The 124949-nt window shown below is 48.9% G+C and overlaps 7 protein-coding genes and 1 pseudogene across 22 annotated transcripts; 5 read left to right on the forward strand and 3 right to left on the reverse strand.

Annotated features, from left to right (window-relative positions):
• Positions 1–1784: 1784 nt before the first annotated feature.
• On the reverse strand, positions 1785–25890 carry CSAD (cysteine sulfinic acid decarboxylase). Of its 5 annotated transcripts, XM_037137533.2 has the most exons (16): positions 25131–25382; positions 24346–24789; positions 11614–11750; positions 11226–11352; positions 11056–11146; positions 10605–10711; positions 10072–10187; positions 9490–9569; positions 9160–9214; positions 4925–5041; positions 4785–4849; positions 4426–4507; positions 3805–4004; positions 3608–3659; positions 3381–3470; positions 1785–2462 (listed from the first exon to the last, which is right to left on the reverse strand). In XM_037137533.2, the coding sequence occupies exons 3-16, from the start codon at positions 11737–11739 to the stop codon at positions 2289–2291; spliced, it is 1482 nt and encodes a 493-aa protein (XP_036993428.1). In that variant the 5' UTR covers positions 11740–11750; positions 24346–24789; positions 25131–25382; the 3' UTR covers positions 1785–2288. The 5 variants fall into 5 exon arrangements, with proteins under 5 accessions (XP_036993428.1, XP_036993426.1, XP_036993427.1 ...); XM_037137531.2 differs by lacking the exons at positions 24346–24789; positions 25131–25382 and adding an exon at positions 25806–25890; XM_037137532.2 differs by lacking the exon at positions 24346–24789.
• ZNF740 (zinc finger protein 740) lies at positions 25402–32764 on the forward strand. 3 transcript variants are annotated; one of them, XM_037137537.2, is made up of 7 exons: positions 25402–25537; positions 26503–26809; positions 29090–29271; positions 29613–29702; positions 30176–30299; positions 30592–30710; positions 32306–32764. In XM_037137537.2, exons 3-7 carry the CDS (start codon positions 29188–29190, stop codon positions 32393–32395), a joined length of 507 nt encoding a protein of 168 aa, XP_036993432.1. In that variant the 5' UTR covers positions 25402–25537; positions 26503–26809; positions 29090–29187; the 3' UTR covers positions 32396–32764. The 3 variants fall into 3 exon arrangements, with proteins under 3 accessions (XP_036993432.1, XP_036993430.1, XP_036993431.1); XM_037137535.2 differs by having other exon boundaries at positions 29122–29271; XM_037137536.2 differs by lacking the exons at positions 25402–25537; positions 26503–26809 and adding an exon at positions 26816–27006 and having other exon boundaries at positions 29122–29271.
• A 3402-nt stretch (positions 32765–36166) lies between these two features.
• Positions 36167–49498, reverse strand: ITGB7 (integrin subunit beta 7). Of its 2 annotated transcripts, none has more exons than XM_037137530.2 (16): positions 49397–49498; positions 44438–44641; positions 42535–42736; positions 42271–42441; positions 41294–41535; positions 40786–40944; positions 40406–40501; positions 40166–40255; positions 39017–39163; positions 38506–38699; positions 37962–38185; positions 37507–37726; positions 37163–37371; positions 36699–36859; positions 36376–36462; positions 36167–36263 (listed from the first exon to the last, which is right to left on the reverse strand). In XM_037137530.2, the coding sequence occupies exons 2-15, from the start codon at positions 44636–44638 to the stop codon at positions 36382–36384; spliced, it is 2397 nt and encodes a 798-aa protein (XP_036993425.2). In that variant the 5' UTR covers positions 44639–44641; positions 49397–49498; the 3' UTR covers positions 36167–36263; positions 36376–36381. The 2 variants fall into 2 exon arrangements, with proteins under 2 accessions (XP_036993425.2, XP_036993424.2); XM_037137529.2 differs by lacking the exon at positions 49397–49498 and adding an exon at positions 49085–49220.
• Positions 49499–51527: 2029 nt separating this feature from the next.
• RARG (retinoic acid receptor gamma) lies at positions 51528–72467 on the reverse strand. Of its 3 annotated transcripts, XM_037137539.2 has the most exons (9): positions 72242–72467; positions 67597–67931; positions 56460–56608; positions 56079–56220; positions 55265–55425; positions 54888–55064; positions 54289–54493; positions 53582–53740; positions 51528–52829 (listed from the first exon to the last, which is right to left on the reverse strand). In XM_037137539.2, exons 2-9 carry the CDS (start codon positions 67778–67780, stop codon positions 52630–52632), a joined length of 1377 nt encoding a protein of 458 aa, XP_036993434.1. In that variant the 5' UTR covers positions 67781–67931; positions 72242–72467; the 3' UTR covers positions 51528–52629. The 3 variants fall into 3 exon arrangements, with proteins under 3 accessions (XP_036993434.1, XP_036993435.1, XP_036993436.1); XM_037137540.2 differs by lacking the exons at positions 67597–67931; positions 72242–72467 and adding an exon at positions 60814–61221 and having other exon boundaries at positions 51530–52829; XM_037137541.2 differs by lacking the exons at positions 67597–67931; positions 72242–72467 and adding an exon at positions 57849–59583 and having other exon boundaries at positions 51530–52829.
• Positions 72468–75393: 2926 nt separating this feature from the next.
• LOC128626866 (sperm mitochondrial-associated cysteine-rich protein) lies at positions 75394–84566 on the forward strand. 4 transcript variants are annotated; one of them, XR_008390959.1, is made up of 4 exons: positions 75394–76446; positions 77306–77437; positions 81410–81474; positions 83191–84566. XR_008390959.1 is itself a non-coding variant. In XM_053661929.1 (3 exons), the coding sequence occupies exon 1, from the start codon at positions 80662–80664 to the stop codon at positions 81175–81177; it is 516 nt and encodes a 171-aa protein (XP_053517904.1). In that variant the 5' UTR covers positions 80526–80661; the 3' UTR covers positions 81410–81474; positions 83191–84566. The 4 variants fall into 4 exon arrangements, 2 of the variants coding, with proteins under 2 accessions (XP_053517904.1, XP_053517903.1); XR_008390960.1 differs by having other exon boundaries at positions 77328–77437; XM_053661929.1 differs by lacking the exons at positions 75394–76446; positions 77306–77437 and adding an exon at positions 80526–81177.
• A 2085-nt stretch (positions 84567–86651) lies between these two features.
• MFSD5 (major facilitator superfamily domain containing 5) lies at positions 86652–89024 on the forward strand. Of its 2 annotated transcripts, none has more exons than XM_037137542.2 (2): positions 86652–86825; positions 87412–89024. In XM_037137542.2, exons 1-2 carry the CDS (start codon positions 86658–86660, stop codon positions 88780–88782), a joined length of 1539 nt encoding a protein of 512 aa, XP_036993437.2. In that variant the 5' UTR covers positions 86652–86657; the 3' UTR covers positions 88783–89024. The 2 variants fall into 2 exon arrangements, with proteins under 2 accessions (XP_036993437.2, XP_036993438.1); XM_037137543.2 differs by having other exon boundaries at positions 86751–86841.
• Positions 89025–94529: 5505 nt separating this feature from the next.
• ESPL1 (extra spindle pole bodies like 1, separase) lies at positions 94530–116362 on the forward strand. Of its 3 annotated transcripts, none has more exons than XM_037137545.2 (31): positions 94530–94576; positions 94976–95071; positions 95221–96279; positions 96549–96653; positions 96818–96938; positions 97987–98123; positions 99223–99416; positions 99721–99960; positions 100140–100284; positions 100394–100532; positions 100736–100875; positions 102237–102371; positions 106141–106260; positions 106738–106909; positions 107300–107428; positions 107558–107714; positions 108216–108325; positions 109849–110834; positions 111282–111618; positions 111804–111965; positions 112351–112564; positions 112665–112855; positions 113390–113517; positions 113637–113759; positions 114232–114387; positions 114503–114673; positions 114797–114901; positions 115077–115192; positions 115325–115408; positions 115571–115735; positions 116013–116362. In XM_037137545.2, the coding sequence occupies exons 2-31, from the start codon at positions 94991–94993 to the stop codon at positions 116212–116214; spliced, it is 6324 nt and encodes a 2107-aa protein (XP_036993440.2). In that variant the 5' UTR covers positions 94530–94576; positions 94976–94990; the 3' UTR covers positions 116215–116362. The 3 variants fall into 3 exon arrangements, with proteins under 3 accessions (XP_036993440.2, XP_053518216.1, XP_036993439.2); XM_053662241.1 differs by having other exon boundaries at positions 94550–94656; XM_037137544.2 differs by having other exon boundaries at positions 94550–94644.
• Positions 116363–119227: 2865 nt separating this feature from the next.
• Positions 119228–120014, forward strand: LOC119041851 (proliferating cell nuclear antigen-like; annotated as a pseudogene).
• The last annotated feature ends 4935 nt before the right edge of the window (positions 120015–124949 follow it).

Here is a 124949-nt window from a genome sequence, read left to right on the forward strand (position 1 = left end):
GGGTGAAAATGTCATTTTAAATATAATATTCAAAGCTCCAGTAAGGAAGTGATATCTGAACAAAAATCTAAAGGCAATGAAGGAGTAAACCACGAACACAAATGAACACTGAGACAAAAGGGGAGGGATGGCGCATGCTCGTCTGTGCAAGGGATCAGGCCCTTGTGCGGGGATGTGCCCGGGCTGAGGGATAACTGCTTATGTCTCAAACTCTTTAAAGGCAGAGGAAGGAATTACACAGAGCAGGAGAAGCTCAGTAAATGTCAATAGGAGACAGGAAGCAAAGAGGGACTGTAATATTGTATCCAGAGATTTTGAGGTTCAATTTTGGGAACAGAGAAAAAGAAGCATCAGTTTTATAAAGCTGGAGAACAGCCCTGGCTGATGTGGCTCAGTGGACTGAGCATGGACTGTGAAGCAAAGGGTCACTGGTCTGATTCCCAGTCAGGGCACATGCCTGGGTTGTGGGCCAGGTCCCCAGTAGGGGGTGTGCAGTATGTAACCACACATTAGTATTTCTCTCCCTCTCTCTCTCCCTTCTTTGCCCTCTCTCTAAAAATAAATAAATAAAATTTTAAAGCTGGAGAACAGATGATTAACTGATTTTATGTCCTGTCTTTTTGGTTTTCTCTTAAAAATGTTTCTCAAATGCAGATGATTCAAGGGATTTGAAGATTTTGTTTTTTGGCTTTGAGTTGAAAATAAGTTTTTTTTAGTTTCTTTTTTTTACTATATTTAAGATATTTTGTAGATATTTAGACCTCTTTAAAGATGAAAGCTTAGAGTTCAAATTATTCTCTCAATATGATCTTATTATTTGGAAGGAATTAAAATACCATTTATAATAAGAATAACAATTTATAGAATTATTAATAAATGTGAATAGAAATGCTTCCCCTCCACCCACCCAAATGGTCAAGAGAATTGGGTCTGGGATTAGGATGGTCTTTGCAGTGGTTTGGATAGTTTGCATTTGCCTCTGCAAATAACTTTGGATGACTTTTACATGACCATGTTATTGTTTTCCTAAATGGTATTTTTAGGAATTGGAAATAACAGAAAGTTCTGGTGGACTTGCCACTTGTCCTTAGTAACTTGTGTAACTAACTGCCTCTTTCCCAAAAAGTGACTGAGCAATACCAGTCGAGATTATAAGTGTAAAAGGGATGTTTTTATGTAAGACAGTTGCAATAACAGAAGACACAATACTGGTTTGGTTGCTGGGTTTTTTTTTTTAACTTGGTTTCTGTTTAAATTACAGAAGGAAAATTCTTTCTTTCTGGGTTTGTTGTTATTGTTGTTGTTGTTACTGTTGTTTTTGTGAGAATTTTTTGCGAATAAGTAGAGCCCTGAATGGTGTGGCTCAGTGGATTGAGTGCTGGCCTGCAAACTGTAAGGTCACCGGTTTGATTCTTGGTCAGGGCACACGCCTGGGTTGTGGGCCAGGTTCCTGGTTGGGGGCTGGCAAGAGGCAACCAATGGGTGTTTCTCTTCTTCTCTATCTCCCTCCCTTCCCCTCTCTCTAAAAATTAATAAATAAAATCTTTTAAAAAATAATAAGTAGAGAAGTCTCTGGTCTCAAGAGACAGTCAATGCCCATTTTGTTTCAACATCACTAAAATACAATGAATTTTAGAAGGACTCCACTTTTGGTCTTTTCCCTTCTACTAAAGATTTTTGAGGATAAAATGTTTCTATCTTTCACCTGACTTTTTAAAAAAATTAATTTGCACTTTCCACTTTTTGGTTGAAAGGTACCAAACTTGAAAACATAACACAAATAATATAGTTGAAAATTCTACTTTATTATTTTTCTATTATAAAAGTAATGTATATTCATTAAACAATAAAAGGAGAGAGCACAAAAGGTATAAAGAAGTTAACTTTCAAATTGCCTATGATCCCATTGCAGGAAAAAAACTACGATCATTTTGGCATATTTCATCACTCTCTTCCTATGTATTTTTAATATAGCTCAGATATTACTATAATAAAGTACTATATTCAAATTTTATAACATAATAAAATTATTTTTCTCATACCAATTAAAATTCTTTTTAAAAATAATTCTAAAGGCAGACTAAAATTCCATAATAAGGATACACTATAGTTTATTAGACATTCTCCTAATATCAACTACTTAATAGGAAAGTTAGTGGGCCAAGGGATATAAACATTGTTACAGCCATTCTGCTTTCTAAAAAGATTGGTCTTGAGAACACAGGGCGGGAATACGCAGAGCCAGTGAGGGCGAGGGGCTGTCCAGGCCGACGGTAGAAGGAGTAGACTCAGAGGTCCCGGCCTAGCCGCTCCAGCTCATCAAGGAGGAAGAGCATATCGGCCTGAGTCAGTGCAGGGTTGGCCACAATCATGCGGAAAAAGTTGCCGCGGGTCCCATGGGGCTGGTAGCCAATCATCATGGAGCCCTCCTTCACCATGCGCTCCTTGAGTACCGGGGCCACCTGTGGAAGGGGTGCAGAATGTCAAGCTGCAGCCTGGGGTCAGGTGAGGGTGGGGGGCTTCCTGGTCAATGAGTTACCCAAGATATATTTCCCTCCCATCCAGGGACCTCCCGGAGGTAGCATCCATTGCTCTGATCCTGACCATGGCCCCAGTTTACCTTTTCTACCATAGCCAACCTGCCTGGCCTTCTCTACCATCTGGCCTATTCCCCATCTCACCTACTTTCCAGGCCATTTTCTGTCAAATCCTGACTTCCCTGATTCATAGCGCTGCTTTAGTCTAACTTCAAGTCCCAGTCGTCCTTAACACTTTCTCTCCCTCTCTGAATTCCTGTAATATTTTTTATCTGTACCCTGTAATCTAACATGTGTATTTACAAGAGTTCCTCGAACACATCGGTTTCGAATTGGAAAGTCTTGTTTTCTAAGTATTACTTCTCCAGGGCAAGAACATTCTTGTCCTTTCAGATCATCTGCAGCACCTACCACCAACCTATACTTAGGGACCTGTGACATATTTCCTCACCTCTAGGAGGCATGTCTGGACTGGACTTACTGGGTTGCTTGTCCCCAGTATCAGGGATTAAGGCTCTTCCATGATCTGCCTGCCTCATGTCTCTGCCCCGGACCTGAGTTCCCTGCAGAAGTCCCAGCACATGGGTCTATGCACACTGGTGACTTACCCTTGTAACCCCCCTCTCTGGCTTCTTACTTCCCAGAAAAACACCTTATTCTCCATCCCCAGCCCCACAGCCATGAGGACAAGTTGGTGTTTTCCAGTTCATGTCCCCACCTCAGGAGCAATAGATCAGCAAGGGGACAGGCCACACCATTCAAAACCGGCAGGTGGCGTAAATACACAAGCTGCGTTAGTCCCCTCACTGGGTTAACCAGAGCCTGGGGGGAGTGAAAGCCTACCTTAGCCAGCCTTTCACTGTAATCCAGACTCTTCTGCTTGCCCCGCAGGCTGGGGGGCAGGAACCAGAAACACACATTGACAAACTCAGGCTGGGAGGAATGCGGAAGAGAAAGGTGTAAGCTGAGAAGAGGGACTGTCCCCCCTCACTGTTCCTCTTCCTCCATCAGGGCTTTGCATGTAAGGTAGGCTAGGGGTGTAGGAACAAAGAGCACAAGGTAGGTTGTACCTCCATGACCAACTCAAATCCTTCCCGCTTCTTCATTTCTTCCACCAGGTAACTTCGAATAGAGAGTGACAAATCACAAGTGGGGGAGGAAAGAAAATAAAACAGACCCAGAGAATGAGCTGGAGAGGCACTGAGAGCAGTAAGGGGTTTCAGGGAAGGGACCTGGGGAGGAGAACTGGAACTGCCCCCACTCCTACCGGGCAAGGGCAAAGGCCTGGTCCACACGCCGCTCCAGCCCTTGCCCGCCCTGTGCCTTCCACATGAGCCACAACTTCAAACAGTCCACACGGCGGCCACACTGCACCACCTTGTCTCCTGTATCCAGGGCCACATCATAGAATTTGTCCTGCTGGAAGAGGTAGCTGGCCTGGGACCCGTGGCAGCGCTTGAGCAGATTCTGTGGGTAGGTGGGAGGCTGTCAGACCCACCCTCCCCACCCAGCTTTCCTGCAGCACTTTACTAGCGGACCTCTTAGCTCGGTTCACCAGCTCCTTTCCCTGGAACCAGGTGGCACTGGTGGGATGGCTGCCATCCAGCTCTGTCTGGGTTTCCTCCCAACGCCCAAGTTCTTCCCAAACTCAACCCAGGTCCCTTCAATTCCAACTTTAAGCTGGAAACGTTTTCCTTTGGATGAAGACAGGCCATGGGGGAGCGAGAGAGCCCATTACAGGGAATTAGGGTGGTCGCAGATATGCAGCTTCAGGTGGGATGGTAAGGAGAACACAGTAAGGCCAGGACCCCCTCTAAGGAGAGAGAGAAAAGAAGACAGAGGTCTAAGTTGAGAGATGGGACAAGGCCAGGGGCATGGGCAGACCCACCGTGGTATCCCGGAGAAGAAGAGCTGAGCACTGCAGGCCTGCTGCGAGGAGCTTGTGGGGGTTCCAGGCCACGGAGTCAGCCCTGGGGTGGGTACAGCAGAGCTGGGTCACCTGGCTCCTCCTTAAGCTGTCTAGCTAAGCTCCTCTCCCTTCCTAGACCTCAGCAATGGGGCTTTAGTCTCACCCCAGCCCAGCGGTCAGAAGAACTGCCATGTCTGCCATCTGAACTCCCAGTCCCAATCAACCATCTCTCCAATCCCCCTCCCACCAATGTCTTTCCACCACTGCCCCTAGACTGTGACTATTCTATGGATCAAGGATTTGAATGGTGGGATTTCGGGAGCAGGAGCTGCAGGCACCTGTGGATCCCATCCAGGAGATGTCTATGTGTCTGTGACAGCAGGACACTTCCACCCCAGGCAGCCTGTGGAGCAGAAGGAGCAGCATGGGTGTGGCCTCAGCTCAGCCCAGCCCACCCTCAGGTCCACATCCCACTCACATCCACATGCAGCCATAGCCCATGACGCTGGCACACATCAGCAACTGCTTCCAGGGGGTCAAAGGCCCCCAGTACAGTAGTGCCAGAAGTGGCACTGACCAGGAACGGCACAGCACCCTAATGCAAAAATACAGAGGGAGAAAGAGGCTTAGCTGCAATGTCATCTAAAAAGCAACCCAGAGAACTGGTGCCACAGCCCATTGCTAAACTCTGCATGCCTGACCTGGGCCCTTTCAACTTTACAAAGTACCTCTATCTCCCTCCATTTGCAGGTGAAACACTAAGATTCAGAGGTGTGAAGAAACTTGTCCCCAAGCTGAAGCTCCAGAGAAGGAACCCAAATCTAAGTTAGTCTGTTAGTCCATCTCCAAGGCTCATACTCTTTCAAATATCAATGCCTAGTAAGGCATTTGATCTTTCCAGTAGGAAGATCAAATGTCATTTAAAAATTTCTAGTAGTACAAAAGTTTATAAAGAAATTGAATTAGTATTTTGTTTAAATCATAAAAAAAAGCCCAGGCCTAGATGGTTTCACTGATGAATTCTACTAAACATTTAAAAAAGAATTGATAGCTCTGGCCAGGTAGCTCAGTTGGTTAGAGTGTTGTCCCAATATGCCAAGGTTGTGGGTTTGATCCCCAGTCAGGGCACATACAAGAATCAACCAATGAATGCATAAATAAGTATAACATCAAATTAATGTTTTGCCCTGGCTGGTGTGGCTCAGTGGATTGAGTGCCAGCTTGCGAACCAAAGGGTCTCTGGTTCGATTTCCAGTCAGGGCTCGTGCCTGGGTTGCGGGTTCAGTCCCTGATTTGGGCTCATACCGGAGGCAACCAATCAATGTTTCTCTCTCTCTCTCTTTCCCCCTTCCTTCCCCTCTGTCTAAAAATGAGTAAATTTTTTAAATATTTATTTTAAAAAAGCCCAGTTGGCTTCTTTGTAGACAGAAACTGACAAGCTGAACCTAAATACCTGAAGAAAAGAACAAAGTCGGAGGACTTGCACTTCCTGACTTCAAAACTCACTACAAAGCTACGTTAATGAAGACACTGTGGTCTACAGTACAGAATGCAGATCAATGAAACGGAATTGAAAATCCAGAAACAAACTCACATTCACAGCCAACTGATTTTCAACAAGGATGCAGAGACAATTCAGTAGGGTAAAGAATAGTCTTTTCACACATGGTGCTGGGACAACTGGCTATCCACATTAAAAAAAAAAAAGTTGATGACAGCTGTCGGAGGGGAGATGGGTTTTCGGGGCTGGGTAAGAGGGATGAAGGGATTAAACAAAAAGCCCAAAACCCTCCTAGACACAGGCAACAGTGTGGTGATGACCAGAGAGGAAGGGGGTGAGGGGAGGTAGAAGAGGGTAAAGGGGGGATGAATGATGATGGGGGGAGACTTGGCTTGGGATGATGACCCACACAATAGAGTACACAGATGGTGTTATAGAACTGTACACCCGAAACCTATACAATTTTATTAACCTGTATCATCCCAATAAATTGTATTTTAACAAGCCATTCAAAAATGAAGTTGAACCCCTTTCTCGTGTCATACACAAAAATTAATTCATAGTGGATTATAGAACTAAATGTAAGAACTAAAACTACAGAACTCTTATATGAAAATACAGGAGCCTGAGTTGGGCAAAGACTGCCTAGATATGGCATCAAAAGCACAGGCACTCAAAGAAAAACTAAACTGGAACTCATCAAAATGCAAAACTTTTGTATTTCAAAGGACACCATCCAGAATGTGAAAAGTCAAACTAGAGAATAGAAGGAGATATTACAAATCATATGTCTGATAAAGGACTTATATCTTGAACAGAATAGAATAAGCATATGACAGGATGCTCAACATCATCAATCAACCCGGAAATGCAAATCGAAACCACAGCAAGGTACCACTTCACACCCACTGAGATGGCAACAATCAAAAGGAGAAATAACAGCTGTCAGTGAGGATGGGGAGAAACTGGAACCCTCACACACTGCTGCTGGAATTACGAACTGGTGCAGTCACTTTTTTAAAAAAATCCTCATCTGAGGACATTTTTTCCATTGATTTATACATAGAGAGGAATGGAGAGGGGAAGGGAGAGAAAGAAATCTTGGCATGACAAAGAAACATCAACTGGTTGCCTCCAGTTCACACTCGAACTGGAGATGGAACCCGCAACCCAGGCATGCGTGTTGACCACGGATCAAACATCGAACCCACAACCTTTTGGTTATAGTGTGACGCTCCAACCAAATCAGCCACACTGGCCAAGGCAGGTGCAGTCACTTTGAAAAACAGTCTGATGGTTCCTCAAAGGTTAAACATGGAGCTACCATATGACTAAGCAATTTCACCACCAGGTACATAACCAAGAGAAATGAAAGACATATGTTCACATAAAAACATGTACACAAATGTTCAGAATAGCATTATTCATCATAGCCCCAAACTGGAAACAACCCAAGTCCTTCAACTGAGAAATAAATAAATAAATTGTGGCATATCCACACAATGGAATATTATTCAGCATTAAGAAAGAATGAAGAACTCGTACGTGCTACAACAGGAACGACCCTTGACAACATTATGCCGAGTAAAAGCAGTTCATCGCCAGAGGCCATGTGCACTATGACTGCGTCCCCATGAAAAACCCAGAATAGCAAATCCATGGGGACACCAACAGGTTAGTGGTGGCCTAATGGGAAGTATGGGAGTGTGGGTGACTGACAGCTAGAAGGTATGGGGTTTCTTTAGGAGCTGATGAAAGTATTCTAGTATTTATTGTAGTGATGGCTGCACAATTCTGTAAATATGTTAAAAACACCTGGATTGTATACTATGAATGAGTGAATTGTATGGCATATAAATGAATTGTATTTCAATAAAGCTATTACCAAAAAAGTTTATACAATAAACAGTAATACTCTACAAATCTAATTGATACTCATACTGCTCCCCAGAGGTAACATCCCTATTCAATAAATTCCTATCGTTCTAAATAATAATAAGCTTGAACTGTCCCTCCTGTACTGCAATTTGCTATATATACTTTTTATATGTAGACTTAAATACATAATGGAGGTATTTTCTTTTTTATAAAAAATATTTTATTTATTTATTTTTAGAGAGAGGGGGAGGAAGGGAGAAAAGGGGAGGAGAGAAACACTGATGTGAGAGGGAAACATGAATGGCTGCGCCTCACACACACACACACCTGACCAGGTGGTTCCTGACCGGAACCACAACCCAGGCTTGTGCCCTAGGGATCGAACCAGCGACCCCTCGCTTTGTGAAACGACACCCGACCAACTGAGGCACACCAGTCAGGGCTATAGTGGAGGTATTTTCATGTTAGTATATATGTTCCCATCTTATTCTTTTAAATATCTATGTACTACTCTAATAATAACAATAACAAATAGTAGCTAATATTCATACAGTGCTTCATGGGCTCTAAGTGCTTTACATGTATTAATTCATTTAATCCTTATAGTAGTCCTACATGGTAACTTCTACATTATGTTCATTTTACAAAGGAACATACCAAGACACGCAGATATGGTATTATAATTTATCTACTGATTGACATTAAAATTTTTTTAATTTTACACTTTGCTTCAGTGCACAGAATTCAAACTACTATGATGATGATTTATAGAATAATCTTAGCAGTGGGACTCTGAATCAGATACTTTTAAAAGTATCTGATACTTTTAAAATACTTTAAAAATGTATATACAGCACCAAAATGCCCTCCACACTGGCTGCAGCAGTTCGCGTAGCCCCCCGTGTGGAGGGTGCCGGGCCTCCACACTTCCCACTGCTCACGGTCTGCGCTCCTCACCACTGGCGCGCACATCTTCCCAAAGTTCTCTCTGTACAGACCCTCCCAGAGCAGAGAAAGCCTCCACAAGACACTTCAGGCCCCCAACACCCTCTCTGTGGTGCCACCTTGGGATTCCACTCAATAACTCAGTCCTGCTCCTTTCTCTTGGGGTCAGATCCTGCCTGTGGGTCTCGGCAGAGTCCTTGAGAGGACCAGAGTCTCCTCACCCCTCGCGTTTCCCATGGGTCATTTCAGCCCACAGAAGAGGCAGGCACAGAGATCAAGAAGAGGGATGAGGAAAGCCTTGGGTGGGAAGAGCCCAAAGAACCCACCGAGAAGGGACACGACCCAGCTCCACACCCTGCTGCACACCCCAGTGCCCCTCACTCACTCACCTCAGCCTTGGCCAGACAGATCTGCCTCTCCAGATCCTCAGGGATCATCTTCCCTCTGGAAAAGAAAACTGAGTGGGTAAAGACATAATTGGTTCTCTAGGCTAGGAAGTGTTGAGATCAGCGTAATATGGGTTTAGCAATACAAAAGCCACAGAGTTGATTTTTCCCTAAGAAGGGTGAACATCTCAGGGGACATCTGGGAGACAGAATTGAAAATTCTGCAGGAACAGAGAGGGGACAGCAGAGGGGGGGACCTGCAGCCAGAGCTTCCCACAGCAAGAAAGCACGCAGCACCAAGCCCAGTCAGGGCCACGAGGGCAGGACTGTCACCTCGCATCTGCCTTGACCACTCGGACACTGTCGGTGCCAAATCCCAGGAAAGCGGCTCCCTTTTTGATGGAGTAGTGACACTGTGGAGGAAATCAGAGCGTTAAGCTAGGGGTGGGAGGGCAGGGAGGATGGAGAGGGAAGAGACTAATAAAAGTCAGGTGTAAGCTGTAATAGATAAGCCCCTGTAGACCTGGGTTTTTTAAGCATTCATGAGCCTACAAATTGCTGGCGTATCTGATTAAAATGCAGAGTCAGATACAATAAGTCTGGGGTAGGGGCTGAGATTCTGCATTTCCAATAAATGCTCCAGTGATATTGATGCTGCTTGTCCATGGACTATGCTCTAGGTAGAAAGTGCGTGGACTGTGTTCACCTCACTCATTGACCCTTCCTCTCCCCACTCCCCAGACTGAAGACAAGGTGAATGGGAGCCCCCTTGATTGGAAGGAAGCACAGATGCTTGAGGACAGGTTGGCCTTGGAGGATATGAGTCTGGGCAGGCAAAAAACCTGACAGATCTCAGACCCCGCTGGCTAGAGATTAAAATCAGGAGCTTAAGGAAGGCCTGTGCCTTCTCCCCACCTCCTCTGTTGTGAAGAGGGCCAGGGGTGGCAGCGCCCGGAGGCCCCTCTGCTTGCAATCAGGATAGCGCTGATAGCGGGCCAGGTTCATAGCATACATGTTGGCGATGGAGCCACCTGTCACAGAGGGGGATGAGGGCAAGACAGAGAGACAGTGGAGCTTGCTTCTCTTGACCTCTCCACCCAGAACTGATTAAAAAACACAACTGGTTGGCCCCCTGGTCACAAATTCGCAGGGCTCTACGAATGTACTGAGAGCCAAGAACAGCCCAGGAATCTAGATCTGACTGTCCCCCAACATATCCTGAGCTGCATCGAAAACAGCCCACGGGGAGCAGGCACAGGAGCACTGATCCCAGGGACTTCTTGGCAAATGCAGGGATAGAGTATTGGGCAGCCTCTTTCTGGTTTGGCCAGAGCCCAGCTGGATGGGAAACAGAGAGGAATGCCCCCTCCCTGCCCGCTTAGAGCAAGAGCATTGTGGGGAAGGAGGAACCCTTAAAAAGGCCAATAAACACTCCCCTTCTCACATACCAGGGCAGAAGACCCCATCCCCAGAGCTCCAGCCCACCAGCGCCCGAAGTTTCTTCAGCACTTCCTCTTCCATGAGCACAAACACAGGGGCGATTTCATAAGTGTACCTGCCAAGAGAAGGAAAAACGAGAAAAGGGAAGGGACAGGGAGGGATGCCAGGTGAGATTCTCAGAGGAGTCAAAGAGAGCAGGTAGTGAGAATGAGCAAGGGAAGGGCCCAAAGAAAGGAAGAATTGGTGTCGAAAAACCAAGGAAGCAAGAATAAGAACGAACTAGGATCAGGAGACAGGAGAAAGCTGAGAGGGAGGGAGCACAAAAGGGAAAGACTGCAGCGGAGATTCTCAGAAAACAGAGATGGGGCCAAAACCGTTTTCTTCCCCTCCCCCTAGGGCAGTCTTGTGCAAATCCATATCCCTCGTGGAGTGGTAGGTGGGGCCCTTGGCATGGCTCACTGGCTGGTATTGAGGCTCTCAGTGACAATGCGCCCGGCCAGAGCGTGAGGATCCAACCCTGAGAAGAGCTGGTTGAAGAAGCGAGGGTGACCTGGAGAAGGGGGCAGGGAGCTCAGAGCTGAGCTGGGTACAAACTCCAAACACTCCTCCCACCAGCACCCAGGACCCACAGGTCTTCACGCTGTAGCGGATCACAGCCCGGCACCGCTCCAGAATTTGCTCCTGTGACTCCGCCTGGTTCTGCAGCTCCAAATCCAGCAGCTGCTTCAGCTCCTCTGGCTCCTTCCACTCACAGACCTCGGAGGAGAAGCAGGAGATTCTGGGGGCCCTTAGACATTCTATCACCTGGCTGTCCAAACCACATCTCCATATACACAGACACCACTAATGTGCACTTAAAGCAACACGTGAGCAACGGTAAATAAGTATAGGAAGACCCAGTATCCAATCCCTGAGGCACACAGTGAGATGGTAATAAAGTTTGGGGAGAAGCCTTGTAGAAGGAGCAGAGTTCTGAACCAGGTTGATGGGCAGGAAGAGAAGTGAGAAAGGACCCACCTTCTCAGTAGCACTGGTCCCTTTCCAAATGATTTCATCCACAACAATCCTAAACACATCCTGGAGCAAGGCTTCTGCAGCCACGGGATCCCAGTCAAGGGAGAGGAGTGGTTGGGAGTCAGCCATCAGGATAAAATCTATGAGCAGAGCAGGAGTTATTCCCTACTCAGCCTGTGTACCCAACCTGGACCTCACCAGCAAGAATCCCAATGTCTTAATGTGCCTAAAGGCTCCAGTCCTGCAGCTCAGTTCCAGCCTTCACTGTGCAGACAAGGGCAACTGAGAGTGTCTAGGGAGAAAGCCAGTTGAAACAAATGAGAGGAAAAAAGGCAGTTAGCACCGAGCATGTGAAATCTAGTGGCCACTGCCCACCTAAGGCAGTAACAGCGCCTTACCTTTCAGTTCAGGTCTCTCTTCAGGCAAGCTGGAGGCGGGGCACACAATTTGATTTTCAGAATGTTAAGACCGGGGCAGCAGAGGGAGGGAGGTATAAGCAGCAGTCACATGACCATGACATCACTGTCATGACCTTGCCCTTAAGAAAATGTACACAGATTTGGGATAGGAACAATAGGTTAAGTCCCCTGAATAAACATTAGCTGACAGGGAGAAGGCAGAAAATGAGACAAAAGGCAAAAACACAAGCCACGTTAACGTTAACAAGAGAGTTAAGATATGCAGAAAGCCAGCAGGAAGAAGGGCTTCCCACCCTGAAGCAAAGGGTCCAGAGTGGGGTTCCTGGGAGATGTTTGGCAGGCAAAGAGGGGCAAAGGGAGGGGAGACTGAGGTTGGGGGGGTACTGAGAAAGACCAGTGGAGGTGAAATGGTTTAGGCAAGCTTCAGAGGCCTATCTCTGCATCCCAACCCCCAGTCTTTTCAGAACAGTCCTGAGCTCTAAAGCCCTCTCCCAAAGCAGGAAGGACAGGAGGTTACATTGAGGAAGGATCTTGCTAAGTAAGTATAACCCTGTGCCTTGCAGGCTGAGGTGCTCAATAAACAGGGAGTGGCAGTTTGAAGTGAACACCAGCTGTGCTCATGACAGGGTGCTGGGACTGAGAAAGCCTCCCCGTCCCACAGGGAGGACACAGATGCACATGCAGCAGGTATCACCCAGGGCTTGGCTGGATGCTGACCCCAAGGGGCTATTCAGGAAAACAGGAGATGGGTGAAGTCTGAAGACTGGTGAAGATAAGAGGGGACTGGAGCCGAATCCTCAAAGTAGGCAGGAGAAATGAAATTGCTGAAAAGGAGGAAGGGAGGCGCGCAGGGGTAGGGGAGGATTTCCATAGCTTACACTGGGAGTGAGTGAAGGTCCAGCTGGCTGGAGGAAGGGTCTGCAAGAGTGATATCAGGAGCACAGCTGCATGAAGTTATGGGGAGCCCAGAGTGCCAGCCAGGCCAAGGAATCTAAATTTTGTCTTGCAGAAAGTGGGAAGTCACTGAAAGATTGTATGTCAAGGAAAAATGTGATGAAGTTGATACTATCTGAAGACTGGTATATAGTAGCAGGATACAGAGGTAACAGGCTGTAGCCAGAAACCAGGCATGAGGTGATCCACACTTGACTAGATGGGGTCATTAGAAAAGGACAGACAGAGGAATATGCAGGCTTGGCACTCACTGGGTTGCACTGAATTTAACACTTATTGAATGTACGTTGGAGGAGAAGGAAGAGTCAAAGGTGACCCTGGGGATTCAAGCATGGGTGACTGGAAGAATAATTGTGCCCCTGAAAGAAACTGAGTACAGAAATGGGAAGCCAGATGGAAAGTAAAATGGTTATTTCTTGGAAACACTCATCCAAGTGGAGGTGTCCTGGGACTACAGCTACTCGTCTGGGAGGTGGGCGGGCCCAGGGCTCTGATAAGATGCTGGAACAGAAAGCAGATTTAAGAGTCAGGGTTCAGCTGAAGCCTTGCGACCAACTCCACCGCCCCCGGGAGAGAAGGGTCAGAGATGGCCCAGGAAAGAGGGGCGAACACCAAGGCCTGGGAAATCCCTCAGACGAGGGGGCAAGAGGATCAAAAAAATGTGGAAAGGGAGGAACCTTCCTCAAGGTGGGCTGCTCTAACGTCATCCTGTCAACAGCCACCGGACTCCACACTAGTAGATAACAAAGGTCCAAGGGACACTGGTGGTGTTGTGACACATGGTCTTAGCCTTAAACTTTCCTCAGTAGGTTGGGTTTGGAGCTCATAAGGAAACTAGCCTACGCCTTGGGAATGAGAGCGTGTCCTTCCTCAGCACTCAACTCTAGGTCTCTGTTGGGCGGCAGCAGTGAGATGTTTATGCTGGGAGGTTCAGGGGACAGAGGCTAATAAAAATAGGTACCACTGAAGTAGGTACTCACCATATGCCACACTACATACTTAATATGTAGTACTCTAATCTCCACAACTGTTTGGAGTACGATTTTTACCAACAATTGAAGATGAGGAAACTAAGATTTCAGAGACGCCATGTATTTAACTTGTCCAGGTCACACAGCCAGTGTGTGGCTGAGCTGGATTTGAACCTGGTGAGTCAGGTTGTGAAGCCCCTACCCCTGACCATCACGCTTGATTGTCTCATGTGCAGCTCTCTCAGGCCCTGAGTTTGCTGTGATGTCAAGGCCATTGGGCCAGGAGTGAGGATACCTCAGGACCTCAGTGTCTGTAAAATAAGGGTTTAAAGAGAGACTCTCCAAGGCATCTGCTGGTGTTCATAGGAGCTCAGGCCCTTGATGTGGCAAGCAGGCCAGGGAAGACATTCCTTTCTCTTTCTGGGTGGAAAACAGGTTGCAAGGAGTTTGCCAGGGAGAAATGACTAGTGAAGAGAGAGAAACCCCTGGCTGGAGAGTGGCCTTGCCCACAGCTCTAAAGGGAATGTCTGCAGGGAAGAACTTGGCTCCATCCACCTGGCACCTTCTTTGTTCATTCCATGTTAGTTGCCTTTCAGAAATGAAATCTGGAGGTGAGGGCTCTGGACACCCCAGTCTCCTCCAGGGGTAAACCAGAAGGTGAGGCATCACTGCCCTCGTTCCCCATACAGAATCCTGTCCTGGGTACCTGAAAGAGGGAAGAACCCTTCCCGAATAGAGTTTTTCTTTTTAAAAGCAAGAAGGAGATTAACCTGCAATACGGAATGATAAAGCAAAAAGACATGAACAGGGTTAGGAAGAGCACTTTAGCCCCTGGCTAAGATGTTGCTTTTTTCCCCACAAGTCACAGGTTTTGTTCTGACTTCATGGGATCTCTAGTGCATAAGCTCCTGTAACCATCAACTCCTTCATATCCGTCTTTCCTTCACTAATACAACCTAGATTGTATGGTCAATCATTTCAACCACTCTTTGTCCAAAATCCTCAACTCCCAGCCCTACTGTCCTTCCACCAAACACACCTGGCAAAACCCTAATCCAACTGACCACTCTCTTACCAAATGCACCAGAACTGCTGGATTCTGCTAGTGAAAACCACCTAACCATTCAAATTGGCATTGCTATAAATTCATGGCCACTGTGTTCATTCCAATTAAACACATATGTTTACCACTCCTCCTTCCTGAAACCCCACTGAAGTCACATCAGTGGAATTTTAATTCCAGAAGGATAAAGCAAATGAAAGGAGAGGCAAGAGATGTCAATAATGGTAGAAGATGGAAAACAAATAAAAAGTGGTAACTGGGTAAGCAAATGACAGAAAGTCAAAACCAGTATGTATGCAGAAGGCTATGCCAATGGGAAAGGATCTGGTTCTGGTGGGGGCGGGTGGCCCAAAGAGGCTCAGGAATTAAAAACACTAGCTATCTTGGAAGGCAGGAGGAAGGGGCACAGCTAAAAATATGAAAAATTTGTATAAGGAACATTTAAATCCTCATTCTTCTCCCTTTGCCCATTCAGCCAGGTGACTCCCCTCCCAATACTTCCAAAGAAGCATGAGGTTTGTTTTCCAGAGAAATTGAAACAGGAGGCCTGGATGTAGGGTCACCAGACACAGCAGGAGGTGAGGACAAGGCATTGTACTAAAATTGGAAGAATTAGGAGGAAGTTACAAATTGAATCAACTCCTTCCTTCCAATCAGCATTCACAAGCAGCAGCCAAAGGTAAACCCTCCGAGGCCAGATTGAAGGATTCCTCTCTAGAGAAACTGACCTCAGGAGCCCCAGAGAATAAACCTACTGAAGCTCTTATTTCAGTCCTTGGTCAGTGTTGACCTCAAGTCAATACTGCCTATCCATGCACATGGGCTCTTCAATATGCCTAGTGCCTTGTTCTTAAATATAAGCAAACAGACAGCCAAAGGTTATCACATATTTAAGGAGAATGCCTAACATGAACTACAGAGGTAAAAACAGACAAACTGAAAAAAGGCATTTGGTGGAAGAAGAGAGATGCAGGGAGCAGAAGAAAGCCTCAAAACTTCAAGAAGACATTGCATCCATGAAAAAAAATTGATTGCTCTCCAAAAGGAATACTCAGAGAACAAGAAGAAGCTCTCATATTTTAAAAACAACTGAAATGAAAAAAATTAGAAATAACACGGGACCCTGGGTGGATAGCTCAGTTGGTTAGACCATCATTCTAATATACCAAGGTTGCAGATTCAAACCCCAGTCGGGGCACATACGAGCATCAACCAATGAATGTATAAATAAGTGGAACAACAAATAAATGTTTCTCTTTATCTCTCTCTCTTTAAAAAAATTGATAAAAATTAAAAAAATAAAATGAAGCCAAGAAAATCATGTAGAGCTTCTGACCAAGATGGAGGTGTAGGCAGACACTGTGCCTCCTTGCACAACCAAAATAAGGACAACAAAAATTTAGAAACAAATAACAACCAGAACTGACAGAAAAATTGAACTATATGGAAGTCGGACAACCAAGTAGATAAAATAGACACATTCATCCAGACCAGTAAGTGGGGTGGAGTCAGGCAGCCAGATAGAGAGGGGTCGCGGCACAAAAAGTGGTGGCACCTGGGGCGCACAAGATGGCAGTGGACAGACCCTGGGTGTACAGGCAGTGGCTGGCAGACCCCGGGCGCAGGGTGGCAACAGACAGACCCAGCGAGGCAGCAATTGTGAAGCCAGGCACTGTGTACAAGGCAGTTGACTGGGTGGGCCTACATTTGCATGCAGATAAACCAGGCAAAATTGGGGAGCGAGACAGACTGTGCAACCCAGGGTCCCAGCATGTGGAAATACAGCCTCAAAACACCGATTGAAAATACCTGTGGGGGTTGAGGTGCAGGGAGAGACTCCCAGCCTCACAGGAGAGTTCGTTGGAGAGACCCACAGGGTCCTAGAATGCACACAAGCCCACCTGCACGGGAATCAGCACCAGAAAGGGCCCAGTTTGCTTGTGGGAAGTGGCAGAGGGGACTGAGATCCAACAGAGAGCAGAGCAAAGGCCATTGCTCCCTCTTGGACCCCACCCCCACATACAGCATCACAACCCAGCAACTGGGTTGCCTCACCAGGGTGAACACCTAAGGCTCCGCCCCTCATATGTAACAGGCACAACAAGATAAAAAAAATGGCCCAAACGGAAGAACAGATCAAAGCTCCACAGCAAATACAGCTAAGTGATGAACAGATAGCCAGTCTATCAGATGTATAGTTCAAAACACTGGTGATCAGGATGCTCACAGAATTGGTTGAATTTGGTCGCAAATTAGATTAAAAAAATGAAGGTTATGCTAAGTGAAATGAAGCATAACCAATAGCGATGGGAAGAAAACTGGGACTCAAATCAATGGAGTGGACCAGAAGGAAGAAAGAAACAACCAAATAGAAAAGAACAAGGAAAGAAGAATTTTTAAAAAAATGAGGAGAGGCTTAGGAACCAACAAGACATCTTTAAACATTCCAACATCTGAATTATAGGGGTACCAGAAGGAGAAGAGGAAGAGCAAAAAGTGGAAAACTTATTTGAACAAATAAAGGAGAACTTGCCCAATCTGGCAAAGGCACTAGACTTCCAGGAAGTCCAGGAAGCTCAGAGTCCCAAAGAAGTTGGACCCAAGGACGAACACGTCGAGGCACCTCATAATTATATTAGCCAAGATTAAAATGAAGGAGAGACTCCTAGAAGCAGCCAGAGATAAAGAGACAGTAACCTACAAAGGAGTTCCCGTCAGACTGTCAGCTGATTTCTCAAAAGAGACCTTGCAGGCAAGAGGGGGCTGGAAAGAAGTATTCCAAGTCATGAAAGGCAAGGTCCTACCTCCAAGATTGCTCTATCCAGCAAAGCTTTCATTTAGAATGGAAGGGCAGATAAGAACTTCTCAGATAAGGTCAAGTTAAAGGAGTTTAACTTATATCATGAAATGTTAAAGGGACTTATTACCTAAGAAAAAGAAGATAAAAGTAAAATGACAGCAAACACAATTACTAATAACCACACCTAAAACAAAAACAGAAACAAACTAAGCAAACAACTAGAATGGGAACAGAACCACAGAAAAGGAGATCACATGGAGGGTTAGCAACAGGGGAGTGGAAGGAGGGGTGGGGGGTACAGAGAATAAGTAGCATAGATGGCAGGTAGAAAATAGGAGGAAGGCAAGAATAGTATGGGAAATGCAGAAGCTAAAAAACTTGTGACACACGGACATGAACTAAAGGGGGGAATGTGGGTGGGAGGGGGTGTGCAGGGTGGAGGGAAATGAAGGGGGGAATGGGACAACTGAAATAGCATAATCAATAAAATGTATTTTTAAAATTTTTTAAATAGAAAAAAAACAGCAGTATTGGCATAAGGATAGACATACAGACTGATGGAATAAAATAGCCTAGAAATTTTTTAAAAATTAATAAAAATAATTACAAAATAAAATTATATAGAAAGATAAATATAGAAATGGATAATAATAATTTTAGAAGATCAATCCAAAAGGCTCAATAGTCAACTAATAAAAGTTTCAGAAAGAGAAAGGAAAAAATATCGAAGAAAGCCTTAGAGAGGGATAGATTAAAAGCATCTGCTGAACCTACTCTGACTCTTTGTCATTAAGTATTGCTTGAGTTATTGAAAAAATAAACAAATAAATAAAAGCATCTGCTGAATGACCAACACAAAGACAAAAGTAGGCTCATAGTTGTTCCTGTGGAAAATAATACAATAAGTAATAAATAATAACATGAATAAACTGTGTTTCAAGTACTTACAACTGTAAACCTACTTTTACCTCACCCTGTAATGTTTCAAAGCAACAGAGAATCCAAAGACTTCTGGAGATTAAACAAAACAAACAAACAAACTCAGACCAGATCATAGACAAAGAAGAGAGAATCAGACCACATCATACTTCTCTATCACAGGAGAGAGGCAGCCATCTGCAGGGGAAGATGCAGCAACAATTATGCTCAATTCAACACTGCCTGACAACATTACTATTTTTCTATTTTCAGCTCTATCTCCAATTCTCTGTAGTGATTATTTAAAAAATTTCCCACAGCTGCCAGTGGCTCGGTTGTTTAGAGTGTCATCCGATACCTGAAAAGGTTTTGGGTTCAATCAAAGGGGTCAGGGCACATACCTAGGGTTGCAGGTTTGATCCTGGGAAGGGGCGTGTCAGGGAGGCAACTGATCAGTCAATGTTTCTCTTTCTCTCTCTTCCTTCCTCTCTCTAAAATCAATTTTTAAAATTTCCTCAAGTGAGGATTGAAAAATAAAATAATAAAAATTTTATACACTCTCAAATTATTGACCTATCAACCTTGTCTGTTTCCTCCTCTCAGCTCAAATTTCTTAGAGAAAATAAAAGCCATCAAAACCCTCAAGTTTTTGTTTCCTGCATTCTGGACCCCTCCCTCCTTCCCCCTTCAGTATCTATTCAATATCTAGTATTTCCAAGCACTTTTTGGTGGCTACTGGAGGCACAAACGAGAGCAAAAGACCACAGCCCTGCCCTCATGAAGTTCACAGCCTAAAGTATAGGTCACAGATGGGAAGATGATGAGCCAACTCCCACCCTCAGACAAAGTTTTGCATGGCTCACAGTGTATTTTAAAATATTTTTAAAATAATTGTCACTTTTACAGATAGTTTCAACTTCTGGTAAAAAAAAAGTCAGAAGACCTAGCAATACTGGACCTAAATTAATAAATAGCAATGATTGCTTGTTTTTTTTAAGATTATACTATTTATTTATTTGTTTGTTTATTTACTTATTTGTTTATTTATTTATAGAGAGAAGGGAAGGGAGGTAGAGGGAAAGATCAATGTGGGAGAGAAATGTCCATCAGTTGCCTCTATATGCGCCCCGACCAGGGACTGAACCGCTGCAACCCAGGAACGTGCTCTGACTGGGAATTGAACCAGTGACCTTTTGGTTTGCAGGACGACACCTAAGCAATTGAGCCACACTGGTCAGGGCAGCAATGATCACTTGTAATTGGCATTGCCCCTTGATTGTTATTACAGTTTGGCATTCATTATATTTTCAATTTTTTAAAAGTTTTTAGTACATTTAATTGATTATGCTATTACAGTTGTCCCATTTTTTTCTCCTCTTTATCTCCCTCCATCATTTTCCCCCTTAGTTCATGTCCATGGGTTGTACACATAACTTCTTTGGCTTCTCCATTTCCTATACTATCCTTACCCTCCCCCTATTTTGTACCTACCAATTATGCTTCTTATTTCCTGTATCTTTTCCCCCATTCTTCCCCTCCCCCACCCATCCCTGCTGATAACCCCTCCAGGTGATTGCCATTTCTCTGATTCTGTTCCTGTTCTATTTTTTAAATTTTTATTTATATATTTTTAGAGAGAGAGGAAGAAAGAGAAACATCAATGTGTGGTTGCCTCTTGCATGCCCCCAACCTCGGACCTGGCGCATGTACCCTGAGAGTAATTGAACGAGCAACCTTTCAGTTCACAGGCCAGCACCCAATTCACTGAGTCATACCAGTCTGGGTTAACATTACTTACATAATTGAAGATTATTTTTTTAAATCCACACCCAAGGATATATTGTTGATTTTAGAGAGAGAAGATAGATAGGGGGAGAGACAGACAGACACAGAGGAACATCAACGTGAGAAACATCAATTAGCTGCCTCCTGTATGAACCTGGACCAGAGATCAACCAGCAACCGAGATATGTGCCCTGACTGGGACTTGAACCCAAAACCTTTTGGTGCATGGGACCACACTCCAACCAATTGAGCTACCTGGCTAAGGTTCAAGGTTATTTTTACGCAACCAAAAGAGATTAAGGAGGAATTAAGGGGCAACAAGAATTCCAAAATACACAAAATGCAAGGGTCAAGGAATGACCCTAGTACATCATGTGTTTTCCCCAATTCCCCAATCAATTACCATCAAAAGGGTCTGAGTGACAAAGGTAGCAATATACTGCTCATTTATCACACAGCCTGGCTGGCTCTCAGAAAAAGGACTGGGTTCAGTTAGTTCAGCAAACACTGGCTGAGTATCTGCTTGTTTCCTGTCACTGCCCTGGGTGCTATGTCTGCGCTGTGCACTAGTTCAGCTAACAGACCCCAGAAGGGAGGTTGACAGGTAAAATAAAGGCATGTTCTCCACAACAGAGTAGAAACTTATGAAGGAAAGACAAGGCTGGTGAATTCAGCTCAAATAACCCAGGGTAGCCTTCAAAAGAGAAAACACTCGGCCTCTCCTTAAAACTATAGAGAGTGGGTACAGGAAAACACTAATTGGTACTCATTACAATACTATTTGAGTAAATGATGGGGTGGGCCCGAGGGAAGAGTGTATGGAGGAAGTCAGGGAAGATCTCACAGGAGGAGGCCGGCCTGTGGGCAAAGGGATTAGGGAAGTAGCTTCTGAAAGTACTTTCAGCCAGGTTTATTGTTAGAAAGTGAAAACACTATCTACGGACTCAACATTCATCTTAACAGAGACACCTATTCTCCTTTTGGCCACTGGCTCCTCCCCTTCTAGATTGTCAATCCCTAGGGGGAGAGAGCTAGTTTTTAATCATTCTTTAAGAAAAGCACCAAATACAAAATAAGCACTCAAAAAAATGTTACTTCTCACCGTTGCCCCTCTCCACTCCCTTCCTCCAAGGTCTTGCACAAAAGCACTCAATAAACATTTAGTAAATAAACCAACTTTTTAAAAAAGATTTTATTTATTTATCTTTAGAGAGGAAGGGAAGGAGAGAGGGAAAGAAATATCGATGTATGGTTGCCTTTCTTGCATCCCCCGCTGGGAACAAACCTGTAACTCAGGCTTGTGCCCTAACTGGGAATCGAACCACGATCCTCTGGTTCACGGGCCCGGCTCAATCCACTGAGCCACACCAGCCAGGGCTTAACCAACTATTTTCTTTTTTTTAAAATTTAATTTAATTTAAATTGTTGCTCAAGTAGTTTTCTGCCTTTTACCCCCATCCCAGCCCACCCCGCTCAACCATTTTCAAGTACAGAAAAATAATACTGCATTCCCCGTATATTTAATTTGCATAAGCCAAAAATCTGTATTAATGTTAACTTAAAGGATTTGCAAAGGGTTTTTCTTTCTTCTCAAAGCCTTCTCATCTATGATGTCATGTTCTCACAGTTACGCTAGAAATTAGCTTGAAAGGTATTTATTTATTCATTCTTTTCTTTTTTTTAATTTTATTCATTTTTAGGGAGAGGGGAAGGGAGGGAGAGAGGAAGAGAAACATCAATGGGTTGTCTCTCCCACACCTGCAACTGGGGACCTGGCCTGAAACTCAGCCATGTGCCCTGATTGGAAACCAAAAGGGTGACCTTTTGGTTCGTAGGCTGGTACTCAATCCCGAGCCACATCAGCCAGGGCTATTCATCCTTATTTCCAAGATGAGGGCCCTGGGCCAGAGAGAGAATTAAGTATGGCATTTCTCACTATTTCTCACCATACACAAAAAATAAACTGCAGCTGAGACAAAGATGTAAACTAAAAATTTACAACTATAAGAATACCAGAAGGAAGTACAGAGATATTTTTATAATCTTGAGGTAACATGTCACTAAAACCCAAAAGCCACAGGCAGATTTGACTAGGTAAAACTTTTTAAATTCTGTGTAAATAAAGACACCATTAAATTGGTTAAAAATAACAGATGGCTTTATTTTCCCCCACTCATTATTCTACCCACTCGATGTATGCCAAATGGTTTTCCCTCCCCTTGTAATTATTTCTTTCCATGTAAATTAAAAAAAAGCTTAATTCCATGAAAAGTCCTGTTTTAAATAGAATTTAACATACAGCAAAAACTTAGGTCTCTATGATACCAAGTCTTCCTCCTAATGAATATAGTTAAAACTCTTCATTTAACCAAGCCCTTTTGCCTTTCTCTAAAATAGTCTAATTTAAAAAACTACTACATGACTTGCAGTTTCCTGTTAAATTTATTTCTAGAAATGTAGTATGTTTTATTGTGCATGAGATTCTTCCATGACATTCTTATGGCTGGTTGTTACCATTATATTTTATTATATAATTTCTGTTTGTTAAATCTTACATCTGGTTGTGCTTCTGAACTTACTAGTTTTACTATTTTGTCAATCAGTTCTCTTTGTAGATGAATATATCATATGAGTATAATGAGATTTTTTGGGGGGTGGCCAGGAACTCTAGTAGAATATTCGTTTAGATGGTAAACATTCTTGTCCTGTTCCTATATAGGAATGTTTCAAATATTTCCCTATAAAGCATAACTTTTGCTCTGAAAAAAAAGATAAAACATAAATAAAAATCCAAGAGAAATGGATTAAAAGCATATGACAAATAAAAAGCTAATATAACATAGAGAAGACTCCTATTGACCAATAAGAAATAGACAAATGAACTACGTTTTTCCTTGAAGAAGATGAACAGGCAGTTTACAAAAACAACGAAATGGTCAAAAAACAATTTCACTATTAATGACATGCAAATTAGAATAAAATTACTATTTTTCACCTATCAAATTAGCAACTATATAAAGAATTCCTATAATAAAGGCTTGGTGAGTGGGAGGAGGAGAAGGGGAAAGAAGGTACAGAAAATAAGTAGCATAGACAGTAGATAGAAAATTGATGGGGGGTCAAGAATAGTATGGGAAATATAGAATCTAAAGAACTTGAGACACATGGTCATAAACTAAAGGGGAGGTAATGGGGACGAGGGGGTAGGGTGGAGGGGAATGAAGGGGGGAATAGAACAACTGTAATGGCATAATCAGTAAAAAAATAAATTTAAAAAAAAAAAGAATTCCTAGCATCCAGTATTGAGAAGTTTATAGGAAATGGGGACATTCATACACAGTTCTGAGTGAATGCAGTTACAAACTTTTAAAATTCAACTGCACAGAATTAAAATTTACAATGCACATATCCTACCTACAAATCTAATGCAAAAGAGTAACTATATACGGATGTTCATTATGGCATGATTTAAAAAAAAAACTGGAACTAACCTAAATGTTCATGAGAATGAGTCTAGACAAATTAAAGTAAAAACATAAGCTGGAATACTATGCCATCAATTTCTGAAGTGTGAACTGACTTAGATGTCTAAAATACACAGTGTCACAGACTGTAGGGACTCAAAAAAATATGTCCTAAATGAAAAAAAAATTGGAGTGTGAACATAGAAAAAGCCTGGAGGTATGTATAGCAAACATAAAATTGTGTGCTCCTTCAGGAGCATTGGATAGTGGGGGGGGGGCAATAATTTTTCGCCTTTTATTCTTTTGTTGTGTGTGAATTTGTTCAAACAAATGAGCTAATTTAAAAAAATTAAAGACTTACTTCTGATTGTTTCTGTCTATTCATTCTCAATTTTATGAGGGTCCTAAGAGCTCAAGGAGTCGCCGTCAGTGGTTCAAATAATAGAATGTTCAGGGAAATGAAGCCTCTGTGCAAAAAATAGCTGGGAATCATCTTCTTTCATAAATAAAGATCTTTTTTCTTTTGCTATCTCCATTAATTCTCCTAAACTCACAACCTGACAGCACCTAACAACAGAAACTGGGACTCAAATAGAATGGACATTTCCTTCCATCAAGTGCACTTTGCATAGTCCACCTTAAGCACTTCCTAATTGCTAAAACTGAAGAAAAGCTCGTTTCGTTCTTCCTAATGCAGCCAGGACCACGGCCCTCCAGAATCGCTGTCTCCAACAAGACTAGTCTCCTGCTGCGGAGAGTCCTAAGGGTTTTTTCCAAGCGAAGCCAATGTCAGACGCCGGAGAGTCTGGAATAAAGGCAGAATTGGTATAAGGTAACCAGACTGGCCTCGGGGTGCGCGGATCACCGCCGGGGCGCCCATTTTCAAAGAGAAGTTGAGTGTACACGACAGAAGTGTGCAGAGTGTGCAACTCCTCTCCCAGTTGACAGGGCGGCCCCAGAATCTGCACATTGGGGCCTGATTGTAAAGTAACAAACGGCCAAGGTATATGAAAAGGCCGGGTACAAACTATTCTGGCTATATTTGCAGCTCCAAGTTTAGAAACAATAGAGAGAAAGTTCTCAAGGAAGGTAGATAGAGTGATAGCGCCTTTTCGAGAAGTCTTTACCAAACCCATCAAGAAGCACCTTGCTCAGGACCTTCGTTTCAGGGTCTTCCGTCCTGCCCTCAGTTAAAATGGCCGCCGGAGCTCTGCCACATCACAGCGCACGCGCCATACCACGGGCCCTCCCTCTTCCTGTGTTTCCTCTTGAAGGCACCATCCACTCAGTGGCTGCACCACACGCCTGCGTCCTCGGCCTCGCCCCCTTTCTGGCTGCCCAGGCTTGTTCAGCCCGGAAGTGGATATAACAGATCGGCGGAGAGGACAAGGGGGAGGGGGAAGTGCTTCCGGGGAAGCAGGCCCGGGGTTGGTGTTTGTAAACTTGTCTCAGTCCCGGCGGGGGCAGAGGTAACTACGGTGTTGGCACAGTGTGTTGGGGTCTGAAGGAGGCGTCGCACGGTGGGTGAGACAGCTGGAGGCTGCGCCTGGCAGGTAGGAACGCGCCCCAGGGAGCGCAGAGTCGTCCAGGCAGACGGCTGCGCTTCAGCAGCTCGCAGGCCATGGGGCGCCGCGCGGGGAGGGGGAGGGGAAAGAAGGAGGGGCGCGTAGTGAAGGGAGGGGGCTCCCTGGGGAGGGGAAGGGTCCGCGCGCGCGCGCACCGCCCCCCCCCCCGCCCTCCTGCGCGCCTGCAGCGTTACTGACTCGAGGGCGGGGGCTCAGGGGGAGCTTGCTTGGAGGGGACGCGGGCGCGAGCACGCACCTTGCACGGCCTTCGGCGCTCTCCGTGTCTCATCTGCTCTTGCGACTCAGCTACTGGCTGGCTGGAGGGAGGGAGCGACGGAGGGAGGGAGCGAAGAAGGGAGGGAGGGAACAAGGGAGGGAGGGAGCGAGGGAGGCAAAGAGGGAACGCGCTGCGCCGGGCTTCGCGTGCCTGCCTTCCACCTCCGCAGTGAGTTTCTGCACCTTGGGGCAAACTGGGAGAAGGCACACGTGTGGCCCTGCCTGATGCACACTGCTAATCTGGTTTCTTCCTGCTATCCAAGCACCCAGCTTTTCTCCTGAGTTTTTCTCCATCCCTGCTCTGGTCACCTTAGCAGAATACGAGCTTTGCGTTTGGCCTACTCGGAGCTTTTGTACCAAGTAGGCCGAATGCCAAGCACTTATTCTCCGAAGGGCCTCAGGTCCCTTCTTCCATTCCAAAAATGGCAAGTCCAAGCATTTGTCTTGTTGCAGTTCCTCTAGAAGAGACCCCAGTTACTTTTGCTGTTGACTTTTCCCTCCCCCTTGCCTAAGAGACCAGTTTCTTCTTCTCGACCTAGAAAGATAATTCTGCTTCACTAATGTCCTCTTTCTGAGTTTCACATAGAAGGCTTGAACAAAAAAAATTTCAGCTCACTACAGGTTGTTTGGCCTGAGGATATTGTAGCTAACAGCCCCATCTCCCTTTGTGGTTTCAGGTTTCTGAAACAGATTGTGAACTTCGTGAAGAGGATTCAGTTGGAAAACCAAGACTGGCACACTCTTCAGACAATAGGCAGGACCCAGGCAGAGTCCAGGAATTCTTGGATCATCTATCTTCTATTTGGAGGACACTAAGTTTTATTTGAAGACAAAGTTCAATATGGCAGCAGGACTGAAGGGACATGAAGGAGTCGTTACAGTGATTTGGTGACAGTTCCTCAAACAAAAGTTTTTTAAGGAAAGGTGGATCAAGAAGCCCCTGAACTTTTGGGTTGCATTAAGTGAGAAATCAGCATGGCTCAGGTAAAAAGCTCTAGAGTCCTCCTTCAAGATCACTGGGAAGCGCGTTCACAGGTTCAGTCTTGAATGCTGCCTTAGTCACCGTATTGACCAACCCAGTGAGCCAAGCTCTGTATTAAGCACCGGGGGGAGATCTAGAGGAAGGAAAGGAGACAGGCCACAGCCCCTGCCTTCAGGGAGCTTCCAGTCAAATGAAGGAGGTAGGCTATATTACATCACAGGCACTGATGGAACATTTGCAAAGCAGCAGTTACTCAATTTACTTGGTGCATTAAGTGTTGAGGGGCATGACAGAGTAAACAGTCTTGTGAATGCTTCATTTTTTTTTTCCTTCAACAGGAATTTATTGAGCTCTTGTTATGTGCAAAGCATTGCGTTGGGGATCCAAAAATGAATGAGATTGTCCCAGCCCCCAGCAGGGTTCTAGGCTAGGTGTGTTTGGGGTGGGGGAAGATGGAAAGACAGTGTTATTTATATTCACACCACTTTGCATAGTGGCTGACTAGTAGTAGAGACTCAGTGAATCTGTTGATTGAAGGAATGTGCAATAATTGAGATGTGTATACTGCAGAAGAGAGAATGATACCTCTGGATGGAAATGGAGGAATCTTGAAAGATGCATAGGATTTTGCTAGATAAATAAAACAGGGTGTTCAGACGAGGAGAATTTCATGGGTAGAAGCTTAGAGGGATGGGAGAATGTGGTAAGGTTGGAAGTATTGCAGATAGTTTGCTAGTTGAGGAAAGGATTTAAATGGGGGTCGGTTAAGAGAATCGGATAGATAGTGATGGGTGGAAACATTGGGGTGAGGGGGTTGTTTACTGGAGAATTAAGGAGAGTACAACCCAAGGGCCTTTTATGCATTAATAAAGGATTAGACTTTATTCTATTGGGAGTGGGAATTCTGAAGAATGTTATGTAGCAGAGTGGCATCAGATCTGTTTATTTAGGAGGTAATGGTCATTGTGGGTATCCAGGATGGATTGGAGAGACAGGATGACCTGATAAGTTATTGTCAGGTTATTTTCGTTGTCTGAGTAGGAAAGCTATGTGCAGGGATCTCAGCTTTCTTCCAGGGACCCTCCCCTATCAGTCTCACCAGGATGGTAGCCTGATTACGGTATAATTGACTTTCTTCCAGCTGCATGCATAGCTTCCTCCTTTCCACACAGAGTAGGAGCCCTTTAGTTTCTTCCTTTTGTCCATTTGACAGCATCATGTTTACTCTCATTCTGAGAAGACTGCCTGTCCCTAATCACTAGCTTTGTACTAGGCATTGCTAACCATTATACATCCTAGTTTAATTCTTAACCCTGTGGAGGTAGATACTATGGTAACATTTGGCATTTAAGGCAATTTGGGCTTAAAGAGGTAGAGGAATTTGCCCAAGATTATATAATGAAAACGGTAAAGCAAACTTTTTTGTTTGGTTTTTATTTTCTTTTTTGCCTCCAGCCTATTTAGTCCAAAGTCCTTGAAGGTGAGAGAAGAGGTTCCGGGATATACTGATCATCTAAAAGGAATTTCTTTATAAATCAACTGTGGAAGTTTGCTAACAACTATTTCTTAAAAAGATTCTTTTGTTAAAAAAAAAAGTATGTTCTCTAGTTGTGGCTAAATAGTCAATTTGAAGAATGTAACAGTGGAAAGAGGAAATATTCTTAAATATTTCTTGCTCATGCAATTTTAACCTATATGTAGAGCAGGGAATGTGAAAAAATATGGGTGTGCAGACATGTAAATGGCCTGGTGGTTTGTCAAGAGAAATCGTATCTTCAACTAACTCCCAAATCCTTACATGTGGTTTAATTTTTATATGTTGTAATTGGCAACACTTAGGCAATTTAAAATCTAAAGAGAGAAATGATCTAATAAATGTATTTGTGGGACCTGACAATATATATTTGGCACCAGAGGCATCTGTGAAGTTTGGTGAAGCTTGGAGAGAGGAAGGAGGAAGTTCCTCTAGAAATCTCCCATTTCAGTGGGTCAGCAGGACAGACCCTCATGCCTACTCACAAGGCCTAGAACTGCTTCAAAATAATATGTAGACGCACACTGTACCTAGCACAGTGCTAATGATAAAAGTGTCAGTAATACTTGGTTATTATGTCTAAATGATGGATAACAAAATAAGTAACTAGTTCCTGGTGAGATGAGTTAGGGAGGACTCTTGAAGGAAGCAGGGTTTTGCAGTGAAAGAGACATTCCCTAGAGAGGAGCAGTTTGTATTTAGAAATAAAGGAAAAATGCCCCTCAGGTCCCTGTTTTTGCCCTGCCAGGTGACCTGACACCTCATCTCCTTTCAACTTAGGCAAGTCTCCTTGCTTGTGAAGGCCTAGCAGGTGTGAGTTTGGTTCCCACTGCAGCCAGCAAGAAGATGATGCTGAGCCAGATTGCCAGCAAGCAGGCCGAGAATGGAGAGCGGGCAGGTAGCCCTGATGTGCTGAGGTGCTCAAGTCAGGTACAGCACTTGAGTCCATTGTGGCCCCTGGGGGTCGGGTGGCCCGAGCTCTCTGCCAGGAGATGCCAAGCTTTGATTCTTCAATGCTTCTGTTTAGGGAAGTGTGGGATAAGGGAATCTAGCTGGGGAGTGAATGAATATGGGTATTTTAGAGAGCCAACGAAGGTCTCGACTTCTGTACCTACAACCCCTTAAATCCAGAGTACTTGGAGAAGAAATGGATGAGTACTTTTTCTCCAAACCTTTGGGCACGTCATTAACAAGCTGCTTAACAGCAGCATTCGGTCTTCTTTCGGTGTTCTAAGATGGACTGTGAGTTTAGATTTGGTTTGTATTTGAAGGGCCACCGAAAAGACAGCGATAAATCCCGGAACCGCAAAGATGAAGACAGCTTGGCTGAGGCCTCTCATTCAAAAAAGACTGTTAAAAAGGCAGGTAATGGGGTTATCCAAAAACATGTAGTTGGTCGTAGGGTAATCCTCCTCTTTCTTTCTCCTGTGGCTCAACCTGGAGCCTTCCCTAGATGTTTTGGTCCCTCACAGCCAGTGAGTGTGTCACCCCGATCTCATCCAGAGACCACTTTGGTAATTGACCTCCATCCTCCGCAGAACATCCTTGGTAAGGGAAGGAAGGTTAGAGGGGCATGAGATACTGTGGCAAAGGGACAGGCAGACTAACCCTCAGGTCCCTTTAAAAGTGTTGAGTCTGATGAGGCGGGCAGCTTACCCAGCCCCCTTTCTTTCTCAGAGGATTTCTGAACTCTAGGAGGTATGGGAGGTGATAGCATCAGAGGGGTTATCCTGTTCAGCAGGTGGAAATAGACCCCGAGTAGAATTGGGGGCTGAGGGAGGGCAAGAAGAGGGCAGAGGGGCAGCCTCGTGATATGCCTGATTATTGTCCCCAGGTGGTGGTAGTGGAACAAAATGGTTCTTTTCAAGTAAAGATTCCCAAAAATTTTGTTTGTGAGCACTGCTTTGGAGCTTTTAGGAGCAGTTACCACCTCAAGAGGCACATCCTTATTCATACTGGTAAGTCTCTTGCTCATACTCAAGGAGGGGAGAGTAGTTTATAGTTTGGGGAGATTATAGTTCTTTTGGGGCTTATTTTAAAGGGTATTAAAAATAAAGGAAGAAGGTAAATGAATGAGGTAGATAAATTGTGTGGCTCTGTACCTAGTGTCATTGAGACCAGCAGCTTTGCGGATCCTTCCCCATCAGATGTCTGCATATTGCTAAAAATTAAAATCTGGGAGGAAGTACCTAGAACCAGGTTCTGCCATGTATACCTCCTGTTACTAACTTTTCTCTCCACCTGGTCCAGGTGAGAAGCCATTTGAGTGTGATGTGTGTGATATGCGCTTTATCCAGAAGTACCACCTGGAGCGTCACAAGCGTGTGCACAGTGGGGAAAAGCCCTACCAGTGTGAACGGTGTCATCAGGTAAGCTCACATGTCATCCACCCACCCCCCAACAGAAACTTTTTCCTTCCCAAAGAAACAGGGCCAGCCCTCACCCTCAGCCCGACGGAGTGTCACCTAGTGTTCCTGGCCATGATCAAGTTAGTACCTCAGGGTGAGGTGTACTTTTCTGGCCTTAGGCATCTGATGATGGCGAGGGGCCATTGGAATAATTGGAATAATTAATCACCATAATAACAACAGCTTTTTTTTTTAAAGATGTTATTTATTTTTGAAGGGGGGGAGGTAGAGAGAGAGGGAGAGAAACATTGGCTTGCAACCCAGACATGTGCCCTGACCAGGAATCGAACCTGCAACCTTTGGGTTTGCAGGCTGGCACTCCATCCACTGAACTACAGCAGTCAGGGCAATAATAGCATTTCTTAAGGTCTTACTCTGTACCAGGCCCTGTGAGAGCCTACTTGACATAGATTATTCTTACACTAACTCAATAAAGTACCGTGTTGTCCTCATTTCACATGTGGAAGAATTGAGATTGAAAGAGGTTAAGCTTCCCAAGGATACAGCAGATTAAGGGCAGAGCCAAAATTCAGTCAAATTTCAGGGCTGGTGCACTTTGGAGGAAGAAATATAGTCTTTGCGCCGGGGGTCAGTATCTGATCTGTTGAGAATGTAAGATCCAGGACCAAAACAAAGAATAAGATATAAAAAATGATAATAATACCTCTTGGATACTTTACTAGTCTCAAGCTTTGCTCCTTTCTATTGAATCTTTTTTTTTTTTTTAAGTATTTTATTTATTTTTAGAGAGAGGGGAAGGGAAGGAGAAAGAGTGCGAGAGAAACATCAATGTGTGGTTGCTTCTCGTATGTCCCCTGCTGGGGACCTGGCCTACAACCGAGGCATGTGCCCTGACTGGGAATCGAACCAGCGACCCTTTGCTTCGCAGGCCCGTGCTCAATTCACTGAGCTACACTAGCCAGGTCTAAATCTTCAAAACAATAGAATGAAAGCTCCATGAGGCAGAGGCTTCGTCCCTCTAGTTCTTCACCCTGTCCGCAGCCCCGAGAACCGTACCTGCCTTGAGGTAGATACTCAAAAATTTAATGAACGGACCTGGCTGCTATAGCTCAGTGGCTTGAGCGAGGGCCTGTGAAGCAAAAGCTTGCCGGTTCGATTCCCAGTCAGGGCACATGCCTGGGTTGCGGGCCAGGTCCCCAGTGGGGGACACATGAGAGGCAACCACACATTGATGTTTCTCTCCCACTCTTTCTCCTTCCTGTCCCCTTTCTCTAAAAATAAATAAATATTTTAAAAATATTTTTTGATGAACGAAGGAGCCACACTGTGAGTAGGTAATTTTAGCCTCACTTTACAGATAAATTTACAGATTCAAAACTGTTAGATAAACTAGCCCAAAGTCACATGACTATGTGGTTGTAGAACCAGGACGCAGACTTCAGATCTTGTTCTTAACCACTGCACACTCATGCCATCTCTGTAGGTTCTGATGCCATGTAGGATTGGTCGTGTGCCTTCTGTGTGAGGAGGACAGATCTAGCCAACAGGTAGCTGAGTTTCTCCTCTCAGGCACTTAACCCTGTCTTTTTTCTCAGTGTTTTTCTCGGACAGATCGATTACTCAGACACAAACGGATGTGCCAAGGGTGCCAGTCCAAGACTTCCGACGGGCAGTTTTCTCTATAGGCGCAAGGGGTCCTGGGTGGTGGGAGTGATCAGAAGAACCTACCGAAGAACGCAACCCCCTCTGGTCTGATGGTCCCACCACCACCCCATGTGTACCTGTCCCCTCCTGGAGGAGTGGACCCAGGAGACCAGAAGAGTGCACCAGGGGACGGCAGCCCCAGAGCCTGAGCTCTGTAAATAATCTGAGACTATGAGTATCTCGGGGAAGTTCCTGCAGCATTCCTGGGTAGGAAAGCTAGTCCCTAGACCCTTGGCTGAGGTCATAGGTGGGGGATGCAAGGTACAGGACCAAGACTGAAGTGTGGTTCCCACAACCTTGGACTCCATCTGGCAGCTAAAATGGAAAAGATTGGGAGAGAGGGATTTGTATATTTGTTTGTCCTGTTGTTTTTATTTATCCAAAAGCAATTTCAGCAGGTGCACTGTAGATACAGGTCATCTGGAGCATAGAGCCACGGTCACAGGGACTGTGGGTGGTCCAGCCCTCCACCAGAATTGAGTTTTTAGTTTCATTTGATCCTCAGTGTCCGCAGCCCTGCACCTCACCTGTTTGAAGGAGAACAGGATCAGGGTGGCAGCTGAGCTTACTTTGGCCTCCTTATACACTGTAGGGACAAAAGGAAGACCAGTAGGAGGAGCAGACGAGGGCTGGATCCAAGAAGAGTGGACAGGTACCTGTTATTTCCTCTGGGGAAGAGTAAGAGTTGTGCCCGTGGGTGTTGTAATGGCCCATGCCACACAGGTACCTAATGGGGTCAGCCTAAGTGCCTTTTGGAGGAAACTGGGTGAGGGTGGCTTATGAAACCCTTTCCTTCTCTCTTTGGGCAGTTAACCTTGGAAATAGTCTGTGGCTACCTCTCTGCCATTGATTCCTAAGCCAGACAGAGGGGAGCCATGGGTATCAAAGTAGGTTCTTCCTCCTTGTGCCCTCTTAGGAACCATGCAAGACTACTCCTAAGTTGAGTAACGACTGTTCAGGAGACAGGAATTTGGTGTCCCCTGACCTGACAGTCAAGCAGTGCAAGCTGTTCTCTTGGTCCAAGTCCTATCACTGTATTTAGGTAGAGGAGATAAGGATCTGGCCTTTGGTCCCAAAGAACAAGATCTTCGCTTCCTTTTTGATGGCCTTTCCTACCCATCAAAGAATTGGGAGGTGTGCTACAGAGAAAGATCTGAGGAAAAAACCTAATGTAGGTTTTATTCTTAACCATATTTTTTGCTCTTCTCTGCTCTAACACCACTACCCTGCCGGCCTCAAAAAAGTGATCAGGTGTGTGTGTGGTATGTGAGTTTCGTGTTTGTATGCTTGGAGGTGGCATATTATTGAGCCAAACCCTTCTCTAGCCCTCTGTGCAGGGTAGGATGAGCAGAAAGCAGCTTTTCCTGCCTGAAACCCAAAGGGTGCTTATGGTTCCTGCAGGAGCCTAGGAATTCAGCTTAGGGAACTAGAGGGCTTTGTTTTGGAGGGTCTTTTGTTTTGTTTTTTTAAGATCGATTTCAACAGACTGGTGGTTAGAATGTTTCTAACCCAAGCCAGGGGTTTGTGAACATGGATTTTCTAAAGTGAAATAAAAAACCCTTTTCCCGCTAAGGAAAGGATCCTTATGGAAGAAGGTTCTGGGGTTTGTGGCCTGTGTTCTGCGGCCTGCCCTGAGCTGTGGGGTGGGGAGTAATCATGGAGTCTTGATGAACCTGACGAAGCTGTCAGTGGGGATCTGAGATGGCAACATCTAGGAAGTGTGATTTCTTCTCCCAGAAAATGTAAGGAACAGTAGCTACAAACTCCTTGCCGTTACCTGTTCTGGAAGAGAGCAGGGAGGGGTGGGGCCCAGTCCTCCATATCTCTGAGGTGTAAGGATTTCAGGGAAAGAGAAAAGAGTCATGGCACCCTTTAGGTTTTCCCTGACAGTGTCAGAGACCCTTTGGGAGAGACCCTTTGGGAGAGACTTTGGAGAATGTGTTTGCCGCCCTCTGCTCTTCTAGCTTTAGGTTGGCACTTCCACTGGTTGTGTCTAGGACCTAGACCTCAGTCCTTGGATCTGCCCTGTGGTCCCTTTAAGCAGGGCATCTTTCTGCATGTGAGCCAGCCCCCTTCCTGTGAGAATGCTCTTCAGGCTGGAATTTGCCTGTCATTCACCTCTAGGAATATATTCTGGGGAGGAGGATAGAGGATACATTTAGAAAACTGTCCTCCTAAGAGTGCTTTTGAAAATGGGAGGCCTTGCTCCCTGCCACTTACAGCTAATTTGTGGGTTGGGGTGGGTGGGTGTGGAGAGAATCATGTGAGTGAATGTGTGTTTAGGTCAAAATGTGCCCTGGCCCCCAGCAGGCCTCAGCTTCCTGCCTGAGGGGGTGGGAGAGAGGAAACCACCCCTGCCAAGGATTAGGAGTGGCGAAGACTCAGGAGCAGGTTGTTCAGTTGTCCAGGTGCTGATGTTCTGGGGCCATGGACGTGTAAGGAGAAAGGAGCAAAGAGGTGAAAGGAGTGATTTAGTGTACAGAGGGCGCAGGAGCCCCACTTATACCCCAGGGAAACCATAGACGAAGACCGCTGCGGAGGCTCCTAGGCCCAATACCCCACCCTTCATTTTCTGGGATGGGGTCTAGCACTGGAAAGATGCCTCAGGTGTGTTTGGAGTGAAGGGGAAAGGAGATGGGGCAGGCGCTCAGAGACCAGGACATGGAATTCGGGGACCTGGGAAAGAGTAGCACCAGTTCCTGGATGAGCTGCTATACCAGGCCCTATCAGCCCTGCCCTTCCCAGCACCCCAAGTCTTTTCCGTCCACCCCCAACAGCCTCTTTTCATCATTAGCTACTGATTGTGCCCCATGGCTTGACATTGGAGGGTTAAATGAGGCGCAGAGTCCCGCCACAACTTTTAACTCTCTCCCCAGATGCTCTTTGCCTCTGCTGTAGCTCTGGGGCTTTTATCTTAACAATCCCTCCTGCCCTTTCTCTTCACCCCTTTTTTTTTTTTTTTAATACACTTATTTTGCTATGGGGGGTATCAAATGAACAAGATCACTTTTAAATGGTAGTTTTTATAAGATGTTATAAACTTGTATCTTTTTACCATTAAAGTGCAGTGTATGTTCCTTCGTGATATATTTAGGATATTTAAATAAAAAGAAAATGGGGCTTTTCTACGTACTATCTCATCTTTGAGAAGAATATCCTTTGGCAGAGCTTTCTCACTGGGGCCAATGAAGTCTTCCTTTTCTTCCCCCCAAATAAAACTGTCCTACAAGCTCCAGTGCTCTACAGATCACCACGTGAGCAATTCTCCGTAGCCGAGCAGCAAGTAGAATTAAAAATGGTGTCAATTCTGATTTAGAGGGAAACACCTGCAGAACAGGGCAGAATGAGGTTAGGTAACAGCAACTAAAACAGACGGTGTTTCTTTTCTTTTCTTTTTTTTTTTAAGATTTTATTTATTTTTAGAGAAAGAAACATCAGTGTGTGGTTGCCTTTCACACACTCCCAACCAGGGACCCAGCCTGGAATGTGCCCCCACCTGGAATCAAACTGGTGACCTGCCCCCTGGGTTTACAGGCCAGTGCTTAATCCACTGAGCTGTACCAGCCAGGGCTAGACAGGACTGCTTAGAGTGTGCTCTGTGTTCCTCCAGCATGAGCTGGGAATTCGCTAGTCCAGCCCACCAGCTGCTTCCCAGGTAGCCACTTACTGACTCTCATACACTCAAGACTGCCCTTAGGTGGCAAAAGGCAAGGGCGGCTTTGGCTTTGGGGTAAAGCAAATGACATCTGCAATCTGAAGTAAGACTTTATTATATATGTGGGTGGCGTAACCTCCAGTCCTTGTGAGGTAGGGAAAAAAGGTTGCAGTAGAAGGCAGCAGGGTGTCACTCTGAGAATGAAGCAGGTGGTGGTTAGTCCCCTGCCAGGCTGCTGCCTGACAGACCCCATACTCCCAACTCCCACCATCCTAGTAGGAACAACCCTGGGGTAAATATCCATACCTCCTTTCAAGCAAGGGGACTTTCCATCGCTTGAAAGCGGGGGTTGATAGTGGTCGTGATGGCGCTTTTGTAGAGAGGATTGCTGTCCTGGTGGAAGAAGGTTGGAAATGATGAGGAAAAGTCTCAGGACCCCATTTTCTAGTCATGAGAGCCAACCTAGAACCTGGGACAGGCCCCATACACCTAGGTGGGGGGGGGACCTCAGTGGGAGGGTCACCCTTGGGTGTGTTGGGGGAGAGGATCCAGTGAGAAAGCAGAGCAGAAAGGACCTAACCAAGGGAAGCAAGTAAATCCCAGCCCAGTGGGCTATGAGGTGGTCTCACCTGCTTCCACTTGAGCTGCTGCCACTCCTTCTCAAAGCGTTTGTATTCTCGGCGGTCATAGATTTCCACTGAGAGCCGGTAAGCCAGGACCAGCCCCAGCCCCACTGCCACAATGCCTCCCACACAGCCTAGTGCAATGTCCCGGGTGTGGTCTGCTCCCTCTGTGGAGGTGAAACAACACAGACTTTTGGGGCATAGAGTTGATCAACAGTTGTCCGCAGTCTGCATGCAGCCCCATCCAGCTCCCCAGCCCTACCTGTTAAAATGAAGGTAACCCAGCAGCGTTATCTTAAGTGCCCAGTTCCTCAGACTTGACCAGTAGGCCTTTTACCTCCACTTTTGCCTGGATTCACAGCTCTGCTTCAACCCCTAGCCTGCCTGGTTCCCAGCCTGAGCTCTGAGTCCCTACTCTTCAAACTTCCAGGGCTCCATTTGGCATATCCGAGGCATTCCTGCCCACTTACTTTCTTGGTGTCTCACTTTCAGCATGACCTTGCCTCCAACTTCATCCTCCACCAGGAAGAAGAACAGCTGGTTGTCCATGGTCCTCTCTTTGCACCAGCCATCATCCCGTATCAAGTCCAAAACCAGAGTCACGTTGACATGGGCACATGCCATGCTGCAATTGGTGGCCAGGGGGCCAGTCCCAAAGGCCGCACACTCTGCACAGTCCCTGTCCAGTATATGCCAATAGTTTACCAACTGGGCGGTTGTCACCCACACTATGTGCAGAAAGGCAAGTGGGTGGCAGTGGTTAAGTGATCCCCACTGTGCCCCAGCTCCCAAAATGCAAGACCTGGGGTCTCACCTGTGTCTCTCACATGGTGTCTTGCAGCCTGGGCACTGATCACATAGGGCACCGTAGTAGCCATCCAGGCACTGGCAGCGGTTGCATTTGCAGTGGCCATGCCCACTGCAGAACCCTCCTTCAGGACTGACACAGCCATCCTTGTCCCCACTGCACTCACACGCTGTGCCCGTGCGGTTGGCATGACAGTGACACTTGCCACATCGACAGTGGCCAAAACCTGGGGCAGAGTCATGTGCAGGGTGACAACCATATTCCCCCATACACAATGGACATCACAGACTTACAGCTGACCTGTCCTGTACATCCAGTTCTCTCAAGTATGCCGGTGCATGCTCCAGCTTTTAATACCAGAATCTCTGCTACCTGCCCTTAGTGCCTGAAAGTTGCTAGAGCATAAATAGCCTTGGAAGAGCCACTCTGACCCAACCTTTCTCCCAAAGGTTCCTAAGTACCTCCACAGAGGATGCCCTCGTGTCGCTCACAGCTGGCATCATCACACTCGCACAGGCGCCCAGAGCTCTGTCCACTGCAGCTGCAGCGTCCACACTGGCACTGCCCCTTCCCACTGCACAGGGGCCCTGTTCCATTGGGTTCCCGGCACCCAGATTCCAGATCAGGGGAGGACAGCTCAGCCTCAGAGCACTCACAGAGTCGACCCAGGCGCCCTGGAACACAGCTGGGAGGGGAGGGCAGAGGTGTGAAAGGTGGGTCAGGCAGTTCAGCCATCCCTCAACCTCTCCCAGGATCTCATAAGAGTTTGGGATAGACGAGTGGCTGAAGGGATGTGGAATATAGTGAAGCACCAAGGAGTAAAAGCAAAGGGAGTCCTGGTGGAGGAGAAAGTCTCAGCATATCTGAGATGAAAATACGGATGCAGTCCAGGGATGTCTAGGTAAAACTTGCCTGGAGATGCCAGCAGAAGGATGTAAGGAAGAGGAATACAGGGACTGTATTTGTGGGAAGCCACATAGGTGAAGGGAAGCAAGAGGCACTCACCTGCACACCCCGCATTGTAGGTGCCCCTGACCGCCACTGCAGTGAGGAGCTGGGTACTGGTTGTCACTGCAGTTACAGTCACACAGAGTATGCAACTCCACAGTCAGCTCCTCTGAGAAGCCAAGGGCTCGGAACCTCAGAAAACTGGGCTGTGGAAGGCAGTCAGCAGCTTGGAGAGTAACCAAAAAATTCACCTGAGGACAGGATGAGCTGAAATCAGACTAAGGTCACACACGTGCCTGTGTGCACACACACACATACATACCAAACCCATTGATCATCCAGAACGCTACTCCTTAGTAAACTAAGGGACAGGGTGTCATGCTAACTAACACCCATCTCCTAGCAACATGCTTGAGGAAGCCACTCATTAAACCCTTCAGAAAGGATGGATGGAGGACTACCCTATGCTTTTGCATTGTTCTTTGTGCCTGTCTGCCATCTTTGTCATGCCTCCCTCAATTACCCACTCTCATGCCCACTTCCTTCTGTCCATCCTGACTGGCCTTACCGTCTGGTTGATTCGGACATGGTTGCACTGGCCACGGTCCCCAGCCTCACCATCCCTCTTCTCATGGCCCTCACACTGAGATTCATAAGACACGTGGACCCCAGGAGGGAGTGGAGAGTGTTCAAGGGTCACAGTAGATGACAGGCTCTGGGAAGAGAATGAGTAACCACATGAGGGTAGGACTCCGACCCCACCTCACGCCCTCTCAGCCATTCTAAGTTCTGCTAGAACCTGCCCTCAGCCCCTTAGGGTTTCTTCCATTCCGCCTACTCTGGAGGAAGAACCTGTGAGAAACTCGAGGACAGGGGCATCCAAGGCCTCTAACAGTATTTCAGTGCAGCCGCGGCAAGGGTCATGGCTGGCCAGGCGCTGTATACGTGCAGTGGCTGTGTTTTCAAATCTCAAATCAGGACACACAACCTGTGTCCATACAAGGTCCAAGGGGCACTTCTCCTGGACTTTGTCCTGAGAAATTTGATACTCTCTCAGATTTTCTCATTATGGTCTTAGGACATGGCTCCTGTCATCAAGAAGCCTGTGGTCTAGTTACAGAGATCAGACCTAAACCCAAGAAACAATTAGGAATTTTTATGGTTCCTTCCATTTATAAAATTCTGTGGTTCCTGTGAAGAATATTTGAATTGTTTATGTTTAATGAAAGCAAGCTCCACATGTTACATTCTTTATGTACAGACTGGCTAGGGGACAAACCCCAGCCCTTCTGTCTTTTATCTGAATGACCTTGGGCAAGTCACTTGGCATCCTTGTATCTGTGTCCCCTTCTCTAAAATAAGGGTGGTATAGTTACCAGGCAGGGGTTTTAGTGGGGTCAGATGAGATAGCAACAGTGCGTGCACTTAGGAGAGTGCTTGGCATGTAGTAAAAGCTCCATCAATATTACTCTCCTTCCTTGCCCAGAGCTGGGTTCTGTTCTCTGCACAAATCAGACACTTAAGATTTCTGAATGTAAGATTGAGCGAGTGAGTGAACTATTTTAATGACAGCCATATGTAAAATGCCGGTTGGAGGTATGGAGTATGACCCAAAAAGTGATTATTCCCTCTTAGTTCTGCCACCCCTCCTGAGGGCCCCTCCCCACCTTTCCCAATTCCTGCCTTCACCGCTCTCCCCCCCACCTTGGCCCCTCACATTGTAAGCGTCCATGATGAGCTGTACCACATTGCTGGAATTCTCACTCAGCTCCCCTACTGCAGACTTAGGAATCAGCTTACTCAGCTCCTGAATTATGAGGAGTTAAGGGAAATGGTGGGTCACAACTCCAAAGAAATGGACTTCTGGGGGTCTGGAAGGAGGGCATGTAAGGGAGAGGAGAATGGGCCTTTGAGGAAGGCTCAGGGTGGGAGGGCCTGACATCCAGACAGCTCTCACCTGGTAGACGGGCAGTGTGGCTCTGGTGACAGCGAAAATGGGCTGGATGTTCGCTGCGGAGAGAGTCTGGGCTACCTGGCCCACAGAGGGGTAGTCCTGGAACGGGGAACAGGAACAAGGTGAGCACCGCAGGTCTTTCACAATATGGTAAGGTGCCCTTGGCCCAGGAAATCCAGGAACTGGGGTTCCACCAGCTAGAGGAGCCCTGGAGGCTTGCCATGGAAGGGAGGGGTTAGGGCGTCTAATCAGTGGGGGATGGAACTGCTGGGGAAGACTGCAGGGTGGTTACCAGTCAGGAGAATAAGACTGGGGGTGGTGATCCTGGGAGGAAAGGAGGCGTGACTCAGACGGGGAGGGCCTGGGGAAGGGTAGAGACTCACAAACTCTGGACTGCGACTGTAGAGGCCATCGCTGTCCAAGTGGCAGTGCCCATCGCTGGGCATGAAAATGCCCCCCAACTTCCCATCCCCAGCTGTGTGGAATGTGTCATCCGAAGTGAACACCAGCAGCCGAGACACATTTCTCCAGCCAATCTGCTCCTAGGGTGGGGTGGGGGGTAGGCTGTGCACTTGGTCATGGCCCTGAGCCACCCTAGTCAGCAAAGTGAGCCAAGGATTTGGGCAGCCTCATTCTGAGTCAGTTTGCCTATACCCCTGCCTCCAGCTCCCCTGCTTCTTTTCCCTGTGGTGGAGGCCTTCTTGTGAATTAGAAAAACACGCCTCTTCCTCAAGACATCTCACTCCAGTTCACTAGATTGCCCAAATAGATATGCAAACTAAAGTGATTGTGGTACAAACAGCACCCCCTAGAACTGTACTGCACAACCGTAAGTGGTAGTCTTGGTCCAAAACAGTCCTTCAGATTTAGGTTCCTGCCCCACCTCCTCACCTGGCACAGTGCAGCCTGCAGAATGGCATCAAAGCCACCTTCAGGTGAGTCCAGGTTGCCAGACACACTCTGAAGCCCCACCTTCCGCTCGAAGGCCTCAGCATCCCCAGTCAGAGACAGCACATGGCGAAAGCTGAAGGGCTGCTGGCAGCGCTCCAGCCGGGTGGGGCAGGGGTGGCGAAGCTTGGAGGGCACTGTGCTCACGAATGGCAGCACTGTTTTGTCCACGAAGGAGCCAAAGCCTGGAAGAGGGGAGCCATGAAAACTGTGCCAGAAGTCGCTGGACAGCAGCAGCGGGATGGAAGGGCCACTGCTGAGGACTAGGAAGGGAGGAAACCATGGGGAGTAGGGGATGATCCTGGAGGAGTGATGGGAGCCATGTGGTGCTAGAGGGCTGGGGCCCAGCACCTGGCAGCGGCAAAGGGCTGAGTCCACCAGCTCAGGGAAGTGAGGAATGGAGGAAATTAAGAGGAGGCCATATTGAAGTCAGGCAGGGGTTCCTGAAAGCTGAGGAAGAAGGTGGAGTATAGGATCTAGTAACAGTATGAAGAAAAGAAAGGCATCGTGAACAGAAAAGAGATGAGCACAGAATGTGCAGCAAAGGGACAGTGGCATTTAGACCTTGTCTGAAAGATGCAGGGCTGAGTGAGACAGTAGCATCAGGGCAGCAATCGAGCTGGTAGGTCCTGGACACTGCCTGGCCCCTGGGAGCTGCCTGAACACAGTCTTTCCAGACTCCCTGCCACAAATGCCTTTCCTGGAAAATGAGTGGTCCTATTGGACAGTCTCTCAAATCCCCTCCAGCTCTGACCTAGAAGATGATGTCTTTGGGAAGAGATGTCAGCAACCTGTTGCCTGTTAAAAACTGAGAAAGGGCAGTTGAGGCCCTTGTGTGGCCAGGACTTTGGCAGAGGCCAAGGCGGTGGTTGAAGTTAAAGGCAGAGAGCTGGCAGATGGAGGGGCAGTGCTGCGCTCACCGATGCGCACAGAATGGGTGACCTCCTGCAGTCGCACCAGCAAGGCGTGCCCGAGCTGGCGCACGAACTCCAGGTCGTCTTTCATAGAGTAGCTCAGGTCCATGAGGTAGTACAGGTCCACAGGGTATCCTTCTGCACGGAGGAAGCGGACCTGGAGCTGCTGGGGCTCCCCTAGGGGGGTGGGGGAACACAGAATCAGCGGGGCTAGTTTGAGCTGCGCTCTGTGCCCAGACCTCTGCGCTGATGCTGCTGACCCTCACTCACCCGGACGTAAGGTGACCCGCACCCTCTGCGGCGCCAGCTGTGTGGCCCCCTCGCCCTGGGCACCCTGGCCGAGCGGCTTATCCTGCAGCACCTCCTGCTGGCCGTGGGGCTCCTCCAACTCCCCAGGGGGGCAACCCCTAGCCAGTAGCTCCTCACGCCGGGCACAGCGTCGCTCCTCCGCCTCCCAAGAGGCGGTAAAGTTCTGCACCGCAAGGGTAGGAATTAGGGGTCGGACCGTAGTCCCCTGCCCCCACCCCACCGTGCGCACAACCCCAGCCCCGCTCCAAGCCTGCAATACTAGCCATTTCTAACCCTTCCTCTCCTTGATCTCTTCGATTCCCTCCCCTCTCACCCTTCTACAGCTATCCTTGAACTCCTGACCATTTCTTTCTTGTCAGAACGCACTTCCTGTAGCACTCTCCCTTCTCCTCCCTTCTCTCCACTGCCCTCTTCCCCCCGCCCCCCCACCTACCCTCTCCCTCCCACTGGGGCCACAGGCTGACTTCGTCTTCAAAATCTCAGGGACCTCACTGCAGAGAGAGAGAGGGCTAGAGGGATAGAAGGGGAGAGAGGGAGAGGAGGAAAGAGAAAAGAAAAAGGAGGAGCCCTGCCTTCTAGTCCAACATCGTCTGCTTGATCAGGCCAAAGTGGGAAGGGGAGCAGGCTAAGACCCACAGTTTCTGGGAAGAGGAAAGTAGGGGAACAGAAAAAGAAACCCCATTCCTCTTAATATGTTTGGTACCCCTGGGACTGGCTGGGAAGCCACAGGGGAAGGAAATGGTTAGAGTGGCTTCTCAGCTGGCCCAGGTGCCAGCTTCTGGTCTGGGGACTGGGGGAGGCAGACATATACCACACTGTCCCAAGAGCACCCACCTGGCACGTCTGCCCTGTGCCTGCTGCAGACTGAGTCTTCTGATCCTCTCAGATTCACTATGTGCCTTTCTCCTGGGCCTACTCAACCTTGTAGCTCTGCCTCCTAGTGAGTTTGCTCTCAACTCTTATCTAACTTTCCATTTTTCTGTTAGTGTTCTACCTCATCCCCATCTCAGGCACCTCTCATGTTCTGCCAGTCCATGAGCCCAGTCTCTTTAAAATGTAAACAAAGAACAGCCTCGTTTGACCAGCCAGAGAGACACTCGCTCCCCAGATTCCTTCCTGGCCACTGAGGTAGTTCATGCCTTTCATCCAAACCCACAGGTTTCCAACTCCTTCCCTTCTTCCTTCCCAGTCACAGGCTGACACATACCTAGGAACACACCTGCCACTCCCAACACCAGAGTCAGAGACCCAGTCATGTACCTTCTGTTATGAATGAACCTGCAATGTGATGATATTTGGAAATAGGGCCTCTGGGAAGAACTTAGGGTTAGATGAGTTCATGAGAGTAGAACCCTCATGATGGGGTTAGTGCCCTTATCAGAAGACACAAGGGAGCTTATCTGTAGCCCATCTGTAAGCCAGGAACCAAATCTGATGAATCCTATGCCTTGGACTTTCCATCCTCAAGAACTGTGAGAAATAAATTCCTGTTGTTTAAGCCATCCAATCAATGGTATTTTGTTACAGTGGCCCAAGCTGACACTTTTTCACATGTATACATGCATGGTAGGTCCCTCTACCTATACCCAAGAATGAGTTCCAACAAGAACATACTTCCTCCAAGCTCATAGTCACAAGTCTTGTACATATATATGCAAACACACAGTATGCACATAAATGTACACACACACACACACACACAATCACTCACAAGGGTCCCATGTGCACAAAATCAGTCATTCTCACACAGGGCTGCAGAGTGCACCCAGGAAAAGTCACACAGGTGCCCACACCATCATACATATATATCTCCAGGCCGCACATACCCCTACATTTGGCTCAAAGACCACAGGCCCATGTTTACCAGTTGCTTGCACCATGCACAGCTGGGATGTGAGCGGATGCACTTCTGACAGGAGGGGGCTGGCTGGCAGGATCCTGGCAGGGACTGGTCAAGATCCCTCCATTCTGTGGCTTCCCCTGGGGGTGATATCTTGGCATCCAGTTCACACTCACTTCTGCTCAGAACCAGCAGGAAAACAAAGACCATTGACAACGCTACCATGGTCTGCAATAGGATATAAAGGGGAACACAGAGGTCATTATGGAGGACCTCTAAAGGTAGCCCGTGGTTTTCACTGTCAAAACTCTACCCCAACTCTTCATCTTCCCTGAGTTTCACTTCCCCATGTGGATTCAGCAGTTCCTTCAAAATGGCAGGAAGGAGCAAGTACCAAGCCATGGTAGGGACCTTGGAGAAGACCTGTCCCTCCTGTGTGCAGACTTCAAGAGGCTAAGGTAGGCAAAATGGCCTAACCAGGAGTCTGGGAACTGGGTCTGGAGGCACTAAGGTCTACACACAGGTCTGTTCTCCAAGACTCCGAGCCAGAGTAGGAATATGGCCAAATAGGAAACAGACCAGATTCTGGTCCTGCTTCAGTCACTCACTGGCTGAATGGCAAGTCAGACTCTCTCTGGGCCTTAGTTTCCACATCTGTAAAGTGACGGTATTGAATAATCAATTGACAGCTCTTGTAGCTTTTATAATCTTGGATTCTATACACGGGAAGAGAGTCAGAGGCTCTAAATGAGGGAGGAAGTCATGGGGTGAGAATGGGAAGAAAGAAAGCTGGAGCAGATGAGGGAGTAGGGAAAGAGTCAGGGAAGGTTAGCTGTATTTGACTGACATGGTAGCAAGTAGAATAAAGATTAGATCACAGGAACTTTCCAAAGTCTGGGATAACAGAGGAAAGAAGGGAAGGGGATGGTAAAATTTTCTCTTTACACAAAGGGCATATATTTTAAAGGTTTTATTTATTTATTTTTAGACAGGGGAAGGGGGAGAGAGAAGGAGAAACATCAAGGTGTGGTTGCCTCTTGTGCAGCCCTACTGGGGACCTGGCCCACAACCCAGGCATGTGCTCTGACTAGGAATCAAACTGGCGACCCTTTAGTTCACAGGTCACACTCAATTCACTGAGCCATGCGAGTCAGGGCTGATTTTTAAAAATTTTATTAATTCACAGTTTGAATACGCAATTCATTACCATGCTTCAAAAATCAAAAAGTTAAGTCCCAGTGGCCTTTTTTTTTCTTTACAGAAGTGGAAAATCTGATTCTAAAATGCATGTGGAATTGCATGAATAACAAAACAATCTTGAAAAAGAACAAACTAGGAGCACTCACACCTCCCAGTGCCACAAGACAGTGTGGTGCTGGTATGAGGACAGGCATATAGATTCATGGAATAGAATTGAGAGTCCAGAAATAAACCCATTCATTTATGGCCAATTAATTTTCAGCAAAGATGCCAAGTGATTGGACAAGGAAAAAACAGTCTTCAACAAATGGTGCTGGGGTGACTGGGTATCCACATGTAAAATAATGAAGTGAGACTCCTACCTCACAACACACACAAAAAGTAACTGAAAATTAATCAAAGGCCTACAGAAAGTGCTTAAACTATAAAGTCTTAGGAGAAAATACAGAGGAAAATCTTCATGATTTTGGACTTGACAATGGATCTTAGCTATCACATCAAAAGCACAAACAACAAAAGAAAAAAATAGATAAATTGGACTTCATCAAAATTGAAAACTTTTTTTAAAAGATTTTATTTATTTATCTTTAGATGGGAAGGGAAGGAGAGAAGGAGAGAAATATCAATGTATGGTTGCCTCTCGTGAGTACCCTGCTGGGAACTGGCCTGCAACCCAGGCATGTGCCCTGACTGGGAATTGAACTGTGATCCTCTGGTTTGCAGGCCCGTGCTCAATCCACTGAGCCACACTGGCCAGGGCATAATCCTATGTTTTTAATGGGCAGAAGATTTAAATAGACATTTCTTTAAAGAAGATAGATAAATGGCCAACAAGCACATAAAAAGATGCTCATCACCATTAGCAATCAGAGAAATGCAAATCGAAGCCACAATAAGGTAACACTTTAAACCCTCTTGGATGGTTATAATAAAAAAAATAGAAAATAATTGTTGAGGGTGTAGAGAAAATGGGACCTTTATTGTTGCTGGTTGGAGTGTAAAATGGTACAATCACTGTGGAAAACAGTTCAGTGATTCATAAGTTAAAACATAGAATTAACCTATGACCTGATTATTTCATTCCTAGGTATATTCCTAAAATAATCAAAAACAGCCCTGGCTGGTGTAGCTCAGTGGGTTGAGTGCTGGCTTGTGAACCAAAGAGTCTCTGGTTCAATTCCCAGTCAGGGCACATGCCTGGATTGTGGACTAGGTCCCCAGTTGGGGATGCATGAGAGGCAACCACACATTGATGTTTCTCTCTCTTTCTCTTTCCCTTCCCCTCTCTCTAAAGATCTTTTAAAAAAATTATTGAAGAGAGGTTTTCAAACAAAAACCTGTACATGGATGTTGATAGCTAAAAGGTAGAAACAACCCAATTTCCATCAACTGATTAATGGATAAACAAAACGTGGTATATTCATATAATGAAATATTATTTGGCCATAAAAAGAAATGAAATATTGACACATACTGCAATATCAATGAACCTTGAAAACGTTATGCTGAGTGGATGAAACCATTCACAATGACCACATATTGTATGGGTCCATTTACATGAAATAGCCTGTCTAGACAAACTCACAGAGACAGAAAATAGTCTAGTGGTTCGCACGTGTGGGGGGGAGGGAAGGAGAGGGAGAAACTGCTCAGTGCGTTTCACTTTGGAATAAAGACAAAGGTCTGAAACTGGGTCGTGTGTGGTTGCACAGCCTTGGGAGCTTAATGCCACTGAATTGTACACTTAAAATGCTTAAAATGACCAATTTTATGTGTATTTTACCATAATAAAAAAATGAAAAGTAGATAAGATAGAAGTCTCCCAGTCCTGGCCTTTACCCACCTGTTTTCAAATAAAGAACCATAGTTTATTTATATTTTGTTGCTTCTGGTCTTTCTAGAGAATTGTTTTATACATATACAAACTAATGTGAATATATATATATATATATATATATATATGTATATATATATACTCTTTAAATGGAAGAATCAAATGATAGAATTCTACAAATGGTAGAACACTTTACACAGTTTTGCATCTTACCTTTTTTTAACTACTTTTCCTAGAGATCCTGCTACCCAAGAAAAGAAAAAAACTCCCTGATTCATTTTTACAGCCATATAGTTTTCCATTGCATGAATATATTGTATTGTAGTCTCATGATTGGGATATAAATTGTTTCTAATTGTTCACTAGTGTAAATAATGCTGCAGTAAAAACTCTTATATTTATTATTTCACGTGTGTGCAAGTGAATCTGTAGGATAAACTCCCAGGAGAGGATTTGTAAAGTCAATAAATAGGTACCATTCGTAACAATGCTGAGTATTGCCAACATAACCTCCTCAGGGGCTGTGCCAGTTTACATCCCCATCAGTGGTGTATGAAAAGGGCCAGCTAGCTCTTTGCCCCGAGGCATCTGCCTCCTTGCCTGGACCTAGTCTTCATTCCCGATACTCTGCGTGGAGTGTGGAGAAGGGGTGGGTTGCCAACTCGGTGGCCACCCTGTCCTGCTCCCCAGCACCTGTGACCTCAGGTGTAGAATGTATGTACAACAGAGGCTCCCCCCTCCCGTGAGAAGCCAGCCAAGGGCTCAGCCTCAGTGTAACCTCAGCCTTGCTTGCTCTGCAGGCCTGTGGTCAGGGAGGTTGGAGATGCTGTAGCACAAAGCCCACTTTTGACTCATCTCTCACAGGTGGGGCCCCCATAGTACACTGGTTCCCCAGATAGGACAAACCAAGGAACCTCAGGCCCCACTCCTCTTCTCTAAAGGGAGCCCTGAGGCCCCTTGGAGAGTCCTCTCCAACCCTCTTCTCCTAATTCCCCACCTCATCTCTCCTCCTTGTGGATACATAACCTGCCACTTCTCTTAATCCGCTGCTTTTTTCTTGTGCACTTTCTGTCACAGTTCTATTTTGCTTCTTTTTCTCTCCATCCTAACTACAGAATGGCAGAATCTTCTACTTCAACTCCCCCTTTCTACAAACAGAAACTTGAATTCCCAGAGTGGTAAGTGACTTGCTCAGAGTCACACAGTGCACTGGAGGCAGAGCAGGGACGGAGACCGGTCAGGCCGCACGCTTGGTGGGCTGCTTTCCTTCCCCCCAACCCATGTGCCATCATCTTTGAGAGTAGCGCCCTCTCCCCAAGTAGCCCCTACCTAATCCCTTTCTCTTTTCTTGGGGGAGGTCTTCTTTAGCCTCCCTCCTCCCCGTCATGGATGTCCCATTCCTGGACTCGGTTCTGACTTCAGTACACACCCTGCTATTCCCTCAGCAGCGGAGAAACAGAGCTGCTTCCTAATCCATCCAGACCTTCCCAAGTCTAAGAGTCCTCTGCTGCCCACTTGGAGTCATCAGGAGGAAAGACAGCTGAGCCACTGAGCTACAGTCGCCCGGGAGTGTCCTTGACCCCCACTCTGAGCTCCTTAAGCAGCAAGGATGGCTGGGGAGTAACCCTGGGGAATACCTTGACACAGTCCTCCACACGAGGCAGGCGTTCAGATGATAGCACTCATACATTCCCCTGCCTCCTTTTCCTCCCTCCAGCCCCGTTCTCAGGAAACTGATGCAACAGAAGTAGGTGGAGAGGAGAGCTTGTGAAACTGGAGGAGGGAACAAGACAGGGGAACTAGGAATGCAGAATGGAGTTCAGAGCATTTCTCCAGTTTCGGCTGAATCCTGAGTGTCTTGGGGTCAGAGCCCTCTCCCCAGGAGGTTGGAACCAGCTGAGGCCTGGACTAGTAAGGAGAGGCAGGAGGGCTGGTGCCCTGGTACTCACAGGTGGGAGCAGGGCAGCCTGTCCGCTCTCCGCAGCAGCAGCCTTTGTGTACTGATCTGGGAGGCTGCAGAGGAGGAAGTGACACGCCCGCTGGGGTGGGGGGGAACTTGGGGATGGTGGGGGTGACTGATCTAGAAAGTAGAGCAGATAGGGGTAGAACTGGGACAAGGGAGTTGATGATGCAGGGATCTGGAAGGTCATCTGTTGAGCACCTGATCGGTGCTGCGTATATCACAATATTATTATGAATCTTCAAGGGAACCTCAGGACATAGGTGTTACTATTTCTCCAGTCCCCCTAGTTTTACAGACATAGAGGCTTAGAGGTGAGAAATAAAAACTGCCTAAGGTCACATCACTAGTAACTGGCTGGTCTGGGATTCAAATCCAGGTCTTCCTGCCTCCCTGTCCTTCATGATGATCTCTCCACTTCGTTATATAGGAAGATGATAGGAAGGAAGAAATATGGAGGCAGTAAGTACTGCAGAGAGGGGGAATTAGTGATTATTGTTCATTCTGAAAACCCAGTGCCCACTGTACCATAGTGGGTGCTTAACAATACAGGCTCTAGGGCCAAATGACCCCAGTTCAAATCCTGCCTCTGTAACACTTGCCTTAGAGAAGTTATTTGCCCTTCCTGTGGCTGTTTTCTCATCTCTCAAGTGGAACTCATAAGATTGTTGAGAATGAATGAGGTAATTCATATCAATTGCTTAGAAGAGAACCTGGAACCCACTGGGGGCTTGATGAGAGAATCATTGAATGAGAAGTGATGGGGTGAAAAGTGGAGGGGCTTTGAGAAATTCAAGGTCCAGACAGCTGGGAAGTCGAGAGAGAGGCACAAGGCCAGACTGAGACAATGAAACTGGGCCAAGGAGGCAGGACACTATGGGAGCCTGGGAAAGGGGTGAAGCCACCTCAGAGAAGCAGGAAGTATGGCATGGCAGTTGGGGCTGGAGCCGGGGCGAGGAGGAAGCCTGTGAGACGGGGCTGTGGAAAATATTCTCCCCTGCCCACATTTGACCAGAGGGAGCTTTGAGAAGGAACTGGGCAAGAGGTCTGTGTTCACAGGTTTGTCTCCTTTATCAGAAGGAGCACTCCTTCAAGGCTGGACTAACTGAAGCCCCAGCACCCAGCAAAGTGCCCACCTCATAGGGAGGCTTGGTAAATGGCAGGTGGCATGTAGAAGTGCAGCTGCTGGGGGGGGGGGGGACTTGGGAGAACTGGCCTCAGGCTGTGGTACAGTGCACCCTTCCCCCACAACCAGAAATTGTCATGGCAGTGACGGCCCCCCACCCCATAGGCCCTGTGGTTTCCTCTAGAGTTTCTTTCGCTTTCTTCTTCTGCTTTCCCCCACTCTTCTCTCCTCCCCTTCTTCCACATCCTCGACCCCTCTCCCATATGCACAGGTCATCAGTGAAGAAAGCCAGGAACAAGGTAGGCAAGGCCCCGGCCCAGGGAAGAAGTGGACCACAGTGGGGCAGGGCAGGAGAGTGACGGTGAGGGAGTTCAGGGGCTCGGTGGTGGAGGCCAAAGGCAGTGGGGCACACAGGGGCAGGGAGAGAGAGAGATTGGGACAGAAGATAACCCTGGTGTCATGAAAGCTGAGTGGAGGTCATGGGGTGAAGGGTGGGGTCAGATGGGACAGAGGGACTGACTCTAAAGAGTGGAGTTATAAAGGGTGGGAGAGCTCATGGAGTGAGGGGTTGGTGTAAAACAAACACCATAACTTAGATGCAGGCTGTGGGTCTTCTCTTCTGGGACCAGAGACATTCAGAACTAAATGAAACTCCAGTGAACCCCCTCCCTTGAGGGCAGACGTAATTGTGGGTGGGGACAGCTTAAAGACCTTTGAGGCTCATCTCTGCCTCCTCAGAGGTCTATGGGGTCAGAGCCAAGAGCCCACACTGGTGGCCACAGGTGGTCCAGACACTCAAGGTAAGCTCTGTAGGCTGTCTGTCTCCCCCACTACCTTCCACCTGGGCACCTTACACCATTTTCCCAGTTCCCCTGAGAAAGCTGAAAAATCCGGTGGATTGGGATTCACCCTCTTCACCGGGTCCCTCTTCAGGCCAGCTGGCTCTTTCCCCCACTGCCACCTCCTCAAGGGAGCCACATCTCATGAGTTTCCATCACTTTATTTTGCAAAAATAGAAAACTCAGCAATATGCGATACAGCGGGGGTGGAGGGGAGATGTAAACAGAGGGGAGGGGACAGCACCCTGACCCCCCAGAGAAAAAGGGGAGCCAGTGGGAATCTTATTTGGCAGCTAAATACAAACTGGGAATTGGAGGAACAAAGGAGGGGTCACAGGGGCCCTGGGCTTCCCCTCCCAAGACCCCTAGAGGAAGGGGTCAATTCCAGGGTGTAAACAAAAGCTAATAAATAAATAGAGGCTTCCTCTGGGTCAGGGCAGGATCAGCTAAGCAGCACCCCACCCCCACTCTCCCTGGGCCAAGCTGCTCTGGTGGGTCAGGGGAAAAGGCACTAGGGGGAGAGGGGTCCCCTGGTCCCTCTGTAGTGTAGGAGGGTCCCTGCCCTGTGGCTGAGATGGGGGGCAGGGGAAGCCCAAGGCACGTGACAGGGTTGGGAAGGACTTTATAATGGAGGGCACAAAGTAAACACAAGGTAAACTCTGGGGCCCAAGCAAAGAGGTGCAGAATGGGCCTGCATCTGTGGCTTTCACCCTCTGGTCCCCCACAGAAATGCAGGGCCCAGCCTGCCCCCACCCTGACCTGTACAGGATGGGGCACAGAGGGTAGCATGCACCAGGCAGGTGCACTACGCAGCATTAGGCATCAAGGGCAGGGGCTAGAGGGTGGGCTCAGCCCTCCCACTGTACCCTCCTTTTGGTCTCTAGTGTTCCTGTTTGCTTCCAGAAGCCTAAGCACCTGGTTGAGGAAGGGGCTGTGGAATGGCAGGGTCTTCCTCCTGCCCTGGGGAGCCTGGGACCCTGGAGTCTGAGGGGCAGTGCTGAGATTTTAAAGTCCAAACCCAGGCTCGCCCCTCTGTCCTCTCTCCTAGAGGGAGTAAGGCAGACCCCCAAGACTGGAAAGGGAACCAACCAGTTAGAGCAGGAAGGGGATGAACACAGAGGCACCCCTGGAAACTTTGGCAAAAACAAGGAGCTCATTGGAAGGGTTGGGCAGAGCAGGTCCTTCTCAGTCACCACTGGCAGTGTCTGGGAGATGGTCAGTTTGCTGCCTGGAGCCCCAACCCCCATGGTGGGGAAGTCAGGGGCCCTGGTCGGGCTGGGGGTTACGGCCCCCTTTGCCCTGGCCCCCTGGAACATCATCCTTGCTAGAGGCCTTAGGGTGGGGACCAGTCTGCAGTGAGTCATCTTCAAACATTTCAGGATTCTCCAGCATCTCTCGAATCAGGGGAGGCATCGGGCCTGGAATCTCCATTTTCAGGGTGATGGCCCTTTCTGCTCCTACAATAAAAGGGTGAAGAGTTTTAGGGGGCAAGGGTGCACGCCCCATGAGGCCACCACCATAACCTTTCTTAACTGCCCTACGACTCCCCTCTGGGGGCTCCCAGCACAGGCCTACCACCTCTCTGTCCCAACTAACCCTCCCCCTAATTCAGGGCTCCTGGGGGACACTTCTTTGCCTGGAGCCTCTGTCTGTCCTCTCTGCCAGGCTGCTGCCCACTCATCCCATTCTTTCAGTCTGTCCTTCTCAAAGATCACACTGTGCCCAACACCCAGCCCCACTCCCCAGGGATCCCATCCTCTAATACATACCTGCTTTTAATAACACTTATAATAATACCTATTTAGCCAACACTAACTATCTGCCAGGCATCATTCTAAACCAGCACTGTCCAAAAGAACTTTCAGCAGTGACAGAAATATCTACTCTGTCCGGAATAGCAGGTGTAGACACTGAGGAACTTTTTCATTCAGGGTAGTTCGAGGCCCATTGTGTGTTAACTCATTTAGACCTCACAGCAACTTGGGAGGCAGGGACGTAGATAGCTCAGTTTACAAACAGGAGAACAAGGCACACAGAGTAAGGGGATTTGCCCACAGTCCCCCTCCCCACCAGTAAGTGGCAGACCTACATTCCACTGGAGGCTCCCTGGCTCTCACCCATTCTGCTCTTGTCTCTACCTGTCCACCTGAGTGACCTGGACGACCGGCACCTCTAAGGAAGAGAGAAGGGAGGTTCAGTCGTGACTAACCCTTGGTGCTGATGCCCCGGAGGTCGGTGATCTTCATGAGCATCCTCGGGAACATGTAAGGCTGGCTGGGCCGCCGCCGCCGGGCATATAGCCTCAGGGCTTCTAGCAGTGGCTCCTGTAGTTTGTCCACTTTTTCAGGTTCCTCCAGATCCATGCGGTCTGTGAGAACAAGAACAGTGGAGAAAGGAAGAGGTGGGGAGGACAGTGACATGCGGCTGTTTCCCAAATGGCCTGCCTTATGGGCCTCCAGCTGACAAACTCTGTCCCATCAGCCCTTCAGCTATTATCCTTGAACCCCGCCCAGGCCATCTCCCCTGCCCAGGCCCTGTACCTTCTCCCCTTAAGAGGCTTGCTCTGATAAGTCATTCCTGCCCGAACCCTATCTCAGTGCCAGTATCTGGGGTCTCCCCAGCTCCCCCTGGCTCTGCCCCCTTTTGTCTCATATTCCAAGCATCAGGGAGCTTACACTGGATCTAAGGAGTCTGTGGATGGGGTCAAGTACAATAATCCCAAGGGCAGGGACAAAGATCATTTAGACCTCACAGCAACTTGGGAGGCAGGGACACAGATAGCTCAGTTTACAAACAGGAGAACAAGGCACACAGAGTAAGGGGATTTGCCCACAGCCCCCCTCCCCACCAGTGAGGATCAGTTAGGAGGCATGGCAGGAAAGGAACCTGAGAAAACACCAGGGGGCGCACCCATACCTCCACAGATGAGGCAGATGGCACTGAGCAGCCCCGTCTCAGTGTCATCCATCTCCAGCGGCAGGAGCTGCCCAGCAAAGGCAAAGACAAGGTCTGTGAGGGGTCCAAAACCAGCATTGTGCATCTGAGTCCGGTTCAGGGTCAGCCCATCGGAGAAGGTCATGGTGTCCTGCTCTGGGGTGTACCTGGTGCAGATCCGAAGCATCTAGTGGTAGGGGAGGGGAGGGTTAATGCTGTCTCTGGAGAGGGGCACATCTGGGGCTGAGGCAGAGAAGGGATGAGGTGCATGTGTGCAGAGTGAGAAAGTTAGGTCCAAGAGGAGGGCGATCTGAAGCAGCCTGGGGAGGAAGGCAGAGAGGGGTGTGGGGTCAGGAGCTCAGGGAGGAAAGAGAAGTCAGAAGGAGGGAGAGATTCCAGAAGTCTAGGATCAGGTCTTAGGGTCAAGGGGTAAGACAAAAAAAGGCTGGAATTTAAAGGAGATCTGGGGAGTCCCAGATTGGAGGGGGGAAGAGAAATAAAATCTTTGTGTGGACCTATTCCTTGGTTTCCTATAAGAGTCAGGCTGTGGCGGAAGACAGGCCATGGGGTTAGTAACTTACCAGGATGTCCAGGCAGGCAGCCTTGAGCAGAGTGATTTGGTCAGCAATGCTGAGCCCTGTAAAGCCGGGTAGCCGCTTGGCAAATTCCACAATCTTGATGATGCACTTGGTGGCCAGTTCACTGAACTTGTCCCACAGCCCCAGATCCAACTGCACCCGGTGGTCCGCACTGGAGTTCTGCAGGGAGGGCAGATGAGAATGCAAGCTAAGACCCGCTCTGCAAGCTGTCTCCTTTCTGCCATCACCCCAAGCTCTCCCCTCTGCATTCTGATGCCATTCTTGTCCTCAGCATCAGACCATGGTCTACAACACAGCCCCTCCCCATTCCCCAAGGTGAACAATCCCCTGCCCTCACTGAGGCCCTGCCTACTCCTCACCGTGGTGTATTTGCCCAGCTGGCAGAGCGAGGGGAAGGTCTCCTGATGGGCTTTGCTGACCTTGGTGATGAGCTCTTCTAACTGGGGGCTCAGCTCATAGCTGTCAGGTGACCCTTCTTCCTTCACCTCTTTCTTTTTCTTGTTCCGGTCATTCCGCACAGCTTGGGGGTGGAGGTGCAAGGAGAGGGTCAGGACCCTCAGAACCTCCCTCTGGATATACCCTCTCACCCTGATTTAATGTGCTTCATCCTTATCATGAACATCTATTCACCCTGGAACCCTAATCAGTGCCTCAGTTTCCCCATCTCCTACTCTAGCTCCCATTTCCAAGCTGGTTCTTCCCAGCCCCACCCAGGGCCGACAGCCCCTGCTCCCTCCCCAGGCCATTCAGCTCCATCCTGCCCTTCCTGTCACCCTGCAGGAGCTGAGGGGGGGGTGGGGGGCAGGATATGCAAGCGGCAGGATATCTACTTATAGCCTTGGCAGCACAATGGCGCAGGGGAGGGGGGCACCCCAGATCTACCTCAGGTTCAGTCCTGGGAGCAGGGGAGGGGACTGGAAAGCCCCCCTCACTTCTCCATGAAACAGGGGAATGTGAGACGATAACCCCCATTTACTTAAGGGTTAATTAAGCTCTGAGACAGGAAAATGGGCCGAGCTTCCCTGGTGAATGCAGCTAATCAAATAGGACTGTCTAGGAAGGAGGCAACACCCCAGTACAAGCCAGATCTCAGAGGTCAGAGAAGGAGAAAAAGGGTAGCAAATACAGGCTAGGTCAGGAGTGCTCTTGCCCAGGCCAGGGCTCAGGGCCTACCTTCCTTGGACATGCCCACTTCAAAGCACTTCTGTAGCCGACAGTACTGGCAGCGATTCCGGGTCACCTTATTGATGATACAGTTTTTGTCTCGGTGACATGTGTACACCATGTTCTTCTGTATGCTGCGTCGGAAGAAGCCCTGCAGTAGGGGGTGGGGAGAGTGTCAGTGAAGCAGGATACTGGGAGCACTAGCTTCTCATAGGCCTTGTAGGTGGCCCCAGGCCTCACCCAACCTATTAACCCCTCCCACCTCAGAGAGGGCTGCCTACTCACACATGACTTCTGCCTCACCCCTCTGCTCTGGGCCCTGGTCTCTGATCTCATCAGGTGACTCCAGATGCCCAAATGCATCCCCCCCGCCCCCCACCACGTACAAACCTTGCAGCCTTCACAAGAGCTGACCCCATAGTGGTAGCCAGAGGACTTGTCATTGCACACGAAGCATGGCTTGTAGACCCGAGGAGGTGGAGGGGGTGAGGGTGAGCTGGGCACCATCTCCTCAGAGCTAGTGCTCTGTGTCTCCACCGCTGGGGGGGAAGCAGTGTGAGATGAGGGTTGGGGGAGAAGAACCCCTCAGTTCTCCCGGTGTCCTCATCATACACACACACCCATTCCCACTTCCTCCGGCTCGGCAGTGGCAACATCGTCACCACACAGTGATTTTAAGTCCCATCAACTGTGTGCAGCCCCATACCATAGTAAACACTTCCAGAAACCCCCAACACCCACCACACTTCCCTCGGTCTGGCTACCTCCCCCCACAATAATGCCAGTCAGAGGCTCACGGGACACTGTTCAAGTCTCCAAATTCCAGGTCAAGGCCATCCTGGAAGTTAACTTCTCTGGGCCTTGGTTTCCTCAGCTATAAAGTGTGTAGGTAGAGGGGTTATGGCCCATGGCTCTGAACTCTCTGGTCACTCCCTGTCACATCAGTTGATCCTTGTCAGGCCCTCTCACCATCCTCCTCCTTATGAAGCAATAGATATGGAGGTGACGGGCAATTACAAGCCACCTGCAGCTAGCACCTGGCTAAATAACCTGCTAGGATACTCAGGAGGTAGAACAGGACTTCATTTCCTTTCAAGTAGCAGAGGGTAGATAATCAATCCTCAAGCTTTCCTCCTCTCATACTGCCTGCCAAATAACCACCACCGCCCTTTTCCCCAGAAACCACCAAGACGGTGCAGCAAATGGGACACAGGTATCAGAAAAGTAGGTTAAAGACTATGCAACAACCTGATTTTACACCTGAGGCCAACAGAGGGAAGTGACCAGCCCAGTGCCCCACTGCCACTTGACAGCGGAGCCCAGACTCTCAGGTCCTCTGACTGGCTCTGAGTGGCCTGGCCGAGAGTCCCAGAAGCTGGAAAGGAGAGACTGAGGTATTTACTCAGATTCTCAGGTCTAGAAACTGTTGGGGGTGTAGCAAACCAAAGAAGTCAGGTGACACTAAGTAAACAGGGCTGATGGGGGAGGGGAGCTATCTCTGGATCCCCTCTGAGCCTCTGTCTTCACTCCTAAACTTCGACACAAATAACCAATTGCAGCTCAAAAGGGGTCTCAGCCCACGCCACACAGCATGTGTGGGGACAAGGCCCTCTGTTCAGCTGGCTGCTAAGTAAACCTTTTTAGGGTGTGTAGTTGATGTTCAGAGGATGGAAAAATCTATAAATTATTCAACTTGTAGGACCTGTTGCCCAAAGCTGGAGGGCCTAGGCAATGCAACCCCCCCCAATACCCTCCCTAAGAAGTACCCCATGCACCCACCTCATGAGCACCTTCCTTCTTCTAACCTGCGGCAGCCCACCTGGTCAGAAGTCCACCCCATGGCCCAGGAGGGCAAAAGGAATGCCCAGGATGCTGGTCTGGGTCCTCTCTACCCACCCCGCAGGAGGGAAGCCCATCCGCCCCCCAACACACAGGCACTCAATTAACATAAGAATCCTGCTAGAGGGAGAGTCCCCAAAGAAAAGGAGAGAGAGGAGGGAGGAAAGAGGGTGCCTGGAGTCTATTCAGATGGGTCGGGGGTGGGGTGGGGGACAGGAGACTCCAGGAGGGCCTGGGGCTGAGAGATGTGGGATGGGCTGGAATGCCTTTCAGGGCTCCTCTCGCTGTCCTCTGAGGGCAGCAGTGCTGCCACAGGCCACTGTGTGGGGTGGTGCTGACTGCTCCCAGCCCACAGAGCGCTGCCTCATTTCCTCTCTTGTGAAAGGGCCTGGGTGTGGTCAGACTGGCATGGAGCAGTGCCAGCCAATTCTAAGACTAGGGGCTGAAGGGAGACAGGCCCGGGGCAGCTTTTCCCATCTGTGTGGCACTGTCACTTCTTCTCCGCATCCCTCTGGCACACCTCCATCCTCTGAACCCTGAAGTACAGCCCAGTGGGTGAAGGGCAAGGGAGAGTGAAGTGGGCCGACTGGGTACAGATCCCCTTCGTGGCGAGTGGAGCCCCCACCATCAAGATGCTGCTCCTGGGTTAGGCTGGGGCCCCTGCTGGGGAGGAGGGGATGGGCTCTGGGTTTTTTTCCTTTTAAAGCCCAAATTGCTGAAATTGAGGAAATTCCTGGCCAGGCTGAGCGGAGCTTCAAACAAACTCTTTATAACCGGCTGTAAACGCTCCCAGCTGCGAGGCCCAGGGCTGAGAAGCCCAAACTCACAATCTGCCACATACCCCCTTGGAGACACACACACTCTCACACATGGACACACAGGGCGCTGAAGCAGGCATAGCATCAGTGGGCTCCTTTACCACAGCTGGGTCCTGGCACAGGCAGCATAAGGGCGCACTGACTTCAGCCACCCTGTGGGAGTGGACGCGCGAGTCACAAAGCGGACACACAACACCCAGCACTTCACATTTGCAAGCCAGCAGCTCAGCTACCAGACAAACACCCGAGCCTGCCAACGCAGCACCAGGACACTGAAGCCGCCAAAATGCACAAACATACCATGCGGCCCTCCCCTCAGAGCACCTCTTTCCTTCCCTGGTTTAGACACCCAGGTCTAAACGACTTTCATGAAGTGTGTGGAGCAGGCATGAAGCCCACCCAGATCCTAGAGACCAAAATTATTGATCCAAACTGAAATGCAAAAACATACTGCCAGCAAAGTGCAAAGGGCCTCCCTGAGCCTGAAAAAAACTGGGGTCCCTGCCCAGCCCCCACAAAATCCTTCCTGGGAGATTTACTCCATCTCAACACCCCTCCCAGCATACCCCAAATCGGCATCCTATTGGGCAATGAGAGGAAGGTTAAGAATTCACAAGGATTTGGTGCAAAACAGTAGTTCCATGCTTTCTCCACCCTTCAAATGCCACACTTTTAACTCTCATCCCTCCCCACCCCAAAGTATGGTCTCCTGTTTGCCACCTCCCTCTTCCAGTCTCCTGGTTGTTAAATCTGAGCAGTTCTGCCCTGGAACCAAAAGAAAAAAAAAAAAAAAGCCGAACTCGTAAACAGCGCTGTAGAGTGCCAAGGAGCGAGGTGCGTTGGCGGGGGCTCCGTGACCCCGCGGGCTCACTCCCCCAGCGCCCGCCGCCCGCCCGTTCCTAGCTTGCCCCAAAATTCTCATAACCCCCCCCCCCCCGCCCCCGCCAGCGTCCGCACCCGGCTACGAGCGCCGTCCCAGTTGCCGGTAAATTTGGGGGAAGGAGGGTTCCAGGCTCCCCTCCCGGCTCCTCCCCACACCCCACCCCCGCCAGGCACTTGGGCCCGGGCTTCAAAGCCGCCTCTCATCTGGACTTCATTTTTACTGCCTCTCAGTCCCCAGCTTTTTATTACCGCTCTGGAAAGGGGTTCCAGGGCCCCAGGCCTGGCATCTCCCATTTCACAGAGAAGGAAGATGGGTATTTGGGGACCCGGTAGTAGTACTACACCCACCCCCTGCTGCCCCGCACCCTGGCCTTTGCCACCTCCAGGTCACCCCCACCCTATACACAGAATTTGCTCTAAACTTTTAACTTCCTACTGAAGTTGTGTGTGTTGGAGCCAAAGGGAACAGTCATTTCTCTGCCTACAACCCTATACACATTTCCAAACATTTCTTTATAAAAAGGAGCGGGGAGCGCCAGAACCCAGCCTTGGCCGGGCTGTGTGCACCACCACTTCCACCCTACACAGAGAACACACAGGATGCACGCTCGAACACAGCACTTTCCAAAGCCGCCCCCGCAGCCACGCAAGGGCACACGCCCTCCCGGCCTCACGCCACAAACATCCCTACGCAGGGCCATGCGGGCCTGCCAACGCTGTCGGTGGGTGACACTGCGTGAAGAGATTCACTCGCACCCACACCACCTAACCAAAGCGCTGCACACTCTTGGAATCCATACGCTCTGCGAATAATATTTTTACACTCCCACTTCCCACGTGAACTTTACAAACACCACCCACGGTCCTGGGTGCCATATCCCTCCAGAGCCACGGACCTGCGGGCACAAAACTACCAACACATTTCGGTCTCTCTCTATCCCCAGAAACTTTGGAGTGGCATCAGCCAAATGTCCTAGCTAAACACCCACCATAAAAACCGCACACTGAAATCACTACTGCACTCACCCAAAGGAATCGCTGAGGCCCCCACGTTTAAAGGGCCAGTATCTCCCTTTCCTACACACTCGCCCCTCGCACAGAATCGGAATCTCCACTTGCACCTCAGTTCCACCTTTTACACATGGAAAGAGTGAACCGCCGCCTTTCCTGCACCCCACACCCCACCCCGGGACTCGGGTACCTACATTGCAGACTGGCGGGTTGCGGCCAAGCAAAAGACTCAAGTCCGGTGAAACAGGAGCTGCCGGTAGCTCTGCGCAGCAAGCCGGCCCCGGGCCCGACAGCCCCGTACAGCCGTCGCGGACCCGGGACAAACGTTTCCATGCAGTCGTACATCGAGACCCGGCTTGGAGGGAAGCTGGGTGCTAGGAACACCAAGAACCCGCAGCCGATTCCCCCTCCTCCCCCAGCGGCGCCCCGCTCCTAGAGGGGGGGAGGGGGAGGGCTAGCATAGGGCGCCGGGCTGCATGGGGGGTATGGGGTGGGCGGGGAAGAAGGGGATCCCCAGCTGGGGAAAGGGACTGGGCGGGGCGCAAAGCCGGGGCTGCCGCTCCAGCAGCGGTCGGGCTCGCTCTGGGCGTCCCAGCGGCTAGCACTGGGGAGACCTTTTGTAAAAGCGAAGCCTGAGGGGTGGGGGGTGGGGGGGTGGGGCTTGGAGAACGAAAGGGGCCGGGCACCAAGAAGAGCAGAGCTGGGAGTGGAGTGCACACATACACATATATACACTCGCACCGCGGCGCGCTTGCTTGCTTAGACACATATCAATGCATGCATTTATCCTCGCAGGCACCACGATTTGCAAATATGCAATAGTGCACATTCATATCTGCACGCACAGAAAATCATAGATGCGCACACATTTGTGCAAGCAAGCACACCTGGCTTGCAAGAATGCTTGCAAGCATTCTCCACACCGGGAAGATTTGCAGGCGTTTGCACTTAGGCGCGTGCCCGGGTCGGGGGTGGGGGAAGGAGTGGAGGAACCAAGCAAACGCATTTCCTTCCGAGTTTCCCCCTTCCCCCAACGCTCTCTTTTTTACACAAGTAAATACAGGCAGGGGTGTCAAGGATGACTGGGAAGCGGCGAACACGGAGGTTCCCAGCGCCTGGCTGTTCACCAGAGCCTGGGGACCTGCACTACCTCCACCCCCTGGTTCCCAGGCATGGCTCCTCCCACTACTGCGCGCGCGCGCGCGCGCTTCAGGACTCAACAGAACATTCCTGCGGCTCAGCTTGCTCGGCCTTCTTCCTTCCCGTGCTCCCCGCCCCCCGGTCGAAGGGCTGGAGCGCGCTCCCGCCTTGAACTCTCCGGGAACCCCCCTCGGGGCGGGTGGCCGGGCGCGCTCACCTCCTCCTGACCCGGCCCCGCCCCACCCCGCCCAGGCAGTCTCTTGCGCCGCTGCAGAGTCCCCCCCTCCCCACACACCCTCCAGCGGATCCCGGAGTCTAAACCTCCTAGCCTAGGCTGTCCTCCCTCCAAGTCCCCGAAGCCCCATCCTGGGGCAGACACTCCTTAAGCGCTTCCACTGCCTCTCTCAATGCCCCTTTCTCGACCCTAACTTCACTTTTATTTTTGCTAAGATTTTATTTATTTATTTTTAGAGGGGAAGGGGAGGAGAAAGAGAGAAAGAAACATAATCTATGAGACAGAAACACCAATCGGTTACCTCTCACACACACCCCATTGGGGGACGCGCCCGCAACCCAGGCATGTGCCCTGACTGGGAATCGAACCCGTGACCTTTCGCTTTTGCAGGACGATGCTCAGTCAACTAAGCCACCCTGTCAGAGCCTAACTTCACTTTTAGAGCACAAAATTACCACCCCACTCTGTTTCTACAAAGCCAGCTGCGCCTCAGACGAAGCTGCCCTCCTGAGTACCAATTCCCCTCTCCTAGAATTTCTAGTGTGCCAACTGACCCAAAGTGCCAAGTGTCACTCTTGGCCATAACTGTGAACCTGGTCATTAACTATTCTCATAGCCATTAAATATCCATTGGTAATACCGCCCCCCCCAACTCCCACCCAGCGCCACACTCAGTGCTCTTCAGATCTCCAAAGGCCGCCTCCTCTCGTTTCCTCGGTTGCCCCTGCCAGGCACTGAGCGCCCTCGCCCGGCGGAGAAGAAGGTGAGGAGGCGGGGACTTGGCCACGTCAAGAGTTTGCCCTCGCCGGGCCGGGCCGAGCCGAATGGGAACCCTGGCCCGGGGACAGCGCCAGCCGCGGCGACTCCCGGAAACCGCCCCCTCCTTCGCGCCCCGCCCGCGGCCTGCCTGGCCGGCCGGCGGGCCGGCCCAGCCGGCTCTGTCAGCGCCGCTCAAACGGGGAGCGCTGGGGAAGCGGGAGCGGCGCCCGGCCGACCCCTTCCCCGCCTGGCGGCTGTGGCTGGGCCTGGGCGGGGCCCACTTTTCTAAGAATCTCTTGTGGGGGGTGGTGGCGTACTGGGGGGCTGCAGGAATGGGGTGCCAGTTTGTAAGAATAAATAGCAGGAAGGGGTGCCAGAGTAGGCGAGGGAAGGGAAGACAGGCCAACAGGAGAGGCCCCGGTGGCTGCCAGGGACTGAGAGGTGTGAGGCCGGGAAAGAGGGCCTGGCTTGCGGATGGGGGTGTCGCGAGGTGGCAAGGCAGACCGAAGGGATTGAAGCAGGGATGAAGAGGCATGCAGGGCTCTTTCCAATCCAGTGCGAGCTCCCTGTTCTTGCCCCCAACCCCAACACCACATTTCTAATCCAGCCATCCCCTCACCGAAATTTCTGAATCAGAATCTGGCCAGTGGCAAAAAATGAAATGAAGTAAATAAATATTAAGTGCAAAATGAGGAGTACCTCAAAAACAAGGGGAAAAGAGCCCTGATTAGTCAACTCCAAGCTGTCAGTCTCCACCCACCCACCCTTCCCCCTCCAAAATCTGAAAGGTCCCAATTAAGTCAGGCCTGCCTGGTTGGTAATTAGAACCAGAAGTGGCCAGGCCACAGGGAGGGGGTGGGGGGGGGAGTGGGGCACAGGAGAAGTTGGGAGAGGGCTCCAGGAAGTCATGAGTCCTGAATAGCCCCCCTTTCTTTTCACCAGATGCACCCCACTTCTCATCGCCCCATCTGTGTATTTCCCAGGCATTGAAGGGAGAGAGGGGCCTTATAAGGGGCCAGATGAGGTCAGATCCACCCTTCCCATGAACTCTAACCCCCATTCTAGACAGTCTTAGTATGACCTTGAGGAGAAGGAAAGAGAATGGGGGGATCTAGTGCCCCCCTCTTTTCCCCAAAGTCTCCCCAGCCCTTACTGCAGCAATTAGACCCATTAGCCTTCTAGCATTTCATGGGAAACAGATGTTCTCCACCAGCCTGGTGGGAGTATGGGGGGCGCCGCTGCCTGACTCACCCCTTCCCTATGATCCCCACCACCACAGTGGGCACACCCCTCCCAGCTAGAGCCCCACAAAAGCGTGGTCCCAGAGGCAAATAGAAGGGCACCCCTCCCCCACTGGCCAGGCCATTAGCACTCAAAGTCTTGCATGGTCATCCGTCAGGGCCTCTACCACCCTGACAAGCATGAGTTTAGGAGGAACTGTGGAGGGAGGGACAGCTACCTTCTTATGCACCCCTCCTTTCCCCCAACTCTTGCCATCTTCTGGATGGGGCTTGAGGATAACTGGTTCTAAACTTCTCATGCTAAATTTGCCTTTTCTTCCAAAACCTTTCCTCAAAAAGCTGAAAAGGGGGCATCTCAAAGCAAAGAAGTTCCAGCCCCAAGGGTAAGTCCTAACATCGGAGTCCCACCTGAAGGGTAATGGGAGGGGTCTCTGGAGGAGGGAGCTGAAGAAGAGTGGAGGGAATAGAAGTGTGAACGAGGGACAAGGACCAAAGCAGGGATGTAAGGAGTGCTGGCAGGATGGGGGCTGGGACCGGGTAGGGGGCCAGGAGAGGGGGGTGCAGCCTGGGCCCCAGTAGCGGCGGCTTGCCCAGCTCCCCCCCCCCCACACACACACACCAGAGAGGTTTCCTGTTGCAATCAAAGCCCCGTTTGTGTCGGCCTGAGCTGGAGCCCAAGCCTGAGCAGGAGAGACCGGGAGGGGAGGGGAAAGAGGCCGTCGGCTGGGTTTTTTTCTTGGAGAAGGACTAGCTGCCTCCTGCTTGCCACCCTTACCTGCCTCCTTGTCCCCCCCTTGCCTCTCCTGGCATCTGGGTTCTCTCCGTGGCTGTGCTTTTTGGCCTGTGTAGTTCTTTCTCATCTTGCTTAGACCTCAGAGTCTCTCTTTTTCAGTTTATTTTAAGTAGAATCTATTATTTCCTGTGCCAAACTGCCCTCAGTTTCTCCATGTGACTTAGTGTGGTACAGTCTGGGCTCCTTGCCCCAGGGACACTGTCACCAAATTCGGAGAACAAAGAGAGCTAGGTCTTCAGAAGCACAGATACCACCTCTGTGTTTCTTTTGAAGAGGAGGAGGAGGGCAAAGCTGCCTTCCCCTCCTATCATCCTCTTTTCCCTGCTGTCTCAATAAAGCAAACATATAACACAACACAACAGTGGGGACACAGACACCAGGGTTTCATGCACGTTTGTGAGCAGGCACACCCACCTCTGCTTTCCCATGCACACAGGCCTGTGCTTGTCTCGGCAGCGCACGCTCCCTTCCCTCTCCCCTCCTGCACCACGGGGTTCTGAGGTGCCTGCCTCACCCACTAAAGCCTCTGGAGAACCCCAAGAGGTGGAACAAGGCTTCCCATACCAACAAGATGTCTCCAAGGTGTTAGGGACCCAGAATCTGGTCCAGGAGTTAGCCCCAGGGAGAAGTTTCAGACTCTTTCATGGACCACCGCCCACCCACAGACTAAGAGATAAGAGAGTGAAGAGAAAGACACAGACTCAAGGTGAGCATAGCTTTGGCATCAGACTTTGTCCTCCAATCCCTCTCCATTAACTGGCCCTAGCCAAAAAGGGACAGCGGGTCAGAGAAATGACAGGGCACACTCTTTCACCCTTTGGCTGATCTCCCACCGTGGGAGATCTCCCAGACTCCAGGATGCCTTTCCCGCCCCTCTGCCACCCTCTCATTTACCCTTGGTGCTCCATGCCCCACTCCCATGCAGGCTGTCTGAACCCAAGCCTTCACCTCCTCCCCACCCCACCACGCCTCTTTGCCCAGGCCTGTCCCCAGCTGCCAGCCACACCCTCCCTAGCTACCTGCCCTGGTTCTGGCTCCTCCCTTGGATTTTTCCTTTCAGTCCCCCTCCTCAGGGCAGCCTTTGGGGATAGAGACCAGTCTGAACCCTTCCACTACCTTGCCCTCACTTTGAACCTTGACCTTGACCTCAATGTATCCAGGGCACAGGGGCACAAGGAGAACTTCACTGGGGACTGGCTATGACTCTCAGCATTCTCCCGACTACCGATCTGTTTCTCCTTTCCCTCTTTATTCCTGCTTCTTTAGTTGCCCTTTCCAAAACCTGGGAAAATCAAGTCCCAAGGGACTGAGCTGTATGGTTCTCTGTAAGAAGTACATTCATGTGGGAACGGTGGTTCCTTTGTGCCTCCCCAGGCCCTGGGACAGATTCATGGGCTGTAAACGAAGTAGGGGAAGCCCAGCTGAGGTTTCCAAAAAGGGGAGCTTTGTGTTCTCTTGTTCACCTGCAAACCACCCAAATAACCCCTGTTGGACTACAGACTTGCCACTGGCAGGCCTCACCAAACGCCAGACACATCGTCAGCAGCCCTATTAAATCCAGCCTCCCTCCGCACACTGACTCTTTGTTGCACACACTGGAATTCTGTATCCGAGCAAAGTCTGAGGGATATGCTGTGCACACACAACTGCATATGGTCTACACACACACACACACACACACGCGCGCGCGCGCGCCTTCTCCAGATGAGCACACTCTTTCCAGTAGAGCCGCCAGCCAGCCCTGGCTGTTCACCCCTTTACACATTCACACGGCCCTCCAAGTGCCCGCTCCCGAAGGCACAGCTTCTTTTCTTCCACCTGTTTCTCTCTTCCCAAGCTTATGGGGCTATAAAGGATGTATCTATCTTTTTGTCTTTTCCTTTTGTCTCTGTCCCTGTCTCTCTGGAATTGCTCCTCTCTCTGTCTCTCCTTCTATCACCTCCCCTTCTTTCTAGGTAAGAGCTTCTCTGCACTAGCTCACATGCTGACCCTTTAGCCCACAAAGTTCAGCATCGCAGCCCTGCAGCTCATGGGTACCCACTCCTATAATGACCTTGTCAGAAAGAACAACTGCCAAGCGGGGGAGAGAGAGGATCCACAGAGAAAAGGAAGGGGCTAAGGCTGGCCGGCTGTCAGCATGCAAAGGCTTAACCCAAAGAGGGTAAGCTTGAGGGACAAGTAGGGATCCGCACAGCACACGGGCACTGAGCCAGAGCTCCAGGGAGGGGAGGAGTCCCGCACCCACACAGCTGGAAGAGAGGATACTTCTGGAACACCGCCTTCACCTCCCTGCACTACTTCTGGTGAAGGTACACCTTCTTTGTGACTGCTTCCACCCTTTCCTTCCAGACCAACAAGGAGAGTCTCCAGACCCCACACATCTTTGGGCACCTGGCACTACATTCCAGTCCTCTTTTTGCAGCTTCCCCTAATTCAGAACAATTTCACCTCCCAGATCACAGTGTCAGCTGACTGACTTCCCAGGCTCCCCTACTTCCCAGCCTGGTTCCCCACACCCTCTACTACATGCTGGTAGCGCCCTCAGACTTCAGCCAGAACCCCCTTGGCTGTGTGTACAAAGGTGTTCTCCCCTGCTAGTTGACTCACTCAGGAGGCACTGTTAGACATCCCCCAAATTTAGGTGTACTACCTTCCCATCCCATGTGGGCAGGAGGACTCTCATTTGTAAACACTCCCTCCTAGCCACCCCATCAGCTAACCCCCATCCCTGCCAATTTTGTATGTCACCCACCCTCCAAATGTCCTCCTGTTTCCACTGTCCCCCACCCTCAATATCCATGAGACTCACACAGAGAGGCCATCTCCTTGGGAAGGTCGGGCTGGCCCAGGCCCCGGAAGCTAGGGCTCAGCATCTCGAACGGTGGAGACCCCCTGAGTGCCCCTGGGAAGGCGAAGGGGAAGCCAGCCCCTGGGTAGCCAGATCCAGGCCCCAGGGCACCAGTGGCAAAGAGTCGCTCCTTATTGGTGGCCATGGCAGCTGCAGTGTGGGAGGCTGAATCTCCTGGGGTCTGCGATGGGCGGGGGAGGTCTTCAGCCGCAGCCCCCGCCCATGCCCACTGCCTAAAAGGCCTGGGAGCCTCCGTGCCCGCCCTTTGTGGCCTGCCCACTGGGTCTCTGAGAGTCCTAAGGAGAAAGAAGAAAAGAAGGGATGAGAGAACAATCACCCCGACTGACATTCCAAGCCCATGGGCCTGTCTCAGTTGAAGTCTGTGCTGCTAGGGTTTGTACTGCCCTCACTCAGGGCCCGCAGAGGAGGAGGCAGGGCAGGTGCTTGGGCAGGCCGAGAGAAGCTCTCGGGGAAGGGTGAGCTGAGTTTGCCTGGCAGGAGAGTCTTAGGACTCCTGAAGATAAGACTCCTGAGCTGAGAAGCGACCATTAAGTACAACTGGACTAGGCACTTAATTTAACCTTCACATCAGTCCTGTGAAGTGGGAATTATGATTCTTATTTCATACATGAGAAAACTGATGTTAAGTGACTGGCTTAAGGTCACATGGCTGTAAGTGGTACAGCCAAGTCTCAAACTCTACCATCCTGGAGAGAGCAAACATCTCTGTTGTAACTTTGGGGCCCTTTCCCCTCTCTGGTTGGGGACACAGACCCTGGAGCCAGACAACCTGAAACTGATCCCCACCACTTGTTGGCTGAGCTGGGGGACCCTGGGTGTGTTGCTTTTATCTCTCTGTGCCTCATTTTCCTCATTTGCCAACTGGAGATAATAATGGGACCCACTTCTTAAGGTTGCTGTGAGGGTTAAAAATGTAACATGTAAAGTCTTTAGAATAATACAGGGCACATGCTAAATGCTTTCCAAGTGCCTCCCCATTTCTCTTTGTATCTTCTCTTCCTCCATACTTCTCTCTTTTTTTTTTTTTTCAAATTTTTATGTATTGATTTTTAGAGAGAGAGGAAGGGAGACTGATAGAGAGAGACATCAGTTTGTTGCTCCACTCATTGATTCATTCTTTGCTTGATTCTTGTAGGTGCCTGACCAGGGATCCAACTGAAACCTTGGCATATCACGACAGTGCTCTAACCAGCTGAGCTGTCTGGCCAGGGCCATATCTCTCTTTTAATTAGCATTTCCTCTTCTCTCTCTATCTTCCTCAAAACTCCCTCTTCCAGTTTCCCCTCCCAATTTTTTTTCTGTGTTACCAATTATCCTTCACTTCCTAACCATTCTTGCACCTTCTTCTTCAAATTCACAGATGTTGATGGAAGCCCCACTGAGGATAAGGTGTGACGCCGGAGAGCTCCTCTCCTTGTTCTCCGCTCACTTTGCTTCTCCATCTCCTTTTCTCTCTCTTCTCTGAGCCCTCTGCTTGAAGGAAGCCCTCCCTGCACCCTCCCCTTCTCAAATGTAGCCCGCCCCCAATCCCGGGAGATTGTTAACCTGTGACCATGGGGGCGGGGGCGGGGCGGGGGAGAGAAAGAGGGAGAAAAGAAATGGGAATCCTGAGGCCAGGCAGGTAGTTGTTTGCCTGATGCTCTGACAAGGGGAAGGATGGCTTTCCCTGGAGCCCCCCAAACACCCACCTCTCTGGGGAGTTAGGGGCTGAGGAAGGAAAGCCTCCCCAGCCTGGGTACCTCCTCTGCCGGCCAGAACCATCATGGACTGAGGTGAAAATGGGTGGAGGAAGACCAAGAGAAAGTGAACACACATGGAAACCACAGGGCGGGTGGGCAGGCCCAGAGGTAGGTGATGGGAATTTCTACATCTCTTTCCTTCAAGGGTCAATGTCTCTCAATCTGTGTACCTTTATTCTCTCTCTTTCTTCCTTTTTTCTTTTCTATCTCTCATCTCCCTTGGCCTCCAAGCTCCTGAAGGTAGACTGCCATGTGGGTTACAGGAACTCGGACCCCAACACTGCCACACGCCACTTAGTCCCCATGCAGGAAGCAGCTCTGCCCCTCACCAGGCACCACCCCTGTCCCCAACGGCCTCAGATTCTTCAGCTGTGTCTCCTCAGGCTCTTAAAGTCTGAGCTCCAAGCCCCCAGGGTCCCCATCCTCCTTCCCCTATTCCCAGAAATCCTCATCTCTGGTTAAGCCCAGGTAGAACCAGGAGTCCGGGGCTCCTGAGGCCCCTGAGGCCCCTGAGGCCCCTGGGCCATAGCTCAACAGGCTGGGCCACATTCCAGGTAGATTAACCTCTGTAATGCCAAGGGTGAGAAATTACTAGAGCCCCCCCCCCCCAATCTTCTTCATTCAGACAGACTTAGACCCTGGACATGCTCTGTGCTCCAAGCCTCCTAGCCTGCTTGCTTCTCACCTACTGATGCTAAACAGAGACCTGAGGCTGGGTCAGGAGGACTTGGGCAATGAGGCTAGGGGGGTGTCCCAGAGAGGATGCCCCTGCCTCCGGGGCCTTAACGAGGAATGAAGCTGTAAGGAGTGGAGAAGAGCCCAGCTCAGCCTGGCCTTCCTTCTGTTTTGCTTCAGAGAAGGGGCTTGAGGGTTGAGTGAAAACAGGAACGGGATGGAGATTCATCCCATTTCTGAGCCTTGGTTTCTCTGCCTTGGCTGGGAAGAGAGGGAAAGGTCTCAAGTCCAGGGTGGAGCAAGGGACCAAGCAATGGAAGACAGTGGTAGTGAGAATAAAATCCTAAACCAGGGACCCAGGTGCCTGGGTTCTTTGGGGAACCTGTGGAAGGGAGAAAGCACTTCTCTCCTCCCAAGATGCCACCTCAGAAGGAGGTGGGGCTGACTAGGGGAAAGGGGCCCATACAAAGCTGCTTCTCTTAGAGCTGAGGTGGAGTTGAGGGGAGGGCATGGATGAAGGGGGCTGCCGGATGGAGGGGGGGAGCGTCTCCCTGCTGCCCTACCCGCTCCAGAGCCTGGAACAAAGCTGCTCTTGTCGGCTGCTCTCCACCCGCTGCCCCCCTCCCCTCTGTATAAACACGACCACCTTTTTCCATGACCCCATCTCCAGCCTGGGCGGAGAACCCAGGCATCCTCTGCTCTAGCCTGGGCCCCCAGCCTGCTCCCCAGGAGGCAGCGGTGGGCTGGGTTTCCCTGGCTTTGTGCCACCCTTAGGGGGAGTCCAGACCCTTGAGTCTCCACCTCTCATCCCCAGGTGCCCTCCCTCCACCCCCCTGGCCCCAGGGAGGGGCAGTGCCCAGGAGGCAGGCAGGCAGGCAATGCCAGTGGAATGTGTGTGGGCATCGGAGGGCACGGACAGGGTGGGGCAGAGGGGGAACTGGAGGTGCCAGTTAGGTGGCTTTCTGAGCCAGGGGTGGGGGTGTGCCGGGTGGGGGTGTGTGCCCTGTGCTGCCTACCAGTCTGTAAGCCACAGAGTGTGGGCACATATGTGTGAGCGTGTGTGTGTGTCTAATCGTGACACCAGTGCTACAGGCACACTACCCCCTGCCCTGTCTCTTCTTGCCTAAGGATATGGGACATTGCATGTGGTCCTCAACCTTAACTCTGCATCTGAGGAGTGACAGTAGAGGCAGGAGCCTCAGACTTGAGGACTGGGACCGCAAGTGCCTGGACATGGGCCCAGAGGAGGCTCAGTCATCTCTGCTTCTTGCCCTCCAGACCTCTCCTCAGGTTCCCCTGTCCCCTACCTCCCACAACCATGCATATTCTTACCCTCTGCCCACCTGCAGAGGTTCCCTCCTACATACCGGGTCAAGTTGAGGGGACCAGGCTGTAATTGCCAAAAACAGAGCCGCAGTGTCAGTGGGGCTGTGGACTAGGACTCCTGGGTCCCTGCCCCGTCTCCCTGCCCTTCCTTTGTTCCGTGCGGCCTCCCCCAAGAAGCCCCTCACCTCAGCTGGAGGGAACCAAGACTCACACCCCTGGCTGGGGATATGCAAGAAGGAAACCTGAAATGTGGTTCAGGGAAACTTCACAGGCCCCTGTCCCAACCACTTGTCTCTCCAGACTCCGGGACCCAGAAGGCAAGGATCCCTCTGGTAGAGGCCCTTTCCTTGCTGTCCGATGTCAAAGCTGTGTCATTCCACAGGGGAGGGAGCAAGTTGGACTAGCTTGGTCCAAAAATCCACCCCTCAGACCCTCCAGGGGAAGCCTTAGGGAGGGCAGAGGGCGGTCTTTCCCCACAGGAGGGGACACTGTCTTCCCTCACACTCCAAAGTCTCCCCTCACACTTCTAGCACAAAAGTAGGCTAGAAGCCCCCCAGCTGAATATTCCCCCAAATGCCCTCCCCGCTATTCTCCGAGATGAGGGGGTGATAAAGACTAGCTCAGCGCCAGCGCCAGCTTGTCTCAAATCTTCCTCATTCCCTTTCCCAGATCAGGGCTGACCCCCAAATCAGGGCAGGAAGTCCCCCTCAAACCTTTCGAGACAGCCTGACCAGCCCTGGAAGGGACGGAGCCGGCAGCGCTTCTCGGCGCCCCCGCCCCCAGCCCACCTCACTGGAGGAACCGGGCGTCCCGGGCGGGCGAGCCTGTTCCCCCGACTGACTCACCTGGAGGGGAAGGGAGGAGGAAGGGAGGCCGCGGAGCCCCGAGGTCCCGGCGTCCGGCGGTCGCGGGGTTGGAGCGTCCCGGTGTCAGAGGCTCGCGGTAATGGGGGGCTTTGGGGGGGGGACACCGGCTCTAGGCTGGGACTGTCCCGGGGCCTCTCGGAGCCCGCCCGCCCACGTGACCGCCCCAAAATATCCGACACATTTTCTCCCAAACCGCACACTGACTCTGCAGGCGGGGACACGGAAAATATTTTCTTTCTTTTTCTCCCTCCCCACCCCCCCCACCTCCCTCCCAGCCAGGCTCCCTCCTCCTCCTCCCGCCCTCGCTCCTCCCTCCCCTGCCGCCTGCCCCTGCCCAGCTCCCTCCTTGGTGCCCTGGGGCTGGGGGGGCGGAGGGTGGGTGGAGGGGAGGCTGGGCGAGGAGGCCCGGAGCGCCTGGGTCTCTGCCCCTCCCATTTGCTGGGCTTCCGTGGCTTCATCCCCGGGAGGCCAGGCAGGGCTGGCAGAAGAGGTCAGTGTCTTGGGCCCATGATGCCACCCTTTCTCCCTGGCACTTTCCCCCTTCCAGCCATCCAGGGGGACTGGCTGAGTTTTCTGGCCAGCCTGTGATTCAGTTAAGGCCAGTCTGGTACCTCCCCGGAGCAGGCAATGGGAGCTGTACCCGCGTGCTCCCAGGGGCGAAGTGATGGAGCAGGAGTGTGCTTGGGCAGATGTCACAGTCTTCACCCTTTGCTTAGCCTTCTCCTGCAGGTCACAATAGTCCCTGCTTCCCCTTGGCTACCCCAGATGGTCCTTTGGACTCAAGAGCAAACTGATTTAACTAGTGGGTATGAAGGCAGGAGGTGGGAGGGCCGGGGGTTCAGTTCTGCGTTCTGGGCTCAAAGACCCCCTCCCTCTCCTTCTTCCCTCAGTAAGCCCCAGGAGTTGGGGCAACTGGCTGCCAATCCCCACCTTTAGGCTCCGATCTGGAGTGGGAGAGGCCGGGGAGGAGGCAGGAGGAACTGCGCCGGGAGTAGGAGGAGTCTCCTGAGTAGCTGAGTGCAGGGAGAAGCCAAAGCAGAGGGTGTGCGTCCTCCTCAACCAGCGCCTGCCTGCCCGGTAGACGTGCCACGAAAGTGGTTGACTCTGGGTGTGTGTGTGCGTGCACGTGTGCACACACTTGCACATCAGTGCCCGAAGAGGACATTCTCTGACTTCATCATGACCACCACAGACTCAGTCCTAGAGTGGGAGGGAACCCAGGGTATCAGCCTCCATTCTACTGAGAACGGAGCAAGAGAAAAGGGGTCTGAAGTCCAAGCTCTGCGCACGGACCCAGACACCCCCACAGTCGTTAAGGGTGGAAGTGAAAAGTGTAGAAGGGGAGCAGTAGCAGGGCTGGGCTGAGGGACACACCCAAAGGACCTTCCCCAGCAACAATCCCGGGGTGGCCAGCACTGGGAACGCAGACTCACTCACGTCACGCTTTCCGTACTGGAATTACTCTGCTCTGTCCTCGCTGCCACCCTGGGGGCCAGGTGTCCTCTCTCCCTAGGGAAGACCACTTTTGGTAGCCAGAGTCAGACCAAGGAGAGAGGAAAAGAAGGGGCGTGCTGCGGTTATCTCTGGAGAGCAAGAGACGTCAATGGGGGTACAGACAAGGCCCTCCCTCTCACTCCAGGGGTGGGAAGAGCTGGGAATAGGTACTCTAGGGTGCCGTCCCCAGGTGGCCTGGCTGCTGTTGACTTTGCTTGGTTACCCTGGGAGCTGCTCTGAGCGTGTGGGAGGGGTGGGTGTCAGGGAGTTGGACCCAGGCGTCCAGGCTAGGGTCGGATGTCGCCCTGCCTGTGTGGCAGGGATCTTGCCAGGAGGCCGCAAAGTTAACCCCTCCTGCCCTAGGGGTGGCGGCTCCGGGAAAGAGGGCGGGCCCAGCTGTGGTTTGTGAATGTGGCCCTGATTCCCCACCCACCGCCCTCTCCCGGCACATCTGTACTTGGTTTACAGTGAATGAGTCTCCTGTCCTCATGAACCGGGCGAGGGCACCACTCCCTCCCAGGCCCCTGGCTGGGCATCCTGACACAGAACCGGGCGCCACCCCTTGACGCTCTCCTTGCTGGGTCTCCCCTCTCAACTCTTCCCTTTCTCCCTCTTAGAGGGCTTCAGGGCCTAGTCCCCAGACCAAGAGCTCTAAGGCTGTGCAGTTAGGGTAGCATAAGGGGACCGGGAAAATAAAACGGGGGACGAAATACTTGGAGTGGCCTGGAAAGAGAGAGCAGGTCTGGAATTCCCATCTGGCTTTACTCTCCTCCGTCCTGGTTTGCCTGTCAGTCTGCCCCTGTCCTTGTCTCTGGTGGGTGTTTGTCCATCTATCTGTCTTGGTAAATGTGACTCCGCCCTTCCGACAGCCTCCTCAGTCCCTAGCCAAGGACCTCAGCCAGGGGGCGATGCCCAAGAAGCCCGCCCTGTGCTGGTCCGGCCCCTCAGGATTGCGGAGCCTCCGCCCACGCCCCTCCCCAGGACTCAGTGACTGGGACCTGTCTGGCGGCTACAACGGTTTGGAAGTTAAAACAAAAACCCTATACAGGACTAAGCAACAAGCAAGAGGGGCATTGTGAGGGGTTCAGATTCTTCTCTCTATCTTGCAATAGAGACAGTCTTCTACCCAGGGGTTCCAGAAGGAGGCTTGGGAAGGGGCCTCCCACTCTGGAAACTGGTGGAGAGAGCTCCCCTCTTTCTCTTTCTCTTGAGTCGCCCCTGTCTCTAGGTTTTGTTGTTTGTGGTGGTTCTATTTGGTCACGCTGACAAATTAGAGAAATGGTATCTTGGGGGCCTTAGAATGGGGCTTCCATTACACCACTCACCCCGAAGAGCAGAAGGAGAGGTGGTGAGAGGAAGAGCATCCAGACCCCACCTGCCCTGACTCTGCTGTGTTGACCCAGCCCAAATTTTCACCCTCCCTGCCTCCTTGCCAGCATCAGGACACTGCATAAATAATTTTCCCATGCCAAGTCTGGTGCTGGGGGTGGGGGTTGGGGGCTGTCCTATGCCATGTTCGGAGGGGGCTAGCAGATGAGGTTGGGGGAGCTCTGTTACAACCCCCAAGGACATCATTAAGGCATGAAAGTGCCACCGGGGCTTGGAGACCAGGGCACTCAGGGAGAGTGTGATGAAAACATGTTTTGAACATCACGTCTTCTCCTTTCTCTTCCTCTCCCCTCCTCCCCACTGCTCCCCTCTCCTCCCCTAGGCCTGTCTTGTGCCATGGCTGGTGCCTGCTCTACCCCCTGTACTTGCTCAATTCCACCCCTTGTACCAGGCCTAATCTGCTGCTTGCCAGTTTGTTAGCTCTCCTGATGAATGAATTTGTGTGTGGATGGCCCTGACTAGCCACAGTGCTGCCCAGATCCCACATAGAAGAAAGCCTTGATTGTGAAACACGGGATTTTAAGAACTAGTCTACACAATTCTAGAAATGTCTTCCCTTACTCCTCTAAACATGTACGTTTCATGAATTCAACAAATCTTCATTAAGCATCCAGTGTATGCCAAACACCATATAAACCCAGGCAATACCCAATTATGGTTCCTGCCCTTGCAGACCTCTAGGCTGGGGGAGGAGTCAGATGTCAACCAAATAATCCATGACACTGCAAGTGATAACCAGCATGGAGAGGCATGAGGTACTATGAGAATGGTTAGTAGCAGGATTTCCCACCCGGGCAAGGAGATCAGGAAAAGCTTCTAGGAAAAAGTGAGGGGAAGAGTGGAGAGAAGGGAGGGCAGCAGAAGATTATGTGTAAAGGCCCCCAAATTGGGGTCCTGGCCCCCAGCCACTGGTGCCTCAGAAAGAGGAGGGACCCTCCATCCCTGCTCCCTGCCTAGCTTTGGATATGCTACAAATGAAGGATGGCCAAAGCAAGACACTGGAACATCTGGTGACCCTGCCCTGGAATGACTCCGCCCATTCTTTCATCTTCTCCAGAAAGGGAAACAGAGGCACAGGCAAGGAATAGGAATCCATAGGTTTAGGCCTGAGATTATACATGGAAAGCAAGACCCCACATTGCTGGCAAAGCCCTCAGGGTGAATCTGCCTAGCTGGAGTCTCACCAGAGGCTCTGCTGAGCTGTCCTACCACGAACCCCATCCCCTCTCGGATCCAGCCCTAACCTGCCACACTCCTGGAACAAGGAGCATGTCTGCCTCCATAGTTGCCTAGAGTGTGAGGTGAGTGCTCCAACTGTGTGCCAGTCTCCACGTCGGTGGGTGTAACGGTCTGTTTTGTACAGAAGCTCCATCCACAGGTTAGGGAAGTATCTCTGCTGTCTCCTGGGTGGGGTGGGGTGGTGGTCCAGTTCCTTCTGCCTGTACCTCAGGGATCCGAGGTTCTTCATTTCTGAAGAAAAGCAATTGAGGGCTCTTTGGAGGAGGGAGCAGGCTTCTTCGTGGCTGTGCCTCCGCCATAACTGGCAAAGAGGTCACGGGACCAATGGAGTTAAATTCCAGCCCTGCTGTGACCCACTTTCCCCCCTGGGTCCACATCTCCTGAGGCCAGGGTGTTGGGTGGGGCCAGTCTGGCACCCCTGCATCCCTGTCTGGGACTTCCCCTAGATGGAAATTCCCAGATCCTAGTGTCTTCCCAACCTTGCCAGCTCCCACCAACTGCCTGTGATCTGTTCGGCTTCAATCTGATCGCCCAATCTGCCAGCTCTGAACCAGACTACATCTACACCTTAGCCCCAGGGCCCTGAGGATGTTGGCCCACACTCTGGGGTCATTTTTGATATTTGTTTGCCCCTTCTAGTGGACTCCTCTGAAGAAAAAAATGTGATATTGGTAGGGGGAGTTGGGAAGGAGCCAACCTTTGTTGAACACCTAAGTGTTCCAGGCATTGTGCTGGGCATATACATTGTTCACTTAACCCATGTAGCAGTCCAGAGAGGTAGCAGCTATCATCCCCATTTCACAGAAGAGGGAGCTGAGAACCAGAGAGGCTAAGTGACTTGCCCAATGTCGCACAGCTAGGAAGTGGCAGAGTTAAGATGGGAACCCAGGTCTTAGGGATCCTGTGCTTCCTTCACCACAGCGGACTGCCTCCTCTTCTGCAGCTGCCTGCTTCTCCGTGAGATGAGAGACTTGGGGGAATTCAACTCAATCCAGTTCAGCAGTTATTGAGCATCTGCTATATACCAGGCACTGATAGGTGCTCTAAATACAGGTAAGGTCTCTGTCCTCAAGGGCAGGTGGGAAAGTTAGGCGTGTGGACTAGGAATATCTAATTTTGACATAATGATTTGAATGAGGTGGCATGGAGAAATGGTGCTTTTATTTTCTCTTTCTAAAAGAGTAAATAAATATGAACAGTGCGCAGAATAAATTAAAATAAAATAAATACCTACTCAACTGCTACCTAAGAAAGGGTACTTCCTACACCTCAGAAGCTCCCATGTGCCTGTTCCATAATCCTTCCCCCCCAAGAAGTAACCATCATCCCAACTTTTGTGATTATTTCCTATCTTTCTGTATCGTTTCAGCACTTGTGTATGCCTCTCTAAACAATATTGCTTAACTTTAACTGCTTTTGAGATTTTATATAAAGGGAATGATGTTGTATTACTCTTTCGTGTCTTGATTATTTTGTGAGGTATACCCAAGATGTTGCATGTAACTGTCTTTTTCATTATTGCATAACATCCAGTCACATGAATATACCACAATCTATTTGTTTATTCATTTTTTAATTTTTAAAAATATTTTATTTATCTTTAGAGGGGAAGGGAAGGAGAGAGAGAGAGAGAAACATCAATGTATGGCTGCCTCCCGTGTGTCCCCCACTGGGAACTGGCCTGCAACCCAGGCATGTGCCCCGACTGGGAATCGAACTGCGACCCTTTGGTTCGCAGGCCCGAGCTCAATCCACTGAGCTACACCAGCCAGGGCTCATTTTAAAATTTTTGATTACAGTTGACATTCAATATTATATTACATTCAGGTGTAGAACACAGTGACTAGACATTTCTATAACTTACAAAGTGATCCCCCTGGTAAGTCTAACGCCCACCTCGCCCCATACATAGTTCTTACAGTACAAGTGACTGTATTCCCTGTGCTGCACTTACGTCCCTGTGGCAGTTTTGTGACTGCCAAATTGTACTTCTTTTTTAAAAAAATATATTTATTTATTTTTAGAGAGAGGGGAAGGAAGGCAGAAAGAGTGGGAGAGAAACATCAATGTGTGGTTGCCTCTCATGTGTCCCCCCACTGGGGACCTGACCTGCAACCCAGGCATGTGCCCTGACTGGGAATCAAACCGGCAACCCTTCGCTTCACAGGCCTGCGCTCAATCCACTGAGCTACACCAGCCAGGGCCCAAATTGTACTTCTTAATCCCTTCACCTTCTTCACCCAGCCCCCCAACCCTGCTCCCATCTAGTAACCTTTAGTTTATTCTCTGTATCTATGGGTTTCTATCTGTTTATTTATTTTGATTTTTAGATTTAAATAATATGGCATTTTTCCTTCTCTGACTTATGGCACTTAGCATAATACCCTCTAGGTCCATCCATGTTGTCCCAAATGGTAAGATTTCATTATTTTTTTTATGGCCAAGTAATATTCTATTGTATATATGTACCACAGCTTTTTTATCTATTCTTTTACCAATGGAAACATGGGTTATTTCCATATCTTGGCTACAGTAGTAAACATAGGAATGCATATGTCTTTTCAAATTAGTATTTTGGATTTTTTTGAATAAATACTCAGAAGTGGGATGGCTGGGTCACATGGTAGTTCTATTTTTATTTTTTGAGGAACCTTCATACTGTTTGCCGCAGCAGCTGATAGTGTTTTTTTACCCGACTGTTGGTGGCTGTTGGGATTATTTTCAGTTTGGACATCGTAATGCTGCTAAGAGCATTTTCGTGCCTGTTTCCCAGCACACACATGCAAGAGACTGTCGAGGCTATAAAACTAAGAGTCAAAGTATATGTCCAGGCAGTCTCAGTTTTATCAGATAAGGCCAAACATTTCCCCAAAATGATTGAACCAGTTTCTCAGGAAGCAAAACATTTTAACCAGGGGCAGGCATAGGATCAAGAAGACCCATATACTTTCTTGTCTGAAACCCTTAGTGGTTTTCCCTTTTTCTTAAAATAAGACCCAAGTCCCGCTGTGACTCCCAAGGCCCCCACCTCGCTCTGTACCTCTGCCCTGACTCCTCTCTGCTCTTTGCTCTTGCTGTCTCCCCTCCCTGGGATTTTCTTCCACTATATGCCTCCATGACTCACCCCTCACTTTCTTCAGATCTTTGCTAAAATGTCATTTCTCAATGGCACTTTCCCTGACCACCACATTTTTAGATTGCAATCTCCAGCACTCCTTATCTCCTTTTCAGCTTTGTATTTCTCCACCAGCCAGACACCTGGGTTCCATTCTGCCTCAGGCAGCTCCCTGATGATCAGCCAGGGCTGGACATACTTTATCTCCCCCAAAACCCTTAAGGGCTGTCATACCTGACTATTTGGGAACTGTCTAGTCACTCTGTCTGATGAATCCACCTCTCTGAGTCACTTTTTATCACAACACCCTGTTTTTTGTTGTTGTTTTTTTATTGTCATTTGCATGCTCTGAAATAAGCTAATGCATTTGTTTGTTTACCTGTTCGGTTTTAGTCTCCATCCCACTTCACTCCTCACTTTTACGAGAGCTCCGTAAGAGAGGAGACCTAGCTGTGGCTATCTTATCCAGGCTGGTTGTCAGCTTCCCAGAGACAGTGGGGCATCCCCACCCCTACACCTGGGACTTGCCCCTTTTGGAATCACCCAGGACTCAGGCATCCTCCCTCCACTGCCACCTCCCACCAACACCCCTGGCTCAGTCTCAGAGTGCTGCTTCTGCTGCTGCTCCTACTGCTGCTGCCACTGCTGCTACTGCCTCCCTCAGTTCCCTTGGGGGACTGTTAGGGAGACTGAAGCAGCTGGTCTGACCACCAGGGCTGGAGAGTAATGGGCTGGGGTCCTTACCCAGGCGATGTCAGGTGCCTGGAGCTTAAGAAATACTTTTTGAATAAAGGCAAAGACTTCAGAGATTATAGCACCTAGCCAGGTGGAGAAAAGAGAAAAGGCGCTCCAAGGTGAAGGAACAGTGTGAACAAAGGACTGAAGGCATGAAAGTGCACGTCGTATTTGAAGAACATGTTCCCGGCTGGTACACTTGTAGTTGGAGGGTTTTCAGTGTAGAGGAGGGCTGCAGGAGAGCATTGCTGGGCAGGCCTGGAAAGGGAGGGCTGGTTGGGGGGGTCTGAGCTCCCTGAAGGCTCAGCAAGCTCAGCAGTGTCTTAGGTTTAATCCTGCCCCCACCTCTGCCCACCTGTCTGCCCCTTCTACTCTTCCTAGGCCCTCCCCTTTACCCAACCCCCAGCCTGGCCGTTCATGCAGCTGAATGGACTTCTCTCTGGGCCTACATCTGGGGCCTCGAAATAAGAAGGCCACCCACCAACAACCTCCTGCACCCTCTGTGCACAGCCCTCCAACTGCCTCTCTTTGTCTATCCTGTCCTTCCTCTGCCTGTGCCTGCCCCTGCCCTGGCTGCCCTCCTCCCACCTGCTCCTGCACTGCCTATCCCTCTTACACAACTACCTGTCCCTCTTGTCCCAGACTCCCTGGCCCACCCTGTACATGCACCTGCCTTCCCTGCCCTGCCTGTCCTGTCTCAACACGTCCCCATAGCCCCTGTGTCCCATGCTCTGGCCCTCACTTTCCCTGTTGCCATCCCTCGCCTTGCCCCATTTACCCTTGTACCAAGGGCCTATCTGCCTGTCCCAGCTCCTGCTTGGGCTGCAGTGATAACTGTGGCTGTGGCCAAGGGCCTACCTGGGGGCCTCCGGGCTCCATTGGCCACCGCAGTTGCTGCTTCACAGGACAACGCGCCTCTCAGAAGCGCTGTCTGATAGTCTAGGTGGGTGATTGCCCCCTACAGAGACTGTCAGGCTGCTGGGACACTTCTGTAGCTGCTTCCTTAGGGAGGAGGCAGAAGCTCTGGGCGGAGTGAGGGGGGCTCACCTAGATTCCTCGCCCAGAAGGTAAAGGCAGAAAGTTGCTCAGAGCCTCTGACCTCCCCCTCAGTCCTGGGGGTGAGAACAGGCATCTGCTTTGAAATTAATTTCTGGGCATGTTCCTGCTGGTTCCAGAAACTCCTCTTCTGCAGCTTTTGGAATGGAAACTCTTCTCAGATCCTCTTCCAAGGCCCCTGAAGGTGAGCAAATTGGCCATTTTCCCCCTCTTGACAGCCCCCGCTGGAGACCCTTCCTGGCTTCTCTGCAGTTCACATAGATTAGATAGATTCTTCCTCTAGAGGTGGTAGTGGATCCTTTGTCTGGGGGCCATTTTTTGCCCCTTGGTCCTTCACCCATATTCCGGACTGCCCCAAGAGTCTCTGGACCCCTTACCTCTCATATTCAGTTAAGCAAAAATGGTTAGTTGTTCTTGGATCAGAAGAGGAGGCTGAGCAGAGGGTTTGTGGCTCCGCCCTTCCCTTGGATATCATGGCATCACACATTTGGTCCTTTGCTTCGAGGAATCTGGCACTCTCTGCCTAAATGTCTTATCTTGCAAATCTCTGAGGGCTCACCCAGCCTCATGACCTCAATCTTCCAGGATTAGTCCCATCTGCAACATCTATGCTCTTCTGGTGTGGGGGTGGGGGAAGCTGGGAACCCTTGATGCAGATTCCCAAAGATCCCATTCACACATAAGCTAGTCGTAGGTCCCCTGTCCCTGGGGGTGTGACTAGAGGTTTGAAGAAGACTCTAAGAGGAAGCTGGAAGTGAGAGTCCAGTATCTGTCCAGGGCTGGGCCCTACATGGAGAGTTGCTGAGCCCTCCTCCACATTTCTTAAGTTCTCTGACTCTAGTCTTTTTCAGTCTTCTTTTTCTCAGCCTCTGTCTCTGGAACCTGTGGTGTTTTTTTTTTTTCCTTTCTATCTCTGTTTATCTTTCAGTTTATCTTTCCATCTTTCCAGGCCATTCTTTCCATTTGTGTTCTTCTATCACTGGGATGTTCTGCCTTCACCTGTCTTGTGTCTTGACATGTGTTTTCCCCACTCTCGATTTCTCTAATTCTCCCTCTATTACCCCTTCTAACTGAAAATACACTTAACATACACATTTCTTTCTTTTCCCCTTTCCTGTCTCAATTTGTGTCTGCGTGTCTAATTTCTTCCTTTGTCTTTCAAGGCACCTCACATCACTCTGCTTTTCTGACCTGTTCTTCTTCTTGGTATATTTCATTCATGATCTCTCATTTCTGTTTCCCTTTCTTTCTCTCTCTTTCAGTCTTCTGTGTTTAGCTGTTTTTTCACTGCCTACCTCTCTCTCTGCCTTCCCCTATCTGGCTCTCTCTCTCTCTCTTTCCCCCACACCCCCACCCCTACAGCACCCTGCACGCCAGGCCTGTCTCATGCCCATCTTATGGTCGTCCAAAGAGCAAGACATCAAGCACTTTAGTACCTGTCTGTCCCCCACACACCCCATATACCCCAGAGTGAGTGAAGGCTGGATACAGGCGCCAGAATAGTTCTTCCTTTCCCCACCTACTATTCAGGCCATCCATCCCCATTCAGCTATAAGCCCAAAACTTTTAAAAAATAATGCTTCTCCTAACTTCTTATTCTGAAAGTTGGCAATTAAAAAGAATTAAGCAAGCCCTGGCTGGTGTAGCTCAGTGGATTGATTAAGCACGGGCCTGCGAACCAGACAATCGCAGTTCGATTCCCAGTCAGGGCACATACCCAGGTTGCAGGCCGGTTCCCTGCAGGCCAGTTCCCAGCAGGGGATGCATGAAAGACAACCATACATTGATATTTCTCTCCCTCTCTCCTTCCCTTCCCCTCTAAATATAAATAAATAAAATCTTTAGAAAAAAAAAAGAATTAAGCATTTATACTGCCTCTCCTGTATAAACTGTATTTCAGGACAGCCAAATAACAGTAAATGGTGCAGAAAACTTATTTACAGAAGTATTTCAACTAACATGGAAGGATATGGAATCAGAAAAATTACCATTTTGCAACCCCTGATGAAATAATGGATCAAACAAGAATATTCAATGGATGAAACAAGGAACGTGGTTGATGGAGAACTCTACAATGGAGGGATCAAGTTGTCACCACTGGCCCCCTGTGGTGAATCCTAGCACTGTTGAAAGGGGCACAGCCACACACTGTGTGCCTCCTGATGTCATGCAGTCTGAAGCACTCAGCTCCACCTACGAAGGGCTCTTGCTAAACGAAAACACTGAACCTGATTCTAATAATAACTCCAGAGCTAATCTCCATTCAACAGGAAATAGTGGGGATGGAAGAACAAGTTAAATGACATAATGAGGAAGTAAGAAGACACATCCAGAATGTGGGATATTCTAAAGAAAATCTGACGCAATTTCTTCAAGTTGTCAATGGCTGGGCAGGGTTGGGGGTGGGTAGGTAAGAGGCGACATAAAAAGACAACCACCACAAGGAACATAAGGACCTTGTTTGGTTTCTGATTTGGACAACCCAATTGTAAAAAGACATTTTCAAACAGTTGGGGACAGTTAATTATGGACTGGATATTTGTGAGGCCAAGGAATCAGTGTTGATTTTGTTAGATCTAAAAATGACTTTGGGGTCCTATAAAAAAAAAAAGGTTATTTTCTAGAGATGCATACTTAAGTATGGAGTGAAGTGACATATTTAATTTTAAATGTTTTGGCAAATAAAAAAGGGCAGAAAGAGTGGCAGAATCAATAATGTTGAATTAAGCGTACAAAAGGTTCATAGAATTATGTTCTCTACCTTTGTGTATGTTTGAACATTTTTAAAAAGATTTTATTGATTTATCTTTAGAGGGGAAGGGAAGGAGAGAGGGAGAGAAATATCAGTGTATGGTTGCCTCTCGTGTGTCCCCTGCTGAAAACTGGCCTGCAACCCAGGCATGTGCCCTGACTGGGAACTGAACCGTGATCCTTTGGTTTGCAGGCCCGCGCTCAATCCACTGAGCTACACCAGCCAGGGCTGTTTGAACATTTTTGTAGTAAAAGTTTTAAATGATGCTCCTCTGGTAAATATGGTTGGTTCCTAGTAACTCCTAGGACACCTTCCCCACCTGCACTGAAAGACTTCCCATGTGTGACTCCTCACACACTGACCCCAGCTCTCCCTGCCCTCTACTGGAAGAATGTACTATAGATGGGTTGGGCTCACAGGCTGCCCTTTATCCCCTGCAGTCTTCTGCTGGCACATTCCTCATGTTTAAGACTTTTCCAGAGGTGCCTCACAGCTCTGAAGGGCCAGGGGAACCTTAAAGAATAAACCTATGTTAAATAGTTCTTAAAATAAACAAAAATAATCCAAAATAATGTAACCTTGCTTTAAGTCTCTCTCTGTCACGTGCTTCGAAACAAAATGCAACTCAGTAATGGAAGAAAACTGGCCTCAGTCCTGGGAAACAGAAGGCAAGGGATGCTAGACTATCCTGTCCTGCTCCCTGGCTTTATTTAGGATGACCTCCACCCTCAAAGAAAAGACCACGTAGAATTGAGGGACTGTGCATCATGAGTTCAAGGAGCTTCAGCCCAGGACTGGGATGGAGGACATTTGGGTCATTCATGCTGATACTCCCTGAATGACCTTGGAGAAATCATGATTTTTGAGTCTGAGTGTTTCTATATGAATGCATGGGAACCACAAACACTTTCTACTCGCTAGAAATTTGCCAGTTAGGGATGAAGGCACTTTGGAGCTTGGCTATAACTCTCAGCTGTTTCCTTTATCACAGGGATTTCTTGAGATGTAATCCTGGTCCCTCCTACCCTCTACCTTCTAAACTTTAGTATAAAGAAAACCAACATGTACTAATGACCTGTGCAACTAAGTGAATTTATTTAATCTTCTCAGAAACCATATGAACTTGGAATTGGAAAGATCTGGGTCACAATTCTGACTCTGCTTCTTACCATGTGAGTCTGGACATGCATAGCTTTCCCAGCTCTGGGGGATAACAATAGTACTGACCTTACGGGTTGTTGTGGCAGGTAAATGACATAATGGGCCTATAGCCATTGGCTCAGGACTTTTTTTTTTCCAGGACTTCTTAAAATAGATCTTAGGTACCTAATAACCCATTTGATAAGTGTTAACAGCCAATACAGGGAAGTACTTTTAAAGTAATTCACATGGATTAATGTATTCATTTATTCATCAAACATTCATTGAATTTTTTTTATGTACCAGTAACTATTTTAGGTATTGGAAATACAAGTGAACAAAGCATATAAAAATCTGTAGGGAGGAGATATAGTAAATAAATAAACGAACACATAGTGTGCTAGATGGTGTTAAGTGCTATGGAGAAAAATGAGCAAAGAGACCTCATAGAGAGTTAGAAGGAAAGCAAATAGATTACTGTGGTGGATGGAGGTGTTGTTGCTATTTTAAACAGGAAGGCCAAGGAACACCTCTCTGATAAAGTGACATTTGAACAGAGAACTGGGGCACTGAGGGCAGGAACCTCGTGGGTATCTGGAAGAACCAGAACCTTACAGGGCACAATGTGCAAAGGCCCTGGTGGCGGTCAGTATAGACAGAGTAGGAGTAAGAGGGAGAATGGTAGATGAGGTCAGAGAAGTAGTAGAGAACAGAACAGAGGGGTTTGTGGGCCATTATAAACATTTTGGCTTTTATGCTTAGTGAGATCGGAAGTCACTGGGGAGGGTCTCAAGATCATACTAAAATTTTCCAAGGTGACACAGTTGGTAAGTAGCAGGAGGTGAGTGGTCTGCTCCAGGCCTGAAGTTCTTAACTCTCTGCTCTTGCTGAACTTTAGCCTTTTTATTTGAGCACTGCTTTCTTTTGACTTCAGATGAAGTAACTGGGACACTGAGAAGTTATGTGACTTGCCCGAGGCCAGACAGCTGGTTAAGTGACAGAGGTGGGATCTGAGCATTTGTCTGCAGCTGGAGTCCAAGTCCTTCACACCACAGTGCCTCCCTCAGGTGTCTGGGCCACACGAACTTCTTGCCTAGAGATCACTACAGTGAAAGAGAGGAGAACAGAAGAGCCCATCTCCGCCCAGGGCAGCGGCGTTAGCCGGGAAGCTCCAGCCCCAGGTTCTCTGGGACTGCGAACAGTCCCATCCCCCGACCCCCCCCCCCCCACGCACAGCCGCGCTCTCTAACCTACGGCACATTGAAAGAGAGATGAAATGGGCCCTTACTTCGGGGTGGCCCAGCAGGTATAGGAGGAATCAGAGGACCGGGTATCATGTGAAGGAGGAGGACGAGGCCCGACTGAAAACAGCAGCCAGCCCCTGCTCTCGTCTTGCCGGCGCGGGCGGCGCACGGGAAGAGACGAAGCAGAGGCGGGGCTTGAGCGCCGCGCCCCCCTCACGTGACGGGACCATCATGGCAGCGACCGGAGGCCTACTCGGCTCCCGGAAGCAGGCTGTGAGGGGCGGGCACGCTGATAGAGCCGGGCCGGAGCCGGAGCCGGAGCCGGAGGCAGAGCGGGTAGGGCAGCGGGCGGCCTGGAGCCGGGCGTGTCCGGAGCCTCCCCGCAGACCCGGGCAGCAGGTGAGCCGGAGTCTGGGTAAGGCGAGAGAAGAGTGTGGCGGCCCTGGGGCGCTGGGCCGGGGCTAGGGGGCGCAAGGGGGTGGCCGTGACCTGGAGGATGGGGAATATGAGATGCACGCGCGTGACCGTGAAACTACTCTAGAGGCCCGCGCCAGCGGGAGGGATGCCCTAGAAGACGAGACATTTAGGGTAAAACGGGTTCCCCAGAAAGGATGGAAGGTATTTGAAGGAAGTATGCGGAAGCTGTTGTGGAAAAGGGCAGCTGCCTCTTAATTTAAGGAGATGGGATTTTTGAGGGGACTCCTTTGCTATGCCAGGCAAGGTTAGCGCGAATGCTCAGTCTTCTCCCAGATCCTCTTACCTCTTCCGTGCCCCACAGTGTCCTAGGAGACCACTCCTAGGGCGGGGCACTCCTCCCACCCACCCAACTGGTCCCTCGGGTCTGAGTTCTGGGGGAGTGGAGTTGAGGGGTGGGCAAGTGCAGTTGGCAGGGGGTAGGGTGGAGGTGCCTTCTGCTTAAACAGCCAGCCCCTTGACAGTGCTGCCTGGGCAATGGATATGACTCTAAAAGCCCCTTCTTTCCCAGGTCGTCCGGGGGCCCGCCATGCTGGTGACTGCCTACCTCGTCTTTGTGGTCCTCCTGATCTCCTGCCTGGGGTTGGAACTGTCCAGATGCCAGGCTAAGCCCCCAGGAAGGGCCTGCAGCAACCCCTCCTTCCTTCGGTTTCAACTGGACTTTTATCAGGTCTACTTCCTGGCCCTGGCAGCTGACTGGCTTCAGGCCCCCTACCTCTATAAACTCTATCAGCATTACCACTTTTTGGAAGGTCAGATTGCCATCCTCTACGTCTGTGGCCTTGCCTCCACAGTTCTCTTTGGACTGGTAGCCTCCTCCCTTGTGGATTGGCTAGGTCGAAAAAAGTCTTGTGTCCTCTTCTCCCTCACTTACTCCTTGTGCTGCTTAACCAAACTCTCTCGGGACTACTTTGTGTTGCTGGTAGGGCGAGCACTTGGTGGGCTGTCCACTGCGCTGCTCTTCTCTGCCTTCGAGGCCTGGTATATCCATGAACACGTGGAGCGGCATGACTTCCCTGCTGAGTGGATCCCAGCTACCTTTGCCCGAGCCGCCTTCTGGAACTATGTGCTGGCTGTAGTGGCAGGTGTGGCAGCTGAAGCTGTGGCCTGCTGGATGGGACTGGGGCCTGTAGCGCCCTTTGTGGCTGCCATCCCTCTCTTAGGTCTGGCTGGAGCCTTGGCCCTTCACAACTGGGGAGAAAACTATGATCGGCAGCGTGCCTTCTCAAGGACCTGTGCTGGGGGCCTGCGCTGCCTCCTGTCAGACCGCCGTGTGCTGCTGCTAGGTACCATACAGGCCCTGTTTGAAAGTGTCATCTTCATCTTTGTTTTCCTCTGGACACCTGTGCTGGACCCACATGGGGCCCCACTAGGCATCATCTTCTCCAGCTTCATGGCAGCCAGCCTGCTCGGCTCTTCCTTGTATCGCATTGCTACCTCCAAGAGGTACCACCTTCAGCCTATGCACCTACTCTCCCTTGCTGTCCTCATCGTTGTCTTCTCCCTCTTCATGCTGACTTTCTCCACCAGTCCAGGCCAGGAGAGTCCTGTGGAGTCCTTCATAGCCTTCCTACTCATCGAATTGGCCTGTGGGCTGTACTTTCCCAGCATGAGCTTCCTTCGAAGAAAGGTGATCCCTGAGACAGAGCAAGCTGGTGTACTGAACTGGTTCCGGGTACCCCTGCACTTACTGGCCTGCCTGGGGCTCTTGGTCCTCCATGACAGTGATCGAAAAACAGGCACTCGGAACATGTTCAGCATATGCTCCGCTGTCATGGTTATGGCTCTGCTGGCAGTGGTGGGGCTGTTCACCGTGGTAAGGCACGATGCCGAACTGCGGGTACCCTCACCCACTGGGGAGCCCTATGCCCCTGAGCTCTAACCCTGTTCCAGGACAAGGGAGCTGGGACAGACTCTTGAATCCCACCTTTTGAGGTTTGTACAGATTTCTCTGTGACTGACTGCAATTATCTGGCCCCTCAGCCTGTTGTTGGGACCCCTCTTGCCAGTGCTTTGGGTTGGGGAGCACATGGGGGTGATGGCCTGGAAAGAAGATGCCAAAAGTTGCCTCTGTGTTACTTCCTTTTCCCTTTTCATTTAAAAATAAACACTTTTAAATGATCATTGACTTGATTTAATCATCTTGACCTGAACCTACCTCTGTGTAGTTTCTGGTAGGAGGGCAGCTGGAGTTTTTGAGGATAGAGGTAAGATTACCAGCAGAAAGTTTATATTTCTAGCCTAAGACTGTATCCAGCTTAAACTGAGAGTTGTAGAATTTTCTCTCAGCAGTAATTGGTGGGAAATGCCTGAGGCTCCTATGTCCTCCATAGGTCTCTCTTCTGGGGACAGACATCCTCCCCAGTAGCCAAGTAAAACCCTTGCTCCACATCCAGGGTGAGATAATCTCTGGAGCACGTGGGGTGAATGCTCAAGCCAACGAGCAAAGATTCCAGGGGCCTGGGCTGCTTTTATGACCACCCCTTGGGGCAAATTCAGGACCATCCTACAGGAAGAAGCCTGCAGCTCAGCACATGCATGCTACCTGCCTTCTGCTGTGGCTGTGAATGCACTATTTGTCCAGCATCGCCTGGGCCCACCAGGTCCTGTGTCCCTGCATGAAACCTAAATAAAGGGCTGCCAAGGGGAGAAAACAGTGACAACTGAGGGACTGGGACATCTTGTCTGTACCCAACTCTTCCCCACCCAGGCTGAGTGAGGGTGAGGGAGCCATCAGGGCAGGAAACAGTACCAGTGGGAACACCAGTTCTGTGGGTCCCTCCCTGCCTCACCTCTGATGGTATCTGCCTTTACTCCTCCCACCAGCACCTGGGTTTCTCAGGGGAATCAAAGCCAAATTTGAGATGGGTGGAGATAGAGGGAGGGTAGGTTTAAGGGTGTGTCCTGGAATGTGCTTGAGATGGGCAAGGGGGACCCACCTGTCCTGGAAAGGAATTGACAACTTTTCCTTGGGTCCCAGACTACTTCCCAGACAGGAAGATGCAAGATGTTCCAAGACCTGCAAGTTCCAACTTGTGTGGAAAGATGACATCAGCTGGTGCTGGAGGAATGCAGCAGGGATGGCCTTTTGTAGAGTGAGGCTGGGGAAATGAATGGATGGTGGTCTCAGCCCCCTACTTAGAACAGGAAAAAAAAAAAATCCCAAAACATATGTTTCCCCACCCAAGCTTCAGGGAATAGAAGTTGAGGTTAAATATGGGAAAACATACCTGTGCCTTCCCCCATCTTGAGGCTAAGACAGAGTCTATTGCAGTAACTCCACATCCTAGTTCTGCCCTGGTGAGCTGTACCTAGATATATTTTATAGTTAGTTGCAGATTTTGTATCTCTTTACAATACTACAATCTCTGTGGGGATAAGAGGAAGTTATGTCTCCTTTGCCTTTGTCTCCCTGTGTATGCACACAATTGGGGGCCTTGCCCATGCCTGTGCTCAGTGAAGGTCTGGAGAGGAGATGGGCTAGCTCACACCTGGCTTTTCAAGAGCTGCTCTTTTAGCAGCAGTTAGACTAGAATCTAGAGCCAAGTTAATGATTTGTCATTTTGGATGATGGTAATTATTTGCTGATGTAGGTATGAGGGGGTCCCATATTCCTAAGTGATAAGGAAGTTGGAAGGTAGAGAAGGCAGACTAATGAGGTTCCTTTAACTTTGTCCCTGCTGAGCTTTCTTCAAAGGCACTGGTGATGTGGAGTGGGAGGGTTTTTTTCCTATCAGACTCACAGGGTGTGAAGAACTCAAAGGTATCTTAGAGATTGTTCATTTGGCCTTAAGTATATTTTTATTGAGCACCTACTGTATGCCATACATTATATTACTGGGTGCTGGTGACTTTTTTTTTAACCATGAGGAAAATTCCCTTAAAGGAAGGATATGTAGTAAATGAGTGGTAAAGCCAAAACTAAACCTTGCCTTTTGCTGCCTGCCGAGTGCCACTTGCATGACATATACTACTTCTGACTCCTGGGCCTTCACCTACTAGCCTTTCCCCCTCTGGCCCTGCTCCCTTATCCCAAGCCCTGTCCCTGGAGAAGGGCAAGAGAGTGGTAGTGTGCAGCCTTGGCCATCTGGTCCACTTTTGGGTGTCTGTCTCTATGGGTCATATGAGGGATTGGTTCAGCAGTTGCACACTGCCTACAAAATGCTGCCCATGATTCTCTGCTAGGAGGCGGCATAGGGAACTAGTTAATAGCATGGAGCTCCATGCTATTGGCTTTTATTTTATTTTTATCAATGTATGGTTGCTTCTTGTGCATCCCCTGCTGGGAACTGGCCCGCAACCCAGGCATGTGCCCTGACTGGGAATCGAACCTTGATTCTTTGGTTCACAGGCCCGTGCTCAATCCGCTGAGCTACACCAACCAGGGCCCTATAGCAGCTTTTGTGAAATTAAATGCATTACTATGTGTAAGTGCTTAGAATAGTACTTAGCCCTCAATGTAAGCACTACATAAGTGTTTGCTTGTATATTTTATTTTTAAACTTTTTTCAATCCAGTTAAGCCCATCCAGATTGGGTGTGAGAATGAGTGGATGGGGCTATAAAATGGTATATATAACTGTTCAATGCATCCCAGTGGTTGGGTGATTCTCAGCAGTGTTTATCCTTGATCCTGGCTCAGACAGAAGTATCCAGCTATCTGAAAGGCCTTCTACTTCGGGGTATGTGAGCAGCTGAGTAGAATGTTAGTATGTTCCACTTGAACTCATTTCCTCTTCAAGTGGGAAGGTTATTTTGGTGTCAGACTTGATACACACCACTATCTTTCACTAAGAGGCTCCTGATTTTCTAACTTTCCATCCAGCTGGACACATGATTATTTGCTTTGGAGCTTTCAAGTGATCCTGAGGAGAACAGAAACATCACAAAGAACCAGGAGCCAATGGACAAGAGGCAAGAAAATTGGGGCATGAGGACTGTACTAGATTCTGAAGCTTGGAGGATGACCTCTTCCTGGGAATTCAGTCTTTGCTCGGTATGGGGGGGGCTTCCCAGTTAATGTCCATGGCCCTTTGGCTGGGTCCAGGTTCCATTCTCCATCTCTCTTCACCTAACCCCAATTCTGTAGTTCTCCCTGTGCCTCTTATTATTTTTTGCCACCAATTCCCTACAGAACCACAGGAGAGAATTATAAAACAAGTAATATTGCAAAAATACTTCACATCTGCTCTAAGGTTTTTTGTTGTTGTTTTTTTTACAATAAATTTATATGGGCCCTGGCTGGTGTGGCTCAGTGGATTGAGTGTGGTCTAAGAACCGAAGGGTTGCTGGTTCAATTTCCAGTCAGGACACATGCCTGGGTTGTGGGTTGGGTCCCCAGTTTGGGGTGTGCAGGAGGCAAATGATCGATGTATCTCTCTCACATTGATGTTTCTGTCCCTCTTTCTCCCTCTCTAAAAATAAGTAAATAACACTGGCTGGTGTGGCTCAGTGGATTGAGCAATGGCCTGTGAACCAAAGGGTCACCAGTTCAATTCCCAGTCAGGGCACATGCCTGGGTTGTGGGCCCAGGTCCCTGGTAGAGAGCACGTGAGAGGCAGCCACACATTGATGTTTCTCTCCCTCTCTCTTTCCTCCTGTCCCCCTTCTCTAAAAATAAATAAATAAAAGCTTAAAAATAATAAATTTATATGGGATCCTTGTAAAATAGTCAAATGCAAATACAGAAGTACATACTTAATATGAATGTATAAATGTAAATCTGTTTATATAATGTTATATTAAAATACATATATTTATATTGACATAAATATAAATATATGTACAGAAATATAAAATGTAAAATGACAGGTTTCCTTAATTCCACTCTTCATACTATTGTTAAATGGTCTGGGTTAATATTATTTTTTTAAATAAAAATTGAATTATTCATGCTGTTCCACACTTTTTTTAACATAACAGTATATCTTGTTTTTCTCTTTAAAACACTTAAAATCCACAGGAGAACTATAACAATCATTTATGTATCTCCGACATCTTTATATGTCAGTACATATAACATATCCTTTTGTAAGGGCTGCAAAGCGCTGTTAGGGCCTTTGGAAAACATTTCAAGGCTATTCTATTCGAGACTGGCAGAACTCCTGGGAAGTAGGCTTGTTGTTAGTATCCCCATTTCATAGATTATTAACAAACTGAGCTGGGACTAGAAAGCATCTGCTTTATCCAGGCTCAAGTTTAAAGCCCTGATACTTACAAAGTTTTCTACTTCTTGTAAATAGAAGAGAAATAAAAAGGGATAAGTTCTGTGCCCTTGAGGCGTTTACAGTCAAATATAATACAAAGGATAAAAATCCTAGAACACTGGCTGTATGACATGTAAATTAGCACTGATTGCTAAAGAGCAAGCAAGGAGAACTGAGTACTGAGAGAACTGATATATTCATTGATCATTTATGAACTCTGTGCTGGGTCCCTTTACTGTACAAGAGATATATGTGTAGTGTCTGTAACACACAGTTAGCACCTGCATTAATATTACCATTCCAATGCTGAGCCTCTTTGGAGAAGTCATAGGTGTTTGTTTGTTTAAATAGATTCTCAGCTCCTAAAAGAAGTTGATGGTGATGAAGAAAGACGATGATAGAGGAAGATGAATTATTTAATAGAATTCATCAGGAAAAAGCTAACTGCCAAGGTTAGAGTTTTGAATTGAATTCTTTGGTGGAGGAAGGAAAAAGAAGCCACGTCAACTTAATCTATATGTTTGGAGAAGTAGTTAGTGCTTACCAAATATGTCATTAAAAACTATGAGCTATCTCCCTAGCTGGTGTAGCTCAGTGGAGTGAGTGCTGGCCTGAGAATAAAAGGGTCACCAGTTCAATTCCCAGTCTGGGCACATGCCTGGGTTGCAGGCCAGGCCCCCCAGTAGGGGGCGCAAAAGAGAGGCAACCACACATTGATATTTCCCTCTTTCTCACTTCCTTTGTCTCTCTCTAAAAGTAAATAAAATCTTTATAAAAAAACCCAAAACTATGAGACATCCCCATGAATGAGTTTTCCTAGTTCTTCCCACCATTCACAACCCCATTCCACCCAGTTACCCTCCATTCCTTCATCAAGGGGCGCTAGATCCTCTGTCTTCCTTATATAATCCAATTGCTGCAAAGAGCGAGGCAGGAAGGCATAAAAAGACAGAAAGCTGTATGGAAGTCGCCAAGATACTCATGTCAGTGGCCCCAGAAACTCTTTTAAAAGAATTTCATGAAAAGCTGTGCCCTTTTTCCCTAGTAACCCAAACCACACAAATTTTCAAGTAAGCTCTTTTTGTTGTAAAGCCTATTTCTCTTTTCTTGAAAATTAAATTCCGTCTCAACTCTGAAGATAAAGGTGAAAAAGGGACGAAGGCCTGGACTTCCCGATAGTTACTAAGCGACGAGTATCCCAGGCACTCTGCCCTAACTGGAAAAAGTGGGGAAACCTGCACCCCCAACAGGCCTCAACACCCAGAGCAGCAAGACCCCGCCCCCCGTCCCGTGCTGAGTAGTATCACGTGACAAATCAGCGTGGCGGATGAACTGCAACTCCCAGTGCTCCGCGCGGCCCGCCGGAGTTACGCAATTTTCGCTGATTGGTCGCTGGCAATATTTGAAAGGAGGGGCTGGCGCGGAGACGAAGGTTACAATTTGGATCCTAGTGGAGTACTCAGTCTGGCGGGTAAGTCTTAGACCTGGAAAGGTGGGGACCTCTGGAGCAGTAAGGCCTGGAGGAACTCAAGAGCCTGTGTACGCACCGAGGTGAATGGGGTTCCCAAAACTGACTTGAGGGAAAGGCGGGAGCAGCTCTGGTAGGGATGGTCGGGAGATCTCGACACGCCTGGTAGGTGTCGGAGAGGACCGTGGAGGCCTCCTGTGTGGGGCTTGGGGTGATGGGGTGGGTAGTGAGGCCAGGGGTCGGTCGGTAAGAAGGAAAGCGTAATGTCAGTTTATAATGGGAGCCTGGCCTCCTGGCCTGGGCTTTTTTCCGTTAAGATTTCTGACGGGATTCTTTGACCCCTTCTCCTGTCCTCCATTACAAATCTTCTCTGCACTCTCTAATCTATCTCCTTCCCTCTAGCCCCACCCCGGTGCCATGAGGAGCTTCAAAGGAGTCAACTTTGGGACTCTGCTAAGCAGCCGGAAGGAGGCTGAAGAATTGCTGCCTGACTTGAAGGTAGGGGTGCTGTCTGGCTCTGGATACACCTGGCTTTCCAAGCTGAGCTGTTTTGTTTTTTGTTTTTTGACCGATTAGTAGCAACTCCACTTCTAGTTCCTTTCACTATCCCTTTCTCTTTGTACATTCACATCTTCCTCTCCTCCTAGGAGTTCCTGTCCAAACTTCCAGCCGGTTCTTCCAACTGCAGAATTGATGCGGAGAGGAGACAAACTTGTGATGCTATCCTAAGGGCTTGCAACCAGCAGCTGACTGCCAAGCTGCCTTGTCATAGGCACCTGGACAGCCTGCTGGACCTGGCAGAACTGGCTTGCAATGGCTACTTGGTGTCTAACCCCCAGTGTCCACCCCTCTACCTGGAACGGATTCTCTTCATCTTTCTGCGGAATGTTGCTGCACAGGGAGTCCCAGAGGCCACACTTCGACTAGCTCAGCTCCTCCATGCCTGCTTGGTGCAGTGTTCTCGCCAAGCTGCTCCCCAGGACTACGAGGCTGTGGCTCTGGGCAGCTTTTCTCTGCTTTGGAAAGGGGCAGAAGCCCTGTCTGAGCGGCGAGCTGCCTACTCAGCTCGGATGAAGGCCTTGAGCTTTCTAGTACTGTTAGAGGATGAGAGTACCCCTTGTGAAGTCCCTCACTTTGCTTCTCCAATAGCCTGTCGGGTGGTAGCTGCCCATCAGCAATTTGATGCCAGTGGGCATGGTTTGAGTGAAGCAGATGCTGATTTCCTAGATGATCTGCTCTCCAGGCATGTGATTAAAGTCTTAGTGGGTGAGGAAAGGAACTCTCCTGGTTCTCTTTCTCCCCAGAGGGCCCTCTGTCTCTTGGAGCTCACCCTGGAACACTGCCGTCGCCTCTGCTGGAGCCACCTCCACACCAAAGCTGTCAGGGTGGTAGAGAAGGCCCAAGATTACCTAAGGAACACCAGCCTGGCTCCCAGCCTCCAGCTGTGCCAGCTGGGGGTAAAACTGCTACAGGTCAAGGAGGGAGGATCCCAGGCAGTGGCCAAGCTTCTGATCAAGGCATCAGCTATCCTGAACAGCAGTATGGAGGCACCATCACCCCCACTGCGGGCATTGTATGACAGCTGCCAGTTCTTCCTCTCAAGCCTGGAGCGGGGCACCAAGAGGCACTTCAGACCTGATGCTATTCTGGGCTTCTTTGCTTTTCTTGGCCGGTACTGCTCCCTCATTCAGCAGCTGCAGGATGGTGTGAGTTGAGGACCTAGAGATAGGGTGGGAATATGGTTCTGTGGACTCACTATCAGGCTGGGATCTTTGGTAAGATCTGGAAACTCTGGCTTCCCCCTTGGCAAGCTGCTCTCTGGACCATGCAGCCTAGTCTATCCTGAGAGGGCAGTGGTCTCTCCTGCTGTCCTTCCTACTTCCTGGGCTGTTTCTGCTCTCCAGGACTGTGTGCCAGTCTTTAGCTTGGAGCTCACACTTTATCTATCCCTGAAACCAACCTTCCTCTTCCTCAGGTCTGTGGGGACTCTTCCAAGCAGCAGCAGTCCTTGGTTCAGATGCAATTTCAGGGACTTCACCTCTATACTGTGGTGGTTTATGACTTTGCCCAAGGCTGTCAGGTACCATCTGGGAATGAAAAATCCTGGACACATCCTAGGGTCGGGTTGCTTGGCTGCCCTCAGTAGAGCTTTTGGGTGGGTTTGGGTTTGAGTTTGGGATGGGGTGGGTGATACCTTGTACCTGTTATGTCTCCTCTCACCCTCAAGCCCTTCTTGCCCTTCAGGCAACCGATTTGGCTGATCTGGCCCAGCTAGTGGAAAGTTGCAGATCTACTGTTTTCTGGATGCTGGATGCCTTACAGGGCCTGTCAGGCCTGGAGTTGACTGACTACCTGGGGATGACTGGTCAGTGCCCAGGGGCCCAGATACAGGGTTCTTGGGAGGGTCATTATTCATGGGGCAGGCAAATAGCACTTGCTGGATGGTTCTGACCACTGTGGGGACTCCTTATGGTTTAAGGAGGGAGTGAAAAAGGTGTTAATAATTATCGGTTACTTTATATTTAACAGCAGAAGAGAAGTGAGGAGACTAACTTAAAATAGCAGGCACTAATTTTTTTCTCATTGATTTTGAAATCCGATTTGGTATTTGTTTCATGAAAATGTTTGTGCCTGATATGCAACTTTACGATCTTTCTACATATTTAAATTTTAAAGAATACTTACAACTTAATTTTTTTTAAACCAGGTGAAGTGTGATTCAAAATTCAAATTGCATAAAAGGGCATACAGTGAAAAGCTTCTCTCCCACATCCTTCTGGTTGGGGGAGAAAGATAATAAACAGGAGAATAATTGAGTTGTCAACATGTTAGAAATATGGGGGAAAGGAAAAGTGGAGCAGGGGCAGCATAAGGGAATTAGGCGTTCAAGGTGGGTGAGTGGGGCAAGTTACCATTTAAAACAGGATGGTCAAGGCATGTGAGGGAGTTGGCCATGTAGACACCTGGGAAAGGACATCCCTGGCCGAGGAAATAGCCAGTACTAAGGTTTTAAACGTTGGAGAGGGTCTGGTGTGTTCAAGGAATAGCAAAGAAGGGATATGGCTTCAGTAGAATGAGAGAAGAAGAGAGAAGTAAGGGGCAGGCCAGAGTGTTTCCCTAAAATGCTCATCTTTGGAGCAAAATGAAGACAGAGATTGGCGTGTGAGAAGAGATGAGCCCCGTTTGGGAATGAGGGCTCTGCTTTTCTGAAACAAGTGCTGAGGGGAGGCATGGGTGGACTTGGAGCAGGAAGAGGAGTGCTGCCTCTTCCTCATTCCCTAGCAATAGGGGTTCCTGTCTGATCTGGAAGCTGCTAAGCTGACCATAGGTTAGGCTTCTCTCTACTGCCCCTCCAGGAGGAGAGGGCAGTGGGAACCATTCCTGTGGCCAACTGTCCTTTCTGTCTCCTGCAGCCTCTTACACCAGTAACTTGGCCTACAGTTTCTATAGTCACAAGCTCTATGCTGAGGCCTGTGCCATCTCCCAGCCCTTCTGTCAGCACCTTGGCTTGGCGAAGCCAGGCACCTGTCGTGAGGTGCCTCCTGAGAAGGTACGAGGACAGGAAGGGAGGTTGTGTTGGGGGAAGAAAGGGGCTTGAGTAGCATAAAAGGTCCTGCCCAAGACCCTGCCTTGGAGTAGAGAGTTAGCAGCTACATGTTGGCACCAGTACTTGGGGCAGTATTTCCCAGACCTCACCTATACTGTCATTTACTTCATTTTTAAAAACTGACTCACTTTTTATACTTAGCTTCATCCCAAGCCAGTGGTTCTCAACCTTGTTGCACATTAGAATCACCTGAGTGAACTTTAAAACAAAAAATTCTAATGCCTGCCCTAAGCTAATATCCAGTTGCATCAGAATCTCTGGTGCTGGAACCCAGGCAGCTGGACATTTAAAGTGTCCTCCTAAGTGGTCCTTTGGACAACTAGAGAGCAAACCACACTGTCTTAAAGCAAGATTACCCATGAAACAAGGGGTTGGCTGGATTGGCAAGCAAGGTGGGTCATAGAAGAAGGCCTTGGGTTTCAGCATGAGGGAAGTGATGAGCTAATGAATTTAAGTGGAGGCATGACAGCAGATTGGCATCTTGGACTTTTCTGGCATCACTGTGATGAAAAACGGCATGCAAGGGCAACATTGGGCACCCAGGCTGCCCTAGTAGACTAGGCAGGAAAGGGTGGGTATCTGAACTGAAGCAGCTTCCCAAGGGGTAGAAAGAACTGATGGCAAGAAGGCGAGAGTGGGCAGCCCACCTTCTTTCACCTCTGATGGTGAAAGAAGTTGAGGGTTAAGGTGCTAATGGCTGTGGGGGAAGAAGAAGGAAGAGTGGAGGATAGTCTTGCATTTCTGACTCAGGTGATTCGTTGAGATATCACAGGAGGAGAAGTAGGTTTTCAGGGGTGCAAACAATGAATGTGTAGGTGGATTGAATTGAAGATTCTGGTGAGAGCACCTACAGTATTTAGTTCTTAGGTGTCTCCTGCCTTGGGGCAGGGGTGTGGGTTGGATAACTGCCCCCATCCACCCCCACCATGTATTGTGGTATATGTATTATACCACAATATATATTGTGGATGCATGTCCTCTCCCACTGTCCAGACTCATTGGGTCCCCTCTCCAGTTTGGTCTGTGCCCTTTCTCTGGTCAGTTGCATAGGTGCTTCCGGCTGCATGTAGAGAGTTTGAAGAAACTGGGTAAACAGGCTGATGGATGCAAGATGGTAACTTTGTGGCTGACAGCCCTGAAGCCCTTTGGCCCCAAACACATGGCTGAGCCAGTCACCTTCTGGGTCAGGGTTAAGATGGATGCGGCCAGAGCTGGAGACAAGGAGCTACAGCTGAGGTGAGTTGGAGGGAGTGGGACAGCCATGTTTGCCCCATGGCTATGGCTTGCTTTTTGTACTCACAGTCATGTTCATCCTCATGTCCGAAAAAGGCACCGATTCTTCCATCATTGTTCACTGAGTACCTGCTGTGCGCCAGCTGCTGTGCTCTGTACTGGGGAAACTGTGGTGTCAGGCAGTGTTCTTGTTTTCATGACTGGAATCTTATGGAGCTCTCAGCAAGCCAAAGCAGAGACTTCTTAGCATGGGACAGGGGCTCTGTGTTTCAAGGGCTCGCCAGGTGCTGAGCCCACTCTATTTCAGGACTCTTCGAGACAGCCTGAGCACCTGGGACCCGGAGATCCTGTCCCTCCTGCTCAGGGAGGAGCTGCAGGCCTACAAGTCAGTGCGGGCCAACACGGGGCAAGAACGGTTCAATGTTATCTGTGACCTTCTGGAGCTGAGTCCTGAGGAGACACCAGCTGGAGCCTGGGCTCGAGCTATCCACCTGGTGGAACTGGCTCAGGTGCTCTGCTACCATGACTTTGCCCAGCAGACCGACTGGTAAGGAGAAAAGGTGGGCTGCCCACTCTTGCCTTCTTGCCTCTGACCCTTTGTGGAGCCTGTTTTCCCTCCCCACATCCCTGAGCAGCCCCTTCCATCTGTGGCCTTGGGAGCCCATTCAAAGGGTGAAGCCAGCTTTCCTGCAGAAGGCTCCGATTAAGTTCATCCTCTCCCTGTAGCTCTGCCCTGGATGCTATCCGGGAAGCCCTGCAGCTTCTGGAGTCTGTGAGGCCTGAGGCCCAGGCTGAAGATCAGCTCCTGGATGATAAAGCACAGGCCCTGCTCTGGCTCTACATCTGTACCCTGGAGGCCAAACTACAGGAAGTACGTGTGGCTGCTGTGGGGTTGAGCAGCACTGGGTATAGGAATCGTTCCCCCCATGCCTTAAGTAAGCTGGCACTGGCCCTGTTTTTTACTCTGATCTCCTATCCAGGGTATCGAGCGGGATCGGAGAGCCCAGAATCCTAGTAACCTGGAAGAATTTGAAGTCAATGACCTGAACTATGAAGATAAACTGCAGGAAGATCGTTTCCTATACAGTAACATTGCCTTCAACCTGGCAGCAGATGCTGGTGAGGGCCATGGACATAGTGTGGTGGGATAGTCTCACTATGGCTTCCTAAGAGCCAGATGGGTACCCCAGGTATGGGAGAGGCTGGCTTTGTAGGCTGGGAGGTGGTGGGCACAACGGGCAGAGGGTGTTATGGGGAAGGTGGCATTCTGCCCAGATGGCTCATGCTGAGAGAATGGCTGGTCTCTTTCATCTGACTTACAGCTCAGTCCAAATGCCTGGACCAAGCCCTGGCCCTGTGGAAAGAGGTGCTTACAAAGGGTCAGGCCCCCACTGTGCGGTGTCTCCAACAGACAGCAACCTCACTGCAGATCCTTGCGGCCCTCTATCAGCTGGTGGCAAAGGTAATGGGGCAGGCATTGACACAGACCAGAAACCCAGCACCTTCGCCTTTTTTGGCCTGTTTACCTGCTGAGAAGCCAAGTAACCCAGTGTGGGCTCTATCACCAGCCTCTCTAAGTTTAAATCCAAGTTTCATCATTTTTTAGTGCATGGCCTTAGGCAAATTACTTAAACTTTCTAAGGCCAAGTTTCCTTATCTTTAAAATGAAGATAATAGCTCTGGACAGGTAGATCAATTGGTTAGAGTATGTCCTGATACACCAAGGTTGCCAGTTCAATTCCTGGTCAGGGCACATACAAGAATCAACCAATGAATGCATAATTAAGTGGAACAACAAATCTCTCTCCTGCCCCCTCCCTCTAAAATCAATAAATTAAAATTTTAAAAATTAACTAAAATGAAGGTGATAATAATAACTACCTCATAACATTGTTAGCATTTGATGAGATAATGCATGGAAGATGTTGCACATAAAGAGAACACTCAAACGTAAGCCATAATTATTATATTAATTACTAGATAGTTTTATACCTATGTAACTCAAAAAAATACATAAATGCCTGTAGACACAATTCTACATTTTTATACGTCAGAAGGTTTCACAGACTTCCTGAAGCTCTTCCCTGGGCTCCACATTAGGAACCTCTGAAAAAGAACATTGTACTTAAAGGACCTTTGTTACTCTGGGTCATTGGGCTGTATTTCTAGCACAAGGAGCCTGGGACTCTCGCTGCCTAAGCCCTAGATTTGAGTCTGCTTCTACCACATACCTATTATGTGAATTTTTTTTAAGATTTATTTATTTATCTTTAGATGGGAAGGAAAGGAGAGAGGCAGAGAAATATCAATGTATGGTTGCTTCTCATGTGTCCTGTGCCAGGAACTAGCCTGCAACCCAGGCATGTGCCCTGACTGGGAATTGAACCACGATCCTTTGGTTCGCAGGCCCACACTCAATCCACTGAGCTACACTAGCCAGGGCCTATTATGTGAATTTTGACAAGCAACTTAACCTGTGTGATTCTCAGTTTCCTCATCTGTTAAATTGGGATTAGGGTTGCTATGAAGATAAAATGAATTGATGCATGTAAACCTCCTGGCACAGTACCTGGCACATAGTAAGCACTCAGTAAGTCCCAGCTATCGATGATGACTGGCATCCGGGCTTTCAAACAGAAGGCAAAGGATGGTTTGCAGACTCCCTCACTGTTTTCCTCTCAGGTTCCCTGATGGTTACTCCCTGGGTAGTCACATTCCAGTCAGGCTCTGAGATCAGGCCAAGGCTCAGAGGGCTGGGGAGCAAAGGGTTGAAATGGAGGCTTGAGCAGAAGCTGGGGAACCTTATTGCTCCTGGCCAACCAGCCCCTGCAGGCTCTTGAGGTCCTCCTGCTTTTACGGATCGTGGCCCAGAGACTGGAGGATCACGCGAAGGCAGCTGGCTCCTCCTGCCACATCACCCAGCTCCTCCTGACACTCAGCTGTCCCAACTATGCCCAGGTGAGTGCCCAGCCTGCCTAGCCTGGGGGGCTACAGGGGAGACATGGCTGCAGTAACCCATCTTTTCCCTGAAGAGATAGGATACCGAAGGGGCAGCTTCTGTGCCTTCTGCTGCTGCATTTGGCTAGAGGCTTGTAAAGTGTATGCTGGTTGGGAGGCAGAGGTCTTTCTTCTCACTGCAATACCAGTTCATTGAGTTTTACAGATTCCGCATCAGGAATGTGATGCTAGTCTTGTATTCCCCATTTATTTCCATTGCCCTGGTTTATCCTTCTGTGCTCACTTAGGACTATTACAATGTCTTCTAGTTGGTTTCCTTGCCTCCAACTTCCCTTTTCCACTTTTGACTACTACCTGTGGCATCTTTTCAGGCACAGATCTGATTTAATCTCTTTCCTGTTTAAAGGATTTCATTGACTTCTCCATTAATTGAAGAATATTGTCCAAACCCTTCACTTTGTTTTTTAACTTATATTTTATTGATTATGCTATTACAGTTGTCCTGATTTTCCCCCTTTTGTCCCCCTCCAGTCAGCACCCCCCACTCCCTCAGGCAATTCCCCCACCATTGTTCATGTCCATGGGTCATGCCTGTAAGTTCTTTGGCTACTCCATTTCCTATACTGTACTTTACATTCCAGTGGGTATTCTGTGACTACCTATTTGTATTTTTTTTTTTTTTTGTATTTCTTAATTCCCTCACCTCTTCACCCATCCCCCACTACTAGGTTCCATCTGGCAACCATCAAAATGCTCTGTATCCATGACCCTGTTTCTGTTCTTCTTGTTTACTGAATTTGTTTTTTAGATTCAACTGTTGATATGTATTTTTGTCATTTTATTGTTAATAGTTTTGATCTTCTTTTTCTTAAATAAATCTCTTTAACATTTCATATAATAACAGTTTGGTGATGATGAACTCCTTTAGTTTTTTTCTTGTCTGGGAAGCTCTTTATCTTGGCTTTGCTGTGTAGAGTAATCTTGGCTGTATGTCCCTGCTTTTCATGACTTTGAATATTTCTTACCATCCCTTCTAATCTGCAATTTCTTTTGAGAAAGCCACTGACAGTCTTAGGGGAACTCCCCTGTAGGAAACTATAACTTCTTTTCTTTTGCTGCTTTTAATACTCTCTCTCCGTCTTTAACCCTTGGCATTTTAACTGTGCTGTGTCCTGGAGTGGCCTCTTTGCGTCCGTCCACAGGAAGCATCTCTGTACTTCCTGGACATGCATGTCTATCTTCTTCACCAAATGAGGGAATTTTTCTTTCAGTATTTTTTTAAATAGATTTCCAATTTCTTGCTCTTTCTCTTCTCCTTCTAGTACCCCTATGATGCAAATGTTTGACCTCTTTAAGCTGTTCTGGAGGTTGCTTATACTACTCTCATTTTTTCAGATTCATTTTTCTTCTTGTTCTGATTGGTTGTTTTTTGCTTCCTTATGTTCCAAATCATTGATTTGATTCTCACCTTCATCCACTCTACTGTTGTTTCCCTGTAAATTGTTCTTTATTTCAATTAATGTATCTTTCATTTCTAACTGGATCTTTTTTATGCTGTTGAGGTCCTCACTAAATTCCTTGAGCATTCTTATAACCAGTGTTTTGAACTCTGCATATGATAGATTGCTTATCTCCATTTAGTTCTTTTTTTTATTTTTTATTTATCTTTAGAAGGGAAGGGGAGGAGAGAAGGAGAGAAATATCAATGTATGGCTGCTTTTCGTGTGTCCCCTGCTGGGAACTGGCCCCTGCTGGGAACTGGCCTGCAACCCAGCCATGTGCCCTGATGGGGAATTGAATCATGATCTTTTGGTTCGCAGGCCCGTGCTCAATCCACTGAGCTACACCAGCCAGGGCTTCCCATTTAGTTCTTTTTCTGGAATTTTGATCTCTTCTTTCATTTGGACAATGTTTCTTTGTCTCCTTGTTTTGTCAGCCTCCCTGTGTTTATTTTATGTATGAGGTAGAGCTGCTTTGGCTCTGTGTCTTGGTAGTGTGGCCTAATGTGGTGTTCTGTAGGATCCAGTGGCACAGCCTCCAAACTCACCCTGGCTGGGTCTTCAAGGTACACCCCTGGTGTGGGCTGAGTACACCCTCCTTTGTAGTTGAGTCTTGGTTGCTATTGGCAGGTAAATGGGAGGGATTTACCCAGGCCAGTCAGCTACAAGAACTGGTAGTGACCACTGACCACCAAGCTCTGCCCTCTGGAGGATCAGCTGTGCAGGGACAGGGTGGTGGTGCTGTTCTGTGGTCTGTAGCTGTTCACTGGGTGCACTAGCCCTGGGGTTTGCTGGGTTGTGCAGACCAAGGTCAGCCCCCACTCATGTTTTGCCCAGGGCACCCTGCCTGAGCTATACAGCAATCTGAGATGGCTGCTACTTGTCCTGGACTTGGAGATTCCCAGGCAAAGCCAAGCTGTGACTCTAGACTGCCTGCTGCTAGTGCCCGGCCTGCGGCTCCCTGAGACCAGCTGTTGCTTGTTTGAGAGGATTTAGAAAGTTGTGAAGGTTGAGCCAAGACCAGCCATTAGTTCAGAAAAGCAAGCAGCTTGGGTGGGCCCATAAATTGGGTAGGGTGTAGTCTCTGGGGATATCCAAGGTGGGTCAAACAGTATTAGCCAGGTTGGAGTTTCAGATATGGCACCAGCTTGCTGGCTCTGTGAGGGGAGGGTTTAGAAAAGGGACAATGGCCTCTGCTCACTCGGTGTTTCTCCCTGTGTGCCACTGGTGCCGTTCAAGCTGCTATGCTGGTGCTGGAACTCAGGGAGTGAGTCTGAGTAGGTGAGTCTGTGTGTGGGTTCTTTAAGAGGAACTGCTTGGGGCTCCAGCAGTTTCTTTCACTGACTCAATTTCCTCTGGTTTTTGCAGCCAGAAGTTGTGGGGACTTATCTTCCTGGTACTGGAACCCTTGGCTGGGGGTCTGGAACGTCTTGCTCCCAAGATTTCCCTTCCAAATTTCACAAAGACAAGGAACCAGCCCGTTCCTTGTCTGTGCCCCTCCTACCAGTCTGGATGGATGTGGTTTCTTTAATTCTGTAATTGTCAGACTTCCATTCAACTAGGTTTCTGATGGTTCTGAGTGGTAGTTGTTCTATGTTTTAGTTGTAATTTTGACGTGGTTGTGAGAGGAAGTGAGCCATGTCTTCCGACACTGCCATCTTAATCGGAAGTCCCGACCCTTCACTTTGTGTTGACACTTTCTGTATTCTGGTTCACACTTCTTCCCACTCCCTCCCATGAACCTTATGCTGATCTGTCCCATTACTTTATATTCATCCTATATGCCTCTCTGTCTTTGGTTGTATTAGATTCTCCACTCTAAATTTACCCTCTCTTCTCCCCTTTTTTTCATTGAGTAAACCTGTACTTTCTTTTCAAGGTCTAGCTCAATTCTTTCCTCCTCCATAAAGCATTTTACATGTCCTCTTCTTCCAGGGCAGAATCAGCCACTTTCCCTTGAGCCCTCTCAGCACTAACAGCATTGTTTCATGATTACATCGTATTGCCTATGCACCTACTGCATTGCAAGCTGTTAGTTGGAAGGTTCTGTTTATGCCTTATTTGCTTTGTCTTCTTGCAGAATGATTAACCTAAAGGTGCTCAATGAACATTTTAGTGAGTGAATAACTCCTATGTAGATTATAATATTTGAAATAATATTTAAATGGACATGTCTGACGTTTTTCTTGCAAATGCTTTAATCCACTTTAATTTGAAAGCTCTGGCTGCCTGTCCTCACCAGCATGCTCATCCCCTCATTGCTCCCTTAGTTATACCTGGAAGAGGCAGAATCAAGTCTGAAGCTTCTGGATCGTGACACTGACACGTACCTGCTCCTTTCCTTGACCTGTAACCTACTGAGAAGTCAGCTTTACTATGCATACCACAAGGTATTTTCCACTTTGTTATACCCAAAGGGTATTGGAAAGATTTTAGGCTTTACTAGATATTTGTCTAGCTTCTGAGATTTCTCTGGAGCTAAGAAGAATATTCCTGACTCTGGAAGCAGTGCTGTTTCCTAGCTTTCTCCTCCAGTGAACTGGTCACTAGTGTTCCTCTAACAGAGATACTTTCCATTTCATTTTTTCCAGTTTCCTCAGGGACAAGGGGGAAAGTCTCCCTGAATAGAAACTGGGATTACACTGGAGCCCTAGACTGAAATCCAGTGGGATCCTAAAGGCCTGAGTTTTCTCACACAATAGCTGTGTGACTTCCAAGTCTTGTACCCTCTCTTGTTCCAGTTTTCTTTATAGCTTTTATCATTCTTAAAAACAGGGGATTGGGCCAAGGCATCTCCAGGCACGTCTCAAGGTCTGAATTGCCCATCTGACCTGACTGCTCTGCTCTGGCCCCACTCCCTCTTCCAGGTGACAGAGGGCGCCTCTCTGTTGCTGTCCGTGCTTCAGGACCCTGCCCTCCAGAGGTCATCCAAGGCCTGGTACTTGCTGCGTGTCCAGACCCTGCATCTGGTGGCAGTTTACCTTAGCCTCTCCTCGGACAGCCTCTCAGCTTCCCTGTGGGAGCAGCTCTGTGCCCAAGGTGAAGGAATAGAATGAATGGCCCTTCTTGGTTGATGTGTGTGGTTTGTGCACTGTCATCTCGTCTCAGACCTTGTTCCCTCTGCTGTCTAGCTTTGTGGATGAGCCTACTTGGAAGCTTCATAGAGTAGGCCTGGGATAGCAAATGAGTTTCAGTTCTCCTCCTGACTCTAATCAATTGCCTAGTGACTGCCTGAAATACTATATTGACAAGGTTTCTGAGACCCTATGTGGTCTCAGGTTGTTCTGTGATTGATTAGCTCTGTCTGCCTTAGGTACGCAAACAGAAGAGTAGCATCATACTTTGCATTTGCTATCTTAATAGTTAAAGGTGGTAGAAGTTTAGGCCACATCATCTCCCTTCTTGTTCCCTCTTCCCTTACCTGCACAGGCTGGCAGACACCTGAGGTAGCACTCATTGACTCCCATAAGCTTCTCCGAAGCATCGTCCTCTTGCTCATGGGCAGCGATGTGCTCTCAGCTCAAAAAGCAACCATGGAGACACCATTTCTGGACTATGGTGAGTCTGAGGAGGAGAGCAAGGCCATGCGGGAATGAACAAGCTAGATGGTGGGCCTGGCAGTTTTGTCTCCAGAGGATCTAGGCTGTGACTAAGTGGTCAGGGTCTTGCCTGTGTCCTTTGCTGCAGGTGAAAATCTGGTACAAAAATGGCAGGTGCTTACAGAGGTGCTGAGGTGCTCTGAGAAGTTGGTCTCCCGTCTGGGCCACCTGGGTAGTGTCAGTGAAGCCAAGGCGTTTTGCTTGGAGGCTCTAAAACTCACAACGAAGTTACAGATACCACGCCAGTAAGTATAGAGACTAAGAGGATGCCAGTTCAGGGACCTGAGTGCCTGTGCCCAAGACCCTGGGTTCCTAAAGTATTCTACAGATATAACGTTAGATAATGTCAGCCTTTGGGGGGGTTGGTGGAAGAATACATTTCACAGCTTAATAAGTGGAAAATGCTGAGTGAATCAGTGCTTGATTTCTTTATTTCCTATAGGACTTCGCATGTCTTCCAGTATGCTAATACACATTATAAATCTGCAAGTGGGAGATCTCGTATACAGTGTTTCCCTAAATCTTTTTGCCCATAGGATCCTTTTTTTTTTTTTTTAAGGAGTGCAGTTTGGGAAATCCTGTCCTCACACACAAGGATGAGTTGATTTGAGAGCAGTATAGGGGCCTCTCCCCAGGGAGCCTGAGGCTGGAAAAGAGTGACGTGGCTGTGCCTGGGAAAGGGGTATGGAGGCTCTCCAGGAAAGCAAGGGTTCCAATAAGTGGTTGTTATCTCCTCTCTCAACAAGGTGTGCCCTGTTCCTGGTGCTGAAGGGGGAGCTGGAACTGGCACGCAATGACATCGACCTCTGTCAGTCGGACCTGCGGCAGGTTCTGTTCTTGCTCGAGTCCTGCACAGGTGAGCAGCCATGCCCCCGTGTCCATGGGCAATGGTAAGAGTGACACACACACACACACACTATGTAACACATGTTTATATGGCAGGGTTTGGCCGCCTTCTAAATCAGAGACTTCTGGTCCCGGGGCAAAGCTCTCTTTACTTGAGTCAGACCACTGGTGTCCCTCCTCCAGATAGCCTCTCTGGGACTAACCCTGTCTGGTTCTAGTTTTCAGTGCTAATACACTTTGGCTATTTAAGTAAACTTCAATAAAATTTAAAATTCAGTTCCTTACTCATTTACCACACTTCACATTGTTCAGTGGCCACACGTGGCTAGCGGCTGTTGTATTGGACAGCACAAATGGAATGTCCTCAGAAGGCTTAAGCTAATAATAAAATATTGTATTTATGGTGCTTTTTTTCTTATCAACCACTTCTGCCTCTAGTATTTCATTTGACCTACACAATACCCTAGTAAGTCAAGTGGGAACAGATTTTTTTTTTCATTTGTAAAATGAGAAAATTGAGAAATTCAATGTTTTGGGCCAGAATCATGGGGCTAATTGGGACAGAAGCCAGGATTAAGAATTGGGCCTCCTGCCCTCGCCAGTTGGTTGGTTGGAGCACTGTCCTGTGCACTGAAAGGTCAGGAGTTGGATTCTCAGTCAGAGCACATGCCTAGGCTGTGGGTTCGGCCTCCAGTCGCGGTGTGTAGGGAAGGTGGCCAATCGATGTTTCTCTCTCACACTGATATCTCACTCTTTCTCCCAAATCAATAAGTGTGTCTTTGGGCGAGGATTTTAAAAAAAGAAAAGAAAAAGTTGGGCCTTCTGGTTCTGGCCTGTTTTCCAGATTCACACAGTCTTCTAAGCTGCAAATAATGGGGTTTTGTGGGCTGTGTCGGTCCATTATTGGAAGAAAAGACAGTCTTAGGGATTTTGTCCAAAAAGTAGGCTGAACTACACTGGCTGGTGTAGCTCAGTGGATTGAGCACGGGCCTGTGAACCAAAGAATCGCAGTTTGATTCTCAGTCAGGGCACATGCCTGGGTTGCAGGCTAGTTCCCAGCAGGGGACACGTGAGAAGCAACCACACATTCATATTTCTCTCCCTCTCTCCTTCCCTTCCCATCTAAAGATAAATAAATAAAATCTTTTTTAAAAAAGTAGGCTGCACTAATATTTAGTATGTTAGTACAATAATATATGTAAGTAATTAGTAAGTAATTAACTCGTATATTAGGGAGCTGGGCCCTGGGGTAGCTCAATAATCACTTGGCATTTCTCCTAGTTTTGTAATTCTTTTTTTTTTAAAGAGATTTTATTTATTTTTAGAGAAGAAGGGAAGGAGAAAGAGAGGGAGAGAAACATCAATGTGTGGTTGCCTCTCATGTGGCCCCCAGTGGGGACCCAGCCTGCAACCCAGGCATGTGCCCTAACTGGGAATCAAACCAGCAACCCCCTGGTTCACAGCCCGCACTCAATCCACTGAGCCACACCAGCCAGGGCTAGTTTTGTAATTCTTGTTCTGCTCTCTCCTCAGAGTTTTGTGGACTAGCTGAGCACCCAGATTCCGTGAAGAAAATCCACTTGCAGAAGGGGAAGCAGCAGGCCCGGGCGCCCTGTCCTCTAGAGCCCTCAGAGGAGGAGCTCTTCCTAAGAGGCCCTGTTCTGGAGCTGGTGGCCACTGTGGCCAAGGAACCTGGCCCCATAGCATCTTCTACTAACTCTTCCCCAGTCCTGAAAACAAAGCCCCAGCCCAGCCCTGGCTTCCTGACCCATTCGCCCACCTGTGACTGCTCACTCTGTGTCAACCCTGTCCTCTCAGCAGTCTGTCTTCGCTGGGTACTAGTCACCGCTGGGGTGAGACTGGCCGTGGGCCATCAGGCCCAGGGGCTGAATCTCCTTCAGGTTGTGCTGAAGGGTTGCCCTGCAGCCACTGAGCGCCTAGCCCAAGCTCTACAAGCTTCTCTGAATGGAAAAGTAGCCCCCTACCCTGTCCCGAGCCTCTTTGATGAGATCTTGGCTCAGACATACACGCAGCTGGCACAGGAAGGGCTGAACCAGCCATCGAACAGCCTGGAGAAAGTCCTGGAGTCAGGGCTGAAGTTTGTGACAGCGAGGATACCACATCTGGAGCCCTGGCGAGCCAGCCTGCTCTTGATTCAGGCCCTTGGGAAGCTGGCTGGCCTCGGCTGCTGCACTACTCAACTTTTTGCAAGCTCCTGGGGCTGGCAGCCACCATCTATAAAGACTCCCCTAGGCTCAGAGCCTTCTAAGCTTAGAAGCCAAAAACATTCCAGACGAGGGCGCCAGCAGGGGGTCTCTACTACCCTGCCCCTCCGTAATCCCTCTCTGAAAGGTCTGGAAGGTGGAGGGCCACCCTGTACACCTAAGCCCCCTGGCCGGCTTCGGCAGGCTGGCCCTCGTGTCCCTTTCACTGTGTTTGAAGAAGTTTTTCCTACAAAGAGCAAACCTGAGGTCCCCAAGGCCCCCAAGGTACAACAAAGGGTCCAGACACGCCTGAAGGTGAGGTGGGACTGTGGCTAGCTGGTGTTGGTGCTGGGTGGGGATGGTCCTGGAGAAGAGTTCTGCAGAGCAGGTGTCTTTATGGAATGGTTTCCCACGGCCAGGTGGGACCTTCAGCTCTCCTGTTATCTGCAGGATCCCTACATCTTCCACAGGAAGAACTACTTCCAAGTCTACCTTTGATTTAGACAGAAGGCACTTTCCTTAACTCTAGGGTTCCTTTCCCCTTTCATCCTTCCTCCTCATCTTTTAGACCCCTCTCTTCATCCTCCTTCCACACCCAGGAGTTACTGCCCCTGACTGAGTGTGGCAGTCTTACGTGGGAAGTTCATTTTTCAGTCTTCCCCATGGCATCTATGTTGGTTCCTCAACAGTGCCACCTGCTGTCAGAAAATGTCTTGTCACTCAAAGGCCCTTTGGCCTTACTCCCTCTCATGTCCATTTCAGGTTAACTTCAGTGATGACAGTGACTTGGAAGACCCAGTTGAGGCACAGCTTGCAGAGGGGCCCAAGAGGCGGGGCACTGCTTCTCGGGGCCAAAGCTCAGGCCAGGCTAGGAAGGGCCGGAGCTTGAAGACTGGTGTGGTGGCTGCCTCAGGTGGTGGCCCTGAGCACTCTGGCCCCACTGGCAGGAGCCGGAGGGCCAAGAAGGTGGCGTCAGGATATTGTGAGGAACTGGGCCCTGAGATTATGAGGACCATTCCTGAGGAGGAGCTGACTGACAACCAGATGGAAATGAGCTTTGAGATCCTCAGGGGCTCTGATGGCGAAGACTCAACCTCTGGTACGACAGCACGGGTGGGAGGTGGAGGTGCATATGTTTGGAGGAGGCTGTCCTGAGACCAAAGGGCAAGAAATAACTGGTGCCCAAGACAGTTCTTTTGTTGACTCTGGACTGGATTCTAGGAGGGAAAACAAAGGGGATGGCAGGAGTGGGGGCTCCACAGAAAAGTCCTGCTCTCTCCCCAGATGGGAAAACACCAACTCCAGGGTCTGACGCAGCCATAGGAGAATGTGAGGTGTTGAGACGGGATTCCAGCAAAGAGGAGCTGTCCATCCTGTACCCAGACAGGAAGAGCGACAAGGATCTAGGTCCTCGGCTCCAACGCCCCTCGGCTCCTGTAGCCATTGGTGAGGTCTGGTCACTTGGGGAGGGCCGAGCCTCTAGGTCTTTTGATGCCGATGCTTTTTCAGTCTGTCGTTGGCTCTGGCTTTGGATTCCCACCTGGATCTGGTAGCTTTTGAACCTGGGTTTGAATTCCAGCCCTCTTTCTATTACCTGTGTGCAAGTCATTCAGCCTCTCTGAGCTTCTTTTGACTTAACTGTAAAGTGGGTTTGAGGAGGACGGGCAAGCTGATACATGTGACTTAAGTAGCATCCTACTTGGCATGTTGCCCTTTGTAAATGGCAGCTACTCCTTTATAAGTGGGAGATGAGATAGGGATTTCTTCTCATCAAGTTCCTATCAGCTGGGAAGTTGATTTGTGTGTAGCAAGAGTCTTGACCTTCCTCTAGGTGTCTCTATCCTGGATTCCATCTGTGACTCACTGAGCATTGCTTTCCGTGGGGTCAGTCACTGCCCTCCTAGTGGGCTCTACGCTCACCTCTGCCGCTTCCTGGCCTTGTGCCTGGGCCACCAGGATCCCTATGCCACTGCCTTCCTTGTCACCGAGTCTGTCTCCATCACCTGTCGTCACCAGCTGCTCACCCACCTCCACAGGCAGCTCAGGTGAGTGTCTGCCATCCCTAAGGCTTTTGCTGGGGCAGGCTGGAAGGAGGGTCCAGACTTCAAAGGAGGGAGAACTCACCTTTCCTTGTGTTGCTTGCAGCAAGGCCCAGAAGCACCAAAAATCACTTGAAGTAACAGACCAGCTACAGGGGCTGAGCCTCCAGGAGAAGCCTGGAGATGCCCCCCTGGCCCGCATCCAGCACCTCTTCTCCTTCAGGACATTGGGATCTGGCCATTTCCCCCAGCCTGAGAAGGAGAGCTTCCAGCAGTGCCTGGCTCTGATGCCCAGTGGTATGGTGGCAGGCTTCAGCTGGCTCTCCTGTCGTTTTATTCATCTTCTTTCTAAAGAGTTGGGTGACAGTGTTGAAGGCATTAGTTAGCTCACAGATTTATGATCCTTATGGAAGGACCTGTCATACCTTTTCATTGACTAGTCATTTTCTTACTCTCACCAAACAGACATACCCTACATCTGGAAGTTTTTTTTAAACTTCAACTTTGAATTACAAGCCAATTAAATGTCTTTATTCGGCGTAAGTTCAGATGTCCACAGGCTCCCTATGCTGACATGAAACATGTTAACAGACTGTTTGAGCATGTCCTTCTGTGCAGGGCCCTTTGTTCTTTTCTGTGAGGGACACAAAGAAGTATCCTGGGAGCCTGTTCCGGGGAGCTGTTAGGGCAAGTGAGAGCACCTGGAACTCTAGTGACCAGGGCAGACTTCTTAGAGCTGTCTTGAGTGATAGATAGGGACTGAGTGTAGAAGACGTTGAAGGGGATTCCTTGTAACAGCAGAAATGACTCTGGGTGTGTTCTGTGTGTCAGGGGTGACTGTGTGTGTGTTGGCCCTGGCTACACTCCAGCCTGGAACAGTGGGCAACACCCTCCTGCTGACCCGGCTGGAAAAAGACAAACCCCCGGTCACTATACAGATCCCCACTACCCAGAACAAGGTATGTTTCCTGGGCAAGGGAGCACAGTTGGGCTGGGGTAACTTCTGGTCGAACTGCTCACATTCTGTGACTGGTGATCACGTGAACAAGCAGAAATCTCACAGCCCCACCTCCCAAAGCTTCCTCTTAGCTCGGCCCTGAAAGAGTTTGATGCCATCCAGAAGGAACAGAAAGAAAACAGCAGCTGTACTGACAAGCGAGAATGGTGGACAGGGCGGCTAGAACTGGACCATAGGATGGAGGTGTGTGCCTCAGGGTGGGGTGGGGTCAGGCCTAGAAATCACCTGGGGGTGCCAGTGTCTTCTCACTCAGAGGTGCCAGGTCAGTGCTAAGCTGCTTCAAATCCTTTCTGGAATTGTAGGCATAAATAAAAAAATTTATGTCACTTGGGCAGGACTTTAAACAACAGCCCACAATGGAATATGTAAAGGTACATCCAAGAAAAAGGACTTAAGCCCAAGTATCAGCTTCCCAGCTTTAGCTTTTGTGGCCTACCTGTTCATAGATATATAACAGATGATCTCATTTATACTCCCCCCAAGTCTCAGCAAATGAAAAATGTCTCTAGCTTCTTGCCTTTTGTGACTGGCAAAAAGATACGTAAGATAAATCCACACATTGGAAAACTCATTTCCTCATCTCCAAAATGTTGGTGCCCATGGGAAAAGAAACTTAGCTTCATCTCTGACTGAAGGTCCTATTTTTCCACATCAGGTTCTCATTACTTCTCTAGAGAGAGAGGTGCTGGGCTGCTGGAGGGGGCTATTGCTGCCATTCAGTGAGGACCCCTGCCCTGCCCAGGAGGCCTCCCACCTGCAAGAGTTGCTGCAGGAATGTGGCTGGAAATACCCTGACCCTACTCTGCTGAAAGTGAGTTGAGAAAATCAGGGAAGGGGAAGAAGCTAGATTTAACTCCTTCCCACCTGGCACCGAGAGTGGAGTTGGAACTCCACTATGGTACTCACTGACAGGTGTTCCCCTACAGGTCATGCTCAGTGGTGCCAGTACTCTCACCCCCCAGGACATTCAGGCCCTGGCCTATGGACTGTGCCCTGCCCAGCCAGAGCGAGCTCAAGAACTCCTGAGTAAGGCAATAGGACGTCTACATGGGCAAACCATACCGACCAGTAGGCACCTTGTCTTAGTGCTGGACAAGGTAAGGAGCTAAGAGCTGGAGAGGCCGTATCTAGAGGGCGGTGGGCACCAACTCACCCCCACCCCATCTGACTCCTGTGTATGCCTGCCTAGGGACCATAACCTCTGAGTGCTTTTTACCCAGGACCTGCAGAAGCTGCCGTGGGAGAGCATGCCCAGCCTCCGGGCACTGTCTGTCACTCGGCTGCCCTCCTTCCGCTTCCTGCTCAGCTATGCTATCAGCAAAGAGGTAAGGTTCAGCGAGTGTGGACTACAGATGATTGGCGGTGATTGGGGAGGTAGGAGAGGGTCTTAGAAACGGATCAGTCCTGGAATGGGGCTTGGAGTTTTTTGGCCAGACCAGGCCAAAAAACTTGGATCCTCCAGCCAGACCAGGATCCCGATCACTAATGTCTCCTCCTCAGTTTGGGGCCTCACCAGTGCTGAGCCAAGGGGTGGATCCGCGCAGTACCTTCTATGTTCTGAACCCTCACAATAACCTGTCAAGCACAGAGGAGCAGTTTCGAGCCACTTTTAGCAGGTCAGGAGAATAAGAGTGAAAAACGGGATGGGGAAGGGTAGCAACAACATATAGTTGATGTTGCAGCCTACCTTTTCCCTAGTATTCCCTGTGCCCAATTTGCTGCATGACCCCTTCTCTTAACTTCTGCAGTGAATCTGGCTGGAAAGGAGTGGTTGGGAAGGTGCCGAGCCTGGAACAGGTGCAGAAGGCCCTGACGGAGCATGACTTATATATGTGAGTGCTTAAGGCAGGGAGGTGGGGAGAGGAGCAGCCCCAGAGGAAGGTACTGTTTTGATTTGCTTTGGGGCTTTAAAGCCCCTGGCTGACCCAAGACACCTGTGGACACAGCAGAGGCTTACTACAGCTAGGTCATACTCATCTTACCTTCTGCTTTAGCTATGCAGGGCATGGGGCCGGTGCCCGCTTCCTGGATGGGCAGTCTGTTTTGCGGCTCAGCTGCCGGGCAGTGGCACTGCTGTTTGGCTGCAGCAGTGCAGCCCTGGCTGTGCATGGAAACCTGGAAGGGGCTGGCATCGTGCTGAAGTATATCATGGCTGGCTGGTGAGTCTCAAGGGGCAAGGCCCATCCTAGGTCCCTACCCCAGGTTCTTTCCTAGGTGTGACGTCTAAATCCTTCCTCTTTTGTGCCCCACCTTCCTCCCATCCTAGTTTCCTAGGTCCATTGTCCTGGTTGCCCTCTTCCCCCCTCCTAGAGCTATGGGCCAAGGGACTTCCTCATTGGCTCTATCGTCTCTACTCACCCACCACCACCATCAGTTGTGTTTTGCTATATACGCTGTTTTAGAGACCTTTGTATTTCTTCCTTCTTTATTTCCCAGTCCTCTATTTCTGGGTAACCTCTGGGATGTGACCGACCGTGACATTGACCGCTACACGGAGGCACTGCTGCAGGGCTGGCTTGGAGCAGGCCCAGGAGCCCCCATTCTCTACTATGTCAGTCTGGCCCGCCAGGCTCCCCGGCTCAAGTATCTTATTGGGGCTGCACCTGTCGCCTACGGCTTGCCTGTCACCCTGCGGTGACTCCTTAGAGCTGTCCTCTATCACCAGCAGAAGCCATGCGACTGTGCTACCTCCCATGCTTAGATTCAACCCTCAGGATAAATATTTTTAAGTGATTTCCCCCCAAATTTTATGTAAAACATTTCCTTGTAACTTAATATAATAAAGATTTCTCACTTAAACTGTTTTGTGTAGTTCAAGACAGGATTGTTGCCACCACCCACAATGTGGTACAATAAACAGAACAACTCGCAGGGGTTCCAGTCTGAGGGCATTGGGAAGAAAGGCAAAAGCATAGGACAAAGCTGGGCCTGGCTGAGCCTCAAAGCTAAAAGAAAGGCACCAAGATGCTCTAAGTGGGGCAGATTTGTCAAGAAGGGTAGAGATAGACCCACTGCATGTGCCTTCACCAGGCACCATCAGGTCTTGCTCTTAGGTATCCTGGGAGTGACACCAGCTTTAATACCTGAGTTCCCCTGCTCCTCTCCCAGGTGAATGTTAAAGACTACTGTATTCTCTCCACATACAGCTGTTACCACTTGGCAGTGCACTTTGGCAGCAGACTATGTGGGGTTCTGCTGCTGATATATGGTTTGCCTCTCCCCAGTCACATTTATTTCCTCAGACCACTTATCTTACACATTCATGTAGCCCTCACATCTGGCACATGGTATAACATATGTATTGGTTAACACACCTGGTGCTGTGCTTGTGGGCTGATAATGTGCCTCCTCCTTACTGTCCTCTCCACCTCCATCCTCTCTTCATCTGCTCAAAGCACCACTTTCCCAATGCTACTCCCCCTGACCAGAGACCTTCACAAGCCTCCTTGCCTGTCTGTCACTAGGTTTATATCATCCACATGGAGTAGCATTCATTGCTTTGCAGTGTTGTGGTTATAGCCTGAGTACTCCTAAGATTTTTTTAAATATATTTTATTGACTATGCCATTACAGTTGTTCTATTTCCCCCCTTCATTCCCCTTCACCCTGCCCACCTCTTCCCCCACCATTCCCCCCTCCTTTAGTTTATGACCATGTGTCTCAAGTTCTTCAGATTCTATATTTCCCATACTATTCTTGCCCTCCCCCTATTTTCTATCTACTGTCTATGTTACTTATTTTCTGTACCTTCTCCCCCCTTCTCTTTCTCCCACTCCCCTGTTGTTAACCCTCCATGTGATCTTCATTTCTATGGTTCTGCTCCTGATCTACCTGTCCTCTTAGTTTGCTTTTGTTTTAGGTGTGGTTGTTACTAACTGTGAGTTTGCTGTCCTTTCACTGTTCATCTTTTTTAACTTCTTTTTCTTAGGTAAGTCCCTTTAACATTTCATATAATAAGGGCTTGGTGATGATGAACTCCTTGAATTTGATCTCAGAAGCACTGTCCTTCCATTCTAAATGAAAGCTTTGCTGGATAGATCAATCTTGGATGTAGGTCTTTGGATTTCATGACTTGGAATACTTCTTTCCAGCCCCTTCTTGCCTGTAAGGTCTCTTTTGAGAAATCAGCTGACAGTCTGATGGGAGCTCCTTTGAAGGTGACTGTGCCCTTATCTCTTGCTGCTTCTAGGATTCTCTCCTTCATTTTCATCTTGCCTAATATAATTATGATGTGCCTTGGTGTGTTCCTCCTTGGGTCCAACTTCTTTGGGACTCTCTGAGCTTCCTGGATTTCCTGGAATTCTATTTCCTTTGCCAGCTTGGGGAAATTCTTTTTTATTATTTGTTCAAATAAGTTTTCCACTGGTGGCTGTTCCTTTCCCCCTTCTGGTACCCCTATAATTTGGATGTTGGAACATTTAAAGATGTCCTGAAGGTTCCTAAGCCTCTCCTCATTTTTTTGAATTCTTGTTTTTTCATTCTTTTCTGTTTGGTCATTGCTTTTCCTCTTTCTGGTCCACTCCTTTGATTTGAGTCCCAGTTTCCTTTCCATCACTATTGGTTTCCTGTGCATTTCCCTTCATTTCAATTAGTTTAGCCTTCATATGTTCCTCTAATTTGTGACTAAAATCAACCAGTTCTGTGAGCATCCTGATGACCAGTGTTTTGAACTGTGTATCTGAAAGTTTGGCTATTTCTTAATTACTTAGATTTATTGGCTCTGGGGCTCTGAGTTGTTCTTGAGCCATGTTTTGATCTGTTCTTGCCTGTTAGGTATGAGGAGCAGAGCCTTAGGTGTTCACCAGGGTGGGGCCACCCAGGTCTCTGGGTTGTGACGCTGTATGTGGGGGCGGGGTCAGAGAGGGACAATGGCGGTCCCCTCTGCCGCTTCCTGCCACTGGGGCCTGCACGGTCTGTCTCAGTCTCACTGCTCTCTCCTTCACCAGTTTATCTGCACATGAATGTGTGACCACGGTCTGCCCTCCGTGGGTCCTCCCGCTTCTCCACACCTGGGATCCGCCCATGGCTGCTGGCGTACCTGGGTCGGTCTGGTGGATCTTTCCTGCCCAACCCCGCTCTGCTAACAGGGGCTCTGCCCCTCTTACTGGTTTGGCTGAAGGGTTCGTTGTTGTCAGACTTCCATATAGTTCAATTTTCTGTGGTTTGGCTGCATCTTTGTTGCTAAAACTTTGTTGTTTTTAAACTTGGTTGTACGAGAAAGCGCAGTGCTTCCACCTACGCCTCCATCTTCGCGGAAGTCCCTAAGATTTTTAAATTGAAAAAAAAAAAAGGTCACAACTTTCCTGCCTCTCTGCCTTTACTGCGGTGGTCTAGAAAGAACCACATTATCTTCGAAGTATTCCTGTTACACCTTCTAAAGTAAAGTTTAAAGAAAGGAGTGTGTCACTTCCACAACAAAAATAAAGTGCACACTTAAAGCAGATCTCTTCAGGCTACAAGGTGGCTCTCTCTCCTGATAGTCGTGAATTGTAATTCACTTTCACTCTTGGGGCTGGCACCTTTCTATTCTCAAAGCGGGAGGTTGAGGAGGTACCACAAACCTGGAGCTCGTTGACCCCAGGCCTGGGGCTCACTAATGCTGGAACTTGTCCAGTGTTCAGACTGCACTGCGTGGTTGCCGCTCTGCCACCATGTTCAAAGCGTGCCTGGTCTGGGGCTCCATCCTGAAAAAGGTGCTGGAGGCACTTAAAGATCTCATTAATGAGGCCTGCTGGGACATCAGCTAGAGCGGCTTCAATCAACAGAGCATGGATTTGTCCCACGTGTCTTTGGCGCAGCTGACCCTGCACTCTGAGGGCTTTAGCACATTCCGCTGCTACCACAACCTGGCCATGGGTGTGAACCTCACCAGCATGTCCAAAATACTAAAATGTGCTGACAATGAAGACATCATTACCCTAGGGGCTGAAGATAATGTGGACACATTGGCACTAGTATTCCAAGTCCCAAATCAAGAAAAGGTTTCATACTATGAAATGAAGTTAATAGATTTAGATGTTGAACAACTTGGAATTCCAGAACAAGAGTATAGCTGTGTAGTAAAGATGCCTTCTGATGAATTTGCATGTATATGCAGAGATCTCAGTCATATTGGAAACACTGTTGTAATTACTGGCACAAAAGACAATGAAATTTTCTGCAGTGGGAAACTTGGAAGTGGAAATATTAAGTTGTCACACACAAGTAATATCGATAAGGAAGAGGAAGCTGTTAGAGTAGAGAGGAATGAGCCCGTTCAGCTAACTTTTGCACTGAGGTATCTGAACGTCTTTACAAAAGCTACTCCACTCCTACGGTAACACTCAGTATGTCTGCAGATGTACCCCTTGTTGTAGAGTATAAAATTGCTGATATGGGATATTTAAAGTACTACCTGGCTCCCAAGATTGAGGATGAAGAAGGATCTTAGGCATTTCTAAAGTCCAAGAAAATAAAACTAAGCTCTTCAAGAATTGCTTCGGACTTCCCCCAAGATGGAGGCATAGGTGGAGACGCCGTGCTTTCTCACACAACCAAGTTTAGAGACAACTAAATATCAGCAACAGAAAACACAGCCACAACACAGAAAATTGAACTTTTTAGAAGTCTGATAACAACAAATTCTTCAGCCTGACCGGTAAGAGGGGCGAAACCAGCAGCTGGCAGAGCGGGGTTGCACAGGAAAACTCGATCAGACTGACTCAGGCGCGGAACCCAGGTGCAGGGTTGGACCTAGTGAGAGACCCAGCAAACAACTGTGGGGAAACAGCGAGGGAGCAGGGCTGCAGGTTGACTGTGGTCACGCATTCATGCACAGATAGATAAGCGAGGGAGTGGGCGATTAGACGGACCCAGCAGGCCCCAGTGGCGAGCAGCAGCAGAGGGCGCCGCCATTTCCCTGCTCTGACCCCACCTCCACATACAGTGTCATAACCCAGCGACTCTGAGTGGCCCCGCCCTGGTGAACCACCTAAGGCTCTGCTCCTCACCCAGTGGCAAGAAACAGCAGAGGGGGTCACCATTTTCCCGCTCTGACCATGCCCCCACATACAGCGTCACAACCCAGCGACCTGGGAGTCCAAGGCTCTGCTCCTCACACTTAACGCGCGCGAACAGACCAAAAATGGCTCAAGAAGATCTCAAAGCCCCAGAGCCTATAAATCTAAGCGATGAAGAAATAGCAAAACTCTCAGACGCACAGTTTAAAACACTGGTCATCAGGATCCTCACAGAACTGGTTGATTATAGCCACAAATTAGACAAATATATGAAGGCGAAACTAATTGAAATGAATGGAATTGCACAGGACACCAATAGCAATGAAAAGGAAACTGGGACTCAAATTAATGGAATGGACCAGAAGAAAGCAAATAATGGCTAAACAGAAAAGAGTGAAGAAGCAAGAATTCAAAAAAAATGAGGAGAATCTTAGGAACCTCCAGGACATCTTTAAACGCTCCAACATCCGAATTATAGGGGTACCAGAAGGGGGAAAGGAACAGCCACCAGTGGAAAACTTATTTGAACAAATAATAAAAAAGAATTTCCCCAAGCTGGCAAAGGAAATAGACTTCCAGGAAATCCAGGAAGCTCAGAGAGTACCAAAGAAGTTGGACCCAAGAAGGAACACTCCAAGGCACATCATAATTACATTAGCCAAAATTAAAATGAAGGAGAGAATCCTAGAAGCAGCAAGAGATAAGGGCACAGTCAACTTCAAAGGAGTTCCTATCAGACTGTCAGCTGATTTCTCAAAAGAGACCTTACAGGCAAGAAGGGGCTGGAAAGAGGTATTCCAAGTCATGAAATCCAAAGACCTACAACCAAGATTGCTCTGTCCAGCAATCCAGCTTTCATTTAGAATGGAAGGACACATAAAGTGCTTCTCAGATAAGATCAAATTCAAGGAGTTCATCATCACCAAGCCCTTATTATATGAAATGTTAAAGGGACTTATCTAAGAAAAAGAAGTTAAAAAATATGAACAGTGAAAGGACAACAAACGCACAGTTAGTAACAACCACATCTAAAACAAAAGCAAGCTGAAAGGACAGCTAGATCAGTAGTGGAAACATAGAAATGAAGATCTCAAGGAGGGTTAGCAACAGGGGAGTGGGAGGAGGAGAAGGGGGGAGAAGGTACAGAAAATAAGTAGCATAGACAGTAGATAGAAAATAGATGGGGGGGGCAAGAATAGTATGGGAAATATAGAATCTAAAGAACTTGAGACACGTGGTCGTAAACTAAAGGGGGGGTAATGGTGGGGATGGGGGGTAGGGTGGAGGGGAATGAAGGGGGGGAATAGAACAACTGTAATGGCATAATCAATAAAAAAATAAATTTAAAAAAGTTGCTTCGAGGACTTCCCCCAAGACGGAGGTGTAGGTGGAACCACCTTGCTTCCATGCACAACCAAATCTAAGAACAACTATTCTTAACAACATATAAACACAACCAAGCCACACAGAAAATCGACAATACGGAGTCCAAAGACAATGAAATGCTCAGCTAAACTGGTAAGAGGAGTGAAGCCAGCAGCGGAGCAGGTTGCCAAAAACAAAATCCCCGAACGGGTGATGCCCAAGCAGCCGACTGCGCGGATCGCGGGCTAGCTACGGGAGCACACAAGGAGGAGGTGCGGCGGGCTGTCTGCGGTAGGTCACGCATCTGCGTGCAGATAAACCAGTGAAGAGGCGAGCAGGCGCGGGGCAGCAGGCTCGCACAATTCCAATCGGATAAACAGGCCGGGGTGAGTGGTGGGACTGGACCGACTGGGCTAGCGGAGAGGACCGCTATTGCTCCCTCTCTGACCACGCCCCCACACACAGCGTCACAAACCAGCGACCTGGGTGGCCCCGTCCTGGTAAACAACTAAGGCTTCACTCCGCTTACTTAATGGTGCGAACAGACCAAAAATGGCTTAAGAACAACTCAGAGCCCCAGAGCCGATCAATATAAGCAATGAAGAAATAGCCAAACTTTCAGATGCACAGTTCAAAACACTGGTTATCGGGATCCTCACAGATCTGGTTGATTTTAGTCACAAATTAGAGAAACATGGAAGCTAAACTAATTGAAATGAATGGTAATGCAAAGGAAACCAATAGTAATGGAAAGGAGATTGGGACTCAAATCAATGGAGTGGACCAGAAGGAAGAAAAAAATGATCAAACAGAAAAGAATGAAGAAACAAGAATTCAAAAAAATGAGGAGAGGCTTAGGAACCTCCAGGACATCTTTAAACGTTCCAACATTCGAATTATAGGGGGTACCAGAAGGGGAAGAGTCACGAGTGGAAACCTTATTCGAACAAATAATAAAAGAGAACTTCCCCATTCTGGCAGAGGAAATAGACTTCCAGGAAATCCAGGAAGCTCAGAGAGTCCCAAAGAAGTTGGACCCAAGAAGAAACACACCAAGCCACATCATAATTACATTAGCCAAGATGAAAATGAAGGAGAGAATCCTAGAAGCAGCAAGAGATAAGGGCACAGTCACCTTCAAAGGAGTTCCCATCAGACTGTCAGCTGATTTCTCAAAAGAGACCTTACAGGCAAGAAGGGGCTGGAAAGAGGTATTCCAAGTCATGAAAACCAAAGACCTACAACCAAGATTGCTCTATCCAGCAAAGTTTTCATTTAGAATGGAAGGGCAGATAAAGTGCTTCTGAGAAAAGATCAAATTCAAGGAGTTCATCATCACCAAGCCCTTATTATATGAAATGTTAAAGGGACTTACCTAAGAAAAAGAAGATAAAAAAGATGAACAGTGAAAGGACAGCAAACGCACAGTAACAACCACACCTAAAACAAAAGCAAACTAAGAGGACAGGTAGATCAGGAGCAGAACCATAGAAATGAAGATCACATGGAGGGTTAGCAACAGGGGAGTGAGAGAAGAAGGGGGGAGAAGGTACAGAAAATAAGTAGCATAGACAGTAGATAGAAAATAGATAGGGGGAGGGTAAGAATAGTAGGGGAAATACAGAATCTAAAGAATTCGAGACATGTTCATGAACTAAAGGGGGAAATGGTGGGGGAGGGGTATGCAGGGTGGAGGGGAATGGAGGCGGGGAATGGAACAAATGTAATGGCATAATCAATAAAAAAGTTTAAAATAAAAAAATTGCTTCTAAGATTCCAACATGCCCTTAAAAGTCTTTTCTGTGACCATATTTGTATATGAGAACGTATGTAGATAATATTCTCTGTAAATATTTTTTCTTCATTCTCTACAATGTAAAGGATAGTTTCAAGTCAGATCTGGTCTTATTAACCTAGAACTCCTGCCATATCTAGAAATACTCTTTAGGACTTTTATAACAAGGGATTTTAACTATTAGTGCAATTTTGAGGCCTGTGTTTCAATTTAAATAAAAGCTATTTGAATTTCAAACATCAGAGGTCAGTGCCTTCATTTGAACCAAGTTGCAAGTATCCTAGCAAATTCACAGCTAATGCAACCTAGTTGTGTTTGGGTTTTTTTTTTTTTGTTTTGGTTTTCAGTCTAGAGCAGCCAGGTATAAATACATTGAGCCACAAAAAGTACTTCAAATGCAATGGGTGATAAGATATTTTGGATGATTCATTTGCCAAACTTATTTTTGTATTCTTTTAAAAAAATTTTTTTAAAGATTTTATTTATTTATCTTTAGAGGGCAAGGGGAGGATAGAGGGAGAGAAATATTGATGTATGGTTTTGTCTCATGGGTCCCCTGCTGGGAACTGGCCTGCAACCCAGGCATGTGCCCTGACTGAGAATTGAACCACGATCCTCTGGTTTGCAGGCCCACGCTCAATCCACTGAGCTACACCAGCCAGGGCTATTTTTATATTCTTGAGGTCAAGAAATGAAGGGGAGAATACAACAAATTCTATATATTTCATTATTTTGTTGTTCTGTTAGTATAAACCACCTCAAAGATTTTATAAGAGTAGCATTGTTACAGGACAGTGTTTCTTTGCCCAAAGGATCCTTTTACAAGAATCTTTTAAGTTTTACTAGATATTTGATAGAGCCCAAGGAGTATGTTCGTGCAACAAAAAATAATAATAAAACATTTCTCCAGTATAAATAGCCTTATTTGGGACTTAATCCCTTAAAAGGTGAAGATATCTTAAATCTCATGAAGGGTGGATTCAACCAGGAAAGTGAAAAGGCCCAGCAGTTGTGAAATAAAAGCTGTTCAAACGTTCCCAGTAATTGTGCTACAAGGTCACAAATTGGCATTTTACGTACTGAGAATTGCTTTATTACAGTTCATTTTCCCGTTGTATTTTGTGTTTGGTGTATTAAACAACTAGTTTCTTTGTTGTACCTGGACTCAGTTCTAGTTACTGTACTTTGGAAGTCACTGTATCCAGTGGGTAATTT

The sequence above is a fragment of the Artibeus jamaicensis genome, unplaced genomic scaffold, assembly GCF_021234435.1.
Source record: "Artibeus jamaicensis isolate MK-2021 breed Jamaican fruit bat unplaced genomic scaffold, CSHL_Jam_final contig_233, whole genome shotgun sequence".
In the NCBI taxonomy this organism is placed as follows: Eukaryota; Metazoa; Chordata; class Mammalia; order Chiroptera; family Phyllostomidae; genus Artibeus; species Artibeus jamaicensis.

Bases quoted from the DNA above. Each gene is read 5' to 3' on its own strand.
- CSAD (XM_037137531.2), bottom strand. From the start codon at position 11,739: ATGGCTGACTCCCAACCACTCCTCTCCCTTGACTGGGATCCCGTGGCT. The intron at 11,147-11,225 runs GTGGGTCCTGGG...CCCCTTCTCCAG, and splicing joins CCGCTACAGCGTGAAGACCT to GTCACCCTCGCTTCTTCAAC. The intron at 4,005-4,425 runs GTGGGTCTGCCC...ACCTACCCACAG, and splicing joins TTCTTCTCCGGGATACCACG to AATCTGCTCAAGCGCTGCCA.
- ZNF740 (XM_037137535.2), top strand. The intron at 29,272-29,612 runs GTACAGCACTTG...TTGTATTTGAAG, and splicing joins TGCTGAGGTGCTCAAGTCAG to GGCCACCGAAAAGACAGCGA. The intron at 29,703-30,175 runs GCAGGTAATGGG...TATTGTCCCCAG, and splicing joins CAAAAAAGACTGTTAAAAAG to GTGGTGGTAGTGGAACAAAA.
- ITGB7 (XM_037137530.2), bottom strand. From the start codon at position 44,638: ATGGTAGCGTTGTCAATGGTCTTTGTTTTCCTGCTGGTTCTGAGCAGA. The intron at 40,945-41,293 runs GTGAGGAGGTGG...ACCCCACCCTAG, and splicing joins TGCAGGCTGCACTGTGCCAG to GAGCAGATTGGCTGGAGAAA. The intron at 40,502-40,785 runs GTGAGTCTCTAC...TCCCCGTTCCAG, and splicing joins ACAGTCGCAGTCCAGAGTTT to GACTACCCCTCTGTGGGCCA.
- RARG (XM_037137539.2), bottom strand. From the start codon at position 67,780: ATGGCCACCAATAAGGAGCGACTCTTTGCCACTGGTGCCCTGGGGCCT. The intron at 56,221-56,459 runs GTTTGTACGTGG...CCCCTACTGCAG, and splicing joins GCTCTTGTGAAGGCTGCAAG to GGCTTCTTCCGACGCAGCAT. The intron at 52,830-53,581 runs GTTAGTCACGAC...CTTTTATTGTAG, and splicing joins CCGGGGCATCAGCACCAAGG to GAGCAGAAAGGGCCATCACC.
- LOC128626866 (XM_053661928.1), top strand. From the start codon at position 80,662: ATGGACTTCTCTCTGGGCCTACATCTGGGGCCTCGAAATAAGAAGGCC.
- MFSD5 (XM_037137542.2), top strand. From the start codon at position 86,658: ATGGCAGCGACCGGAGGCCTACTCGGCTCCCGGAAGCAGGCTGTGAGG. The intron at 86,826-87,411 runs GTGAGCCGGAGT...CTTCTTTCCCAG, and splicing joins CCCGCAGACCCGGGCAGCAG to GTCGTCCGGGGGCCCGCCAT.
- ESPL1 (XM_037137545.2), top strand. From the start codon at position 94,991: ATGAGGAGCTTCAAAGGAGTCAACTTTGGGACTCTGCTAAGCAGCCGG. The intron at 114,388-114,502 runs GTGAGTTGAGAA...GTTCCCCTACAG, and splicing joins CTGACCCTACTCTGCTGAAA to GTCATGCTCAGTGGTGCCAG. The intron at 114,902-115,076 runs GTAAGGTTCAGC...TCTCCTCCTCAG, and splicing joins GCTATGCTATCAGCAAAGAG to TTTGGGGCCTCACCAGTGCT.